The sequence below is a fragment of the Abramis brama genome (genome assembly GCF_963993115.1).
Source record: "Abramis brama genome assembly, chromosome: 4".
Lineage (NCBI taxonomy): Eukaryota > Metazoa > Chordata > Actinopteri > Cypriniformes > Leuciscidae > Abramis > Abramis brama.
This window is the reverse complement of record NC_139966.1, coordinates 48,644,143-48,745,527: the sequence shown is the minus strand read 5'-3', so window position 1 is coordinate 48,745,527 and position 101,385 is coordinate 48,644,143. Positions and strand designations below refer to the sequence as shown.

Below are 101,385 nucleotides of genomic sequence, written 5' to 3'. Positions count from 1 at the left end.
AATCAAACCGTTCATTAAATATTCGCAAACATGTTAAAAACCTACTTTTGCGAACTAGTCCTAGGTTTTTCGCCCGATCGGAACCAGACCAGTCTAGGACAATTCTCTGGACTCTCTAGATCAAAAACTATCAAAAAAAAGTTGAACTTTTGCATTTGGATGGCTCTAATAGGGTCATTTATAAAATGGGCGTGTCAAAATACATTAAAAAGCCTATAAATCCTAAATAAAAACTCAGAACTTCACAAAAAGTGGTCAGCATATGTGACATAACATCATTAACAAGCATGAAAAATTCTATGGAGATCGGACGATAGGTGGCGCTATAACTGTTAAAAAGCTTTAAAATCATATATTTCCTATGGTAAACTGCCTGTATTGGCTGTAAATGGTCTTTTCCATCTCTGATCATATAATTTTCATATCATAATGTTCAAAACTAGTGCAATACAATTCTCTGGACTCACTAGATCAATAATTGTCAGAAAAAGTTGAACTACTTCATTTGGATAGCTATAATAGGTTCACTTCAAAATCTGGCCTTTACCAAGTGTCCCCGAAAGCCTATATCTCTTTAATCAATGCTCAGACCTTCTTAAAAACAAGTCAGAACGTGTGAAATATCACCCTGAACAAGCATGAAAATTTTCAGACAGATCGGACAAAATTTGCCTCTATAACAGTTAAAAAGGTGAAAATGATATGAATTAATGGCATGTTAAGCCAATAAGTGGTATTTTACTGCCCCCCGCTGTTTAAAATAGTCATTTTCTCATATTGGTATTGGTATCAGCCATGGTAAATCATGATAAATGATGGTGTGTGTGTGTGTGTGTGTGTGTGTGTGTGTGTGTGTGTGTGTGTGTGTGTGTGTGTGTGTGTGTGTGGTACAAATATAACAAAGGTTTTATTTTCCAACATGAAAACAAACATAACAGAGTGCTAGTGCACAAACAATAACCGACAATGATAATGGATGAGAGGGGAACTTAAATACACAGATCAAGACAAGGACAACAGGTGACGGTTATGATGATGAGGAGCAGGTGATGATGAGGAGGGTGATGAGGAGCAGGTGCAGGTGATGACGACAGATAGTGAATGTGATGAAGACAGAAGGTGAATGTGATGAAGGTGAATGTGACACCAATATCACTAAAACATTTGTGTGTGTGTGTGTGTGTGTGTGTGTGTGTGTGTGTGTGTGTGTGTAGCATTATTGTGTGTAGCATATGTAGCAAGTATGCATTATTGAGTTAACATGGAAACACTGGTTTGCTTTAGTGCAGAAAACTGGTCAAAATCATGAGGTTTAAAGTGAAAGTGAGCCAATAAGTGGTCTTCTACTGCCCTCTGCTGGCCATTCTACTTATTAATTAAATTTTTCCACATGTGCTTGCATTTATACTTGAATACACACTAAAAATCACTTATATAGCAATAACTATTATAACACAATCATATTTTGTCAGTGTTAATCACTTTATTTGCACTGACACTTCAAATAATTGCTAGTAATGTGGTAAATCATGGTAAATCATGGTTAACTATGCTGTGTGTGTGTGTCTGTGTGTGTGTGTGTGTGTGTGTGTGTGTGTGTGTGTGTGTGTGTGTGTGTGTGTGTGTGTGTGTGTGTGTGTGTGTGTAAGCATGCATTGAGTTAACATGGATAAACTGGTTTGCTTTAGTGCAGAAAACTGGTTTAAAGTGAAAGTGAGCCAATAAGTGGTCTTCTACTGCCCTCTGCTGGCCATTCTACTTATTAATGAAATATTTCAACATGTGCTTGCATTCATACTTGAATACACACTAAAAAAATCACTTATATAGCAATAACTTTTATAACACAATCATATTTTGTCAGTGTTAATCACTTTATTTGCACTGACACTTCAAATAATTGCTAGTAATGTGATAAATCAGGCTAGAAACATGGTAAATCAAAGTAAATAATACTAGATTGTCGTTTATCTCCTGGTAAATAATACTAGAACGTGGTATATCATGGTAAATCATGGTTAACTAAACTGTGTGTGTATGTGTGTGTGTGTGTGTGTGTGTGTGTGTGTGTGTAAGCATGCATTGAGTTAACATGGAAAAACTGGTTTGCTTTAGTGCAGAAAACTGGTTTAAAGTGAAAGTGAGCCAATAAGTGGTCTTCTAGTGCCCTCTGCTGGCCATTCTACTCAATAATGAAATATTTTAAGTCAAGTCAAGTCAAGTCAAGTATATTTGTATAGCGCTTTTCACAATACAGATTGTATCAAAGCAGCTTCACAGTATTAAATTAAAATAATACAACAAGGTTTGTTTCTAGTGGAATTTATTGATAAAATCAAATTAGATATCCCCAGAATATCCCCAACTGAGCAAGCCAAAGGCAACAGTGGCAAGGAACCGAAAAACTCCATCAAGTGACCTAATAGTGTCCTAAAACTCCATCAGGTGACCCAATGGAGAAAAAAAAAACCTTGGGAGAACCCAGGCTCAGTCGGGGGCCAGTTCTCCTCTGGCGTTTATTAACTAGAGGCCGGATTGTAATTTGAACTGTAAGATTAAAAATATTATATGAATGCCTGGCTGAAGAGATGCGACTTTAATCTAGTTTTAAACTGGGAGAGCGAGTCTGAGCAACGAACAGTATCAGGAAGGCTATTCCAGAGTTTTGGAGCTTTTACATGTGCTTTTGCATTCATACTTGGACACACACTAAAAATCACGTATATAACTAACTATTATAACACAATAATATTTTGTCAGTGTTCATCACCTCATTTGCACTGACACTTCACATAATTGCTAGTAATGTGGTTAATCATGCTAGAAACATTGTAAATCATAGTAAATAATACTGAAATGAGGTGTATCAAGGTAAATCATGCTAGAATCCTAATAAATCATTCTGGAACATGGTATATGATAGTAAATCATGCTAGAATCATATTAAATAATTCTAGAATGTGGCAAATCGTTGTGGGAGGAGCCTATTTTACTCAAATGGCTATAACTCAAGAAGTAAATGAGATATCTTCACCAAACTCAGTACACATGTGTATGGGTTCAATTTGAGGTCACAGTAAACAATTTTATGGAGATCGGACCATAGGTGGCGCTATAACTGTTAAAAAGCTTTAAAACCATATATATCCCATGGCAAATTGCCTGTATTGGCTGTAAATGGTCTTTTCCATCTATTATGTCAGTGGTTACATGCTTGCTAAATAAATCTTAATAACTTTTGATGCTTTTGTGCTTAAATGCCTTAAAGGCCTTAACTGCTTGAACCCCGATAAATGCTGCTTGCAGCTGTTCAAGCACGAAGTGCTGAAACCCTATTGTAATTGTACTGATTTTTATTAGGGGTTCAAGCACGAAGTGCTGAACACCTATTGTAATTGTACTGATTTTTATTATTATTATTATTATTATTCTTCTCCGCTAAAACGCATCGTGCAGCCCAAACCGTAAGTGATGGAGACTTGAAACTTTGTCAGATGGTAGTACAAAAATCGAGGAAAGGTTCAGAGAGTATGACCCCGATTGGCCTATAGGTGGCGCTATAGCAACCAAAAGCGCGAAACTGCTCATAACTCCTAGACCGTATGTCGTAGACTCAAGTGTCTTATATCATTGGAAAGCTGGACGCCTGACGAACAAAACGTATATCTCCGATTTCATTTCCGTCATGATAGATTTTCCGCCATTTTGAATTTTGTCAAAAATCTACTTTTGCGAACTAGTCCGTGGTTTTTCGTCCGATCGGAACCAAACCAGTGCAGAAATGTTCTCTGGAGTCTGAAGATCAATAATTATCGAAATAACGTCGATATTTCGATTCAAAGTCGCTAGGGGGCTCAAAATGAACGTTGTGGGAGGAGCCTATTTTACTAAAATGGCTATAACTCAAAAAGTAAATGAGATAGCTTCACCAAACTGGGTACACATATGTAGGATTTCAATCTGGGGTCACAGTAACAAAATAGCGACGATTGAACACTAGGTGGCGCTATAACATGAAAAAAACATGAAAAGGGCTATAACCACCTGACCGTTAGTCTGATTGACTTGAAAATTGGTATGCAGTGTCTTGGTCCAAGGTGCCATGTATGTCTATGAGGACATTGACGTATCTCAAAAAACATGGCCGCCATTGGCCAATGAAGTTGAGCACCTATTAGACAAGGTTAACGGAGGCCGATCGGAACGAAACTCGATGGGCATGTTCGACTCATGGCCCTAGAGGTCTGTAAAAATTTTGAAAGAAATCGGCCACTAGTTGGCGCTAACGAGTTTTATGGCTCTGTAATCACATGGTGTTACACTTATTGTCACAAAATGCATATCATTTGATAGATCTGCTCATGCTGAACAACTTTGCCTCTATAACCATTGCTGTCAATCAAACCGTTCATTAAATATTCGCAAACATGTTAAAAACCTACTTTTGCGAACTAGTCCTAGGTTTTTCGCCCGATCTGAACCAGACCAGTCTAGGACAATTCTCTGGACTCTCTAGATCAATAATTATCAAAAAAAAGTTGAACTTTTGCATTTGAGTGGCTGTAATAGGGTCATTTATAAAATGGGCGTTGCAAAATACACTCAAAAGCCTATAAATCCTAAATGAAAACTCAGAACTTCACAAAAATTGGTGAGCATATGTGACATATCATCATTAACAAGCATGCAAAATTTTTTGGAGATCGGACCAAATGTGGCGCTATAACAGTTAAAAGGCTTTAAAACCATATGTTTCCTATGGTAAACTGCCTGTATTGGCTGTAAATGGTCTGATCTGTAAAATGGTCTGTAAATCTCTGATCATATAATTTTCATATCATAATGTTCAAAACTAGTGCAATACAATTCTCTGTACTCACTAGATCAATAATTGTCAGAAAAAGTTGAACTACTTCATTTGGTTAGCTATAATAGGTTCACTTCAAAATGTGGCCTTTACCAAGTGTCCCCGAAAGCCTATATCTCTTTAATAAAAACAAGTCAGAACTTAAGAAGTTCTGCTCTTAAGAAGCATGAAAAATTTCAGACAGATCGGACAAAATTTGCCTCTATAACAGTTAAAAAGGTAAAAATGATATAACATGGCATATTAAGTCAATAAGTGGTATTGTACTGCCCCCTGCTGTCATTTCATCATACTACTCCCTAATATTGTTATATAATTCATATTTAGACTTTATAAAATCATTATTTTAACATTTACAATCACATTTTGTCAAAACTCATCTATTGAAGTATTACTATTGACAATTCTGTCAAATTAAGGAATGGAATCCTGAAACGAAAGTAAAAACGGAGGCCGCCATTTAGGCCACGCCCCCCCAGTACAAATTCACTCATAACTCGAAAACGGAAAGACGCTGCACGCTCAAATTTTGATGGTAAGGACCTCTCTTGATCGAAACGTATCGTCGCGGGCCTCGGGCCTTCCAGAGATAAAAGCCCTGAAATATATGCCTTTGAACGATCAGAACTCCCGGTCCCAATCGCCCAAAAACACCGCGATGGTCTCATTCAACAAGACTCCTCAAGCACTATCTATGCTCTGAGTTTCAGAATTTTTCGCCTTTTGGTTCCGGAGATAAAAGTGATAAACCAAATTCCCATTCATTCATTCATTAATTCAATCAATCACTTCAACTGTTGCACCACTAGAAACACACCACTGTTGTCCACTGGAGGGAGCAGCAGGATTACACATGATCTTTTTATTCGCTTTCAGTATTGGGAAACAAACAAATGCTTTAAAAAGCAATCTTTTTTATTATGATGTTTTTTATTTTATTATGATATTTGTATATATTTTATTTTTTAATTTTTTATTATGATTATTATGAAGTTTTATATTATTAGATAAAGAAATGCCTATAGACAATTAAATATTATTATTATTATTATTATTACGGACTGGTAATACAGATCACAAAGAAATATGTGAAATGGTTAGACCATTAAAAGATATTTTCACAATATCACATCCTAAAAACATGGAAAACATATTTATCTTTGTGTGTGTGTGTGTGTGTGTGTGTGTGTGTGTGTGTGTGTGTGTGTGTGTGTGTGTGTGGATGTGTGTGTGGATGTGTTTGTGTGTGTCTGTGTGTGTCTGTGTGTGTAAGCATGCTTAATGGAAAGAACATGGAGAAACTGCTTTGTTTTACTGGTGGATAAAAAAGTCTTTCAAATGAAAGTGAGTCAATTAGTGGTCTTCTACTGCCCTCTGCAGGACATTCTACTTAATAAAATATTTTCACCTGTGCTTTTGCATTAATTTTTGTATAAAGTATATAATTACTTGCATGAAAATCACCTATTATAACACAATCATGTTTTGTCAAAGTTTATCACTTCATTTGTACTGAGCTCTCAGTTTGAACAATTCTGCCCCTCAATCTGAAAATGGTGTTATACAGAGGAGATTTGCAATTATCATTTTGTTACCTATCTTTTATTTTAAATATCTACATCTACAACAAAATGTGTGTGCATGTGTGTGTTCAAGCATGGTTAGTGTATTAAGTATTATTGTTTAAGTATTATTGTTTTCATTTATATTTCATTCTGCTCACTAAAATATTATTTTTCATTTTTTTTTCCATTTGAAATATTGTTTAAACTTAATAAAATCATTAAAATAACATTTCAAATCATATTTTGTCTGTTTATAAATCCCACAGACTCACATTGGCTGCAATACTAATGTTTTTGTAAGACACAGACCTGATAGTCTAATCTGTGTGTATTGTGCATATATTATTGATATTATTACTATTGCAAATCATGTTATTGTAACTCATATCTTAATAGAATATTATTTGTAATTTTAATTCTTTATTTCTTAATTGATTTTTTTATGATTACTACAGATATTATCACCAAAGATATCAACTACACCTTCACTTTTAGTATTGATACGCTGCACACACAGCACAATCACACACTCACTAATGCATTCAAATAAATGTAATCTTAATGTGCTACTTTATTTGTACATGATTAGAGTGAACAGAAATCTAAGACTATTTTTCTTCTTTTGTTAAAGCCATTTCAGACTACAAGTAAGCATTATATTACTAATCATCTATTTTAAAGGTGCCATACAATTGAAAACTGTATTTATCTTGGCATAGTTGAATGGTAAGAGTTCTGGACATGGAACTGACATACCGTGAGCCTCAAACACCATTGTTTCCTCCTTCATGTGTAAATCTCCTGTTTGCAAAAGACCGCTGAAAAATGAGTGAATCCCAGCATAACACTGACTGTGACGTTGGAGTCAGGATCATTAATATTTATACCCCCCAAATTTGCATATACCAGCCCATGTTCTAGGCCAGGCAGTGTTAACGTGGACCTGCACAGCTGAATCATCAGAAGATCTGCAGGTATTGTGAAGAAGCAAGCAAGGACAATAGTGAAAATGGCAGATCATGGATATAAATGTTATGTTCGAGGCTGTGCTGCAGATTTGAGAACTTTTCATTCCCTTCCCACAAAACTGTCAACAGGCATGGTTGATGTTTACAACAGGATACCTCACCATTTTAATTCAAAGCTGTTAGTTTGCTCTGCCCATTTTACCACAGACAGTTTTTCTAACCTGGGAGTGGGACAATATCAAGCAGGTTTCGCTCATTGTTTGATACTGAAGAAGGGGGCAGTTCCAACTAATGTTATATTTCCATTACAACCCCTACCGCAAGCAGAAAGTAACATTAGTGATTTTATCCACTACTTGACTGTTGAAGACATTTCTGTTTCAGAGATATCAGAGAACAATTTAAAATATATCAATGCATTCTACAGCACCTTTAAAATAATTATTTAAAATGGAGATCAGGCCATATAATCACAAAAACAGGAAAAGGGCTATAACCACCTGACCATTAGTTCGATTGACTTTAAAATTGGCATGCAGTGTCTTGGTCCAAGGTGCCATGTATGTCTATGCCGCCATCGGTTTTTAGCCCGATCGGAAATATACCAGTGCAGTACAATTTTCTGGAAGCTCTAGATCAATAATTATATAAAAAACTTAAACTTTACCCATTGGGTAGCCATAACAGGATCATTTAGAAAATGGTTATGGCAAAAAACACTCAAAAGCCTGTAAATCCTAAACAAAAACTCAGACAACTCACTAAACTGCCTTATGTGCTTAAAGACCCTAAATGCTTGAACCCCGCTAAATGCTGCTTGCAGCTTTAATTATTATTATTTTTCTTCTGCCGTAAAACGCATCGTGCAGCCCAAACCGTAAGTGCTAGAGACTTGAAACTTTGCCAGATGGTAGTACAAAAATCGAGGAGAGGTTATCAAAATATGACCCCGATTGGCCCATAGGTGGCGCTACAGTGCAAAAAACAAAAAAAAATCACATTTTTGCTTAAATCTCATTAACCGTTTGTCACAGACTCAAGTGTCTTATATCATTGGAATCCTTGGGTCAAGCCGAACAAAAAAGGCCTCAAGGATTTCATTTCCGGTATGGAAATTTTCCGCCATTTTGAATTATGTCCAAAACCTACTTTTGCGAACTAGTCCCTGGTTTTGTGTCCGATCGGAACCAAACCAGTGCAGAAATGTTCTCTGGAGTCAGAATATCAATAATTATCGAAAAAAAGTTGAAATTTCGATTGACGGTCGCTAAGAGGCGCCAAAATATTTGAAGAAGGCGGAGCCTATTTTACTAAAATGGCTATAACTCCAGAAGTAAATGAGGTATCTTCACCAAACTCGGTACACCTGTGTAAGAAGTCAATCTGAGGTCACAGTAAAAAGATTGCGGCGATTGGCCACATGGTGGCGCTATAACATGAAAAAAACATAAATAAGGCTGTAACCACCTGACCGTTAGTCCGATTGACTTGAAAATTGGTATGCAGTGTCTTGGTCCAAGCTGTCATGTATATCTATGAGGACATTGGTGTATCTCAAAAAACATGGCCGCCATCGGCCAATAAAATTTGAGCACCTATTAGACAAGGTTAACGGAGGCCGATCGGAACAAAACTCAGTGGGCATGTTCGACTCATGGCCCTAGAGGTCTGTAAGAATTTTGAAAGAAATCGGCCACTAGTTGGCGCTAACGAGTTTTATGGCTCTGTAATCACGTGGTGTTACACTTATCATCACAAAATGCATATCATTTGATAGACCTGCTCATGCTGAACAACTTTGCCTCTAGAACCATTGCTGTCAATCAAACAGTTTATTAATTATTCACGAATATGTTAAAAACCTACTTTTGCGAACTAGTCCCTGGTTTTTTGCCCGATCGGAACCAAACGAGTCTAGGACAATTCTCTGGACTCTCTAGATCAATAATTATCAAAAAAAAGTTGAAATTTCGATTGACGGTCGCTAAGAGGCGCCAAAATATTTGAAGAAGGCGGAGCCTATTTTACTAAAATGGCTATAACTCCAGAAGTAAATGAGGTATCTTCACCAAACTCGGTACACCTGTGTAAGAAGTCAATCTGAGGTCACAGTAAAAAGATTGCGGCGATTGGCCACATGGTGGCGCTATAACATGAAAAAAACATAAATAAGGCTGTAACCACCTGACCGTTAGTCCGATTGACTTGAAAATTGGTATGCAGTGTCTTGGTCCAAGCTGTCATGTATATCTATGAGGACATTGGTGTATCTCAAAAAACATGGCCGCCATCGGCCAATAAAATTTGAGCACCTATTAGACAAGGTTAACGGAGGCCGATCGGAACAAAACTCAGTGGGCATGTTCGACTCATGGCCCTAGAGGTCTGTAAGAATTTTGAAAGAAATCGGCCACTAGTTGGCGCTAACGAGTTTTATGGCTCTGTAATCACGTGGTGTTACACTTATCATCACAAAATGCATATCATTTGATAGATCTGCTCATGCTGAACAACTTTGCCTCTAGAACCATTGCTGTCAATCAAACAGTTTATTAATTATTCACGAATATGTTAAAAACCTACTTTTGCGAACTAGTCCCTGGTTTTTCGCCCGATCGGAACCAGACCAGTCTAGGACAATTCTCTGGACTCTCTAGATCAATAATTATCAAAAAAAAGTTAAAATTTTGCTTTTGGTTGGCTAGAAGAGGATCATTTATAAAATAGGCTTGTCCAAATACACTCAAACGTCTATAAAGCCTAAATAAAAACTCAGAACTTCACAAAAATTGATGGGCATATGTGAAATAACATGCTAAAGAAGCATGGAAATTTTTATGGAGATCGGACCATAGGTGGCGCTATAACTGTTAAAAAGCTTTGAAAACCATATATTTCCTATGGTAAATTTCCTGTATTGGCTGTAAATGGACTTTTCCATCTATTATTTCAGTGGTTAAAAGCTTTCTAAATAAATCTTAATGTCTTAAATGCTTATGTGTTTAAAGGCCTTAAATGCTTGAACCCCGATAAATGCTGCTTGCAGCTTTAATTATTATTATTATTTTCCCCTAAAACGCATCGTGCAGCCCAAACCGTAAATGCTGGAGACTTGAAACTCAGCCAAATGGTAGTCCTCAATTTGGGGAGAACCTATCAAAGTATGACCCCGATTGGTCAATAGGTGGCGCTATAGCAAGCAAAAGTATGAAATCAGCCATAACTCCTAGACGGTTTGTCATAGAATCAAGTGTCTTATATCACTGTAATCCTTGGCTCAAGACGGTCAAAACGTATATCTCCGATTTCATTTCCGCCTGGGAAAATTTTCCGCCATTTTGAATTTTCTCAAAAACCTACTTTTGCGAACTAGTCCTAGGTTTTTCGTCCGATTGGAACCAAACCAGTGCAGAAATGTTCTCTGGAGACTGAATATCAATAATTATCGAAAAAAAGTTGAAATTTCGATTCACGGTCGCTAGGGGGCGCCAAAACGTACGTTGTGGGAGGAGCCTATTTTACTAAAACGGCTATAACTCGAGAAATAAATGAGGTATCTTCACCAAACTCGGTACACATGTGTAACAGTTCAATTTGAGGTCACAGTAAAAAAATCGCAACGATTGAACAGTAGGTGGCGCTATAACTTGAAAAAAACATGAAAAGGGCTATAACCACCTGACCGTTTGTCCGATTGACTTGAAAATTGGTATGCAGTGTCTTGGTCCAAGGTGCCATGTATGCCTATGAGGACATTGACGTATCTCAAAAAACATGGCTGCCATCGGCCAATGAAGTTTGAGCACCTATTAGACAAGGTTAACGGAGGCTGATCGGAACGAAACTCGATGGGCATGTTCGACTCATGGCCCAAGAGGTCTGTAAGAATTTTGAAAGAAATCAGCCACTAGTTGGTGCTAACGAGTTTTTTTGGCTCTGTAATCACGTGGTGTTGCATACATCCACACAATATGCATATCAGTTGATAGATCTCCTCATACTGAACAACTTTGCCTCAAGAACCATTGCTGTCAATCAAACCGTTCATTTAATATTCGCAAACATGTTAAAAACCTACTTTTGCGAACTAGTCCTAGGTTTTTTGCCCAATCGGAACCAAACCAGTCTAGGACAATTCTCTGGACTCTCTAGATCAATAATTATCAAAAAAAAGTTGAACTTTTGCATTTGGATGGATGTAATAGGGTCATTTATAAAATGGGCGTGGCAAAATACACTAAAAAGCCTATAAATCCTAAACGAAAACTCAAAACTTCACAAAAATTGGTGAGCATATGTCACATAACATCATTAACAAGCATGCCAAATTTTATGGACATCGGACCAAAGGTGGCACTATAACTGTTAAAAAGCTTTAAAACCACATATTTCCTATGGTAAATTGCCTGTATTGGCTGTAAATGGACTTTTCAATCTATTATTTCAGTGGTTAAAAGCTTTCTAAATAAATCTTAATGTCTTAAATGCTTATGTGCTTAAAGGCCTTAAATGCTTGAACCCCGATAAATGCTGCTTGCAGCTTTAATTATTATTATTATTTTTCTTCTGCCGTAAAACGCATCGTGCAGCCCAAACCGTAAGTGCTAGAGACTTGAAACTTTGCCAGATGGTAGTACAAAAATCGAGGAGAGGTTATCAAAATATGACCCCGATTGGCCCATAGGTGGCGCTACAGTGCAAAAAACAAAAAAAAATCATATTTTTGCTTAAATCTCATTAACCGTTTGTCACAGACTCAAGTGTCTTATATCATTGGAATCCTTGGGTCAAGCCGAACAAAAAAGGCCTCAAGGATTTCATTTCCGGTATGCAAATTTTCCGCCATTTTGAATTATGTCCAAAACCTACTTTTGCGAACTAGTCCCTGGTTTTGTGTCCGATCGGAACCAAACCAGTGCAGAAATGTTCTCTGGAGTCAGAATATCAATAATTATCGAAAAAAAGTTGAAATTTCGATTGACGGTCACTAAGGGGCGCCAAAATGTTTGAAGAAGGCGGTGCCTATTTTACTAAAATGGATATAACTCCAGAAGTAAATGAGGTATCTTCACCAAACTCGGTACACCTGTTTAAGAGGTCAATCTGAGGTCATAGTATAAAGATTGCGGCGATTGGCCACATGGTGGCGCTATAACATGAAAAAAACATAAATCAGGCTGTAACCACCTGACCGTTAGTCCGATTGACTTGAAAATTGGTATGCAGTGTCTTGGTCCAAGCTGTCATGTATATCTATGAGGACATTGGTGTATCTCAAAAAACATGGCCGCCATCGGCCAATGAAGTTTGAGCACCTATTAGACAAGGTTAACGGAGGCCGATCGGAACAAAACTCGGTGGGCATGTTCGACTCATGGCCCTAGAGGTCTGTAAGAATTTTGAAAGAAATCGGCCACTAGTTGGCGCTAACGAGTTTTATGGCTCTGTAATCACGTGGTGTTACACTTATCATCACAAAATGCATATCATTTGATAGACCTGCTCATGCTGAACAACTTTGCCTCTAGAACCATTGCTGTCAATCAAACAGTTTATTAATTATTCACGAATATGTTAAAAACCTACTTTTGCGAACTAGTCCCTGGTTTTTCGCCCGATCGGAACCAGACCAGTCTAGGACAATTCTCTGGACTCTCTAGATCAATAATTATCAAAAAAAAGTTAAAATTTTGCTTTTGGTTGGCTATAAGAGGATCATTTATAAAATAGGCGTGTCCAAATACACTCAAACGTCTATAAAGCCTAAATAAAAACTCAGAACTTCACAAAAATTGATGGGCATATGTGAAATAACATGCTAAAGAAGCATGGAAATTTTTATGGAGATCGGACCATAGGTGGCGCTATAACTGTTAAAAAGCTTTGAAAACCATATATTTCCTATGGTAAATTTCCTGTATTGGCTGTAAATGGACTTTTCCATCTATTATTTCAGTGGTTCAAAGCTTTCTAAATAAATCTTAATGTCTTAAATGCTTATGTGTTTAAAGGCCTTAAATGCTTGAACCCCGATAAATGCTGCTTGCAGCTTTAATTAGGGGTTCAAGCACGAAGTGCTGAAACCCTATTGTATTTGTAAGGATTTTTATTAGGGGTTCAAGCACGAAGTGCTGAAACCCTATTGTAATTGTGCTGATTTTTATTATTTTTCTTCTGCCGTAAAACGCATTGTGCAGCCTAAACCGTAAGTGCTGGAGACTTGAAACTTTGCCAAATGGTAGTACAAAAATCGAGGAGAGGTTCAGAGAGTATGACCCCAATTGGCCCATAGGTGGCGCTATAGCAACCAAAAGCGCGAAACTGCTCATAACTCCTAGACCGTATGTCGTAGACTCAAGTGTCTTATATCATTGGAAAGCTGGATCCATGACGAACAAAACGTATATCTCCGATTTCATTTCCGGTATGCAAATTTTTCCGCCATTTTGAATTTTGTCAAAAACATACTTTTGCGAACTAGTCCTAGGTTTTTTGTCCAATCGGAACCAAACCAGTGCAGAAATGTTCTCTGGAGTCTGTATATCAATAATTATAGAAAAAAAGTTGAAATTTCGATTCATGGTTGCTAGGGGGCGCAAAACTAATGTTGTGGGAGGAGCCTATTTTACTAAAAGGGCTATAACTCAAGAAGTAAATGAGGTATCTTCACCAAACTCGGTACACATGTGTATGAGTTCAATCTTGGGTCACAGTAAAACAATCGCGACGATTGAACACTAGGTGGCGCTATAACATGAAAAAAACATGAAAAGGGCTATGACCACCTGACCGTTAGTCCGATTGACTTGAAAATTGGTATGCAGTGTCTTGGTCCAAGGTGCCATGTATGTCTATGAGGACATTGGCGTATCTCAAAAAACATGGCCGCCATCGGCCAATGAAATTTGAGCACCTATTAGACAAGGTTAACGGAGGCCAATCGGAACAAAACTCGGTAGGCATGTTCGACTCATGGCCCAAGAGATCTGTAAGAATTTTGAAAGAAATCGGCCACTAGTTGGTGCTAACGAGTTTTACGGCTCTGTAATCACGTGGTGTTACACATATCAGCACAAAATGCATATCATTTGATAGATCTCCTCATCCTGAACAACTTTGCCTCAAGAACCATGGCTGTCAATCAAACCGTTCATTAATTATTCGTGAATATGTTAAAAACCTACTTTTGCGAACTAGTCCTAGGTTTTTCGCACGATCGGAACCAAACCAGTCTCGGACAATTCTCTGGACTCTCTAGATAAATAATTATCAAAAAAAAGTTGAACTTTTGCATTTTCCGTATGGGTATATTGGGTCATAAAGAAAATGGGCGGGTCAAAATACACTCAAAAGCCTATAAATCCTAAATAAAAACTCAGAACTTCACAAAAATTGATGAGCATATGTGACATAACATGCTAAAGAAGCATGGAAATTTTTATGGAGATCGGAACATAGGTGGCGCTATAACTGTTAAAAAGCTTTGAAAACCATTTATTTCCTATGGTAAATTGCCTGTATTGGCTTGTAAATGGACTTTTCCATCTATTATTTCAGTGGATAAAAGCTTTCTAAATAAATCTTAATGTCTTAAATGCTTATGTGCTTAAAGGCCTTAAATGCTTGAACCCCGCTAAATGCTGCTTGCAGCTTTAATTAGGGGTTCAAGCACGAAGTGCTGAAACCCTATTGTAATTGTACTGATTTTTAGGGGTTCAAGCACGAAGTGCTGAACACCTATTGTAATTGTACTGATTTTTATTATTATTATTATTATTATTCTTCTCCGCTAAAACGCATCGTGCAGCCCAAACCGTAAGTGCTGGAGACTTGAAACTTTGTCAGATGGTAGTACAAAAATCGAGGAAAGGTTCAGAGAGTATGACCCCGATTGGCCTATAGGTGGCGCTATAGCAACCAAAAGCGTGAAACTGCTCATAACTCCTAGACCGTATGTCGTAGACTCAAGTGTCTTATATCATTGGAAAGCTGGACGCCTGACGAACAAAACGTATATCTCCGATTTCATTTCCGTTATGATAGATTTTCCGCCATTTTGAATTTTGTCAAAAATCTACTTTTGCGAACTAGTCCGTGGTTTTTCGTCCGATCGGAACCAAACCAGTGCAGAAATGTTCTCTGGAGTCTGAAGATCAATAATTATCGATATAACGTCGATATTTCGATTCAAAGTCGCTAGGGGGCTCAAAATGAACGTTGTGGGAGGAGCCTATTTTACTAAAATGGCTATAACTCAAAAAGTAAATGAGATAGCTTCACCAAACTGGGTACACATATGTAGGATTTCAATCTGGGGTCACAGTAACAAAATAGCGACGATTGAACACTAGGTGGCGCTATAACATGAAAAAAACATGAAAAGGGCTATAACCACCTGACCGTTAGTCTGATTGACTTGAAAATTGGTATGCAGTGTCTTGGTCCAAGGTGCCATGTATGTCTATGAGGACATTGACGTATCTCAAAAAACATGGCCGCCATTGGCCAATGAAGTCGAGCACCTATTAGACAAGGTTAACGGAGGCCGATCGGAACGAAACTCGATGGGCATGTTCGACTCATGGCCCTAGAGGTCTGTAAAAATTTTGAAAGAAATCGGCCACTAGTTGGCGCTAACGAGTTTTATGGCTCTGTAATCACATGGTGTTACACTTATTGTCACAAAATGCATATCATTTGATAGATCTGCTCATGCTGAACAACTTTGCCTCTATAACCATTGCTGTCAATCAAACCGTTCATTAAATATTCGCAAACATGTTAAAAACCTACTTTTGCGAACTAGTCCTAGGTTTTTCGCCCGATCTGAACCAGACCAGTCTAGGACAATTCTCTGGACTCTCTAGATCAATAATTATCAAAAAAAAGTTGAACTTTTGCATTTGAGTGGCTGTAATAGGGTCATTTATAAAATGGGCGTTGCAAAATACACTCAAAAGCCTATAAATCCTAAATGAAAACTCAGAACTTCACAAAAATTGGTGAGCATATGTGACATATCATCATTAACAAGCATGCAAAAAAATTTGGAGATCGGACCAAATGTGGCGCTATAACAGTTAAAAGGCTTTAAAACCATATGTTTCCTATGGTAAACTGCCTGTATTGGTTGTAAATGGTCTGATCTGTAAAATGGTCTGTAAATCTCTGATCATATAATTTTCATATCATAATGTTCAAAACTAGTGCAATACAATTCTCTGTACTCACTAGATCAATAATTGTCAGAAAAAGTTGAACTACTTCATTTGGTTAGCTATAATAGGTTCACTTCAAAATGTGGCCTTTACCAAGTGTCCCCGAAAGCCTATATCTCTTTAATAAAAACAAGTCAGAACTTAAGAAGTTCTGCTCTTAAGAAGCATGAAGAATTTCAGACAGATCGGACAAAATTTGCCTCTATAACAGTTAAAAAGGTAAAAATGATATAACATGGCATATTAAGTCAATAAGTGGTATTGTACTGCCCCCTGCTGTCATTTCATCATACTACTCCCTAATATTGTTATATAATTCATATTTAGACTTTATGAAATCATTATTTTAACATTTACAATCACATTTTGTCAAAACTCATCTATTGAAGTATTACTATTGACAATTCTGTCAAATTAAGGAATGGAATCCTGAAACGAAAGTAAAAACGGAGGCCGCCATTTAGGCCACGCCCCCCCAGTACAAATTCACTCATAACTCGAAAACGGAAAGACGCTGCACGCTCAAATTTTGATGGTAAGGACCTCTCTTGATCGAAACGTATCGCCGCGGGCCTTGGGCCTTCCAGAGATAAAAGCCCTGAAATATATGCCTTTGAACGATCAGAACTCCCGGTCCCAATCGCCCAAAAACACCGCGATGGTCTCATTCAACAAGACTCCTCAAGCACTATCTATGCTCTGAGTTTCAGAATTTTTCGCCTTTTGGTTCCGGAGATATAAGTGATAAACCAAATTCCCATTCATTCATTCATTAATTCAATCAATCACTTCAACTGTTGCACCACTAGAAACACACCACTGTTGTCCACTGGAGGGAGCAGCAGGATTACACATGATCTTTTTATTCGCTTTCAGTATTGGGAAACAAACAAATGCTTTAAAAAGCAATCTTTTTTATTATGATGTTTTTTATTTTATTATGATATTTGTATATATTTTATTTTTTATTTTTTATTATGATTATTATGAAGTTTTATATTATTAGATAAAGAAATGCCTATAGACAATTAAATATTATTATTATTATTATTATTACGGACTGGTAATACAGATCACAAAGAAATATGTGAAATGGTTAGACCATTAAAAGATATTTTCACAATATCACATCCTAAAAACATGGAAAACATATTTATCTTTGTGTGTGTGTGTGTGTGTGTGTGTGTGTGTGTGTGTGTGTGTGTGTGTGTGTGTGTGTGTGTGTGTGTGTGTGTGTGGATGTGTGTGTGGATGTGTTTGTGTTTGTGTGTGTCTGTGTGTGTAAGCATGCTTAATGGAAAGAACATGGAGAAACTGCTTTGTTTTACTGGTGGATAAAAAAGTCTTTCAAATGAAAGTGAGTCAATTAGTGGTCTTCTACTGCCCTCTGCAGGACATTCTACTTAATAAAATATTTTCACCTGTGCTTTTGCATTAATTTTTGTATAAAGTATATAATTACTTGCAAGAAAATCACCTATTATAACACAATCATGTTTTGTCAAAGTTTATCACTTCATTTGTACTGAGCTCTCAGTTTGAACAATTCTGCCCCTCAATCTGAAAATGGTGTTATACAGAGGAGATTTGCAATTATCATTTTGTTACCTATCTTTTATTTTAAATATCTACATCTACAACAAAATGTGTGTGCATGTGTGTGTTCAAGCATGGTTAGTGTATTAAGTATTATTGTTTAAGTATTATTGTTTTCATTTACATTTTAACCACCAGATGAAGACCACTCATTGGTTCATTCTGCTCACTAAAATATTATTTTTCATTTTTTTTCCATTTGAAATATTGTTTAAACTTAATAAAATCATTAAAATAACATTTCAAATCATATTTTGTCTGTTTATAAATCCCACAGACTCACATTGGCTGCAATACTAATGTTTTTGTAAGACACAGACCTGATAGTCTAATCTGTGTGTATTGTGCATATATTATTGATATTATTACTATTGCAAATCATGTTATTGTAACTCATATCTTAATAGAATATTATTTGTAATTTTAATTCTTTATTTCTTAATTGATTTTTTTATGATTACTACAGATATTATCACCAAAGATATCAACTACACCTTCACTTTTAGTATTGATACGCTGCACACACAGCAAAATCACACACTCACTAATGCATTCAAATAAATGTAATCTTAATGTGCTACTTTATTTGTACATGATTAGAGTGAACAGAAATCTAAGACTATTTTTCTTCTTTTGTTAAAGCCATTTCAGACTACAAGTAAGCATTATATTACTAATCATCTATTTTAAAGGTGCCATACAATTGAAAACTGTATTTATCTTGGCATAGTTGAATGATAAGAGTTCTGGACATGGAACTGACATACCGTGAGCCTCAAACACCATTGTTTCCTCCTTCATGTGTAAATCTCCTGTTTGCAAAAGACCGCTGAAAAATGAGTGAATCCCAGCATAACACTGACTGTGACGTTGGAGTCAGGATCATTAATATTTATACCCCCCAAATTTGCAAATACCAGCCCATGTTCTAGGCCAGGCAGTGTTAACGTGGACCTGCACAGCTGAATCATCAGAAGATCTGCAGGTATTGTGAAGAAGCAAGCAAGGACAATAGTGAAAATGGCAGATCATGGATATAAATGTTATGTTCGAGGCTGTGCTGCAGATTTGAGAACTTTTCATTCCCTTCCCACAAAACTGTCAACAGGCATGGTTGATGTTTACAACAGGATACCTCACCATTTTAATTCAAAGCTGTTAGTTTGCTCTGCCCATTTTACCACAGACAGTTTTTCTAACCTGGGAGTGGGACAATATCAAGCAGGTTTCGCTCATCGTTTGATACTGAAGAAGGGGGCAGTTCCAACTAATGTTATATTTCCATTACAACCCCTACCGCAAGCAGAAAGTAACATTAGTGATTTTATCCACTACTTGACTGTTGAAGACATTTCTGTTTCAGAGATATCAGAGAACAATTTAAAATATATCAATGCATTCTACAGCACCTTTAAAATAATTATTTAAAATGGAGATCAGGCCATATAATCACAAAAACAGGAAAAGGGCTATAACCACCTGACCATTAGTTCGATTGACTTTAAAATTGGCATGCAGTGTCTTGGTCCAAGGTGCCATGTATGTCTATGCCGCCATCGGTTTTTAGCCCGATCGGAAATATACCAGTGCAGTACAATTTTCTGGAAGCTCTAGATCAATAATTATATAAAAAACTTAAACTTTACCCATTGGGTAGCCATAACAGGATCATTTAGAAAATGGTTATGGCAAAAAACACTCAAAAGCCTGTAAATCCTAAACAAAAACTCAGACAACTCACTAAACTGCCTTATGTGCTTAAAGACCCTAAATGCTTGAACCCCGCTAAATGCTGCTTGCAGCTTTAATTATTAGGGGTTCAAGCACGAAGTGCTGAAACCCTATTGTAATCGTCCTGATTTTTATTATTATTATTTTTCCGCCATAAAACGCATCGTGCAGCCCAAACCGTAAGACCTAGAGACTTGAAACTTTGCCAGATGGTAGTACTATTGCTCGCTACTCAGATACACGGACTCAGCCCAATCGGCCCATAGGTGGCGCTATAGCAATCAAAAGCGCAAAACTGCTCAGAACTCCCAGACCGTAAGGCGTAGCTTCAAGTGTCTTATATCATTGAAATCCAGAGCTTCTGAAGAAAAAAACGTATATCTCCGATTTCATTTCCGCCATGATAGATTTTTCGCCATTTTGAATTTTGTCAAAAACCTACTTTTGCGAACTAGTCCCTGGTTTTTCGCCCGATCGGAACCAAACCAGTGCGGAATTGTTCTCTGGAGTCTGAAGATCAATAATTATCGAAAAAAAGTTGAAATTTCGATTAATGGTCGCTAGGGGGTGCAAAATTAACGTTGTGGGAGGAGCCTATTTTACTAAAATGGCTATAACTCAAGAAGTAATTAAGTAAACTTCACCAAACTTGGTACACATGTGTAAGAGGTCAATCTGAGGTCACAGTAAAAAAATTGCGTCGATTGGCCACATGGTGGCGCTATAAAACAAATAAAAACATATAGACAACTGACCGTTTTTCCGAATGACTTGAAATTTGGTATGCAGTGTCTTGGCCCAAGGGGCCATGTATGTCTAAAAGGATATTGGCGTATCTCAAAAAACATGGCCGCCATTGGCCAATGAGGTTTGAGCACCGTTAACGACGTCCGATCGGAGCGAAACTCGATGGGCATGTTCGGCTCAAGCCCCTAGAGGTCTGTAAGAATTTTGAAAGAAATCGGCCACTAGTTGGCGCTAACGAGTTTTAAGGCTCTGTAATCACGTGGTGTTACACTTATCATCACAAAATGCATATCATCTGATAGATCTGCTCATGCTGAACAACTTTGCCTCAAGAACCATCACTGTCAATCAAACTGTTCATTAAATATTCATGAATATGTTAAAAACCTACTTTTGCAAACTAGTCCCTGGTTTTTCGCCCGATCGGAACCAAACCAGTGCAGAAATGTTCTCTGGAGTCTGAATATCAATAATTATCGAAAAAAAGTTGAACTTTCGATACATGGTTGCTATGAGGTGTCAAAACGTTCGCAGGAGGCGGAGCTAATTTTACTAAAATGGCTATAACTCGGGAACGCAATGAGATATTTTCACCAAACTCGGTACACATATGTATGAGCTCAATCTGGGGTCACAGTAAAAAAATCGCGACGATTGAACACTAGATGGCGCTAAAACATGGAAAAAACATGAAAAGGGCTATAACCACCTGACCGTTAGTCCGATTGACTTGAAAATTGGTATGCAGTCTCTTGGTCCAAGGTGCCATGTAAATCTATGAGGACATTGGCGTATCTTGAAAAACATGGCCGCCATTGGCCAATGAAGTTGAGCACCTATTAGACAAGGTTAATGGAGACCGATCGAAACGAAACTCGATGGGCATGTTCAACTCATGGTTCTAGAGGTCTGTAAGAATTTTGAAAGAAATCGGCCACTAGTTGGCGCTAACGAGTTTTATGACTCTGTAATCACGTGGTGTTACACTCATCCACACAATATGCATATCATTTGATAGATCTCCTCATGGAGAACAACTTTGCCTCAAGAACCATTGCTGTCAATCAAACCATTCATTAAATATTCGGAATTATGTTAAAAACCTACTTTTGCGAACTAGTCCCTGGTTTTTCGCCCGATCAGAACCAGACCATTCTAGGACAATTCTCTGGACTTTCTAGATCAATAATTATCAAAAAGAAGTTGAAATTTTGCTTTTGGTTGGCTATAAGAGGGTCATTTAGAAAATAGGCATGTCCTAATACACTCAAACGTCTATAAATCCTAAATAAAAAGTCAGAATTTCACAAAAATTGATGAGCATATGTGACATAACATGCTAAAGAAGCATGGACATTTTTATGGAGATCGGACCATAGGTGGCGCTATAACTGTTAAAATGCTTTAAAACCATATATTTCCTATGGTAAATTGCCTGTATTGGCTGTAAATGGTGTTTTCCATCTGTGCTCATATAATGTTCATATAATAATGTTCAAAACCAGTGCAGTGCAATTATCTGTACTCAATAATTATCAGAAAAATTATAACTTCTTCATTTGGATGGCTATAATAGGGTCACTTCAATATGTAGCCTTGACCAAGTGTCCACAAAAGCCTATATCTCTAATATGAATGATCAGACCTTAAAAACAAGTCAGAACAAGCATGAAAAAGACAGATCGGACAAAATTTGCCTCTATAACAGTTAATAAAAAAGGTGAATATGAATAACATAGCATATTAAGCCAATAAGTGGTATTTTACTGCCCCCTGCTGTCATTTCATCATACTACTCCCTAATATTGTTCTATAATTCATATTTAGACTTTATAAAATCATTATTTTAACATTTACAATCACATTTTGTCAAAATTAATCTATTGTTATATTGACAACTGAGTCACAAGTGAATACTGAAACCGAAAGTAAAACGGCATTTACGCCACGTCCCCGAATACAAATTAACTCATAACTCGAAAACGGAAAGTCGTTGCGCGCTCAAATTTTGATGGTAAGGTCCTCTCCAGGCTCTTGATCGAAACGTGTTGTCGCGGGCCTGAATGATAGTCTCATTCAACAGGGCTCCTCGAGCACTATGCTCTGAGTTTCAGAATTTTTTGCGTTCTGGTTACCGAGATATAAGTGAAAAACCAAATTCCCATTCATTCACTCATTCATTTAAACACTTCAATTGTAAAATGTAAGCTATAATACCACTTTTGTCCACTTGAGGGAGCAGCAAGATTACATATGATCTTTTCATTAGCTTTCAGTATTGGGAAACAAAAATAAATTGCTTTAAAAAGCAATCTTTTTTATTATGATAGGGCTGTAGCTATCGATTATTTTAGTAATCGAGTATTCTATTCAAGTAATCGGATAAAAAAATGTGGTAAAAAATAGATTCAAGTTAACAACAGCCTTTAAAATGACTTAAAATACAAATATATAATAACAAGCAATAATGATTGGTTCAAGTAAAGTATCAAAGTAAGTAATTATATGGGTTTTATTGAACAACACTGTTAAAATATACCCATGTAAAATAAATGATATAAACTAATATAGAGATAACTTATGTACATGAATAACAAATGCCTGCAGAGGGCACCAGCGGCCTGGTTGTTGTTACACTACTAAGGCATTATCAAATCCTTGTTTATTGGCCAAACAACATTAAATTCAAATGTCAACTTAACCTTTAATATTTGGCCACTTCTGTACGATAGAAATGCTACAGCCACTGTAATTTCTTGAACAAGAACATGTGCACATCAAAACATGCAAACTCAGAGCGAGAGTTTAAACTTTTATTTTGAAATCGCGATGTTTAAACTTTTATTTTGAAATCGCGATGAACAGCAGTTTGAGAAACCCAGATGTGCTCCACAAATGATAACAGTGCAACTATGAAACAAACTGCGTCCGACTTGCGTTCCCATATTTGCACGTTATTGGAAACGTAAACAAACAGCACTGCAGAGACTGAGTTTGCTTGGAGCAGCGTTTACTGTGGACGGAGCTGAGGTAATTTTAACATGTAGGCTAATCTGCACTCATGTAATTGAAGTGTCTTCTCTGTGAAAAAAACAAACAAAAAACAGAGGATATATTTATTTAACTGAATCACAGCCTTTGTGATTTCACAATGGCACTATGCTATATTATGACTGTAAATGGTGGGCTCCAGACTGCGATCAATTGGTCGCATTTTGCGACCATTTTTCCTGCCGGTGCGACCAAATATTTATTCGATTTATTCGACCACAACGTTGCCGAGCAGCGAATCCAAACAAAATGAAAGCGGAACGAAAATGCGCTAACTTACTCCTTTATGCTTCACAGACCGTTTATTAGTTTGAATCAATAATAGACAGCGCAGCCCATAGATATAATATATAAACGCGTTTATATATGATATCTATGGCGCAGCCTATGAGCGCAGCAGCCCGAACTTGCCAGTCGCGGGCCGATCTCGATCACGCGACACTGTTACTAGGAGATCCAGACTCTGGAGATCCAGTGAAGAAATCCATTGAATTCGCCTCAGAATTAATAACATAATCAGATATCAGATCAAACAGCGCTGATGTGGAAACCAGGAGAAACACTGGGCTTTCAGACCACAAATCAGCGACATTCACCATGGATTTAATGTAGTAACTGTAACCATAATGTGACAGAAATAGTCAAACGCTTACAAGTACTAACTGTTAGGCTACTCATCTTTTTCCAGCACTTCAAAACTATCATATAGAAATGTTATTTTTAATGTGATGACCAACACATTTTTTTTGTTCATCCTTCAAAAATGGTCTTATTTAAACTCTTATTTATACACTTATTTAAAAATAATAAAATAAATAAATTACCATTGTAAACAGTAAGATGCTTATTGGCTATTTTCACTCCCTAATATAATTTATTTCACTCGGTTTGCTTTTTAATTAATATTAAGACATTATGAATGATAATAATTAAAGTTAATTTCATCTACACCCTAAACTAAGCTTAGTGCTTTATTGTCAGCCCCAGTGCTACCAGATATTTTTTTGTAAAACTCAGTGTCTGCGGTGCCGCTGCCCTCAGATGTTAGTCTGGTGCCTGTGAACTTAAAATAAAACTGCACATTGTAATATCTGTACATTAAGTCTATTTATTATTAAATAATAAATAAATAATTTGTCAGTAGTTATTTTGGGGGAAATTTGAATAATTGCATTGCAAGTTGATTTAAGGTGTGCCCCTAAATTTTCAGTCAGGGGCTACAGCGCTCCTAGTAAAAAAAGTTAGTCTGGAGCCCTGTTTAAATATCGCGTTGTCCTAGAAAACTGTAATTCTGCGGTTGTTGGATTCTCATCTGTGGAATGCACCACTTTCAGTATTTTGCCAATTACTCGAGGGGTAAATTGCAATCAAGGATTTTTTTAAATCGAGTACTTGACTATAATCGAGGAATCTTTACAGCCCTATACTGGTAACATAGTTTTATATTATTAGATCACAAAGAAATGCCTATTTTTATACAATTAAATATATTTTCTCAACAACATATCCAAAAAACATATTTGTGTGTGTGTGTGTGTGTAAGCATGCATTATTGAGTTAACATGGAAAGACTGGTTTGATTTAGTGCAGAAAACTGGTGCAAATCATGAAGTTTAAAGTGAAAGTGAGCCAATAAGTGGTCTTCTACTGGCTTCTGCTGGCCATTCTACTTATTAATGAAGTCTTTTCACATGTGCTTTTGGATTCATTCATATTTAGAGTAGACACAAAAAAAATCACTTGTATAACAATAACTATTATAACACAATCATATTTTGTCAGTGTTTATCACTTCATTTGCACTGACACTTCACATAATTGCTAGTAATGTGGTAAATCATGGTAAATCACGCTAGAAACATGGTAAGTCATAGTAAATAATAGTAGAATGTGGTGTATCAAGGTAAATCATGTAAGAATCCTAGTAAATCATTCTAGAACGTGGTATATCATGCTAGAACATGGTAAATCATGGTAAACTATGCTAGAACAGGGTAAATCATGGTAAACCATCATAAATCATGATGAACTATGGTAAATCATTTTAGAATGTGGTATATCATGGTAAATCATGCTAGAACATGATCTTTTCCATCTATGATGTCAGTGGTTACATGCTTGCTAAATAAAACTTAATAACTTTTTATGCTTTTGTGCTTTAAGGCCTTAAAGGCCTTAATTGCTTGAACCCCGATAAATGCTGCTTGCAGCTTTAATTATTATTATTATTTTCCCCTAAAACGCATCGTGCAGCCCAAACCGTAAATGCTGGAGACTTGAAACTCAGCCAAATGGTAGTCCTCAATTTGGGGAGAACCTATCAAAGTATGACCCCGATTGGTCAATAGGTGGCGCTATAGCAAGCAAAAGTATGAAATCAGCCATAACTCCTAGACGGTTTGTCATAGAATCAAGTGTCTTATATCATTGTAATCCTTGGCTCAAGACGGTCAAAACGTATATCTCCGATTTCATTTCCGCCTCGGAAAATTTTCCGCCATTTTGAATTTTCTCAAAAACCTACTTTTGCGAACTAGTCCTAGGTTTTTCGTCCGATTGGAACCAAACCAGTGCAGAAATGTTCTCTGGAGTCTGACTATCAATAATTATCGAAAAAAAGTTGAAATTTCGATTCACGGTCGCTAGGGGGAGCCAAAACGTACGTTGTGGGAGGAGCCTATTTTACTAAAACGGCTATAACTCGAGAAATAAATGAGGTATCTTCACCAAACTCGGTACACATGTGTAAGAGGTCAATCTGAGGTCACAGTAAAAAAACCGCGGCGATTGGCCACATGGTGGCGCTATAACATAAAAAAAACATAAAACAGACTATAACCACCTGACCGTTAGTCCGATTGACTTGAAAATTGGTATGCAGTCTCTTGGTCCAAGGTGCCATGTATATCTATGAGGACATTGGTGTATCTCAAAAAACATGGCCGCCATCGGCCAATGAAGTTTGAGCACCTATTAGACAAGGTTAACGGAGGCTGATCGGAACGAAACTCGATGGGCATGTTCGACTCATGGCCCAAGAGGTCTGTAAGAATTTTGAAAGAAATCGGCCACTAGTTGGCGCTAACGAGTTTTTTCGGCTCTGTAATCACGTGGTGTTGCATACATCCACACAATATGCATATCAGTTGATAGATCTCCTCATACTGAACAACTTTGCCTCAAGAACCATTGCTGTCAATCAAACCGTTCATTTAATATTCGCAAACATGTTAAAAACCTACTTTTGCGAACTAGTCCTAGGTTTTTTGCCCAATCGGAACCAAACTAGTCTAGGACAATTCTCTGGACTCTCTAGATCAATAATTATCAAAAAAAAGTTGAACTTTTGCATTTGGATGGCTGTAATAGGGTCATTTATAAAATGGGCGTGGCAAAATACACTAAAAAGCCTATAAATCCTAAATGAAAACTCAAAACTTCACAAAAATTGGTGAGCATATGTCACATAAGATCATTAACAAGCATGCCAAATTTTATGGACATCGGACCAAAGGTGGCACTATAACTGTTAAAAAGCTTTAAAACCACATATTTCCTATGGTAAATTGCCTGTATTGGCTGTAAATGGACTTTTCAATCTATTATTTCAGTGGTTAAAAGCTTTCTAAATAAACCTTAATGTCTTAAATGCTTATGTGCTTAAAGGCCTTAAATGCTTGAACCCCGATAAATGCTGCTTGCAGCTTTAATTAGGGGTTCAAGCACGAAGTGCTGAAACCCTATTGTAATTGTCCTGATTTTTATTATTATTATTCTCCTGTAAAACGCATCGTGCAGCCCAAACCGTAAGTGCTGGAGACTTGAAACTTTGCCAGATGGTAGTACAAAAATCGAGGAGAAGTTATCAAATTATGACCCCGATTGGCCAATAGGTGGCGCTATAGTAAGCAAAAGTACGAAATCGCTAATTACTCCTAGACGGTTTGTCGTAGACTCAAGTGTCTTATATCACTGTAATCCTTGGCTCAAGACGGGCAAAACGTATATCTCCGATTTCATTTCCGGTATGCAAATTTTTCCGCCATTTTGAATTTTGTCAAAAACCTACTTTTGCAAAGTAGTCTGTGGTTTTTCGCCCGATCGGAACCAAACAAGTGCAGAAATGTTCTTTAGAGTCTGATTATTAATAATTATTGAAAAAAAAAGTGGAAATTTCCATTCACGGTTGCTAGCAGACGCAAAATTAACGTTGTGGGAGGAGCCTGTTTTACTAAAATGGCTATAACTCGAGAAGTAAATTAGCTGCCTTCACCAATCTAGATACACATGTGTAGGAGGTCAGTCTGGGGTCACACTAAAAAAATCGCGTCGATTGGCCACATGGTGGCGCTATAACATGAAAGAAACATATAAACACTGGACTTTTTGTCCGAATGACTTGAAATTTGGTATGCAGTGTCTTTGTCCAAGCTGCCATGTATGTCTATGAGGACATTGGCGTATCTCAAAAAACATGGCCGCCATCAGCCAATGAAGTTTGACCACCTATTAGACAAGGTTAATGGAGTCCGATCGGAACAAAACTCAGTAGGCATGTTTGGCTCAAGGCCATAGAGGTCTGTAAAAATTTTGAAAGAAATCGGACACTAGTTGGCGCTAACGAGTTTTAAGGCTCTGTAATCACGTGGTGTTACAAATTTCATCAGAAAATGCATATCATTTGATAGATCTCCTCATGCTGAACAACTTTGCCTCTAGAACCATTGCTGTCAATCAAACCGTTCATTAAATATTTGCGAACATGTTAAAAACCTACTTTTGCGAACTAGTCCCTGGTTTTTCGCCCAATCGGAACCAGACCAGTCTAGGACAATTCTCTGGACTCTCTAGATCAATAATTATCGAAAAAAAGTTGAACTTTTGCATTTGCCTGGCTGTAACAGGGTCATTTAGGAAAGGGGAGGGACAAAAAAACACTCAAAAGCCTATAAATCCTAAACGAAAACTCAGAACTTCACAATAATTGGTGAGCATATGTAACATAACATCATTAACAAGCATGCAAAATGTCATGAAGATCGGACTATAGGTGGCGCTATAACTGTTAAAAAGCTTTGAAAACCATATATTTCCTATGGTAAATTGCTTTGACCAAGTGTCCCAAAAGCCTATATCTTTTAAATGAATGCTATATTCTTAAAAACAAGTCAGAACATGAAATTACTCTTAATAAGCATGAAAAATTTCAGACAGATCAGACAAAATTTGCCTCTATAACAGTTAAAAAGGTGAAAATGATATAACGTCATATTAAGCCAATAAGTGGTATTTTACTGCCCCCTGCTGTCATTTCATCATACTGCTGCCTAATATTGTTATATAATTCATATTTAGACTTTATAAAATCATTATTTTAGCATTTACAATGACATTTTGTCAAAACTCATCTATTGGAGTTAGGGGTGTCGCAATATACCGGTGTTGACGATAATCGTGATATTCAAAGCATGAAATATGGACATCGTGTTAATTTAGAGTGTGACAATATACCGGTATTGGCGATAATAACCACAATGTTTAAAATGAATAGGACTCTTATGATAACATGACACGTAAATACTACAGCGCCAGTACCTGGTTGACCTCTCAAGTGGCAGTATTGCACCCGCGAACACCTGTCAAATAAGAAGACGACGCAGCGCTCGTCCGCGCTCGCGTAGCTAGAGTGAAACACTCTGACAGTGACTCTGTCCACAACCGAAAAAAGTAAGCTCGCCAGTAATAAGAAAAGAGTTCTTCGACTTCATCAAAGAAAACAGCACATTAAAGATGGTCGCACACCGGACGAGAAGCGCAGCGCCACGTATTTAAAATTAGAACACATTCTGTATGAGTGTACACCTTTTACAGTCTATGGTGTACACACACCGGCGGCGCCCAGCAACGGCTCAGGACCTTGTTCAAAATCCTGCCGCGACACAGAGCGCCATTTACATCGTTTTATATTAAATTTACATTATATTTACATTATATTTGTCTCAAATCATCCTAAATGATTTCACCCTGTGCTGCAATATACATTTAATTTTACATTTATTTACAGAAATCAGCTGCTTGAATGAAAATTGCTGATGTTATCGGATTTTCAGGTGATATTCTCAATGCATTCAGTTAACGGACGCTCTGAGGTAAAGTGTTCAGATGACAGACTCAGCAACTATTGTATTTAATTGTACAGTATAATCATAACATAGTACAGACATTATCTCAATTCCATAATGTCCTTAAACATAATGATATTGCTGGCCATAAACTGAGAAAGTGCGTGTCCGGTGTGCGATACCTCGTCCTCGAGTTGTCATAGACGCGACGCGGCTATTATTTTACTAGACATGGAATGGGAAACGTGACATTAACTGTTAACAGGGGGTTTCTGTGTTCATATATTTAATAAAGGGTGATTATTAAAATTAAGAACCCTGTTTTCTTTACTCATCTTATATTTGTATTTGCACTTGATTTTTTTTGTTCAAATCTGCTATCTGCATGACTTTATTGGCAATAGGTTTAAGAGCTTTTCAGTTCTTCAGGAAACCTTCAGACAGTGTTTGGCTTCAGTTTAAAACCAGATAAACTTCACATGCTTGTCTTCCTTCACAAAAATTTGCCATAGATTGAGTATGCAAGAAGTAAAAATGCATGTGCCTTGTGTTTATCAGTATCCTTATGTTTGTTGGGTAAAAAAGAAAAACTATATAAACAAAGTAAAAATTAATTTGACTGATAACTACTACCCCCCGCCCCATAGATTCTATAGATATCGCGATATATCGATATCGTGAAATCTTTTGGCCACAATAACCGTGGTGTGAAAAATCTAACATCGTGACAGCCCTAATTGGAGTATTGTGTCACAATTGTGATTGACAATTGTGTCACTGAGATATAGAAATGGAAAACGAAAGTAAAACGGGCATTTAAGCCACGCCCCCGAATACAAATTCACTCATAACTCGAAAACGGAAAGTCGTTGCGCGCTCAAATTTTGATGGTAAGGTCCTCTCCAGGCTCTTGATCGAAACGTGTCGTCACGGGCCTCGGGAGCGCGACCCCCGACTTTGAACAGCCGTAACTCCTGACCCAGACCACCCCGAACCTTGTGTGAGAGCTCGTTGGAAAGGGCCCGTCGTTGGCTAGCTTTGAACAGTCATAAGTCCCGGCCCTAATCGCCCAAAAACAAAGTGATGGTGTCATTCAACAGGGCTCCTCGAGCACTATCTATGCTCTGAGTTTCAGAATATTTCGCGTTCTGGTTCCCGAGATATAAGTGAAAAACCAAATTCCCATTCATTCACTCATTCATTCAAACACTTCAATTGTAAAATGCAAGCTATAATACCACTTTTGTCCACTTGAGGGAGCAGTAGGATTACACATTACGTTTTCATTAGCTTTCAGTATTGGGAAACAAACAAATGCTTTAAACAGCAATCTTTTTTATTATAATTGGACTGTAGCTATCGATTATTTTAGTAATCGAGTATTCTATTCAAGTAATCGGATAAAAAAATTGTGGTAAAAAATAGATTCAAGTTAACAACAGCCTTTAAAATTACTTAAAATACAAATATATAATAACAAGCCACAATAATTGGTTCAAGTAAAGTATCAAAGTAAGTAATTATATCGGTTTTACTGAAGAACACTGTTAAAATATACCCATGTAAAATAAATTATATAAACTAATATAAACATAACTTATGTACATAAATAACAAATGCCTGCAGAGGGCGCCAGCGGCCTGGTTGTTGTTACACTAAGCCTGGCATTATCTAATCCTTGTTTAATATTGTCCAAACAATTAATTCAAATGTCAACTTAACCTTTAATATTTGGCCACTTCTGTACGATAGAAATGCTACAGTCACTGTAATTTCTTGAACGAGAACATGTGCACATCAAAACACGCAAACTCAGAGCAAGAGTTTAAACTTATATTTTGAAATCGCAATGTTTAAACTTTTATTTTGAAATTGCGATGAACAGCAGTTTGAGAAACCCAGATGTGCTCCACAAATGATAACAGTGCAACTATGAAACACAAACTGCGTCCGACTTGCGTTCCCATATTTGCACGTCATTGGAAACCTAAACAAACAGCACTGCAGAGACTGAGTTTGCTTGGAGCAGCGTTTACTGTGGACGGAGCTGAGGTAATTTTAACATGTAGGCTAATCTGCACTCATGTAATTGAAGCGTCTTCTCTGTGAAAAAAACAAACAAACAAAAAACAGAGGATATATTTATTTAACTGAATCACAGCCTTTGTGATTTCACTAGAGGCGGCCTTACCTATGTTTCACCCGTTTCAATTGAAACGGGCCCCGCCCTCCAAGGGGGCCCCCAACAGAACAGGAAAATCCCATTCATTTTCTCCCTAGGATATTTATTTTCAGACATAATGTCTAAAGTGGTCTCCAACACGTCACTCGCGAGAGTAGCTCGTAGCCTGATTGGAGGTAGCTCGCCAAGGGCCGTTCACATATCGCGTCTTTTGCGCGCTCAAGTTCGTTATTTCAAATAATTGAAGCGACGCGCTCATTTTTTCCAGGCGCAACGAGTCAATATGAAGGATGGGGGTGCACCCAAACTACGGGTGTTTTTTTCTTCTCCGTAAATAAATCTTCTAGCAGAGCTACAGCAAGCGTTTATCGGTAGTGGAAATCCATTAGCTATTAAAACTTCTCTCGCTTTGTGAGCGGAGAGCGCATGGTACATAGCAACGACAGACGCCACGGGAAAATCGGACCGAATTTTACTATTAATAATAAAAGATAAGCTAATGTGCATTGTAAATGTCAGTATTTTGTCTTTTTTGAATCATTCTTTTTATAAAAATGATTTAAAGGCTGAAATATGCGAGGTTTATCTTTTTATAAAAACTTTTTTGTCAAAACTTTATTTGAACTTGTACATGTTAGTAGATAACATGTTGCAAGACACTCTCAAATTTGGCCATCATTTTTAATGTTACTATTTTAATGTTTATGTAAACAAAAAGTGCATATTGATGGTAAGTTTATTTGTTATTTGCTGGTTTTCGACATAAAACTTGGTGAATTGATTTTATTGTGTATAGTATTAGTACTTTTTGAACAGGATTATGTGATAACCATGCTCATTTTGGTCACTATAATCATGAAATTACATTTTCATACCATTTCATCTCAAGTTATGATGCACTATAAAAACAACAATAATTATGTGTTTTTACAGTATAATATTTTTTTTTTTATGTCAATTAAGGGTGACATATATAGGCCTACAATAACTCGTTTAGGTCTAAAACAGTTAGCATAGTTGTTAATATGAGAGTTATGAGACATTATTTAAGAGATTTAATTATTGCATATAGCTCTCGGCCACTTTCATTTTTAAAAAGTAGCTAAAAAAGGTTGGAGACCCCTAAACCATCCAAGTTAGATTGACCACGAGCTACGAGGCTGTGAAACGAAAGTTTCTGCTCCTATAAAAGCCACAAAGTATAAAAATCAACCTTGTTATTTGCAATCTTCTGGAGAAATACTACACTACCCATAATTCTAAGCAAAACACTGACGTCTCTGATTGGTCGAACTTGAGTCGCGCCGCGGTTACCATGGCGACGTTTACCGCCCCTGCGAACGGTGATCTGAAGTAAATAAATACCGGTAGTTTATGTGTTTATACTTTGCCTTTTTTCCGTAAGGTTAAAACGTTGTTGTTGTTTTTTTGAGCAGGGAAATAATTTGAATAGGAAATGAAACGTACATATGCCAGTGGTGCCTGTTCATGAAGCTGAAAGTGCGCGTAATAAAATAATATGATGCAAACCAACAAGAATCCTTGCTTTTTTCTGCTCATGTTTACATTTTATGTGGGCAGGGCCCCATATTAGTTACTGAAACGGGCCCCCAGATGCTTAAGGCCGCCCCTGGATTTCACAATGGCACTATGCTAAATTATGACTGTACATGGTGGGCTCCAGACTGCGACCAATTGGTCGCATTTTGCGACCATTTTTCCTGCCGGTGCGACCAAATATTTATTTAGGTCGCGCTGGCGCGACCACAACGTTGCCGAGCAGCGAATCCAAACAAAATGAAAGCGGAACGAAAATGCGCTAACTTACTCCTTTATGCTTCACAGACCGTTTATTAGTTTGAATCAATAATAGACAGCGCAGCCCATAGATATAATATATAAACGCGTTTATATATGATATCTATGGCGCAGCCTATGAGCGCAGCAGCCCGAACTTGCCAGTCGCGGGCCGATCTCGATCACGCGACACTGTTACTAGGAGATCCAGACTCTGGAGATCCAGTGAAGAAATCCATTGAATTCGCCTCAGAATTAATAACATAATCAGATATCAGATCAAACAGCGCTGATGTGGAAACCAGGAGAAACACTGGGCTTTCAGACCACAAATCAGCGACATTCACCATGGATTTAATGTAGTAACTGTAACCATAATGTGACAGAAATAGTCAAACGCTTACAAGTACTAACTGTTAGGCTACTCATCTTTTTCCAGCACTTCAAAACTATCATATATAAATGTTATTTTTAATGTGATGACCAACACATTTTTTTTGTTCATCCTTCAAAAATGGTCTTATTTAAACTCTTATTTATACACTTATTTAAAAATAATAAAATAAATAAATTACCATTGTAAACAGTAGGATGCTTATTGGCTATTTTCACTCCCTAATATAATTTATTTCACTCGGTTTGCTTTTTAATTAATATTAAGACATTATGAATGATAATAATTAAAGTTAATTTCATCTACACCCTAAACTAAGCTTAGTGCTTTATTGTCAGCCCCAGTGCTACCAGATATTTTTTTGTAAAACTCAGTGTCTGCGGTGCCGCTGCCCTCAGATGTTAGTCTGGTGCCTGTGAACTTAAAATAAAACTGCACATTGTAATATCTGTACATTAAGTCTATTTATTATTAAATAATAAATAAATAATTTGTCAGTAGTTATTTTGGGGGAAATTTGAATAATTGCATTGCAAGTTGATTTAAGGTGTGCCCCTAAATTTTCAGTCAGGGGCTACAGCGCTCCTAGTAAAAAAAGTTAGTCTGGAGCCCTGTTTAAATATCGCGTTGTCCTAGAAAACTGTAATTCTGCGGTTGTTGGATTCTCATCTGTGGAATGCACCACTTTCAGTATTTTGCCAATTACTCGAGGGGTAAATTGCAATCAAGGATTTTTTTAAATCGAGTACTTGACTATAATCGAGGAATCTTTACAGCCCTATACTGGTAACATAGTTTTATATTATTAGATCACAAAGAAATGCCTATTTTTATACAATTAAATATATTTTCTCAATAACATATCCAAAAAACATATTTGTGTGTGTGTGTGTGTGTAAGCATGCATTATTGAGTTAACATGGAAAGACTGGTTTGATTTAGTGCAGAAAACTGGTGCAAATCATGAAGTTTAAAGTGAAAGTGAGCCAATAAGTGGTCTTTTACTGGCTTCTGCTGGCCATTCTACTTATTAATGAAGTCTTTTCACATGTGCTTTTGGATTCATTCATATTTAGAGTAGACACAAAAAAAATCACTTGTATAACAATAACTATTATAACACAATCATATTTTGTCAGTGTTTATCACTTCATTTGCACTGACACTTCACATAATTGCTAGTAATGTGGTAAATCATGGTAAATCACGCTAGAAACATGGTAAGTCATAGTAAATAATAGTAGAATGTGGTGTATCAAGGTAAATCATGTAAGAATCCTAGTAAATCATTCTAGAACGTGGTATATCATGCTAGAACATGGTAAATCATGGTAAACTATGCTAGAACAGGGTAAATCATGGTAAACCATCATAAATCATGATGAACTATGGTAAATCATTTTAGAATGTGGTATATCATGGTAAATCATGCTAGAACATGATCTTTTCCATCTATGATGTCAGTGGTTACATGCTTGCTAAATAAAACTTAATAACTTTTTATGCTTTTGTGCTTTAAGGCCTTAAAGGCCTTAATTGCTTGAACCCCGATAAATGCTGCTTGCAGCTTTAATTATTATTATTATTATTATTATTCCGCCCTAAAACGCATCGTGCAGCCCAAACCGTAAGAGCTGGAACCTTGAAACTTGGCCAAATGGTAGTCCTCAATTTGGGGAGAACCTATCAAAATATGACCCAGATTGGCCCATAGGTGGTGCTACAATGACCACATTTACTAAATTGCTCACAACTCCTAGACAGTTTGTCCTAGATTCTCCATTTTAGCATCACTGTGTTCCCTGGATCCAGACGGACAAAATGGCTATCTCCAAATCCCGATTCGGGCCAAAAAAAAAATTTATATGGCCAATTTTGTCCAAAACCTACTTTTACGAACTAGTCCCTGGTTTTTGGCCCAATCGGAACCAGACCAGTCTAGCACAGTTCTCTGGAGTCTCTAGATCAATAATTATCGAAAAAAAGTGGAACTTTTGCATTGGCCTGGCTGTAACAGGGTCATTTAGGAAAGGGGCGGGACAAAAAAACACTCAAAAGCCTATACAACCTAAGGGAAAACCCCAAACTTCACGAAAATCGACGAGCAGATGTGTCCGACCATGGTGAAGAAGCATGCCAAGTTTCGTGAAGATCGGACAATAGGTGGCGCTATAACTGTCCAAAACGTCTCTTCTTATTAGGGGTTCAAGCATGAAATGCTGAAACCCTATTGTAATTGTACTGATTTTTATTATTATTATTATTATTATTATTATTCCGCCCTAAAACGCATCGTGCAGCCCAAACCGTAAGAGCTGGAACCTTGAAACTTGGCCAAATGGTAGTCCTCAATTTGGGGAGAACCTATCAAAATATGACCCAGATTGGCCCATAGGTGGTGCTACAATGACCACATTTACTAAATTGCTCACAACTCCTAGACAGTTTGTCCTAGATTCTCCATTTTAGCATCACTGTGTTCCCTGGATCCAGACGGACAAAATGGCTATCTCCAAATCCCGATTCGGGCCAAAAAAAAAATTTATATGGCCAATTTTGTCCAAAACCTACTTTTACGAACTAGTCCCTGGTTTTTGGCCCAATCGGAACCAGACCAGTCTAGCACAGTTCTCTGGAGTCTCTAGATCAATAATTATCGAAAAAAAGTGGAACTTTTGCATTGGCCTGGCTGTAACAGGGTCATTTAGGAAAGGGGCGGGACAAAAAAACACTCAAAAGCCTATACAACCTAAGGGAAAACCCCAAACTTCACGAAAATCGACGAGCAGATGTGTCCGACCATGGTGAAGAAGCATGCCAAGTTTCGTGAAGATCGGACAATAGGTGGCGCTATAACTGTCCAAAACGTCTCTTCTTATTAGGGGTTCAAGCATGAAATGCTGAAACCCTATTGTAATTGTACTGATTTTTATTATTATTATTATTATTATTATTATTCCGCCCTAAAACGCATCGTGCAGCCCAAACCGTAAGAGCTGGAACCTTGAAACTTGGCCAAATGGTAGTCCTCAATTTGGGGAGAACCTATCAAAATATGACCCAGATTGGCCCATAGGTGGTGCTACAATGACCACATTTACTAAATTGCTCACAACTCCTAGACAGTTTGTCCTAGATTCTCCATTTTAGCATCACTGTGTTCCCTGGATCCAGACGGACAAAATGGCTATCTCCAAATCCCGATTCGGGCCAAAAAAAAAATTTATATGGCCAATTTTGTCCAAAACCTACTTTTACGAACTAGTCCCTGGTTTTTGGCCCAATCGGAACCAGACCAGTCTAGCACAGTTCTCTGGAGTCTCTAGATCAATAATTATCGAAAAAAAGTGGAACTTTTGCATTGGCCTGGCTGTAACAGGGTCATTTAGGAAAGGGGCGGGACAAAAAAACACTCAAAAGCCTATACAACCTAAGGGAAAACCCCAAACTTCACGAAAATCGACGAGCAGATGTGTCCGACCATGGTGAAGAAGCATGCCAAGTTTCGTGAAGATCGGACAATAGGTGGCGCTATAACTGTCCAAAACGTCTCTTCTTATTAGGGGTTCAAGCATGAAATGCTGAAACCCTATTGTAATTGTACTGATTTTTATTATTAGGGGTTCAAGCACGAAGTGCTGAAACCCTATTGTAATTGTACTGATTTTTATTATTATTTTTCTTCTCCGCTAAAACGCATCGTGCAGCCCAAACCGTAAGAGCTGGAACCTTGAAACTTTGCCAGATGGTAGTACAAAAATCGAGGAGAGGTTCAGAGAGTATGACCCCGATTGGCCCATAGGTGGCGCTATAGCGACCAAAAGCGCGAAACTGTTCATAACTCCTAGACCGTATATCGTAGACTCAAGTGTCTTATATCATTGGAAAGCTGGATACTTGAAGAACAAAACGTATATCTCCGATTTCATTTCCGGTATGCAAATTTTTCCGCCATTTTGAATTTTGTTAAAAACCTACTTTTGCGAACTAGTCCTAGGTTTTTCGTCCGATCGGAACCAAACCAGTGCAGAAATGTTCTCTGGAGACTGAATATCAATAATTATCGAAAAAAAGTAGAAATTTCGATTCACGGTCGCTAAGGGGCGCCAAAATGTATGTTGTGGGAGGAGCCTATTGTACTAAAACAGCTATAACTCCAGAAGTAAATGAGGTATCTTCACCAAACTCGGTACGTATATGTAAGAGGTCAATCTGAGGTCACAGTAAAAAAATCGCGGCGATTGGCCACATGGTGGCGCTATAACATGAAAAAAACATAAAACAGGCTATAACCACCTGACCATTAGTCCGATTGACTTGAAAATTGGTATGCAGTGTCTTGGTCCAAGGCCCCATGTATGTCTATGAGGACATTGGTGTATCTCAAAAAACATGGCCGCCATCGGCCAATGAAGTTTGAGCACCTATTAGACAAGGTTAACGGAGGCCGATCGGAACGAAACTCGGTGGGCATGTTCGACTCATGGCCCTAGAGGTCTGTAAGAATTTTGAAAGAAATCGGCCACTAGTTGGCGCTAACGAGTTTTATGGCTCTGTAATCACGTGGTGTTACACTTATTGTCACAAAATGCATATCATTTGATAGATCTGCTCATGCTGAACAACTTTGCCTTAAGAACCATTGCTGTCAATCAAACCGTTCATTAATTATTCGCGAATATGTTAAAAACCTACTTTTGCGAACTAGTCCTAGGTTTTTCGCCCGATCGGAACCAGACCAGTCTAGGACAATTCTATGGACTCTCTAGATCAATAATTATCAAAAAAAAGTTGAACTTTTGCATTTTGCGCATGGCTATAATAGGGTCATAAAGAAAATGGGTGTGGCAAAATGCACTAAAAAGCCTATAAATCATAAATGAAAACTCAGAACTTCACAAAAATTGGTGGGAATATGTGCCATAACATCATTAACAAGCATGCCAAATTTTATGGAGATCGGACCATAGTTGGCGCTATAACTGTTAAAAAGCTTTAAAACCATATATTTCCTATGGTAAATTGCCTGTATTGGCTGCAAATGGTCTGTTTCATCTATGATCAAATCATTTTCATATCATAATGTTCAAAACTAGTGCAGTACAATTCTCTGGACTCTCTAGATCAATAATTATCAGAAAAAGTTGAACTACTTCATTTGGATGGCTATAATAGGGTCACTTCAATATGTGGCCTTGACCAAGTGTATCTGAAAGCCTATATGTCTTCAATGAATGCTCAGATCTTCTTAAAAACAAGTCAGAACATGTGACGTAAGACTCTAAACAAGCATGAAAATTTTCAGACAGATCGGATAAAATTTGCCTCTATAACAGTTAAAAATGTGAAAATGATATGAATATTAACTCAATAAGTGGTTAACTCAATAAGTGGTATTTTACTGCCCCCTGTTGTTTAAAATAGTCATTTTGTCATACTATTTAATATTGTTCTATAATTCATATTTAGACTTAATAAAATCACTCTTTTAACATTTACAATCACCTTTAGTGAAAATTAATCTATTGAAGTATTACTACTGACATTTGTGTCACATTGAGGAATCTGAATCTTGAAGGAGACTTGCAAAAAACAGTTTGATCACATCATATAGTTTAAATGTTTGTATCTACAACAGAATGTGTGTGTGTGTGTGTAGTCTTAGGTTGAATCATCTGATTAATAGTTTACAAAGACTTTGTAAAATGTTTATAGACCATTCAAATATATTTTCAGAATGACATACCCCAATAGCATTGAAAAAACAACAACAACATTTGACTTTGTGTGTGTGTGTGTGTGTGTGTGTGTGTGTGTGTGTGTGTGTGTGTGTGTGTGTGTGTGTGTAAACATGCATTATGGAGTTAAAATGGAAAAACTGGTTTGCTTTAGTGCAGAAAAATGGTGAAAAACAAGAAGTTTAAAGTGAAAGTGTGCCAATATGTGGTCTTCTACTGCCCTCTGCTGGCCATTCTACTTATTAATGAAGTCTACTCACATATGCTTTTACATTTATTAGACACTAAAAATCACTTATATAACAATAAGACACTAAAAAATCACTTATATAACAATTACTATTGGAGCACAATCGTGCTAGAATCATAGTAAATAATACTAGAATGTGGTAAATTGTTGTGGGAGGAGCCTATTTTACTAAAATGGCTATAAGTCAAGAAGTAAATGAGATATCTTCACCAAACTCAGTACACATGTGTATGGGTTCAATTTGAGGTCACAGTAAACAATTTTATGGAGACTGGACCATAGGTGGCGCTATAACTGTTAAAAAGCTTTAAAACTATATATTTCCTATGGTACATTGCCTGTATTGGCTGTAAATAGTCTTTTTCATCTATTATGTCAGTGGTTAGATGCTTGCTAAATAAAACTAATAACTTTTGATGCTTTTGTGCTTAAAGGCCTTAAAGGCCTTAACTGCTTGAACCCCGATAAATGCTGCTTGCAGCTTTAATTATTATTATTATTATTATTCCGCCGTAAAACGCATCGTGCAGCCCAAACCGTAAGAGCTGGAACTTTGAAACTTTGACAGATGGTAGTACAAAAATCGAGGAAAGGTTCAGAGATTATGACCCCGATTGGCCCATAGGTGGCGCTATAGCAACCAAAAGCGCGAAACTGTTTATAACTCCTAGACCGTATGTCGTAGACTCAAGTGTCTTATATCATTGGAAAGCTGTATGCCTGACGAACAAAACGTATATCTCCGATTTCATTTCCGCCATGATAGATTTTCCGCCATTTTGAATTTTGTCAAAAACCTACTTTTGCGAACTAGTCCCTGGTTTTTTGCCCGATTGGAACCAAACCAGTGCAGAAATGTTCTCTGGAGTCTGAATATCAATAATTATCGAAAAAAAGTTGAAATTTCGATTCACGGTCGCTAAGGGGCGCCAAAACGTACGTTGTGGGAGGGGCCTATTTTACTAAAATGGCTATAACTCCCGATGTAAATGAGGTATCTTCACCAAACTTGGTACACATGTGTATGAGTTCAATCTGGGGTCACAGTAAAAAAATCGCGACGATTGGCCTCATGGTGGCGCTATAAAATGAAAAAAACATAAAACAGGCTATAACCACCTGACCGTTAGTCCGATTGACTTGAAAATTGGTATGCAGTGTCTTGGTCCAAGGTGCCATGTATGTGTATGAGGACATTGGCGTATCTCAAAAAACATGGCCGCCATCGGCCAATGAAGTTTGAGCACCTATTAGACAAGGTTAACGGAGGCCGATCGGAACGAAACTCAATGGGCATGTTCGGCTCATGGCCCTAGAGGTCTGTAAGAATTTTGAAAGAAATCAGCCACTAGTTGGCGCTAATGAGTTTTATGGCTCTGTAATCACGTGGTGTTACAAATATCCACACAATATGCATATCATTTGATAGATCTCCTCATCCTGAACAACTTTGCCTCAAGAACCATTGCTGTCAATCAAACTGTTCATTAAATATTCGCGAATATGTTCAAAACCTACTTTTGCGAACTAGTCCTAGGTTTTTCGCCCGATCGGAACCAGACAAGTCTAGGACAATTCTCTGGACTCTCTAGATCAATAATTATCAAAAAAAAGTTGAACTTTAGCATTTGGATGGCTGTAATAGGGTCATTTATAAAAGGGGCGTGGCAAAATGCAATCAAAAGCCTATAAATCCTAAACAAAAACTCAGAACTTCACAAAAATTGGTGAGCATATGTGACATACCATCATTAACAAGCATGCAAAATTTTATGGAGATCGGACAATAGTTGGCGCTATAACTGTTAAAAGGCTTTAAAACCATATATTTCCTATGGTAAACTGCCTATATTGGCTATAAATGGTCTTTTCCATCTCTGATCATATAATTTTCATATCATAATGTTAAAAACTAGTGCAATACAATTCTCTGGACTCACTAGAACAATAATTGTCAGAAAAAGTTGAACTACTTCATTTGGATAGCTATAATAGGTTCACTTCAAAATGTGCTCTTTACCAAGTGTCCCTGAAAGCCTATATCTCTTTAATGAATGTTCAAACCTTCTTAAAAACAAGTCAGAACATGTGAAATATCACTCTGAACATGCATGAAAATTTTCAGACAGATCGGACAAAATTTGCCTCTATAACAGTTAAAAAGGTGAAAATGATATGGATATAATGGCATATTAAGCCAATAAGTGGTATTTTACTGCCCCCTGCTGTTTAAAATAGTCATGTTGTCATATTGTTCTATAATTCATATTTAGACTTTATAAAATCACTATTTTAACATTTACAATTACATTTAGTCAAAATCCATCTGTTAAAGTATTAGTATTGACAGTTTGATCACATCATATATTTCAAATGTCTGTATCTACAACATAATGTGTGTAGTCTTAGGTTTCTGAATAAATTCTGAATCATCTGATTAATAGCTTACAAAGACTTTGTGAAATGTTTATAGACCATTGAAATATATTTTCATAATGACATATCCCAATAGCATTGAAAAAACAACAACATTTGTCTTTGTGTGTGTGTGTGTGTGTGTGTGTGTGTAAACATGCATTATGGAGTTAAAATGGAAAAACTGGTTTGCTTTAGTACAGAAAAATGGTGAAAATCATGAAGTTTAAAGTGAAAGTGAGCCAATAAGTGGTCTTCTACTGCCCTCTGCTGGCCATTCTACTTATTAATGAAGTCTACTCACATATGCTTTTGCATTCATTATACACAAAAAATCACTTATATAACAATAAGACACTAAAAAATAACTTATATAACAATTACTATTGTAGCACAATCATATTTTGTCAGAGTTTATCACTTCATTTGTACTGATACTTCACATAATTGCTAGCAATGTGGTAAATCATGGTAAATCACGCTAAAAACATGGTAAATCATAATAAATAATACTAAAATGTTGTGTATCAAGGTAAATCATACTAGAATCCTGGTACATCATTCTAGAACATGGTATATCATGGTACATCATGCTAGAACATGGTAAATAATGGTAAACTATGCTAGAACAGGGTAAATCATGGTAAGCCATGATAAATCATGATAAACTATGGTAAATCATGTTAGAATGTGCTATATCATGGTAAATCATGCTATAACATGGTAAATCATGGTAAACTATGCTAGAACAGGGTAAATCATGGTAAACTATGATAAATCATGGTAAACTATGATAAATCATGATAAACTATGGTAAACCATGCTACAATCACAGTAAACAATGGTAAATCATACTAGGATGTAGTATATCATGGTAAATCATGCTAGAATATGGCAAATCAGGCTAGAATCATAGTAAATAATACTAGAATGTGGTAAATTGTTGTGGGATGAGCCTATTTTACTAAAATGGCTATAACTCAAGAAGTAAATGAGATATCTTCACCAAACTCAGTACACATGTGTATGGGTTCAATTTGAGGTCACAGTAAACATTTTTATGGAGATCGGACCATAGGTGGTGCTATAACTGTTAAAAAGCTTTAAAACCATATATATCCCATGGTAAACTGCCTGTATTGGCTGTAAATGGTCTTTTCCATCTATTATGTCCGTGGTTACATGCTTGCTAAATAAATCTTAATAACTTTTCATGCTTTTGTGCTTAAATGCCTAAAAGGCTTTAATTGCTTGAACCCCGATAAATGCTGCTTGCAGCTTTAATTATTATTATTTTTCTTCTGCCGTAAAACGCATCGTGCAGCCCAAACCGTAAGTGCTAGAGACTTGAAACTTTGCCAGATGGTAGTACAAAAATCGAGGAGAGGTTATCAAAATATGACCCCGATTGGCCCATAGGTGGCGCTACAGTACAAAAAACAAAAAAAAATCATATTTTTGCTTAAATCTCATTAACCGTTTGTCACAGACTCAAGTGTCTTATATCATTGGAATCCTTGGGTCAAGCCGAACAAAAAAGGCCTCAAGGATTTCATTTCCGGTATGCAAATTTTCCGCCATTTTGAATTATGTCCAAAACCTACTTTTGCGAACTAGTCCCTGGTTTTGTGTCCGATTGGAACCAAACCAGTGCAGAAATGTTCTCTGGAGTCAGAATATCAATAATTATCGAAAAAAAGTTGAAATTTCGATTGACGGTCGCTAAGGGGCGCCAAAATGTTTAAAGAAGGCGGAGCCTATTTTACTAAAATGGCTATAACTCCAGAAGTAAATGAGGTATCTTCACCAAACTCGGTACACCTGTGTAAGAGGTCAATCTGAGGTCATAGTAAAAAGATTGCGGCGATTGGCCACATGGTGGCGCTATAACATTAAAAAAACATAAATCAGGCTGTAACCACCTGACCGTTAGTCCGATTGACTTGAAAATTGGTATGCAGTGTCTTGGTCCAAGCTGTCATGTATATCTATGAGGACATTGGTGTATCTCAAAAAACATGGCCGCCATCGGCCAATGAAGTTTGAGCACCTATTAGACAAGGTTAACGGAGGCCGATCGGAACAAAACTCGGTGGGCATGTTCGACTCATGGCCCTAGAGGTCTGTAAGAATTTTGAAAGAAATCGGCCACTAGTTGGCGCTAACGAGTTTTATGGCTCTGTAATCACGTGGTGTTACACTTATCATCACAAAATGCATATCATTTGATAGATCTGCTCATGCTGAACAACTTTGCCTCTAGAACCATTGCTGTCAATCAAACAGTTTATTAATTATTCACGAATATGTTAAAAACCTACTTTTGCGAACTAGTCCCTGGTTTTTCGCCCGATCGGAACCAGACCAGTCTAGGACAATTCTCTGGACTCTCTAGATCAATAATTATCAAAAAAAAGTTAAAATTTTGCTTTTGGTTGGCTAGAAGAGGATCATTTATAAAATAGGCGTGTCCAAATACACTCAAACGTCTATAAAGCCTAAATAAAAACTCAGAACTTCACAAAAATTGATGGGCATATGTGAAATAACATGCTAAAGAAGCATGGAAATTTTTATGGAGATCGGACCATAGGTGGCGCTATAACTGTTAAAAAGCTTTGAAAACCATATATTTCCTATGGTAAATTTCCTGTATTGGCTGTAAATGGACTTTTCCATCTATTATTTCAGTGGTTAAAAGCTTTCTAAATAAATCTTAATGTCTTAAATGCTTATGTGCTTAAAGGCCTTAAATGCTTGAACCCCGATAAATGCTGCTTGCAGCTTTAATTATTAGGGGTTCAAGCACGAAGTGCTGAAACCCTATTGTAATTGTACTGATTTTTATTATTATTAGGGGTTCAAGCACGAAGTGCTGAAACCCTATTGTAATTGTGCTGATTTTTATTATTAGGGGTTCAAGCACGAAGTGCTGAAACCCTATTGTAATTGTACTGATTTTTATTAGGGGTTCAAGCACGAAGTGCTGAAACCCTATTGTAATTGCTCTGATTTTTAGGGGTTCAAGCATGAAATGCTGAAACCCTATTGTAATTGTAAGGATTCGTAAAACGCATCGTGCAGGACAAACCGTAAGGCCTAGAGACTTGAAACCTGGCCAGATGGTAGGCCTCAATGTGGGGACAACCTATCAGAGTATGACCCCGATTGGCCCATAGGTGGCGCTACAGCAACCAAAAGTTCAAAATCGCTCATAACTCTTAGACCGTTTGTCCCAGGATCAAGTGTCTTATATCGTTGGAATCCTTGGCTCGAGGCGGACAAAATGGCTATCTCCGATTTGGATGTAGGCAGGGAAACATTTCTGCTATGTCGAATTTTGTCCAAAACCTACTTTTGCGAACTAGTCCCTGGTTTTTCGCCCGATCGGAACCAAACCAGTCTAGGACAATTCTCTGGACTCTCTAGATCAATAATTATCAAAAAAAAGTTGAACTTTGGCATTTGGGTGGCTGTAACAGGGTCATTTAGAAAAGGGGCGTGGCAAAATACACTCAAAAGCCTATAAATCCCAAAGGAAAACTCAGAACTTCACCAAAATTGATGAGCATATGTGTCAGAACATGGTGAGGAGGCATGCAGAGTTTCATGGAGATCGGACCATAGGTGGCGCTATAACTGGCAAAAAGCCTTCATTCTTATTAGGGGTTCAAGCATGAAATGCTGAAACCCTATTGTAATTGTAAGGATTCGTAAAACGCATCATGCAGGACAAACCGTAAGGCCTAGAAACTTGAAACCTGGCCAGATGGTAGGCCTCAATTTGGGGACAACCTATCAGAGTATGACCCTACAGCAACCAAAAGTTCAAAATTGCTCATAACTCTTAGAACGTTTGTCCCAGGATCAAGTGCCCCATATCGTTGGAATACTTGGCTCAAGGCGGACAAAATGGCTATCTCCGATTTGCTCACCCTTCAGGCGCCAATTTCGAGTAAATTGCATTTTTTTGAAAAACCTATTTTTGCGAACTTCTCCTAGGTTTTTGGCCCGATCGGAACCAAACCACTGCAAGAATATTCTCTGGAGTCTGACAATCAATAATCATCCAAAAAATTCAAAATTTCAATTAACGATCTATAAGGGGAACCAAAATATTTGATGGCAGCAGGGCCACTTTTACTAAAACGGTTATAAATTGTGAACGGAAAGAGATTTTTTTTGCTAAACTAGGAATACATCTTCCTGAGCTCAATCTGAGATCACTTGGGGAAAAAAATCGCAACAATTGGCCACTTGGTGGCACTATAAAACGGTTATAACTTGTGAACGGAAAGAGATATTTTCGCAAATCTTGGGACACATGCTCATGAGCTCATTCTGAGGTCACGTGAAAAAAATCATGACAATTGGCCACTTGGTGGTGCTATAAAATGGTTATAACTTGTGAGCGGAAAGAGATATTTTCGTTAAACTTGGGATACATGTTCATAAGCTCAATCTGAGTTGACATGAAAAAAATCGTGACAATTGGCCACTTGGTGGCGCTATAACTGTGAAAAAAATCATGAAAATAGCTATAAGCGGACTCAACCATTAGTCTACTGAAAATTGGCACGCAGTGTCTTTGTCCAGGGTGCCATGATAGTCTATGAGAACATTGGTGTATCTCAAAAAACTCAGTATGTCATTGGCACAATGCCTTGAAGGAGCCTTAGAAGTTTCAAGCCAGTGTTTTTTCACAGGAGTGACCCCCTAAGACTCCTGAATCCTTGCCGACTCCAACAATAAACTCCAAACATGCCAGGTTTCGCCTTATGGTTTTTGTAAGTGTCATTTAAAACTTTAAAAAATTGTGGTTATCTTCAACGCCGTTAGTCCGATCGAGACAACAACAACAACAACAAAAAAAAAGGAAATTTGAAAACATAGGTAAATAGCTAAACAATAACGCCAAAATGTTAAAATCTAAAACAGACAAGTACTTTTGATATGAAAAAGTCTCACCTTTCAAATCTAGTCATTTTTTAGAGACATTTAAACAATAAATACCGTTTTGTGACTCTTTAATGTGTCTGACAGATCGCTGTAGACTCGAGGCTCAGTTAAAGCTGCTAGTGAACCAATCATCTCTTCCTTCTAGTTAATTTATAGCATTAAAATAAACATGAATGAACATAAAAGAAATGTTGTTTTAAAGTGCTAAGACGTCAGTACACTTTGTTTTTCAAATTTAAATCCTCCAATGTTAATCTACTAACTCTCCAAAATGGCGGATTATGATTAGTCAGATCGCCTGTCAATCAAACTCCCTGCGAAGGGTCAATTGAGAATGCCCGTGCGCACAATCCTGATCTAATCGACAACTTTGCAGTTGCACATAGGAAAGTTCCCGCTATAATGTAAGAGAGTATCTTTTGTATGTATTTGGACCTAGGCCTAACAATGTGTTATGGTGCGCTGTCACCAGTGTTTTTTTGGTTTTTTTTGGTGAGCGTAGGCTACTCCTGATTTTGTTAGTCACCTGATCTCTTATATGCTGTGTATGATCATATCCTGCCCTATTCATGGTAGCCTACTCTCGGACATTGCGTCATCAATATCATCAATTGCGTCATCAAGGGGCCCGCCTTGATAATCCTACTTAAGGGCCCGGTGTTGGCTCGTTACGCCACTGAATATAATTGTCTAAACTCCTTATCAAAATTACATATTTACAACAAATTTGACACATATATATGGGCACACTTTGAGTACTACTAATGAAAGTGGTGGAGATCAGGCAAGACTAAGAAGACTCAGGCAAAAAGGTGCTATAACTGTAAAAACGCTATAAAACCATATTTTTCCTATGGTAAACTGCCTGTATTGGCTGTAAATTGACTTTTTCATCTATGATGGCAGTTGTTAAATGCTTGCTAAATAAAAATGTCTTTTGATGCTTGTGTGCTTAAAGGCCTTAACTGCTTGAACCCCGATAAATGCTGCTTGCAGCTTTAATTATTATTATTAGGGGTTCAAGCACGAAGTGCTGAAACCCTATTGTAATTGTACTGATTTTTATTAGGGGTTCAAGCACGAAGTGCTGAACACCTATTGTAATTGTACTGATTTTTATTATTAGGGGTTCAAGCACGAAGTGCTGAACACCTATTGTAATTGTACTGATTTTTATTATTATTATTATTATTATTCTTCTCCGCTAAAACGCATCGTGCAGCCCAAACCGTAAGTGCTGGAGACTTGAAACTTTGTCAGATGGTAGTACAAAAATCGAGGAAAGGTTCAGAGAGTATGACCCCGATTGGCCCATAGGTGGCGCTATAGCGACCAAACGCGCGAAACTGGTCATAACTCCTAGACCGTATGTCCTAGACTCAAGTGTCTTATATCAATGGAATCCAGACCTCATGGCGAACAAAACGTATATCTCCGATTTCATTTCCGGTATGCAAATTTTTCCGCCATTTTGAATTTTGTCAAAAACCTACTTTTGCAAACTAGTCCTAGGTTTTTCGCCCGATCGGAACCAAACCAGTGCAGAAATGTTCTCTGGAGTCTGAAGATCAATAATTATCGAAAAAACGTCGATATTTCGATTCAAAGTCGCTAGGGGGCTCAAAATGAACGTTGTGGGAGGAGCCTATTTTACTAAAATGGCTATAACTCAAAAAGTAAATGAGATAGCTTCACCAAACTTGGTACACATATGTAGGAGTTCAATCTGGGGTCACAGTAAAAAAATCACAACGATTAAACACTAGGTGGCGCTATAACATGAAAGAAACATGAAAAGGGCTATAACCACCTGACTGTTAGTCTGATTGACTTGAAAATTGGTATGCAGTGTCTTGGTCCAAGGTGCCATGTATGTCTATGAGGACATTGACGTATCTCAAAAAACATGGCCGCCATTGGCCAATGAAGTCGAGCACCTATTAGACAAGGTTAACGGAGGCCGATTGGAACGAAACTCGGTGGGCATGTTCGACTCATGGCCCTAGAGGTCTGTAAAATTTTTGAAAGAAATCGGCCACTAGTTGGCGCTAACGAGTTTTATGGCTCTGTAATCACGTGGTGTTACACTTATAGTCACATTATGCATATCATTTGATAGATCTACTCATGCTGAACAACTTTGCCTCAAGAACCATTGCTGTCAATCAAACCGTTCATTAAATATTCGTGAACATGTTAAAAACCTACTTTTGCGAACTAGTCCTAGGTTTTTCGCCCGATCGGAACCAGACCAGTCTAGGGCAATTCTCTGGACTCTCTAGATCAATAATTATCGAAAAAAAGAAGAAAATTTTGCTTTTGTTTGGCTATAACATGATCATTTAGAAAATGGGCGTGTCAAAATACACTCAAACGTTTATAAATCATAAATAAAAACTCAGAACTTTACAAAAATTGATGAGCACATGTGACATAACATGCTAAAGAAGCATGGGAATTTTTATGGAGATTGGACCATAGGTGGCGCTATAACTGTTAAAAAGCTTTAAAACAATATATATTCTATTGTAAATTGCCTGTATTGGCTGTAAATGGTGTTTTCCATTTATGATCTTATAATTTTCAAATCATAATATTCAAATCTAGTGCAGTACAATTCTCTGGACTCTCTAGATCAATAATTATCAGAAAAAGTATAACTTCTTCATTTGGATGGCTATAATAGGGTCACTTTAATATGTAGCCTTGACCAAGTGTCCCCAAAAGCCTATATCTTTTAAATATCTTTCAGATCTAGTCAGAACATGTTACTCTTAACAAGCATGAAAAATTTCAGACAGATCGGACAAAATTTGCCTCTATAACAGTTAAAAAGGTAAAAATGATATAACATGGCATATTAAGCCAATAAGTGGTATTGTACTGCCCCCTGCTGTCATTTCATCATACTACTCCCTAATATTGTTATATAATTCATATTTATACTTTATAAAATCATTATTTTAACATTTACAATCACATTTTGTCAAAATGCATCTATTGGAGTGTTACTATTGACAATTGTTTTACATTTAGAAAACGAAAGTAAAACCTTGTCCGCCATTTAGGCCACGCCCCCCCAGTACAAATTCACTCATAACTCGAAAACGGAAAGTCGCCGCGCGCTCAAATTTTGATGGTAAGGACCTCTCCGGGCTCTTGATCGAAACGTAGCGTCGCGGGCCTCGGGAGCGCGCCCCCCCCACGGAACGCTAGTCCGCGGGACCCCCGACTTTGAACGGCCGTAACTCCCGAACCAGATCACCCCGAACCTTGTGTGAGGGCTCATTGGAAAGGGCCCATCCTTGGCTAGCTTCGATTCAAATGTGGTGTAATTTGCCCTCGGCATTCCAGAGAAAACTGCTCCAAAAGACATGCCTTTGAATGGTCATAGCTCCCGGCCCCAATCGCCCAAAAACACTGTGATGGTCTCATTCAACAGGGCTCCTCAAGCACTATCTATGCTCTGAGGTTTAGAATTTTTCGCCATCTGGTTCCCGAGATATAAGTGAAAAAACTAATTCCCATTCATTCACTTCAATTGTAAGATGGAGGCTGTAATTCCACTGTTGTCAACTAGAGGGAGCAGCAGTATTAGACATAGTATTAATCTTTTTATCAGCTTTCAGCTTTGGCCAACAAGCAAATGCTTAAAGCTATTTATTATTATTATAACTGATAATACAGATCACAAAGAAATATGTGAAAATGGTTAGACCATTAAAAGATATTTTCACAATAACATCCCAAAAACATTGAAAACATATTTGTCTTTGTGTGTGTGTGTCTGTGTGTGTCTGTGTGTGTAAGCATGCTTAATGGAAAGAACATGGAGAAACTGCTTTGTTTTACTGGTGGATAAAAAAGTCTTTCAAATGAAAGTGAGTCAATTAGTGGTCTTCTACTGCCCTCTGCAGGACATTCTACTTATAAAAATATTTTTACCTGTGCTTTTGCATACATTTTTATTAGACTATATAAAATTGCTTGCATGAAAATCACCTATTATAACACAATCATGTTTTGTCAGTTTATCACTTCATTTGTACTGAGCTCTCAGTTTGAACAATTCTGCCTCTCAGTGATTAATTTGAAATCTGAAAATGGTGTTATACGGAGGAGATTTGCAATTATCATTTTGTTACCTATCTTTAATTTAAAATATCTACATCTACAACCAAATGTGTTTGCATGTGTGTGTTGAAGCATGGTTACTGTATTAAGTATTATTGTTTAAGTATTATTGTTTTCATTTACATTTTAACCACCAGAAGACCACTCATTGCTTCATTCTGCTTACTAAAATATTATTTTCCAGTTAGTTTCCATTTGAAATATTGTTTAAACTTTATAAAATCATTAAAATAACATTTCAAATCATATTTTGTCTGTTTATAAATCCCACAGACTCACATTGGCTGCAATACTAATGTTTTTGAAAGACACAGACCTGAGAGTCTAATCTTTGTGTATTGTGCATATAGTATTGATATTATTACTATTGCAAATCATGTTATTGTAACTCATATCTTAACAGAATATTATTTGTAATTTTAATTCTTTATTTCTTAATTGTTTTTTTCTGATTACTACAGATATTATCAACAAAGATATCAACTACACCTTCACTTTTAATATTGATAAGCTGCACACACAGCGCAATCACACACCCACTAATGCATTCAAATAAATGTAATCTTACTGTGCTACTTTATTTGTACATGATTAGAATGAACAGACATCTAAGAATATTTTTCTTCTTTTGTTAAAGCCATTTCAGACTACAAGTAAGCATTATATTACTAATCAACTATTTTAAAGGTGCCATACAATTGAAAACTGTATTTATCTTGGCATAGTTGAATGGTAAGAGTTCTGGACAAGGAACTGACATACCGTGAGCCTCAAACACCATTGTTTCCTCCTTCATGTGTAAATCTCCTGTTTGCAAAAGACCGCTGAAAAATGAGTGAATTACAGCATAACACCGACTGTGACGTTGGAGTCGGGATCATTCATATTTATACCCCCCCAATTTGCATATACCAGCCCATGTCTAGGCCAGGCAGTGTTAACGTGGACCTGCACAGCCGAATCATCAGAAGTTCTGCAGGTATTGTGAAGAAGCAAGCAAGGACAATAGTGAAAATGTCAGATCATGGATATAAATGTTATGTTCGAGGCTGTGCTGCGGATTTCAGAACTTTTCATTCCCTTCCCACAAAAGAGAACTGCCAACAGGCATGGTTGATTTTTACAACAGGATACCTTACCATTTTAATTCAAAGCTGTTAGTTTGCTCTGCCCATTTCACCACTGACAGTTTTTCTAACCTGGGACAATATCAAGCAGGTTTCGCTCATCGTTTGATACTGAAGAAGGGGGCAGTTCCAACTAATGTTATATTTCCATTACAACCCCTACCGCAAGCAGAAAGTAACGTTAGTGATTTTATCCACTACTTGACTGTTGAAGACATTTCTGTTTCAGAGATATCATAGAACAATTTAAAATATATCAATGCATTCTACGGCACCTTTAAAATAATTATTTAAAATGGAGATCAGGCCAAACATCACTAAAACATGAAAAGGGCTATAACCACCTGACCATTAGTTCGATTGACTTTAAAATTGGCATGCAATGTTTTGGTCCAAGGTGCCATTTATGTCTATGCCGCCATAGGCCAATAAAGTTTGTGCACCTCTTAGACAAGGTTAACGAAGGTCGATCGGAACGAAACTCGGTGGGCATGTTCGACTCGTGGCCCTAGAGGTCTGTAAGAATTTTGAAAGAAATCGGCCACTAGTTGACGCTAACAGGTTTTACGGCTTTGTAATCACGTGATGCATGTCATTTGATGGATCTCCTCATACTGAACAACTTTGCCTCAAAAACTACTGCTGTCAATTAATTTGTTCATTAAATACTTGCGATTATGTTAAAAACCTACTTTTGCGAACTAGTCCTATGTTTTTCACCCGATCGGAAATATATCAGTGCAGTACAATTCTCTGGACTCTCTAGATCAATAATTATATAAAAAACTTAAACTTTACCCATTGGGTAGCCATAATAGGATCATTTAGAAAATGTGTATGGCAAAAAACACTCAAAAGCCTGTAAATCCTAAACGAAAACTCAGACAACTCACTAAACTGCCTTATGTGCTTAAAGACCCTAAATGCTTGAACCCCGCTAAATGCTGCTTGCAGCTTTAATTATTATTATTATTATTCTTCTCCGCTAAAACGCATCGTGCAGCCCAAACCGTAAGTGCTGGAGACTTGAAACTTTGTCAGATGGTAGTACAAAAATCGAGGAAAGGTTCAGAGAGTATGACCCCGATTGGCCTATAGGTGGCGCTATAGCAACCAAAAGCGCGAAACTGCTCATAACTCCTAGACCGTATGTCGTAGACTCAAGTGTCTTATATCATTGGAAAGCTGGACGCCTGACGAACAAAACGTATATCTCCGATTTCATTTCCGTCATGATAGATTTTCCGCCATTTTGAATTTTGTCAAAAATCTACTTTTGCAAACTAGTCCGTGGTTTTTCGTCCGATCGGAACCAAACCAGTGCAGAAATGTTCTCTGGAGTCTGAAGATCAATAATTATCGAAATAACGTCGATATTTCGATTCAAATTCGCTAGGGGGCTCAAAATGAACGTTGTGGGAGGAGCCTATTTTACTAAAATGGCTATAACTCAAAAAGTAAATGAGATATCTTCACCAAACTGGGTACACATATGTAGGATTTCAATCTGGGGTCACAGTAACAAAATAGCGACGATTGAACACTAGGTGGCGCTATAACATGAAAAAAACATGAAAAGGGCTATAACCACCTGACCGTTAGTCTGATTGACTTGAAAATTGGTATGCAGTGTCTTGGTCCAAGGTGCCATGTATGTCTATGAGGACATTGACGTATCTCAAAAAACATGGCCGCCATTGGCCAATGAAGTCGAGCACCTATTAGACAAGGTTAACGGAGGCCGATCGGAACGAAACTCGATGGGCATGTTCGACTCATGGCCCTAGAGGTCTGTAAAAATTTTGAAAGAAATCGGCCACTAGTTGGCGCTAACGAGTTTTATGGCTCTGTAATCACATGGTGTTACACTTATTGTCACAAAATGCATATCATTTGATAGATCTGCTCATGCTGAACAACTTTGCCTCTATAACCATTGCTGTCAATCAAACCGTTCATTAAATATTCGCAAACATGTTAAAAACCTACTTTTGCGAACTAGTCCTAGGTTTTTCGCCCGATCTGAACCAGACCAGTCTAGGACAATTCTCTGGACTCTCTAGATCAATAATTATCAAAAAAAAGTTGAACTTTTGCATTTGAGTGGCTGTAATAGGGTCATTTATAAAATGGGCGTTGCAAAATACACTCAAAAGCCTATAAATCCTAAATGAAAACTCAGAACTTCACAAAAATTGGTGAGCATATGTGACATATCATCATTAACAAGCATGCAAAAATTTTTGGAGATCGGACCAAATGTGGCGCTATAACAGTTAAAAGGCTTTAAAACCATATGTTTCCTATGGTAAACTGCCTGTATTGGCTGTAAATGGTCTGATCTGTAAAATGGTCTGTAAATCTCTGATCATATAATTTTCATATCATAATGTTCAAAACTAGTGCAATACAATTCTCTGTACTCACTAGATCAATAATTGTCAGAAAAAGTTGAACTACTTCATTTGGTTAGCTATAATAGGTTCACTTCAAAATGTGGCCTTTACCAAGTGTCCCCGAAAGCCTATATCTCTTTAATAAAAACAAGTCAGAACTTAAGAAGTTCTGCTCTTAAGAAGCATGAAAAATTTCAGACAGATCGGACAAAATTTGCCTCTATAACAGTTAAAAAGGTAAAAATGATATAACATGGCATATTAAGTCAATAAGTGGTATTGTACTGCCCCCTGCTGTCATTTCATCATACTACTCCCTAATATTGTTATATAATTCATATTTAGACTTTATAAAATCATTATTTTAACATTTACAATCACATTTTGTCAAAACTCATCTATTGAAGTATTACTATTGACAATTCTGTCAAATTAAGGAATGGAATCCTGAAACGAAAGTAAAAACGGAGGCCGCCATTTAGGCCACGCCCCCCCAGTACAAATTCACTCATAACTCGAAAACGGAAAGACGCTGCACGCTCAAATTTTGATGGTAAGGACCTCTCTTGATCGAAACGTATCGTCGCGGGCCTCGGGCCTTCCAGAGATAAAAGCCCTGAAATATATGCCTTTGAACGATCAGAACTCCCGGTCCCAATCGCCCAAAAACACCGCGATGGTCTCATTCAACAAGACTCCTCAAGCACTATCTATGCTCTGAGTTTCAGAATTTTTCGCCTTTTGGTTCCGGAGATATAAGTGATAAACCAAATTCCCATTCATTCATTCATTAATTCAATCAATCACTTCAACTGTTGCACCACTAGAAACACACCATTGTTGTCCACTGGAGGGAGCAGCAGGATTACACATGATCTTTTTATTCGCTTTCAGTATTGGGAAACAAACAAATGCTTTAAAAAGCAATCTTTTTTATTATGATGTTTTTTATTTTATTATGATATTTGTATATATTTTATTTTTAAATTTTTTATTATGATTATTATGAAGTTTTATATTATTAGATAAACAAATTCCTATAGACAATTAAATATTATTATTATTATTATTATTACGGACTGGTAATACAGATCACAAAGAAATATGTGAAATGGTTAGACCATTAAAAGATATTTTCACAATATCACATCCTAAAAACATGGAAAACATATTTATCTTTGTGTGTGTGTGTGTGTGTGTGTGTGTGTGTGTGTGTGTGTGTGTGTGTGTGTGTGTGTGTGTGTGTGGATGTGTGTGTGGATGTGTTTGTGTTTGTGTGTGTCTGTGTGTGTAAGCATGCTTAATGGAAAGAACATGGAGAAACTGCTTTGTTTTACTGGTGGATAAAAAAGTCTTTCAAATGAAAGTGAGTCAATTAGTGGTCTTCTACTGCCCTCTGCAGGACATTCTACTTAATAAAATATTTTCACCTGTGCTTTTGCATTAATTTTTGTATAAAGTATATAATTACTTGCATGAAAATCACCTATTATAACACAATCATGTTTTGTCAAAGTTTATCACTTCATTTGTACTGAGCTCTCAGTTTGAACAATTCTGCCCCTCAATCTGAAAATGGTGTTATACAGAGGAGATTTGCAATTATCATTTTGTTACCTATCTTTTATTTTAAATATCTACATCTACAACAAAATGTGTGTGCATGTGTGTGTTCAAGCATGGTTAGTGTATTAAGTATTATTGTTTAAGTATTATTGTTTTCATTTACATTTTAACCACCAGATGAAGACCACTCATTGGTTCATTCTGCTCACTAAAATATTATTTTTCATTTTTTTTCCATTTGAAATATTGTTTAAACTTAATAAAATCATTAAAATAACATTTCAAATCATATTTTGTCTGTTTATAAATCCCACAGACTCACATTGGCTGCAATACTAATGTTTTTGTAAGACACAGACCTGATAGTCTAATCTGTGTGTATTGTGCATATATTATTGATATTATTACTATTGCAAATCATGTTATTGTAACTCATATCTTAATAGAATATTATTTGTAATTTTAATTCTTTATTTCTTAATTGATTTTTTTATGATTACTACAGATATTATCACCAAAGATATCAACTACACCTTCACTTTTAGTATTGATAATGCATTCAAATAAATGTAATCTTAATGTGCTACTTTATTTGTACATGATTAGAGTGAACAGAAATCTAAGACTATTTTTCTTCTTTTGTTAAAGCCATTTCAGACTACAAGTAAGCATTATATTACTAATCATCTATTTTAAAGGTGCCATACAATTGAAAACTGTATTTATCTTGGCATAGTTGAATGATAAGAGTTCTGGACATGGAACTGACATACCGTGAGCCTCAAACACCATTGTTTCCTCCTTCATGTGTAAATCTCCTGTTTGCAAAAGACCGCTGAAAAATGAGTGAATCCCAGCATAACACTGACTGTGACGTTGGAGTCAGGATCATTAATATTTATACCCCCCAAATTTGCATATACCAGCCCATGTTCTAGGCCAGGCAGTGTTAACGTGGACCTGCACAGCTGAATCATCAGAAGATCTGCAGGTATTGTGAAGAAGTAAGCAAGGACAATAGTGAAAATGGCAGATCATGGATATAAATGTTATGTTCGAGGCTGTGCTGCAGATTTGAGAACTTTTCATTCCCTTCCCACAAAACTGTCAACAGGCATGGTTGATGTTTACAACAGGATACCTCACCATTTTAATTCAAAGCTGTTAGTTTGCTCTGCCCATTTTACCACAGACAGTTTTTCTAACCTGGGAGTGGGACAATATCAAGCAGGTTTCGCTCATTGTTTGATACTGAAGAAGGGGGCAGTTCCAACTAATGTTATATTTCCATTACAACCCCTACCGCAAGCAGAAAGTAACATTAGTGATTTTATCCACTACTTGACTGTTGAAGACATTTCTGTTTCAGAGATATCAGAGAACAATTTAAAATATATCAATGCATTCTACAGCACCTTTAAAATAATTATTTAAAATGGAGATCAGGCCATATAATCACAAAAACAGGAAAAGGGCTATAACCACCTGACCATTAGTTCGATTGACTTTAAAATTGGCATGCAGTGTCTTGGTCCAAGGTGCCATGTATGTCTATGCCGCCATCGGTTTTTAGCCCGATCGGAAATATACCAGTGCAGTACAATTTTCTGGAAGCTCTAGATCAATAATTATATAAAAAACTTAAACTTTACCCATTGGGTAGCCATAACAGGATCATTTAGAAAATGGTTATGGCAAAAAACACTCAAAAGCCTGTAAATCCTAAACAAAAACTCAGACAACTCACTAAACTGCCTTATGTGCTTAAAGACCCTAAATGCTTGAACCCCGCTAAATGCTGCTTGCAGCTTTAATTATTATTATTTTTCTTCTGCCGTAAAACGCATCGTGCAGCCCAAACCGTAAGTGCTAGAGACTTGAAACTTTGCCAGATGGTAGTACAAAAATCGAGGAGAGGTTATCAAAATATGACCCCGATTGGCCCATAGGTGGCGCTACAGTACAAAAAACAAAAAAAAATCATATTTTTGCTTAAATCTCATTAACCGTTTGTCACAGACTCAAGTGTCTTATATCATTGGAATCCTTGGGTCAAGCCGAACAAAAAAGGCCTCAAGGATTTCATTTCCGGTATGCAAATTTTCCGCCATTTTGAATTATGTCCAAAACCTACTTTTGCGAACTAGTCCCTGGTTTTGTGTCCGATTGGAACCAAACCAGTGCAGAAATGTTCTCTGGAGTCAGAATATCAATAATTATCGAAAAAAAGTTGAAATTTCGATTGACGGTCGCTAAGGGGCGCCAAAATGTTTAAAGAAGGCGGAGCCTATTTTACTAAAATGGCTATAACTCCAGAAGTAAATGAGGTATATTCACCAAACTCGGTACACCTGTGTAAGAGGTCAATCTGAGGTCATAGTAAAAAGATTGCGGCGATTGGCCACATGGTGGCGCTATAACATTAAAAAAACATAAATCAGGCTGTAACCACCTGACCGTTAGTCCGATTGACTTGAAAATTGGTATGCAGTGTCTTGGTCCAAGCTGTCATGTATATCTATGAGGACATTGGTGTATCTCAAAAAACATGGCCGCCATCGGCCAATGAAGTTTGAGCACCTATTAGACAAGGTTAATGGAGGCCGATCGGAACAAAACTCGGTGGGCATGTTCGACTCATGGCCCTAGAGGTCTGTAAGAATTTTGAAAGAAATCGGCCACTAGTTGGCGCTAACGAGTTTTATGGCTCTGTAATCACGTGGTGTTACACTTATCATCACAAAATGCATATCATTTGATAGACCTGCTCATGCTGAACAACTTTGCCTCTAGAACCATTGCTGTCAATCAAACAGTTTATTAATTATTCACGAATATGTTAAAAACCTACTTTTGCGAACTAGTCCCTGGTTTTTCGCCCGATCGGAACCAGACCAGTCTAGGACAATTCTCTGGACTCTCTAGATCAATAATTATCAAAAAAAAGTTACAATTTTGCTTTTGGTTGGCTATAAGAGGATCATTTATAAAATAGGCGTGTCCAAATACACTCAAACGTCTATAAAGCCTAAATAAAAACTCAGAACTTCACAAAAATTGATGGGCATATGTGAAATAACATGCTAAAGAAGCATGGAAATTTTTATGGAGATCGGACCATAGGTGGCGCTATAACTGTTAAAAAGCTTTGAAAACCATATATTTCCTATGGTAAATTTCCTGTATTGGCTGTAAATGGACTTTTCCATCTATTTTTTCAGTGGTTAAAAGCTTTCTAAATAAATCTTAATGTCTTAAATGCTTATGTGCTTAAAGGCCTTAAATGCTTGAACCCCGATAAATGCTGCTTGCAGCTTTAATTATTATTATTATTTTCCCCTAAAACGCATCGTGCAGCCCAAACCGTAAATGCTGGAGACTTGAAACTCAGCCAAATGGTAGTCCTCAATTTGGGGAGAACCTATCAAAGTATGACCCCGATTGGTCAATAGGTGGCGCTATAGCAAGCAAAAGTATGAAATCAGCCATAACTCCTAGACGGTTTGTCATAGAATCAAGTGTCTTATATCACTGTAATCCTTGGCTCAAGACGGTCAAAATGTATATCTCCGATTTCATTTCCGCCTGGGAAAATTTTCCGCCATTTTGAATTTTCTCAAAAACCTACTTTTGCGAACTAGTCCTAGGTTTTTCGTCCGATTGGAACCAAACCAGTGCAGAAATGTTCTCTGGAGTCTGAATATCAATAATTATCGAAAAAAAGTTGAAATTTCGATTCACGGTCGCTAGGGGGCGCCAAAACGTACGTTGTGGGAGGAGCCTATTTTACTAAAACGGCTATAACTCGAGAAATAAATGAGGTATCTTCACCAAACTCGGTACACATGTGTAACAGTTCAATTTGAGGTCACAGTAAAAAAATCGCAACGATTGAACAGTAGGTGGCGCTATAACTTGAAAAAAACATGAAAAGGGCTATAACCACCTGACTGTTTGTCCGATTGACTTGAAAATTGGTATGCAGTGTCTTGGTCCAAGGTGCCATGTATGCCTATGAGGACATTGACGTATCTCAAAAAACATGGCTGCCATCGGCCAATGAAGTTTGAGCACCTATTAGACAAGGTTAACGGAGGCTGATCGGAACGAAACTCGATGGGCATGTTCGACTCATGGCCCAAGAGGTCTGTAAGAATTTTGAAAGAAATCAGCCACTAGTTGGCGCTAACGAGATTTTTTGGCTCTGTAATCACGTGGTGTTGCATACATCCACACAATATGCATATCAGTTGATAGATCTCCTCATACTGAACAACTTTGCCTCAAGAACCATTGCTGTCAATCAAACCGTTCATTTAATATTCGCAAACATGTTAAAAACCTACTTTTGCGAACTAGTCCTAGGTTTTTTGCCCAATCGGAACCAAACCAGTCTAGGACAATTCTCTGGACTCTCTAGATCAATAATTATCAAAAAAAAGTTGAACTTTTGCATTTGAGTGGCTGTAATAGGGTCATTTATAAAATGGGCGTTGCAAAATACACTCAAAAGCCTATAAATCCTAAATGAAAACTCAGAACTTCACAAAAATTGGTGAGCATATGTGACATATCATCATTAACAAGCATGCAAAAAATTTTGGAGATCGGACCAAATGTGGCGCTATAACAGTTAAAAGGCTTTAAAACCATATGTTTCCTATGGTAAACTGCCTGTATTGGCTGTAAATGGTCTGATCTGTAAAATGGTCTGTAAATCTCTGATCATATAATTTTCATATCATAATGTTCAAAACTAGTGCAATACAATTCTCTGTACTCACTAGATCAATAATTGTCAGAAAAAGTTGAACTACTTCATTTGGTTAGCTATAATAGGTTCACTTCAAAATGTGGCCTTTACCAAGTGTCCCCGAAAGCCTATATCTCTTTAATAAAAACAAGTCAGAACTTAAGAAGTTCTGCTCTTAAGAAGCATGAAGAATTTCAGACAGATCGGACAAAATTTGCCTCTATAACAGTTAAAAAGGTAAAAATGATATAACATGGCATATTAAGTCAATAAGTGGTATTGTACTGCCCCCTGCTGTCATTTCATCATACTACTCCCTAATATTGTTATATAATTCATATTTAGACTTTATAAAATCATTATTTTAACATTTACAATCACATTTTGTCAAAACTCATCTATTGAAGTATTACTATTGACAATTCTGTCAAATTAAGGAATGGAATCCTGAAACGAAAGTAAAAACGGAGGCCGCCATTTAGGCCACGCCCCCCCAGTACAAATTCACTCATAACTCGAAAACGGAAAGACGCTGCACGCTCAAATTTTGATGGTAAGGACCTCTCTTGATCGAAACGTATCGTCGCGGGCCTCGGGCCTTCCAGAGATAAAAGCCCTGAAATATATGCCTTTGAACGATCAGAACTCCCGGTCCCAATCGCCCAAAAACACCGCGATGGTCTCATTCAACAAGACTCCTCAAGCACTATCTATGCTCTGAGTTTCAGAATTTTTCGCCTTTTGGTTCCGGAGATATAAGTGATAAACCAAATTCCCATTCATTCATTCATTAATTCAATCAATCACTTCAACTGTTGCACCACTAGAAACACACCACTGTTGTCCACTGGAGGGAGCAGCAGGATTACACATGATCTTTTTATTCGCTTTCAGTATTGGGAAACAAACAAATGCTTTAAAAAGCAATCTTTTTTATTATGATGTTTTTTATTTTATTATGATATTTGTATATATTTTATTTTTAATTTTTTTATTATGATTATTATGAAGTTTTATATTATTAGATAAAGAAATGCCTATAGACAATTAAATATTATTATTATTATTATTATTACGGACTGGTAATACAGATCACAAAGAAATATGTGAAATGGTTAGACCATTAAAAGATATTTTCACAATATCACATCCTAAAAACATGGAAAACATATTTATCTTTGTGTGTGTGTGTGTGTGTGTGTGTGTGTGTGTGTGTGTGTGTGTGTGTGTGTGTGTGTGTGTGTGGATGTGTTTGTGTTTGTGTGTGTCTGTGTGTGTAAGCATGCTTAATGGAAAGAACATGGAGAAACTGCTTTGTTTTACTGGTGGATAAAAAAGTCTTTCAAATGAAAGTGAGTCAATTAGTGGTCTTCTACTGCCCTCTGCAGGACATTCTACTTAATAAAATATTTTCACCTGTGCTTTTGCATTAATTTTTGTATAAAGTATATAATTACTTGCATGAAAATCACCTATTATAACACAATCATGTTTTGTCAAAGTTTATCACTTCATTTGTACTGAGCTCTCAGTTTGAACAATTCTGCCCCTCAATCTGAAAATGGTGTTATACAGAGGAGATTTGCAATTATCATTTTGTTACCTATCTTTTATTTTAAATATCTACATCTACAACAAAATGTGTGTGCATGTGTGTGTTCAAGCATGGTTAGTGTATTAAGTATTATTGTTTAAGTATTATTGTTTTCATTTACATTTTAACCACCAGATGAAGACCACTCATTGGTTCATTCTGCTCACTAAAATATTATTTTTCATTTTTTTTCCATTTGAAATATTGTTTAAACTTAATAAAATCATTAAAATAACATTTCAAATCATATTTTGTCTGTTTATAAATCCCACAGACTCACATTGGCTGCAATACTAATGTTTTTGTAAGACACAGACCTGATAGTCTAATCTGTGTGTATTGTGCATATATTATTGATATTATTACTATTGCAAATCATGTTATTGTAACTCATATCTTAATAGAATATTATTTGTAATTTTAATTCTTTATTTCTTAATTGATTTTTTTATGATTACTACAGATATTATCACCAAAGATATCAACTACACCTTCACTTTTAGTATTGATACGCTGCACACACAGCACAATCACACACTCACTAATGCATTCAAATAAATGTAATCTTAATGTGCTACTTTATTTGTACATGATTAGAGTGAACAGAAATCTAAGACTATTTTTCTTCTTTTGTTAAAGCCATTTCAGACTACAAGTAAGCATTATATTACTAATCATCTATTTTAAAGGTGCCATACAATTGAAAACTGTATTTATCTTGGCATAGTTGAATGATAAGAGTTCTGGACATGGAACTGACATACCGTGAGCCTCAAACACCATTGTTTCCTCCTTCATGTGTAAATCTCCTGTTTGCAAAAGACCGCTGAAAAATGAGTGAATCCCAGCATAACACTGACTGTGACGTTGGAGTCAGGATCATTAATATTTATACCCCCCAAATTTGCATATACCAGCCCATGTTCTAGGCCAGGCAGTGTTAACGTGGACCTGCACAGCTGAATCATCAGAAGATCTGCAGGTATTGTGAAGAAGCAAGCAAGGACAATAGTGAAAATGGCAGATCATGGATATAAATGTTATGTTCGAGGCTGTGCTGCAGATTTGAGAACTTTTCATTCCCTTCCCACAAAACTGTCAACAGGCATGGTTGATGTTTACAACAGGATACCTCACCATTTTAATTCAAAGCTGTTAGTTTGCTCTGCCCATTTTACCACAGACAGTTTTTCTAACCTGGGAGTGGGACAATATCAAGCAGGTTTCGCTCATCGTTTGATACTGAAGAAGGGGGCAGTTCCAACTAATGTTATATTTCCATTACAACCCCTACCGCAAGCAGAAAGTAACATTAGTGATTTTATCCACTACTTGACTGTTGAAGACATTTCTGTTTCAGAGATATCAGAGAACAATTTAAAATATATCAATGCATTCTACAGCACCTTTAAAATAATTATTTAAAATGGAGATCAGGCCATATAATCACAAAAACAGGAAAAGGGCTATAACCACCTGACCATTAGTTCGATTGACTTAAAAATTGGCATGCAGTGTCTTGGTCCAAGGTGCCATGTATGTCTATGCCGCCATCGGTTTTTAGCCCGATCGGAAATATACCAGTGCAGTACAATTTTCTGGAAGCTCTAGATCAATAATTATATAAAAAACTTAAACTTTACCCATTGGGTAGCCATAACAGGATCATTTAGAAAATGGTTATGGCAAAAAACACTCAAAAGCCTGTAAATCCTAAACAAAAACTCAGACAACTCACTAAACTGCCTTATGTGCTTAAAGACCCTAAATGCTTGAACCCCGCTAAATGCTGCTTGCAGCTTTAATTATTATTATTATTATTATTATTATTTTCCCCTTAAACGCATCGTGCAGACCAAACCGTAAGAGCTGGAACCTTGAAACTTGGCCAAATGGTAGTCCTCAATTTGGGGAGAACCTATAAAAGTATGACCCCGATTGGCCCATAGGTGGCGCTATAGCAACCAAAAGCGCAAAACTGCTCATAACTACTAGACCGTATGTCGTAGACTCAAGTGTCTTATATCATTGGAAAGCTGGACGCCTGACGAACAAAACGTATATCTCCGATTTCATTTCCGCCATGATAGATTTTCCGCCATTTTGAATTTTGTCAAAAACCTACTTTTGCGAACTAGTCCTAGGTTTTTCGCCCGATCGGAACCAATCCAGTGCAGAAATGTTCTCTTGAGTCTGAATATCAAAAACTATCGAAAAAAAGTTGAAATTTCGATTCACGGACGCTAAGGGGCGCCAAAACGTACGTCGTGGGCAGGGCCTATTTTACTAAAATGGCTATAACTCCAGAAGTAAATGAGGTATCTTCACCAAACTTGGTACACATGTGTAAGAGGTCAATCTGAGGTCACAGTAAAAAAACCGCGGCGATTGGCCACATGGTGGCGCTATAACATGAAAAAAACATAAAACAGGCTATAACCACCTGACCGTTAGTCCGATTGACTTGAAAATTGGTATGCAGTGTCTTGGTCCAAGGTGCCATGTATGTGTATGAGGACATTGGCGTATCTCAAAAAACATGGCCGCCATCGGCCAATGAAATTTGAGCACCTATTAGACAAGGTTAACGGAGGCCGATCGGAACGAAACTCGATGGGCATGTTCGACTCAAGGCCCTAGAGGTCTGTAAGAATTTTGAAAGAAATCGGCCACTAGTTGGCGCTAACGAGTTTTATGGCTCTGTAATCACGTGGTGTTACAAATATCCACACAATATGCATATCATTTGATAGATCTCCTCATCCTGAACAACTTTGCCTCAAGAACCATTGCTGTCAATCAAACCGTTCATTAAATATTCGCAAACATGTTAAAAACCTACTTTTGCGAACTAGTCCTAGGTTTTTCGCCCGATCGGAACCAGACCAGTCTAGGACAATTCTCTGGACTCTCTAGATCAAAAACTATCAAAAAAAAGTTGAACTTTTGCATTTGGATGGCTCTAATAGGGTCATTTATAAAATGGGCGTGTCAAAATACATTAAAAAGCCTATAAATCCTAAATAAAAACTCAGAACTTCACAAAAAGTGGTCAGCATATGTGACATAACATCATTAACAAGCATGAAAAATTCTATGGAGATCGGACGATAGGTGGCGCTATAACTGTTAAAAAGCTTTAAAATCATATATTTCCTATGGTAAACTGCCTGTATTGGCTGTAAATGGTCTTTTCCATCTCTGATCATATAATTTTCATATCATAATGTTCAAAACTAGTGCAATACAATTCTCTGGACTCACTAGATCAATAATTGTCAGAAAAAGTTGAACTACTTCATTTGGATAGCTATAATAGGTTCACTTCAAAATCTGGCCTTTACCAAGTGTCCCCGAAAGCCTATATCTCTTTAATCAATGCTCAGACCTTCTTAAAAACAAGTCAGAACGTGTGAAATATCACCCTGAACAAGCATGAAAATTTTCAGACAGATCGGACAAAATTTGCCTCTATAACAGTTAAAAAGGTGAAAATGATATGAATTAATGGCATGTTAAGCCAATAAGTGGTATTTTACTGCCCCCTGCTGTTTAAAATAGTCATTTTCTCATATTTGTATTGGTATCAGCCATGGTAAATCATGATAAATGATGGTGTGTGTGTGTGTGTGTGTGTGTGTGTGTGTGTGTGTGTGTGTGTGTGTGTGTGTGGTACAAATATAACAAAGGTTTTATTTTCCAACATGAAAACAAACATAACAGAGTGCTAGTGCACAAACAATAACCGACAATGATAATGGATGAGAGGGGAACTTAAATACACAGATCAAGACAAGGACAACAGGTGACGGTTATGATGATGAGGAGCAGGTGATGATGAGGAGGGTGATGAGGAGCAGGTGCAGGTGATGACGACAGATGGTGAATGTGATGAAGACAGAAGGTGAATGTGATGAAGGTGAATGTGACACCAATATCACTGAAACATTTGTGTGTGTGTGTGTGTGTGTGTGTGTGTGTGTGTGTGTGTGTGTGTAGCATTATTGTGTGTAGCATATGTAGCAAGTATGCATTATTGAGTTAACATGGAAAAACTGGTTTGCTTTAGTGCAGAAAAATGGTCAAAATCATGAGGTTTAAAGTGAAAGTGAGCCAATAAGTGGTCTTCTACTGCCCTCTGCTGGCCATTCTACTTATTAAATTTTTCCACATGTGCTTGCATTTATACTTGAATACACACTAAAAATCACTTATATAGCAATAACTATTATAACACAATCATATTTTGTCAGTGTTAATCACTTTATTTGCACTGACACTTCAAATAATTGCTAGTAATGTGGTAAATCATGGTAAATCATGGTTAACTATGCTGTGTGTGTGTGTGTGTGTGTGTGTGTGTGTGTGTGTGTGTGTGTAAGCATGCATTGAGTTAACATGGATAAACTGGTTTGCTTTAGTGCAGAAAACTGGTTTAAAGTGAAAGTGAGCCAATAAGTGGTCTTCTACTGCCCTCTGCTGGCCATTCTACTTATTAATGAAATATTTCAACATGTGCTTGCATTCATACTTGAATACACACTAAAAAAATCACTTATATAGCAATAACTATTATAACACAATCATATTTTGTCAGTGTTAATCACTTTATTTGCACTGACACTTCAAATAATTGCTAGTAATGTGATAAATCAGGCTAGAAACATGGTAAATCAAAGTAAATAATACTAGATTGTCGTTTATCTCCTGGTAAATAATACTAGAACGTGGTATATCATGGTAAATCATGGTTAACTATGCTGTGTGTGTATGTGTGTGTGTGTGTGTGTGTGTGTGTGTGTGTGTAAGCATGCATTGAGTTAACATGGAAAAACTGGTTTGCTTTAGTGCAGAAAACTGGTTTAAAGTGAAAGTGAGCCAATAAGTGGTCTTCTAGTGCCCTCTGCTGGCCATTCTACTTAATAATGAAATATTTTACATGTGCTTTTGCATTCATACTTGGACACACACTAAAAATCACGTATATAACTAACTATTATAACACAATAATATTTTGTCAGTGTTCATCACCTCATTTGCACTGACACTTCACATAATTGCTAGTAATGTGGTTAATCATGCTAGAAACATTGTAAATCATAGTAAATAATACTGAAATGAGGTGTATCAAGGTAAATCATGCTAGAATCCTAATAAATCATTCTGGAACATGGTATATGATAGTAAATCATGCTAGAATCATATTAAATAATTCTAGAATGTGGCAAATCGTTGTGGGAGGAGCCTATTTTACTCAAATGGCTATAACTCAAGAAGTAAATGAGATATCTTCACCAAACTCAGTACACATGTGTATGGGTTCAATTTGAGGTCACAGTAAACAATTTTATGGAGATCGGACCATAGGTGGCGCTATAACTGTTAAAAAGCTTTAAAACCATATATATCCCATGGCAAATTGCCTGTATTGGCTGTAAATGGTCTTTTCCATCTATTATGTCAGTGGTTACATGCTTGCTAAATAAATCTTAATAACTTTTGATGCTTTTGTGCTTAAATGCCTTAAAGGCCTTAACTGCTTGAACCCCGATAAATGCTGCTTGCAGCTTTAATTAGGGGTTCAAGCACGAAGTGCTGAAACCCTATTGTAATTGTACTGATTTTTATTATTATTATTTTTCTTCTGCCGTAAAACGCATCGTGCAGCCCAAACCGTAAGTGCTAGAGACTTGAAACTTTGCCAGATGGTAGTACAAAAATCGAGGAGAGGTTATCAAAATATGACCCCGATTGGCCCATAGGTGGCGCTACAGTACAAAAAACAAAAAAAAATCATATTTTTGCTTAAATCTCATTAACCGTTTGTCACAGACTCAAGTGTCTTATATCATTGGAATCCTTGGGTCAAGCCGAACAAAAAAGGCCTCAAGGATTTCATTTCCGGTATGCAAATTTTCCGCCATTTTGAATTATGTCCAAAACCTACTTTTGCGAACTAGTCCCTGGTTTTGTGTCCGATTGGAACCAAACCAGTGCAGAAATGTTCTCTGGAGTCAGAATATCAATAATTATCGAAAAAAAGTTGAAATTTCGATTGACGGTCGCTAAGGGGCGCCAAAATGTTTAAAGAAGGCGGAGCCTATTTTACTAAAATGGCTATAACTCCAGAAGTAAATGAGGTATCTTCACCAAACTCGGTACACCTGTGTAAGAGGTCAATCTGAGGTCATAGTAAAAAGATTGCGGCGATTGGCCACATGGTGGCGCTATAACATTAAAAAAACATAAATCAGGCTGTAACCACCTGACCGTTAGTCCGATTGACTTGAAAATTGGTATGCAGTGTCTTGGTCCAAGCTGTCATGTATATCTATGAGGACATTGGTGTATCTCAAAAAACATGGCCGCCATCGGCCAATGAAGTTTGAGCACCTATTAGACAAGGTTAATGGAGGCCGATCGGAACAAAACTCGGTGGGCATGTTCGACTCATGGCCCTAGAGGTCTGTAAGAATTTTGAAAGAAATCGGCCACTAGTTGGCGCTAACGAGTTTTATGGCTCTGTAATCACGTGGTGTTACACTTATCATCACAAAATGCATATCATTTGATAGACCTGCTCATGCTGAACAACTTTGCCTCTAGAACCATTGCTGTCAATCAAACAGTTTATTAATTATTCACGAATATGTTAAAAACCTACTTTTGCGAACTAGTCCCTGGTTTTTCGCCCGATCGGAACCAGACCAGTCTAGGACAATTCTCTGGACTCTCTAGATCAATAATTATCAAAAAAAAGTTAAAATTTTGCTTTTGGTTGGCTATAAGAGGATCATTTATAAAATAGGCGTGTCCAAATACACTCAAACGTCTATAAAGCCTAAATAAAAACTCAGAACTTCACAAAAATTGATGGGCATATGTGAAATAACATGCTAAAGAAGCATGGAAATTTTTATGGAGATCGGACCATAGGTGGCGCTATAACTGTTAAAAAGCTTTGAAAACCATATATTTCCTATGGTAAATTTCCTGTATTGGCTGTAAATGGACTTTTCCATCTATTTTTTCAGTGGTTAAAAGCTTTCTAAATAAATCTTAATGTCTTAAATGCTTATGTGCTTAAAGGCCTTAAATGCTTGAACCCCGATAAATGCTGCTTGCAGCTTTAATTATTATTAGGGGTTCAAGCACGAAGTGCTGAAACCCTATTGTAATTGTGCTGATTTTTAGGGGTTCAAGCACGAAGTGCTGAAACCCTATTGTAATTGCCCTGATTTTTATTATTATTATTATTCTTCCCTAAAACGCATCGTGCAGCCAAAACCGTAAGGCCTAGAGACGTGATACTTGGTCAAATGGTAGTAGTATTGCTCGCTACTCAGATACACGGACTTAGCCAAATCGGCCCATAGGTGGCGCTACAGCGACCAAAAGCGCGAAACTGCTCATAACTCCTAGACTGTATGTCGTAGACTCAAGTGTCTTATATCAATGTAATCAAGACCTCATGGCAAACAAAACGTATATCTCCGATTTCATTTCCGGTATGCAAATTTTTCCGCCATTTTGAATTTTGTCAAAAACCTACTTTTGCGAACTAGTCCTAGGTTTTTTGCCCGATCGGAACCAAACCAGTGCAGAAATGTTCTCTGGAGTTTGAATATCAATAATTATCGAAAAAAAGTTGAAATTTCGATTCACGGTCGCTAAGGGGCGCCAAATTGTATGTTGTGGGAGGAGCCTATTTTACTAAAACGGCCATAACTCCAGAAGTAAATGAGGTATCTTCACCAAACTCGGTACAATTATTTAAGAGGTCAATCTGAGGTCACAGTAAAAAAATCGTGGCGATTGGCCACATGGTGACGCTATAACATGAAAAAAACATAAAACTGGCTATAACGACCTGACCATTAGTCCGATTGACTTGAAAATTGGTATGCAGTGTCTTGGTCCAAGGTGTCATGTATGTCTATGAGGACATTGGTGTATCTCAAAAAACATGGCCGCCATCGGCCAATGAAGTTTGAGCACCTATTAGACAAGGTTAACGGAGGCCGATCGGAACGAAACTCAGTGGGCATGTTCGACTCATGGCCCTAGAGGTCTGTAAGAATTTTGAAAGAAATCAGCCACTAGTTGGCACTAACGAGTTTTATGGCTCTGTAATCACGTGGTGTTACACTTATCGTAACAAAATGCATATCATTTGATAGATCTGCTCATGCTGAAAAACTTTGCCTCAAGAACCATTGCTGTCAATCAAACCGTTCATTAAATATTCGCGAACATGTTAAAAACCTACTTTTGCGAACTAGTCCTAGGTTTTTCGCCCGATCGGAACCAGACCAGTCTAGGACAATTCTCTGGACTCTCTAGATCAATAATTATCAAAAAAAAGTTTAACTTTTGAATTTTTCGTATGGCTATAATTGGGTCATAAAGAAAAGGGGCGTGGCAAAATACACTAAAAAGCCTATAAATCCTAAATGAAAAAACACAACATCACAAAAATTGATGAGCATATGTGACATAACATTCTGAACAAGCATGTAAAATTTCATGAAGATCGGACGATAGGTGGCGCTATAACTGTTAAAAAGCTTTGAAAACCATATATTTCCTATGGTAAATTGCCTGTTTTGGCTGTAAATGGTCTTTTCCATCTATTATTTCAGTGGTTAGAAGCTTTCCAAATAAAACTTAATGTCTTAAATGCTTATGTGCTTAAAGGCCTTAAATGCTTGAACCCCGATAAATGCTGCTTGCAGCTTTAATTATTATTATTATTATTATTATTATTATTCCGCCGTAAAACGCATCGTGCAGCCCAAACCGTAAGAGCTGGAACTTTGAAACTTTGACAGATGGTAGTACAAAAATCGAGGAAAGGTTCAGAGATTATGACCCCGATTGGCCCATAGGTGGCGCTATAACAACCAAAAGCGCGAAACTGCTCATAACTCCTAGACCGTATGTCGTAGACTCAAGTGTCTTATATCATTGGAAAGCTGGACGCCTGACGAACAAAATGTATATCTCCGATTTCATTTCCGCCATGATAGATTTTCCGCCATTTTGAATTTTGTCAAAAATCTACTTTTGCGAACTAGTCCCTGGTTTTTTGCCCGATTGGAACCAAACTAGTGCAGAAATGTTCTCTGGAGACTGAATATCAATAATTATCGAAAAAAAGTGGAAATTTCGATTCACGGTCGCTAAGGGGCGCCAAAACGTACGTTGTGGGAGGGGCCTATTTTACTAAAATGGCTATAACTCCCGATGTAAATGAGGTATCTTCACCAAACTTGGTACACATGTGTATGAGCTTACTCTGGGGTCACAGTAAAAAAATCGCGACGATTGGCCTCATGGTGGCGCTATAAAATGAAAAAAACATAAAACAGGCTATAACCACCTGACCGTTAGTCCGATTGACTTGAAAATTGGTATGCAGTGTCTTGGTCCAAGGTGCCATGTATGTGTATGAGGACATTGGCGTATCTCAAAAAACATGGCCGCCATCGGCCAACGAAGTTTGAGCACCTATTAGACAAGGTTAACGGAGGCCGATCGGAACGAAACTCAATGCGCATGTTCGGCTCATGGCCCTAAAGGTCTGTAAGAATTTTGAAAGAAATCGGCCACTAGTTGGCGCTAACGAGTTTTACGGCTCTGTAATCACGTGGTGTTACAAATATCCACACAATATGCATATCATTTGATAGATCTCCTCATCCTGAACAACTTTGCCTCAAGAACCATTGCTGTCAATCAAACTGTTCATTAATTATTCATTAATATGTTAAAAACCTACTTTTGCGAACTAGTCCTAGGTTTTTTGCCCGATCGGAACCAGACCAGTCTAGGACAATTCTCTGGACTCTCTAGATCAATAATTATCAAAAAAAAGTTGAACTTTTGCATTTGGATGGCTGTAATAGGGTAATTTATAAAATGGGCGTGTCAAAATACATTAAAAAGCCTATAAATCCTAAATAAAAACTCAGAACTTCACAAAAATTGGTCAGCATATGTGACATAACATCATTAACAAGCATGAAAAATTCTATGGAGATCGGACGATAGGTGGCGCTATAACTGTTAAAAAGCTTTAAAATCATATATTTCCTATGGTAAACTGCCTGTATTGGCTGTAAATGGTCTTTTCCATCTCTGATCATATAATTTTCATATCATAATGTTCAAAACTAGTGCAATACAATTCTCTGGACTCACTAGATCAATAATTGTCAGAAAAAGTTGAACTACTTCATTTGGATAGCTATAATAGGTTCACTTCAAAATCTGGCCTTTACCAAGTGTCCCCGAAAGCCTATATCTCTTTAATCAATGCTCAGACCTTCTTAAAAACAAGTCAGAACGTGTGAAATATCACCCTGAACAAGCATGAAAATTTTCAGACAGATCGGACAAAATTTGCCTCTATAACAGTTAAAAAGGTGAAAATGATATGAATTAATGGCATGTTAAGCCAATAAGTGGTATTTTACTGCCCCCTGCTGTTTAAAATAGTCATTTTCTCATATTGGTATTGGTATCAGCCATGGTAAATCATGATAAATGATGGTGTGTGTGTGTGTGTGTGTGTGTGTGTGTGTGTGTGTGTGTGTGTGTGGTACAAATATAACAAAGGTTTTATTTTCCAACATGAAAACAAACATAACAGAGTGCTAGTGCACAAACAATAACCGACAATGATAATGGATGAGAGGGGAACTTAAATACACAGATCAAGACAAGGACAACAGGTGACGGTTATGATGATGAGGAGCAGGTGATGATGAGGAGGGTGATGAGGAGCAGGTGCAGGTGATGACGACAGATGGTGAATGTGATGAAGACAGAAGGTGAATGTGATGAAGGTGAATGTGACACCAATATCACTGAAACATTTGTGTGTGTGTGTGTGTGTGTGTGTGGCATTATTGTGTGTAGCATATGTAGCAAGTATGCATTATTGAGTTAACATGGAAACACTGGTTTGCTTTAGTGCAGAAAACTGGTCAAAATCATGAGGTTTAAAGTGAAAGTGAGCCAATAAGTGGTCTTCTAGTGCCCTCTGCTGGCCATTCTACTTATTAATTAAATATTTCCACATGTGCTTGCATTTATACTTGAATACACACTAAAAATATATAGCAATAACTATTATAACACAATCATATTTTGTCAGTGTTAATCACTTTATTTGCACTGACACTTCAAATAATTGCTAGTAATGTGATAAATCAGGCTAGAAACATGGTAAATCAAAGTAAATAATACTAGATTGTCGTTTATCTCCTGGTAAATAATACTAGAACGTGGTATATCATGGTAAATCATGGTTAACTATGCTGTGTGTGTGTGTGTGTGTGTGTGTGTGTGTGTGTGTGTGTGTGTGTGTGTAAGCATGCATTGAGTTAACATGGAAAAACTGGTTTGCTTTAGTGCAGAAAACTGGTTTAAAGTGAAAGTGAGCCAATAAGTGGTCTTCTAGTGCCCTCTGCTGGCCATTCTACTTAATAATGAAATATTTTACATGTGCTTTTGCATTCATACTTGGACACACACTAAAAATCACGTATATAACTAACTATTATAACACAATAATATTTTGTCAGTGTTCATCACCTCATTTGCACTGACACTTCACATAATTGCTAGTAATGTGGTTAATCATGCTAGAAACATTGTAAATCATAGTAAATAATACTGAAATGAGGTGTATCAAGGTAAATCATGCTAGAATCCTAATAAATCATTCTGGAACATGGTATATGATAGTAAATCATGCTAGAATCATATTAAATAATTCTTGAATGTGGCAAATCGTTGTGGGAGGAGCCTATTTTACTCAAATGGCTATAACTCAAGAAGTAAATGAGATATCTTTATCTTCACCAAAATCAGTACACATGTGTATGGGTTCAATTTGAGGTCACAATAAACAATTTTATGGAGATCGGACCATAGGTGGCGCTATAACTGTTAAAAAGCTTTAAAACCATATATATCCCATGGCAATTTGCCTGTATTGGCTGTAAATGGTCTTTTCCATCTATTATGTCAGTGGTTACATGCTTGCTAAATAAATCTTAATGACTTTTGATGCTTTTGTGCTTAAATGCCTTAAAGGCCTTAACTGCTTGAACCCCGATAAATGCTGCTTGCAGCTTTAATTATTATTATTATTCCGCCGTAAAACGCATCGTGCAGCGCAAACCGTAAGAGCTGGAACTTTGAAACTTTGACAGATGGTAGTACAAAAATCGAGGAAAGGTTCAGAGATTATGACCCCGATTGGCCCATAGGTGGCGCTATAGCAACCAAAAGCGCGAAACTGTTCATAACTCCTAGACCTTATGTCGTAGACTCAAGTGTCTTATATCATTGGAAAGCTGGATGCCTGACGAACAAAACGTATATCTCCGATTTCATTTCCGCCATGATAGATTTTCCGCCATTTTGAATTTTGTCAAAAACCTACTTTTGCAAACTAGTCCCTGGTTTTTTGCCCGATTGGAACCAAACCAGTGCAGAAATGTTCTCTGGAGTCTGAATATCAATAATTATCGAAAAAAAGTGGAAATTTCGATTCACGGTCGCTAAGGGGCGCAAAAACGTACGTTGTGGGAGGGGCCTATTTTACTAAAATGGCTATAACTCCCGATGTAAATGAGGTATCTTCACCAAACTTGGTACACATGTGTATGAGTTCAATCTGGGGTCACAGTAAAAAAATCGCGACGATTGGCCTCATGGTGGCGCTATAAAATGAAAAAAACATAAAACAGGCTATAACCACCTGACCGTTAGTCCGATTGACTTGAAAATTGGTATGCAGTGTCTTGGTCCAAGGTGCCATGTATGTGTATGAGGACATTGGCGTATCTCAAAAAACATGGCCGCCATCGGCCAATGAAGTTTGAGCACCTATTAGACAAGGTTAACGGAGGCCGATCGGAACGAAACTCAATGGGCATGTTCGGCTCATGGCCCTAGAGGTCTGTAAGAATTTTGAAAGAAATCGGCCACTAGTTGGCGCTAATGAGTTTTATGGCTCTGTAATCACGTGGTGTTACACTTATCATCACAAAATGCATATCATTTGATAGATCTGCTTATGCTGAACAACTTTGCCTCTAGAACCATTGCTGTCAATCAAACAGTTTATTAATTATTCACGAATATGTTAAAAACCTACTTTTGCGAACTAGTCCCTGGTTTTTTGCCCGATCGGAACCAAACGAGTCTAGGACAATTCTCTGGACTCTCTAGATCAATAATTATCAAAAAAAGTTGAACTTTTGCATTTTTCGCATGGGTATAATTGTGTCATAAAGAAAATGGATGTGGCAAAATGCAATCAAAAGCCTATAAATTCTAAACAAAAACTCAGAACATCACGATAATTGGTCAGCATATGTGTCGTACCATGCTAAAGAAGCATGGAAATTTTTATGGAGATCGGACCAAAGGTGGCGCTATAACTGTTAAAAAGCTTTAAAACCATATATTTCCTATGGTAAATTGCCTGTATTGCCTGTGAATGGTCTTTTCCATCTATAATCATAATGTTCATATAATAATGTTCAAAACCAGTGCAGTGCAATTCTCTGGACTCTCTAGATCAATAATTATCAGAAAAAGTATGACTTCTTCATTTGGATGGCTATAATAGTGTCACTTCAATATGTGGCCATTACCAAGTGTCCCCAAAAGCCTATATCTCTTTAATGAATGTTCAAACCTTCTTAAAAACAAGTCAGAACATGTGAAATATCTCTCTGAACATGCATGAAAATTTTCAGACAGATCTGACAAAATTTGCCTCTATAACAGTTAAAAAGGTGAAAATGATATGAATTAATGGAATGTTAAGCCAATAAGTGGTATTTTACTGCCCCCTGCTGTTTAAAATAGTCATTTTGTCATATTGGTATTGGTATCAGCCATGGTAAATCATGATAAACTATGGTAAGTGTGTGTGTGTGTGTGTGTGTGTGTGTGTGTGTGTGTGTGTGTGTGTGTGTGTAAGCATGCATTGAATTAACATGGAAAAACTGGTTTGCTTTAGTGCAGAAAACTGGTTTAAAGTGAAAGTGAGCCAATAAGTGGTCTTCTAGTGCCCTCTGCTGGCCATTCTACTTAATAATGAAATATTTTACATGTGCTTTTGCATTCATACTTGGACACACACTAAAAATCACGTATATAACTAACTATTATAACACAATAATATTTTGTCAGTGTTCATCACCTCATTTGCACTGACACTTCACATAATTGCTAGTAATGTGGTTAATCATGCTAGAAACATTGTAAATCATAGTAAATAATACTGAAATGAGGTGTATCAAGGTAAATCATGCTAGAATCCTAATAAATCATTCTGGAACATGGTATATGATAGTAAATCATGCTAGAATCATATTAAATAATTCTTGAATGTGGCAAATCGTTGTGGGAGGAGCCTATTTTACTCAAATGGCTATAACTCAAGAAGTAAATGAGATATCTTCACCAAAATCAGTACACATGTGTATGGGTTCAATTTGAGGTCACAATAAACAATTTTATGGAGATCGGACCATAGGTGGCGCTATAACTGTTAAAAAGCTTTAAAACCATATATATCCCATGGCAATTTGCCTGTATTGGCTGTAAATGGTCTTTTCCATCTATTATGTCAGTGGTTACATGCTTGCTAAATAAATCTTAATGACTTTTGATGCTTTTGTGCTTAAATGCCTTAAAGGCCTTAACTGCTTGAACCCCGATAAATGCTGCTTGCAGCTTTAATTAGGGGTTCAAGCACGAAGTGCTGAAACCCTATTGTAATTGCTCTGATTTTTATTATTATTATTTTCCCCTAAAACGCATCGTGCAGCCCAAACCGTAAATGCTGGAGACTTGAAACTCAGCCAAATGGTAGTCCTCAATTTGGGGAGAACCTATCAAAGTATGACCCCGATTGGTCAATAGGTGGCGCTATAGCAAGCAAAAGTATGAAATCAGCCATAACTCCTAGACGATTTGCCATAGAATCAAGTGTCTTATATCACTGTAATCCTTGGCTCAAGACGGTCAAAACGTATATCTCCGATTTCATTTCCGCCTGGGAAAATTTTCCGCCATTTTGAATTTTCTCAAAAACCTACTTTTGCGAACTAGTCCTAGGTTTTTCGTCCGATTGGAACCAAACCAGTGCAGAAATGTTCTCTGGAGTCTGAATATCAATAATTATCGAAAAAAAGTTGAAATTTCGATTCACGGTCGCTAGGGGGTGCCAAAACGTACATTGTGGGAGGAGCCTATTTTACTAAAACGGCTATAACTCGAGAAATAAATGAGGTATCTTCACCAAACTCGGTACACATGTGTAATAGTTCAATTTGAGGTCACAGTAAAAAAATCGCGACGATTTAACAGTAGGTGGCGCTATAACTTGAAAAAAACATGAAAAGGGCTATAACCACCTGACCGTTTGTCCGATTGACTTGAAAATTGGTATGCAGTGTCTTGGTCCAAGGTGCCATGTATGCCTATGAGGACATTGACGTATCTCAAAAAACATGGCCGCCATCGGCCAATGAAGTTTGAGCACCTATTAGACAAGGTTAACGGAGGCTGATCGGAACGAAACTCGATGGGCATGTTCGACTCATGGCCCAAGAGGTCTGTAAGAATTTTGAAAGAAATCGGCCACTAGTTGGCGCTAACAAGATTTTCGGCTCTGTAATCACGTGGTGTTGTATACATCCACACAATATGCATATCAGTTGATAGATCTCCTCATACTGAACAACTTTGCCTCAAGAACCATTGCTGTCAATCAAACCGTTCATTTAATATTCGCAAACATGTTAAAAACCTACTTTTGCGAACTAGTCCTAGGTTTTTTGCCCAATCGGAACCAAACCAGTCTAGGACAATTCTCTGGACTCTCTAGATCAATAATTATCAAAAAAAAGTTGAACTTTTGCATTTGGATGGCTGTAATAGGGTCATTTATAAAATGGGCGTGGCAAAATACACTAAAAAGCCTATAAATCCTAAATGAAAACTCAAAACTTCACAAAAATTGGTGAGCATATGTCACATAACCTCATTAACAAGCATGCCAAATTTTATGGACATCGGACCAAAGGTGGCACTATAACTGTTAAAAAGCTTTAAAACCACATATTTCCTATGGTAAATTGCCTGTATTGGCTGTAAATGGACTTTTCAATCTATTATTTCAGTGGTTAAAAGCTTTCTAAATAAATCTTAATGTCTTAAATGCTTATGTGCTTAAAGGCCTTAAATGCTTGAACCCCGATAAATGCTGCTTGCAGCTTTAATTAGGGGTTCAAGCACGAAGTGCTGAAACCCTATTGTAATTGTACTGATTTTTATTAGGGGTTCAAGCACGAAGTGCTGAAACCCTATTGTAATTGTACTGATTTTTAGGGGTTCAAGCACGAAGTGCTGAAACCCTATTGTAATCGTCCTGATTTTTATTATTATTATTTTTCCGCCATAAAACGCATCGTGCAGCCCAAACCGTAAGACCTAGAGACTTGAAACTTTGCCAGATGGTAGTACTATTGCTCGCTACTCAGATACACGGACTCAGCCCAATCGGCCCATAGGTGGCGCTATAGCAATCAAAAGCGCAAAACTGCTCAGAACTCCCAGACCGTAAGGCGTAGCTTCAAGTGTCTTATATCATTGAAATCCAGAGCTCCTGAAGAAAAAAACGTATATCTCCGATTTCATTTCCACCATGATAGATTTTTCGCCATTTTGAATTTTGTCAAAAACCTACTTTTGCGAACTAGTCCCTGGTTTTTCGCCCGATCGGAACCAAACCAGTGCGGAATTGTTCTCTGGAGTCTGAAGATCAATAATTATCGAAAAAAAGTTGAAATTTCGATTAATGGTCGCTAGGGGGTGCAAAATTAACGTTGTGGGAGGAGCCTATTTTACTAAAATGGCTATAACTCAAGAAGTAATTAAGTAAACTTCACCAAACTTGGAACAGATGTGTAAGAGGTCAATCTGAGGTCACAGTAAAAAAATTGCGTCGATTGGCCACATGGTGGCGCTATAAAACAAATAAAAACATATAGACAACTGACCGTTTTTCCGAATGACTTGAAATTTGGTATGCAGTGTCTTGGCCCAAGGGGCCATGTATGTCTAAAAGGATATTGGCGTATCTCGAAAAACATGGCTGCCATTGGCCAATGAGGTTTGAGCATCGTTAACGAAGTCCGATCGGAGCGAAACTCGATGGGCATGTTCGGCTCAAGCCCCTAGAGGTCTGTAAGAATTTTGAAAGAAATCGGCCACTAGTTGGCGCTAACGAGTTTTAAGGCTCTGTAATCACGTGGTGTTACACTTATCATCACAAAATGCATATCATTTGATAGATCTGCTCATGCTGAACAACTTTGCCTCAAGAACCATCACTGTCAATCAAACTGTTCATTAAATATTCATGAATATGTTAAAAACCTACTTTTGCGAACTAGTCCCTGGTTTTTCGCCCGATCAGAACCAGACCAGTCTAGGACAATTCTCTGGACTCTCTAGATCAATAATTATCGAAAAAAAGTTGAACTTTTGCATTTTTCGCATGGGTATAATTGGGTCATAAAGAAAATGGGCGTGGCAAAATGCACTCAAAAGCCTATAAATCCTAAACGAAAACTCAGAACTTCACGAAAATTGGTGAGCATATGTGCCACAACATCATTAACAAGCATGCAAAATATCATGGAGATCGGACTATAGGTGGCGCTATAACTGTTAAAAAGCTTGCCTGTATTGGCTGTAAATGGACTTTTCCATCTATTATTTCAGTGGTTAAAAGCTTTCTAAACAAATCTTAATGTCTTAAATGCTTATGTGCTTAAAGGCCTTAAATGCTTGAACCCCGATAAATGCTGCTTGCAGCTTTAATTATTATTATTATTATTATTTTCCCCTTAAACGCATCGTGCAGACCAAACCGTAAGAGCTGGAACCTTGAAACTTGGCCAAATGGTAGTCCTCAATTTGGGGAGAACCTATAAAAGTATGACCCCGATTGGCCCATAGGTGGCGCTATAGCAACCAAAAGCGCAAAACTGCTCATAACTACTAGACCGTATGTCGTAGACTCAAGTGTCTTATATCATTGGAAAGCTGGACGCCTGACGAACAAAACGTATATCTCCGATTTCATTTCCGCCATGATAGATTTTCCGCCATTTTGAATTTTGTCAAAAACCTACTTTTGCGAACTAGTCCTAGGTTTTTCGCCCGATCGGAACCAATCCAGTGCAGAAATGTTCTCTTGAGTCTGAATATCAAAAACTATCGAAAAAAAGTTGAAATTTCGATTCACGGACGCTAAGGGGCGCCAAAACGTACGTCGTGGGCAGGGCCTATTTTACTAAAATGGCTATAACTCCAGAAGTAAATGAGGTATCTTCACCAAACTTGGTACACATGTGTAAGAGGTCAATCTGAGGTCACAGTAAAAAAACCGCGGCGATTGGCCACATGGTGGCGCTATAACATGAAAAAAACATAAAACAGGCTATAACCACCTGACCGTTAGTCCGATTGACTTGAAAATTGGTATGCAGTGTCTTGGTCCAAGGTGCCATGTATGTGTATGAGGACATTGGCGTATCTCAAAAAACATGGCCGCCATCGGCCAATGAAATTTGAGCACCTATTAGACAAGGTTAACGGAGGCCGATCGGAACGAAACTCGATGGGCATGTTCGACTCAAGGCCCTAGAGGTCTGTAAGAATTTTGAAAGAAATCGGCCACTAGTTGGCGCTAACGAGTTTTATGGCTCTGTAATCACGTGGTGTTACAAATATCCACACAATATGCATATCATTTGATAGATCTCCTCATCCTGAACAACTTTGCCTCAAGAACCATTGCTGTCAATCAAACCGTTCATTAAATATTCGCAAACATGTTAAAAACCTACTTTTGCGAACTAGTCCTAGGTTTTTCGCCCGATCGGAACCAGACCAGTCTAGGACAATTCTCTGGACTCTCTAGATCAAAAACTATCAAAAAAAAGTTGAACTTTTGCATTTGGATGGCTCTAATAGGGTCATTTATAAAATGGGCGTGTCAAAATACATTAAAAAGCCTATAAATCCTAAATAAAAACTCAGAACTTCACAAAAAGTGGTCAGCATATGTGACATAACATCATTAACAAGCATGAAAAATTCTATGGAGATCGGACGATAGGTGGCGCTATAACTGTTAAAAAGCTTTAAAATCATATATTTCCTATGGTAAACTGCCTGTATTGGCTGTAAATGGTCTTTTCCATCTCTGATCATATAATTTTCATATCATAATGTTCAAAACTAGTGCAATACAATTCTCTGGACTCACTAGATCAATAATTGTCAGAAAAAGTTGAACTACTTCATTTGGATAGCTATAATAGGTTCACTTCAAAATCTGGCCTTTACCAAGTGTCCCCGAAAGCCTATATCTCTTTAATCAATGCTCAGACCTTCTTAAAAACAAGTCAGAACGTGTGAAATATCACCCTGAACAAGCATGAAAATTTTCAGACAGATCGGACAAAATTTGCCTCTATAACAGTTAAAAAGGTGAAAATGATATGAATTAATGGCATGTTAAGCCAATAAGTGGTATTTTACTGCCCCCCGCTGTTTAAAATAGTCATTTTCTCATATTGGTATTGGTATCAGCCATGGTAAATCATGATAAATGATGGTGTGTGTGTGTGTGTGTGTGTGTGTGTGTGTGTGTGTGTGTGTGTGTGTGTGTGTGTGTGTGTGTGGTACAAATATAACAAAGGTTTTATTTTCCAACATGAAAACAAACATAACAGAGTGCTAGTGCACAAACAATAACCGACAATGATAATGGATGAGAGGGGAACTTAAATACACAGATCAAGACAAGGACAACAGGTGACGGTTATGATGATGAGGAGCAGGTGATGATGAGGAGGGTGATGAGGAGCAGGTGCAGGTGATGACGACAGATAGTGAATGTGATGAAGGTGAATGTGACACCAATATCACTAAAACATTTGTGTGTGTGTGTGTGTGTGTGTGTGTGTGTGTGTGTGTGTGTGTGTGTGTAGCATTATTGTGTGTAGCATATGTAGCAAGTATGCATTATTGAGTTAACATGGAAACACTGGTTTGCTTTAGTGCAGAAAACTGGTCAAAATCATGAGGTTTAAAGTGAAAGTGAGCCAATAAGTGGTCTTCTACTGCCCTCTGCTGGCCATTCTACTTATTAATTAAATTTTTCCACATGTGCTTGCATTTATACTTGAATACACACTAAAAATCACTTATATAGCAATAACTATTATAACACAATCATATTTTGTCAGTGTTAATCACTTTATTTGCACTGACACTTCAAATAATTGCTAGTAATGTGGTAAATCATGGTAAATCATGGTTAACTATGCTGTGTGTGTGTGTCTGTGTGTGTGTGTGTGTGTGTGTGTGTGTGTGTGTGTGTGTGTGTGTGTGTGTAAGCATGCATTGAGTTAACATGGATAAACTGGTTTGCTTTAGTGCAGAAAACTGGTTTAAAGTGAAAGTGAGCCAATAAGTGGTCTTCTACTGCCCTCTGCTGGCCATTCTACTTATTAATGAAATATTTCAACATGTGCTTGCATTCATACTTGAATACACACTAAAAAAATCACTTATATAGCAATAACTTTTATAACACAATCATATTTTGTCAGTGTTAATCACTTTATTTGCACTGACACTTCAAATAATTGCTAGTAATGTGATAAATCAGGCTAGAAACATGGTAAATCAAAGTAAATAATACTAGATTGTCGTTTATCTCCTGGTAAATAATACTAGAACGTGGTATATCATGGTAAATCATGGTTAACTAAACTGTGTGTGTATGTGTGTGTGTGTGTGTGTGTGTGTGTGTGTGTGTGTGTGTGTGTGTGTGTGTGTGTGTCTGTGTGTGTGTGTGTAAGCATGCATTGAGTTAACATGGAAAAACTGGTTTGCTTTAGTGCAGAAAACTGGTTTAAAGTGAAAGTGAGCCAATAAGTGGTCTTCTAGTGCCCTCTGCTGGCCATTCTACTCAATAATGAAATATTTTAAGTCAAGTCAAGTCAAGTCAAGTATATTTGTATAGCGCTTTTCACAATACAGATTGTATCAAAGCAGCTTTACAGTATTAAATTAAAATAATACAACAAGGTTTGTTTCTAGTGGAATTTATTGATAAAATCAAATTAGATATCCCCAGAATATCCCCAACTGAGCAAGCCAAAGGCAACAGTGGCAAGGAACCGAAAAACTCCATCAAGTGACCTAATAGTGTCCTAAAACTCCATCAGGTGACCCAATGGAGAAAAAAAAAACCTTGGGAGAACCCAGGCTCAGTCGGGGGCCAGTTCTCCTCTGGCGTTTATTAACTAGAGGCCGGATTGTAATTTGAACTGTAAGATTAAAAATATTATATGAATGCCTGGCTGAAGAGATGCGACTTTAATCTAGTTTTAAACTGGGAGAGCGAGTCTGAGCAACGAACAGTATCAGGAAGGCTATTCCAGAGTTTTGGAGCTTTTACATGTGCTTTTGCATTCATACTTGGACACACACTAAAAATCACGTATATAACTAACTATTATAACACAATAATATTTTGTCAGTGTTCATCACCTCATTTGCACTGACACTTCACATAATTGCTAGTAATGTGGTTAATCATGCTAGAAACATTGTAAATCATAGTAAATAATACTGAAATGAGGTGTATCAAGGTAAATCATGCTAGAATCCTAATAAATCATTCTGGAACATGGTATATGATAGTAAATCATGCTAGAATCATATTAAATAATTCTAGAATGTGGCAAATCGTTGTGGGAGGAGCCTATTTTACTCAAATGGCTATAACTCAAGAAGTAAATGAGATATCTTCACCAAACTCAGTACACATGTGTATGGGTTCAATTTGAGGTCACAGTAAACAATTTTATGGAGATCGGACCATAGGTGGCGCTATAACTGTTAAAAAGCTTTAAAACCATATATATCCCATGGCAAATTGCCTGTATTGGCTGTAAATGGTCTTTTCCATCTATTATGTCAGTGGTTACATGCTTGCTAAATAAATCTTAATAACTTTTGATGCTTTTGTGCTTAAATGCCTTAAAGGCCTTAACTGCTTGAACCCCGATAAATGCTGCTTGCAGCTTTAATTATTATTATTATTATTATTATTCTCCGCTAAAACGCATCGTGCAGCCCAAACCGTAAGTGCTAGAGACTTGAAACTTGGCCACAAGGTAGTACAAAAATCGAGGAGAGGTTATCAAAGTATGAGCCCGATTGGCCTATAGGTGGCGCTATAGCGCAAAAAACAAAAAAAATCCACTATTTTGCTCATATCTCAATAACCATTTGTCCCAGCTTCAAGTGTCATACATCATTGGAATCCTTGGCTCAAGCCGAACAAAAAATATAGGAGGTATTTCATTTCCGGTATGCAAATTCTTCCGCCATATTGGATTTTGTTCAAAACCTACTTTTGCAAACTAGTCCCTGGTTTTTCGCCCGATCGGAACCAAACCAGTGCAGAAATGTTCTCTGGAGTCTGAATATCAATAATTATCGAAAAAAAGTTAAAATTTCGATACATGGTTGCTATGAGGTGTCAAAACGTTCGCAGGAGGCGGAGCTAATTTTACTAAAATGGCTATAACTCGGGAACGCAAGGAGATATTTTCACCAAACTCGGTACACATATGTATGAGCTCAATCTGGGGTCACAGTAAAAAAATCGCGACGATTGAACACTAGATGGCGCTATAACATGAAAAAAACATGAAAAGGGCTATAACCACCTGACCGTTAGTCCGATTGACTTGAAAATTGGTATGCAGTCTCTTGGTCCAAGGTGCCATGTAAATCTATGAGGACATTGGCGTATCTTGAAAAACATGGCCGCCATTGGCCAATGAAGTTGAGCACCTATTAGACAAGGTTAACGGAGACCGATCGAAACGAAACTCGATGGGCATGTTCAACTCATGGTTCTAGAGGTCTGTAAGAATTTTGAAAGAAATCGGCCACTAGTTGGCGCTAACGAGTTTTATGACTCTGTAATCACGTGGTGTTACACTCATCCACACAATATGCATATCATTTGATAGATCTCCTCATGGAGAACAACTTTGCCTCAAGAACCATTGCTGTCAATCAAACCATTCATTAAATATTCGGAATTATGTTAAAAACCTACTTTTGCGAACTAGTCCCTGGTTTTTCGCCCGATCAGAACCAGACCATTCTAGGACAATTCTCTGGACTCTCTAGATCAATAATTATCAAAAAGAAGTTGAAATTTTGCTTTTGGTTGGCTATAAGAGGGTCATTTAGAAAATAGGCATGTCCTAATACACTCAAACGTCTATAAATCCTAAATAAAAAGTCAGAATTTCACAAAAATTAATGAGCATATGTGACATAACATGCTAAAGAAGCATGTACATTTTTATGGAGATCGGACCATAGGTGGCGCTATAACTGTTAAAATGCTTTAAAACCATATATTTCCTATGGTAAATTGCCTGTATTGGCTGTAAATGGTGTTTTCCATCTGTGCTCATATAATGTTCATATAATAATGTTCAAAACCAGTGCAGTGCAATTATCTGTACTCAATAATTATCAGAAAAATTATAACTTCTTCATTTGGATTAATAATTAATAATTAATAATAGGGTCACTTCAAAATGTAGCCTTGACCAAGTGTCCACAAAAGCCTATATCTCTAATATGAATGATCAGACCTTAAAAACAAGTCAGAACAAGCATGAAAAAGACAGATCGGACAAAATTTGCCTCTATAACAGTTAATAAAAAAGGTGAATATGAATAACATAGCATATTAAGCCAATAAGTGGTATTTTACTGCCCCCTGCTGTCATTTCATCATACTACTCCCTAATATTGTTCTATAATTCATATTTAGACTTTATAAAATCATTATTTTAACATTTACAATCACATTTTGTCAAAATTAATCTATTGTTGTATTACTATTGACAACTGAGTCACAAGTGAATACTGAAACCGAAAGTAAAACGGCATTTACGCCACGTCCCCGAATACAAATTCACTCATAACTCGAAAACGGAAAGTCGTTGCGCGCTCAAATTTTGATGGTAAGGTCTTCTCCAGGCTCTTGATCGAAACGTGTTGTCGCGGGCCTGAATGATAGTCTCATTCAACAGGGCTCCTCGAGCACTATCTATGCTCTGAGTTTCAGAATTTTTCGCGTTCTGGTTACCGAGATATAAGTGAAAAACCAAATTCCCATTCATTCACTCATTCATTCAAACACTTCAATTGTAAAATGTAAGCTATAATACCACTTTTGTCCACTTGAGGGAGCAGCAAGATTACATATGATCTTTTCATTAGCTTTCAGTATTGGGAAACAAACAAATGCTTTAAAAAGCTTTTTTATTATGATAGGGCTGTAGCTATCGATTATTTTAGTAATCGAGTATTCTATTCAAGTAATCGGATAAAAAAATGTGGTAAAAAATAGATTCAAGTTAACAACAGCCTTTAAAATGACTTAAAATACAAATATATAATAACAAGCAATAATGATTGGTTCAAGTAAAGTATCAAAGTAAGTAATTATATGGGTTTTATTAAACAACACTGTTAAAATATACCCATGTAAAATAAATTATATAAACTAATATAAACATAACTTATGTACATGAATAACAAATGCCTGCAGAGGGCACCAGCGGCCTGGTTGTTGTTACACTAAGGCATTATCAAATCCTTGTTTATTGGCCAAACAACATTAAATTCAAATGTCAACTTAACCTTTAATATTTGGCCACTTCTGTACGATAGAAATGCTACAGCCACTGTAATTTCTTGAACAAGAACATGTGCACATCAAAACATGCAAACTCATAGTGAGAGTTTAAACTTTTATTTTGAAATCGCGATGTTTAAACTTTTATTTTGAAACCGAGATGAACAGCAATTTGAGAAACCGAGAAGCAGTTTGAGAATCCCGAGACGCGCTCCACAAATATAAATGATAACAGTACAACTATGAAACACAAACTGCGTCTGACTTGCGTTCCCAAATGCACGTTATTGGAAACGTAAACAAACAGCACTGCAGAGACTGAGTTTGCTTGGAGCAGCGTTTACTGTGGACGGAGCTGAGGTAATTTTAACATGTACTCTGCACTCATGTAATTAAAGCATCTTCTCTGTGAAAAAACAAACAAACAAAAAAACAGAGGATATATTTATTTAACTGAATTACAGCCTTTGTGATTTCACAATAGCACTATGCTATATAATGACTGTGTAAATGGTTTTAAATACATCGCGTTGTCTTAGAAAACTGTGTAATTCTGCGGTTGATGGATTCTCGTTTGTGGAATGCACCACTTCCGGTAAATTGCAATCTAGGATTTTAAAAAAAAAGTACTTGACTTTAAAGGGGTCATATAATGCCATTTTTGTACAAGCTAATATGATTCTTTAGGGTCTAAATTAAAAGTTTGTAATATACTTCAATTAAAAATTCTCATTAGTATTGTAAGATAACACTCATTTTACCTGGTCAAAAACAGCTCTGTTTTCAGCACGCCATTTAAGTGCATGTGTCTTTAAATGATAATGAGCTTTGCTCACCCCGCCCCTCTGTTCTGTTTGACACCGTTTCTAACACAATAACCATAACGCGCTGTTCATTAACGTGGGATTATGAATTATATTGAGAACGTCGTACATAGAAAACATGTCGTAATGTACTCTGAGTGTAAACAGCCGCATTCACCGTGAAGCGTGCAGCAAGCGATTTGCAAAGATTAATATAAAGATTTAGCCTGGCAAGCCAGACTACATCAAGATGTTTAGTCTGGCAACTCACCATAGACACGCTCACTCCGAGGGGCGGGATAAACGGCTGTCTTTCAAATTCCCTCTGCACGCAATAGGACAGCGCTTCAACCAACCAGAGCGTTTTCCCAACAGCGGAGCTAGTTGATAGATTCATTCAACTTTTGCCATATCTGGCCGGCAAAACGACGAACACATCTTCCTTTTTTAAAGAATGTTCTTTGCTCTTTTCTTAAAGAAAAACTTAACTCCAAGTCCTCCAGAGTCACGGACAAAGCCGATTCGAAAGACTGTTCTCCAGCAGCCGTCATTCTTTGTTTTCAAGTCGCAGGCAGGTAACCGTCGAAACTCTGTCGTCATATGTTAAGCCCGCCCCGCCTACTCTATAAGCGACGTGATTGGCCTGACCCAATTTAGGTTTTTGCAGCTAGAAGGTCTATTGAGAGTTGCTAGACCCACCTGGCTGCAAAATACATTTTGCTGCCGCTAGGGTGCGTCTAGATTTCTAGGCTAATGAAGATTAATATAAAGGTTAATAAAACGTTACACTCACTTCTTCTTCTGGAGGTACAGCAGGAACACGAATAGTTGGTACCAATCCTATTTTCAGGAGCAGCTTCTTAGCAAAACCAGTTTTACTGACCCTCCTTTGTAAAGCTGTCTGGTGTGAAATGATTTGCGCAAACATGAAAGCATGGACGTTGATCGTGGGGAATCCCTGCGTCAATGCTTTGGGAATATTACATCAAAACATCAAAATGACTTAGACGCCATTCTTCTCCAGCATATCAATGCACTATGATGATAGACAGCTCACTCACGGTCTGTGTTGAAACGCTGCTGTCAATCACAACCGTGGGAGGGGCGTCGATTTTGTGACGTCACAAAATCAAACGGCTTGATTTCAGAAAGTGTAGAACATATAAGATTTAAAAAAAAAAACACTGGATGGATTTTTATCATTTTATGATGGTAGTGTACAGGCACTGCCAACGCACATTTCAGTACAATCAACTTGTAAAAGTGCATGTACCAGTAGGCCTATATGACCCCTTTAATCGAGGAATCGTTACAGCCCTATACTGGTAATATAGTTTTATATTATTAGATCACAAAGAAATGCCTATAGACAAATAAATATACTTTCTCAATAACATATCCCAAAAACAAATTTGTATTTGTGTGTGTATGTTTGTGTGTGTGTGTGTGTGTGTGTGTGTGTGTGTGTGTGTGTGTGTGTAAGCATGCATTATTGAGTTAACATGGAAAAACTGGTTTGCTTTAGTGCAGAAAACTGGTTAAAATCATGAAGTTTAAAGTGAAACTGAGCCAATAAGTGGTCTTCTACTGCCCTCTGCTGGCCATTCTACTTATTAATGAAGTCTTTTCACATGTGATTTTGCATCATTCATATTTAGACACTTAAAAATCACTTATATAACAATAACTATTATAACACAATCATATCAGTGTTTATCACTTCATTTGCACTGACACTTCACATAATTGCTAGTAATGTGGTAAATCATGGTAAATCACGCTGGAAACATGGTAAATCATAGTAAATAATACTAGAATGTGGTGTATCAAGGTAAATCATGCTAGAATCCTGGTAAATCATTCTAGAATGTGGTATATCATGGTAAATCATGCTAGAACATTGTCTTTTCCATCTATGATGTCAGTGGTTACAAGCTTGCTAAATATAACTTTGTAACTTTTGATGCTTTTGTGCTTAAAGTCCTTAACGGCCTTAACTGCTTGAACCCCGATAAATGCTGCTTGCAGCTTTAATTATTAGGGGTTCAAGCACGAAGTGCTGAACACCTATTGTAATTGTACTGATTTTTATTATTATTATTATTATTATTCTTCTCCGCTAAAACGCATCGTGCAGCCCAAACCGTAAGTGCTGGAGACTTGAAACTTTGTCAGATGGTAGTACAAAAATCGAGGAAAGGTTCAGAGAGTATGACCCCGATTGGCCTATAGGTGGCGCTATAGCAACCAAAAGCGTGAAACTGCTCATAACTCCTAGACCGTATGTCGTAGACTCAAGTGTCTTATATCATTGGAAAGCTGGACGCCTGACGAACAAAACGTATATCTCCGATTTCATTTCCGTTATGATAGATTTTCCGCCATTTTGAATTTTGTCAAAAATCTACTTTTGCGAACTAGTCCGTGGTTTTTCGTCCGATCGGAACCAAACCAGTGCAGAAATGTTCTCTGGAGTCTGAAGATCAATAATTATCGATATAACGTCGATATTTCGATTCAAAGTCGCTAGGGGGCTCAAAATGAACGTTGTGGGAGGAGCCTATTTTACTAAAATGGCTATAACTCAAAAAGTAAATGAGATAGCTTCACCAAACTGGGTACACATATGTAGGATTTCAATCTGGGGTCACAGTAACAAAATAGCGACGATTGAACACTAGGTGGCGCTATAACATGAAAAAAACATGAAAAGGGCTATAACCACCTGACCGTTAGTCTGATTGACTTGAAAATTGGTATGCAGTGTCTTGGTCCAAGGTGCCATGTATGTCTATGAGGACATTGACGTATCTCAAAAAACATGGCCGCCATTGGCCAATGAAGTCGAGCACCTATTAGACAAGGTTAACGGAGGCCGATCGGAACGAAACTCGATGGGCATGTTCGACTCATGGCCCTAGAGGTCTGTAAAAATTTTGAAAGAAATCGGCCACTAGTTGGCGCTAACGAGTTTTATGGCTCTGTAATCACATGGTGTTACACTTATTGTCACAAAATGCATATCATTTGATAGATCTGCTCATGCTGAACAACTTTGCCTCTATAACCATTGCTGTCAATCAAACCGTTCATTAAATATTCGCAAACATGTTAAAAACCTACTTTTGCGAACTAGTCCTAGGTTTTTCGCCCGATCTGAACCAGACCAGTCTAGGACAATTCTCTGGACTCTCTAGATCAATAATTATCAAAAAAAAGTTGAACTTTTGCATTTGAGTGGCTGTAATAGGGTCATTTATAAAATGGGCGTTGCAAAATACACTCAAAAGCCTATAAATCCTAAATGAAAACTCAGAACTTCACAAAAATTGGTGAGCATATGTGACATATCATCATTAACAAGCATGCAAAAAAATTTGGAGATCGGACCAAATGTGGCGCTATAACAGTTAAAAGGCTTTAAAACCATATGTTTCCTATGGTAAACTGCCTGTATTGGCTGTAAATGGTCTGATCTGTAAAATGGTCTGTAAATCTCTGATCATATAATTTTCATATCATAATGTTCAAAACTAGTGCAATACAATTCTCTGTACTCACTAGATCAATAATTGTCAGAAAAAGTTGAACTACTTCATTTGGTTAGCTATAATAGGTTCACTTCAAAATGTGGCCTTTACCAAGTGTCCCCGAAAGCCTATATCTCTTTAATAAAAACAAGTCAGAACTTAAGAAGTTCTGCTCTTAAGAAGCATGAAGAATTTCAGACAGATCGGACAAAATTTGCCTCTATAACAGTTAAAAAGGTAAAAATGATATAACATGGCATATTAAGTCAATAAGTGGTATTGTACTGCCCCCTGCTGTCATTTCATCATACTACTCCCTAATATTGTTATATAATTCATATTTAGACTTTATGAAATCATTATTTTAACATTTACAATCACATTTTGTCAAAACTCATCTATTGAAGTATTACTATTGACAATTCTGTCAAATTAAGGAATGGAATCCTGAAACGAAAGTAAAAACGGAGGCCGCCATTTAGGCCACGCCCCCCCAGTACAAATTCACTCATAACTCGAAAACGGAAAGACGCTGCACGCTCAAATTTTGATGGTAAGGACCTCTCTTGATCGAAACGTATCGCCGCGGGCCTTGGGCCTTCCAGAGATAAAAGCCCTGAAATATATGCCTTTGAACGATCAGAACTCCCGGTCCCAATCGCCCAAAAACACCGCGATGGTCTCATTCAACAAGACTCCTCAAGCACTATCTATGCTCTGAGTTTCAGAATTTTTCGCCTTTTGGTTCCGGAGATATAAGTGATAAACCAAATTCCCATTCATTCATTCATTAATTCAATCAATCACTTCAACTGTTGCACCACTAGAAACACACCACTGTTGTCCACTGGAGGGAGCAGCAGGATTACACATGATCTTTTTATTCGCTTTCAGTATTGGGAAACAAACAAATGCTTTAAAAAGCAATCTTTTTTATTATGATGTTTTTTATTTTATTATGATATTTGTATATATTTTATTTTTTATTTTTTATTATGATTATTATGAAGTTTTATATTATTAGATAAAGAAATGCCTATAGACAATTAAATATTATTATTATTATTATTATTACGGACTGGTAATACAGATCACAAAGAAATATGTGAAATGGTTAGACCATTAAAAGATATTTTCACAATATCACATCCTAAAAACATGGAAAACATATTTATCTTTGTGTGTGTGTGTGTGTGTGTGTGTGTGTGTGTGTGTGTGTGTGTGTGTGTGGATGTGTGTGTGGATGTGTTTGTGTTTGTGTGTGTCTGTGTGTGTAAGCATGCTTAATGGAAAGAACATGGAGAAACTGCTTTGTTTTACTGGTGGATAAAAAAGTCTTTCAAATGAAAGTGAGTCAATTAGTGGTCTTCTACTGCCCTCTGCAGGACATTCTACTTAATAAAATATTTTCACCTGTGCTTTTGCATTAATTTTTGTATAAAGTATATAATTACTTGCAAGAAAATCACCTATTATAACACAATCATGTTTTGTCAAAGTTTATCACTTCATTTGTACTGAGCTCTCAGTTTGAACAATTCTGCCCCTCAATCTGAAAATGGTGTTATACAGAGGAGATTTGCAATTATCATTTTGTTACCTATCTTTTATTTTAAATATCTACATCTACAACAAAATGTGTGTGCATGTGTGTGTTCAAGCATGGTTAGTGTATTAAGTATTATTGTTTAAGTATTATTGTTTTCATTTACATTTTAACCACCAGATGAAGACCACTCATTGGTTCATTCTGCTCACTAAAATATTATTTTTCATTTTTTTTCCATTTGAAATATTGTTTAAACTTAATAAAATCATTAAAATAACATTTCAAATCATATTTTGTCTGTTTATAAATCCCACAGACTCACATTGGCTGCAATACTAATGTTTTTGTAAGACACAGACCTGATAGTCTAATCTGTGTGTATTGTGCATATATTATTGATATTATTACTATTGCAAATCATGTTATTGTAACTCATATCTTAATAGAATATTATTTGTAATTTTAATTCTTTATTTCTTAATTGATTTTTTTATGATTACTACAGATATTATCACCAAAGATATCAACTACACCTTCACTTTTAGTATTGATACGCTGCACACACAGCACAATCACACACTCACTAATGCATTCAAATAAATGTAATCTTAATGTGCTACTTTATTTGTACATGATTAGAGTGAACAGAAATCTAAGACTATTTTTCTTCTTTTGTTAAAGCCATTTCAGACTACAAGTAAGCATTATATTACTAATCATCTATTTTAAAGGTGCCATACAATTGAAAACTGTATTTATCTTGGCATAGTTGAATGATAAGAGTTCTGGACATGGAACTGACATACCGTGAGCCTCAAACACCATTGTTTCCTCCTTCATGTGTAAATCTCCTGTTTGCAAAAGACCGCTGAAAAATGAGTGAATCCCAGCATAACACTGACTGTGACGTTGGAGTCAGGATCATTAATATTTATACCCCCCAAATTTGCAAATACCAGCCCATGTTCTAGGCCAGGCAGTGTTAACGTGGACCTGCACAGCTGAATCATCAGAAGATCTGCAGGTATTGTGAAGAAGCAAGCAAGGACAATAGTGAAAATGGCAGATCATGGATATAAATGTTATGTTCGAGGCTGTGCTGCAGATTTGAGAACTTTTCATTCCCTTCCCACAAAACTGTCAACAGGCATGGTTGATGTTTACAACAGGATACCTCACCATTTTAATTCAAAGCTGTTAGTTTGCTCTGCCCATTTTACCACAGACAGTTTTTCTAACCTGGGAGTGGGACAATATCAAGCAGGTTTCGCTCATCGTTTGATACTGAAGAAGGGGGCAGTTCCAACTAATGTTATATTTCCATTACAACCCCTACCGCAAGCAGAAAGTAACATTAGTGATTTTATCCACTACTTGACTGTTGAAGACATTTCTGTTTCAGAGATATCAGAGAACAATTTAAAATATATCAATGCATTCTACAGCACCTTTAAAATAATTATTTAAAATGGAGATCAGGCCATATAATCACAAAAACAGGAAAAGGGCTATAACCACCTGACCATTAGTTCGATTGACTTTAAAATTGGCATGCAGTGTCTTGGTCCAAGGTGCCATGTATGTCTATGCCGCCATCGGTTTTTAGCCCGATCGGAAATATACCAGTGCAGTACAATTTTCTGGAAGCTCTAGATCAATAATTATATAAAAAACTTAAACTTTACCCATTGGGTAGCCATAACAGGATCATTTAGAAAATGGTTATGGCAAAAAACACTCAAAAGCCTGTAAATCCTAAACAAAAACTCAGACAACTCACTAAACTGCCTTATGTGCTTAAAGACCCTAAATGCTTGAACCCCGCTAAATGCTGCTTGCAGCTTTAATTATTATTATTATTATTATTCTTCTCCGCTAAAACGCATCGTGCAGCCCAAACCGTAAGTGCTAGAGACTTGAAACTTTGTCAGATGGTAGTACAAAAATCGAGGAAAGGTTCAGAGAGTATGACCCCGATTGGCCAATAGGTGGCGCTATAGCAACCAAAAGCGTGAAACTGCTCATAACTCCTAGACCGTATGTCGTAGACTCAAGTGTCTTATATCATTGGAAAGCTGGACGCCTGACGAACAAAACGTATATCTCCGATTTCATTTCCGTCATGATAGATTTTCCGCCATTTTGAATTTTGTCAAAAATCTACTTTTGCGAACTAGTCCGTGGTTTTTCGTCCGATCGGAACCAAACCAGTGCAGAAATGTTCTCTGGAGTCTGAAGATCAATAATTATCGATATAACGTCGATATTTCGATTCAAAGTCGCTAGGGGGCTCAAAATGAACGTTGTGGGAGGAGCCTATTTTACTAAAATGGCTATAACTCAAAAAGTAAATGAGATAGCTTCACCAAACTGGGTACACATATGTAGGATTTCAATCTGGGGTCACAGTAACAAAATAGCGACGATTGAACACTAGGTGGCGCTATAACATGAAAAAAACATGAAAAGGGCTATAACCACCTGACCGTTAGTCTGATTGACTTGAAAATTGGTATGCAGTGTCTTGGTCCAAGGTGCCATGTATGTCTATGAGGACATTGACGTATCTCAAAAAACATGGCCGCCATTGGCCAATGAAGTCGAGCACCTATTAGACAAGGTTAACGGAGGCCGATCGGAACGAAACTCGATGGGCATGTTCGACTCATGGCCCTAGAGGTCTGTAAAAATTTTGAAAGAAATCGGCCACTAGTTGGCGCTAACGAGTTTTATGGCTCTGTAATCACATGGTGTTACACTTATTGTCACAAAATGCATATCATTTGATAGATCTGCTCATGCTGAACAACTTTGCCTCTATAACCATTGCTGTCAATCAAACCGTTCATTAAATATTCGCAAACATGTTAAAAACCTACTTTTGCGAACTAGTCCTAGGTTTTTCGCCCGATCTGAACCAGACCAGTCTAGGACAATTCTCTGGACTCTCTAGATCAATAATTATCAAAAAAAAGTTGAACTTTTGCATTTGAGTGGCTGTAATAGGGTCATTTATAAAATGGGCGTTGCAAAATACACTCAAAAGCCTATAAATCCTAAATGAAAACTCAGAACTTCACAAAAATTGGTGAGCATATGTGACATATCATCATTAACAAGCATGCAAAAAAATTTGGAGATCGGACCAAATGAGGCGCTATAACAGTTAAAAGGCTTTAAAACCATATGTTTCCTATGGTAAACTGCCTGTATTGGCTGTAAATGGTCTGATCTGTAAAATGGTCTGTAAATCTCTGATCATATAATTTTCATATCATAATGTTCAAAACTAGTGCAATACAATTCTCTGTACTCACTAGATCAATAATTGTCAGAAAAAGTTGAACTACTTCATTTGGTTAGCTATAATAGGTTCACTTCAAAATGTGGCCTTTACCAAGTGTCCCCGAAAGCCTATATCTCTTTAATAAAAACAAGTCAGAACTTAAGAAGTTCTGCTCTTAAGAAGCATGAAGAATTTCAGACAGATCGGACAAAATTTGCCTCTATAACAGTTAAAAAGGTAAAAATGATATAACATGGCATATTAAGTCAATAAGTGGTATTGTACTGCCCCCTGCTGTCATTTCATCATACTACTCCCTAATATTGTTATATAATTCATATTTAGACTTTATGAAATCATTATTTTAACATTTACAATCACATTTTGTCAAAACTCATCTATTGAAGTATTACTATTGACAATTCTGTCAAATTAAGGAATGGAATCCTGAAACGAAAGTAAAAACGGAGGCCGCCATTTAGGCCACGCCCCCCCAGTACAAATTCACTCATAACTCGAAAACGGAAAGACGCTGCACGCTCAAATTTTGATGGTAAGGACCTCTCTTGATCGAAACGTATCGTCGCGGGCCTTGGGCCTTCCAGAGATAGAAGCCCTGAAATATATGCCTTTGAACGATCAGAACTCCCGGTCCCAATCGCCCAAAAACACCGCGATGGTCTCATTCAACAAGACTCCTCAAGCACTATCTATGCTCTGAGTTTCAGAATTTTTCGCCTTTTGGTTCCGGAGATATAAGTGATAAACCAAATTCCCATTCATTCATTCATTAATTCAATCAATCACTTCAACTGTTGCACCACTAGAAACACACCACTGTTGTCCACTGGAGGGAGCAGCAGGATTACACATGATCTTTTTATTCGCTTTCAGTATTGGGAAACAAACAAATGCTTTAAAAAGCAATCTTTTTTATTATGATGTTTTTTATTTTATTATGATATTTGTATATATTTTATTTTTTATTTTTTATTATGATTATTATGAAGTTTTATATTATTAGATAAAGAAATGCCTATAGACAATTAAATATTATTATTATTATTATTATTACGGACTGGTAATACAGATCACAAAGAAATATGTGAAATGGTTAGACCATTAAAAGATATTTTCACAATATCACATCCTAAAAACATGGAAAACATATTTATCTTTGTGTGTGTGTGTGTGTGTGTGTGTGTGTGTGTGTGTGTGTGTGTGTGTGTGTGTGTGTGGATGTGTGTGTGGATGTGTTTGTGTTTGTGTGTGTCTGTGTGTGTAAGCATGCTTAATGGAAAGAACATGGAGAAACTGCTTTGTTTTACTGGTGGATAAAAAAGTCTTTCAAATGAAAGTGAGTCAATTAGTGGTCTTCTACTGCCCTCTGCAGGACATTCTACTTAATAAAATATTTTCACCTGTGCTTTTGCATTAATTTTTGTATAAAGTATATAATTACTTGCATGAAAATCACCTATTATAACACAATCATGTTTTGTCAAAGTTTATCACTTCATTTGTACTGAGCTCTCAGTTTGAACAATTCTGCCCCTCAATCTGAAAATGGTGTTATACAGAGGAGATTTGCAATTATCATTTTGTTACCTATCTTTTCTTTTAAATATCTACATCTACAACAAAATGTGTGTGCATGTGTGTGTTCAAGCATGGTTAGTGTATTAAGTATTATTGTTTAAGTATTATTGTTTTCATTTACATTTTAACCACCAGATGAAGACCACTCATTGGTTCATTCTGCTCACTAAAATATTATTTTTCATTTTTTTTCCATTTGAAATATTGTTTAAACTTAATAAAATCATTAAAATAACATTTCAAATCATATTTTGTCTGTTTATAAATCCCACAGACTCACATTGGCTGCAATACTAATGTTTTTGTAAGACACAGACCTGATAGTCTAATCTGTGTGTATTGTGCATATATTATTGATATTATTACTATTGCAAATCATGTTATTGTAACTCATATCTTAATAGAATATTATTTGTAATTTTAATTCTTTATTTCTTAATTGATTTTTTTATGATTACTACAGATATTATCACCAAAGATATCAACTACACCTTCACTTTTAGTATTGATACGCTGCACACACAGCACAATCACACACTCACTAATGCATTCAAATAAATGTAATCTTAATGTGCTACTTTATTTGTACATGATTAGAGTGAACAGAAATCTAAGACTATTTTTCTTCTTTTGTTAAAGCCATTTCAGACTACAAGTAAGCATTATATTACTAATCATCTATTTTAAAGGTGCCATACAATTGAAAACTGTATTTATCTTGGCATAGTTGAATGATAAGAGTTCTGGACATGGAACTGACATACCGTGAGCCTCAAACACCATTGTTTCCTCCTTCATGTGTAAATCTCCTGTTTGCAAAAGACCGCTGAAAAATGAGTGAATCCCAGCATAACACTGACTGTGACGTTGGAGTCAGGATCATTAATATTTATACCCCCCAAATTTGCATATACCAGCCCATGTTCTAGGCCAGGCAGTGTTAACGTGGACCTGCACAGCTGAATCATCAGAAGATCTGCAGGTATTGTGAAGAAGCAAGCAAGGACAATAGTGAAAATGGCAGATCATGGATATAAATGTTATGTTCGAGGCTGTGCTGCAGATTTGAGAACTTTTCATTCCCTTCCCACAAAACTGTCAACAGGCATGGTTGATGTTTACAACAGGATACCTCACCATTTTAATTCAAAGCTGTTAGTTTGCTCTGCCCATTTTACCACAGACAGTTTTTCTAACCTGGGAGTGGGACAATATCAAGCAGGTTTCGCTCATCGTTTGATACTGAAGAAGGGGGCAGTTCCAACTAATGTTATATTTCCATTACAACCCCTACCGCAAGCAGAAAGTAACATTAGTGATTTTATCCACTACTTGACTGTTGAAGACATTTCTGTTTCAGAGATATCAGAGAACAATTTAAAATATATCAATGCATTCTACAGCACCTTTAAAATAATTATTTAAAATGGAAATCAGGCCATATAATCACAAAAACAGGAAAAGGGCTATAACCACCTGACCATTAGTTCGATTGACTTTAAAATTGGCATGCAGTGTCTTGGTCCAAGGTGCCATGTATGTCTATGCCGCCATCGGTTTTTAGCCCGATCGGAAATATACCAGTGCAGTACAATTTTCTGGAAGCTCTAGATCAATAATTATATAAAAAACTTAAACTTTACCCATTGGGTAGCCATAACAGGATCATTTAGAAAATGGTTATGGCAAAAAACACTCAAAAGCCTGTAAATCCTAAACAAAAACTCAGACAACTCACTAAACTGCCTTATGTGCTTAAAGACCCTAAATGCTTGAACCCCGCTAAATGCTGCTTGTTATTAGGGGTTCAAGCACGAAGTGCTGAAACCCTATTGTAATTGTACTGATTTTTATTAGGGGTTCAAGCACGAAGTGCTGAAACCCTATTGTAATTGTACTGATTTTTATTAGGGGTTCAAGCACGAAGTGCTGAAACCCTATTGTATTTGTAAGGATTTTTATTAGGGGTTCAAGCACGAAGTGCTGAAACCCTATTGTATTTGTAAGGATTTTTAGGGGTTCAAGCACGAAGTGCTGAACACCTATTGTAATTGTACTGATTTTTATTAGGGGTTCAAGCACGAAGTGCTGAAACCCTATTGTATTTGTAAGGATTTTTATTATTATTATTATTATTCTTCTCCGCTAAAACGCATTGTGCAGCCCAAACCGTAAGTGCTAGAGACTTGAAACTTGGCCACAAGGTAGTACAAAAATCGAGGAGAGGTTATCAAAGTATGAGCCCGATTGGCCTATAGGTGGCGCTATAGCGCAAAAAACAAAAAAAATCCACTATTTTGCTCATATCTCAATAACCATTTGTCCCAGCTTCAAGTGTCATACATCATTGGAATCCTTGGCTCAAGCCGAACAAAAAATATAGGAGGTATTTCATTTCCGGTATGCAAATTTTTCCGCCATATTGGATTTTGTTCAAAACCTACTTTTGCAAACTAGTCCCTGGTTTTTCGCCCGATCGGAACCAAACCAGTGCAGAAATGTTCTCTGGAGTCTGAATATCAATAATTATCGAAAAAAAGTTGAAATTTCGATACATGGTTGCTATGAGGTGTCAAAACGTTCGCAGGA

General features: G+C 37.0%; 1 long non-coding RNA gene across 1 annotated transcript; it reads left to right on the top strand.

Moving 5' to 3' along the window:
* Positions 1-1,014: 1,014 nt before the first annotated feature.
* Positions 1,015-83,160, top strand: LOC311080757. Its single transcript, XR_014605714.1, has 4 exons — positions 1,015-1,119; positions 66,957-67,074; positions 73,888-74,005; positions 83,078-83,160. It is a non-coding gene; the product is annotated as an uncharacterized lncRNA (long non-coding RNA).
* Positions 83,161-101,385: the final 18,225 nt, after the last annotated feature.